The sequence below is a fragment of the Marmota monax genome, unplaced genomic scaffold, assembly GCF_021218885.2.
Source record: "Marmota monax isolate L192 unplaced genomic scaffold, Marmota_monax_Labrador192_F-V1.1 WCK01_AAM20220418_F8-fsc00057, whole genome shotgun sequence".
Classification (NCBI taxonomy): Eukaryota; Metazoa; Chordata; class Mammalia; order Rodentia; family Sciuridae; genus Marmota; species Marmota monax.
In genome coordinates, this window is record NW_026693933.1 from 8545402 (window position 1) to 8667297 (window position 121896).

General features: G+C 40.5%; 2 protein-coding genes, 1 long non-coding RNA gene and 2 other non-coding genes across 7 annotated transcripts; 3 read left to right on the plus strand and 2 right to left on the minus strand.

The window, feature by feature from the left end:
- Positions 1-27407: 27407 nt before the first annotated feature.
- Positions 27408-33425, minus strand: Tomm7 (translocase of outer mitochondrial membrane 7). Its single transcript, XM_046463652.2, has 3 exons — positions 33249-33425; positions 31407-31455; positions 27408-27637 (listed from the first exon to the last, which is right to left on the minus strand). The coding sequence occupies exons 1-3, from the start codon at positions 33349-33351 to the stop codon at positions 27622-27624; spliced, it is 168 nt and encodes a 55-aa protein (XP_046319608.1). The 5' UTR covers positions 33352-33425; the 3' UTR covers positions 27408-27621.
- Positions 33426-59986: 26561 nt separating this feature from the next.
- LOC124106077 (uncharacterized) lies at positions 59987-79470 on the plus strand. 2 transcript variants are annotated; one of them, XR_006855979.2, is made up of 5 exons: positions 59987-60296; positions 62964-62997; positions 63551-63593; positions 76215-76248; positions 76803-79470. It is a non-coding gene; the product is annotated as an uncharacterized LOC124106077 (long non-coding RNA). The 2 variants fall into 2 exon arrangements; XR_006855978.2 differs by lacking the exon at positions 59987-60296 and adding an exon at positions 60550-60632.
- LOC124106107 (small nucleolar RNA SNORD93) lies at positions 63051-63123 on the plus strand. Its single transcript, XR_006855992.1, has one exon. It is a non-coding gene; the product is annotated as a small nucleolar RNA SNORD93 (small nucleolar RNA).
- Positions 76302-76375, plus strand: LOC124106106 (small nucleolar RNA SNORD93). The gene has a single exon (XR_006855991.1). It is a non-coding gene; the product is annotated as a small nucleolar RNA SNORD93 (small nucleolar RNA).
- On the minus strand, positions 79422-108866 carry LOC124106076 (solute carrier family 40 member 1-like). Of its 2 annotated transcripts, XR_009228551.1 has the most exons (10): positions 103669-108866; positions 102960-103071; positions 97934-98001; positions 94115-94274; positions 92758-92873; positions 92220-92346; positions 90295-90549; positions 87665-88375; positions 82579-83705; positions 79422-79976 (listed from the first exon to the last, which is right to left on the minus strand). XR_009228551.1 is itself a non-coding variant. In XM_058585346.1 (9 exons), the coding sequence occupies exons 1-9, from the start codon at positions 103942-103944 to the stop codon at positions 83410-83412; spliced, it is 2121 nt and encodes a 706-aa protein (XP_058441329.1). In that variant the 5' UTR covers positions 103945-108866; the 3' UTR covers positions 79422-83409. The 2 variants fall into 2 exon arrangements, 1 of the variants encoding a protein (XP_058441329.1); XM_058585346.1 differs by having other exon boundaries at positions 79422-83705.
- Positions 108867-121896: the final 13030 nt, after the last annotated feature.

Genomic DNA, 121896 nt, shown 5'->3' on the forward strand with positions numbered 1-121896 from the left:
TCCCAATTTTTCAATACGCAGGCTAGTGGTGCACCTGGCGTATTGGAGAGAGAGAAGCTCCCGTCTGAGTGAGAAGAACAGGACTCAGGCGCCCACGCTGCGCCAGAGAAAACTGTTCTCATTAGGGACGTCTCCCTAAGTTTGAGCTTCCTAAACGGTCCAGAAAACCCGTCTCTCACCTTGCTTTGCCAAGGGGTTTCTGGTCCCCTTTAGCAAAGTGCTAGGGTCTCAGTTTGCCCTGTGCCAGAGACCCTGGGAGGATTCAGACTTAAGGGCATTACTGCTTATCCTCCCGGCCACTAAAAACCCATTGCAAAAGAGAATCGTGTGCTCTTTCATTGCCTTTGCTCTGTAGACTAAAGGAGCCTCCTAAGTGTTAAGGGATATCTACTGGTTGTAAGGTAGCAGATTACCAGAGGAGTTGATTCTAAAAATGCCTCTCTAGCAGCTTAGGGAACACAACGCATTTTAAACATTGGGGCGATAAAACAGACTAGTGAAATTTACCTATGCATCTTAGGGAACCTGGGCAGATTTTGCTAATTATCCCATGCCTTTCTCTCAGTCCTACAACCTGAATTGCTAACATTTCTGACCTGCGAAGGAAGGGGAGCATCCAGGAGGAATGGATGCGGGGTTGGGAGTGTTGCATGGCCCATACGGAGGCAAAAGTGATTGGGGCTTTCCCTCAGTGCCATTCATCTACCGATCACCCTAGATACCCCTGAGGGCTGTCGGGAGGGGGCTCAAGAGAAAGGAACCTTAGGAATCCTCTGAGTGTAGCCCAGACCGGAATTCCGCAGTTGTTCCAAACTCCTTCCTCCACCTCCACGCATCCGAGGCAGATCGGGATTCGGGACACTGTGTACTTACAATTGCTCTCCAGGCCCAGACAGAAAAGTTGGAAGCGGCTTTGGCAGAACCCAACATGCCTGCTCTGTATTGAACAGGTGATTGAGAGCTGCCTAGGCCGGGAAACCTCTCACCCGAGTCTTGAAGAGTGGCGGCTGCACTAATTGCGTTTAAGTAGCCGTCGGGTGCCCACCTTACCCTCCAGAAAGAAATAGAGAGAAAGATGCACCTCAAACAGACATGGGGTGTGTGCACTTACCTCGGTGTAGAATCTCGGTCTGGGACCTCCAATATGTTACCGCTGTTGACCGGTGACGAGTTCTTGCTTCCCCAATGTTGAAGAATAACACCAAAGAAGCACGCCGAGGCAAGGTCAGAGTAGAAATTAGAAGTTTATTAAAGGACAGCAGAAAAGACTTCTCCCGGAGGAAGAAGGGGACCCAAGAGGTGGAATCCCTATGAATGTTCTTTACTGTATAAAGGTGCAATGCCAAGCGGGTAAGTAGGGTTAAACCCCATGTCATGTTTGCTTACCAAGCCATACTTCCTGATGCAAGGTTGCATCTTTCTGAGAAAGAGGAACCTTTTTCTAACTCACAAGAAGACATGCATGGCTAAGGCTGGCCTTTGGAGAAAGCAGATCAAAGAACATGACAATTTTTAAATAAAAGAAAGACCTCTGACATGTTTTAAGAGGATTATTTTAGCTTCTATGGTAAGAATAAATTGTCAGGGTATATAAGGGTGGCAAGAGTAGAAGCAGAGAGACCAGGGTGGAGGTTATTTGAATAAACTTAGAGTGAAAGATCATGATGATTTAGATCACAGTTGTAGCAGTGGAGAAGGTGAGAAGTGGCTGGATACTTGATACATTTTTAAAGGACAGCCATCAGTATTTGTTGCCAAACTGGTATAGGATAAACAGAGAAGTCAAGGATGACACCACAGTTTTGGGCATGAGTAACTGGAAGAATGAGTTGCCATTGAATGAAGGATGAAGAGATGCTTCGGAAAAACAACTTTCAAAGAAATATCAAAGAGTCAATTTTGAACTGGACAAATTTGAAATGCCCAATAGATAGCTATGTGATAACACTGAAGAGATAACTTATATGTAAGATTATAATTCAGTGTAAAAGAGCAGATTGCAGAAATAAATGTGAGAGCATGGTAAGGCTCATAAATGAGACTGGGAGAGGTCACCAACAGAGACAGAAAGGCAAAAGGGACCAAACATGGTTCTGGGACTTTCCAACACTAAGAGATAGAGGAGAAAAGAAGAAATCATCAAGAAAACTGAGATAGAGCAGTCAGTATGACAGGCTGAAAACAGTGTTGCATGGAAACCAAGAGAAGAAAACATTTTCAGAAGGAACGTGATCAACTCCTTCAAGTGCTGCAGGAAATGGTCTCAAAAATGACCACTGCATTTAGGAATGAGGATGTTTGGGTGCATTCTCAGACAAATATTCATGACCTTAAAGCCTTTATTTTAAAGAAAGATTGAAATCAAACATCCAACTAGAGAAGTTAAAAAATAAGGATTTTTCCCAAAACCATAAATTAACAAATCAGAAAGAAAAGGACCCTTCAATCCAAGAATTGATAATTGCAAGAGTGGGTAATATAATAGTACTGACAAACTAGTAAATGAACCCTTGGTAAGAATGAACAAGAATGAGAAAACATACAATTAGTATTAAGAAAGTGGATGTCACAAGTTTCAAAAACTGGAAAAAAATCACTTACAACTTTAGGCTAATAAAATTTTTATTGATAAAATAGATTCTTTTTCATGGAATTACACATTACCAAAATTAACACATGAAAAAGGAGAAAAAGAATAACTCAACACACATTAAATAATTTTAAAAGACAAATAAAGAAATATCTGTAAAAATGCTAAGCCTAAAATGGTCTTAAAACAAATTTTTTAAAATTAAAACTGAAAGAATGAATAGTTCCTAAGTTACTTGTTACCAAAAAAAGGGGCGGGGGAATGGAAGCTAGAATAATCTTGATAACAAAGCTTGACAAAAATAGTATAAAAGAAACTGTCAGACACTTCTCAGAAGATGATATACAATCAACTAACAAATATATAGAAAAAATGTTCAACATCTCTAGCAATTAGAGAAATGCAAATCAAAATTACTCTTAAGACTTCATCTGACTCCAATCAGAATGGCAGCTATTATGAATACAAACAACAATAAGTGTTGGTGAGGATGTGGGGGAAAAGGCACTCATACATTGCTGGTGGGACTGCAAATTGGTGCAACCAATCTGGAAAGCAGTATGGATATTCCTTGGAAAACTTGAAATGGAATCACCATTTGACCCAGCTATCCCACTACTTGGTTTATACCCAAAGGACTTAAAAACAGCATACTACAGGGACACAACCATATCAGTGTTTATAGCAGCACAATTCACAATAGCTAAACTGTGGAACCAACCCTACCTAGATGCCCTTCAGTTGATGAATGAATAAAGAAAACATGGTATGTATATATATGATTCTATTGAGCATTAAAAGAGAATAAAATCATGGCATTTGCAGGTAAATGGATGGAGTTAGAGAAGATAATGCTAAGTGAAGTTAGCCAATCCCAAAAAACCAAATGCCAAATGTTTTCTCTGATATAAGGATGCTCATTCATAATGGGGTTGGGTGGGGAGCGTGGGAGGATTAGATGAACTCTAGATAGAGCAAAGGGGAGGGAGAGGAAGAGATGGGGTATGGGGATAGGAAAGATGGTGGAATGAGATGGACATCATTACCCTAGGTACATGTATAAAGACATGAATGGTGTGACTCTACTTTGTGTACAACCAGAGATATTAAAAATTGTGCTCTATATGTGTAATATGAATTATAATGCATTCTGCTGTCATATATAACAAATTACAATAAAAAACTGTGTTATTACTTAAGAATAAAGATTAAATCTTAGCAAAATTAATTTAACAGATTATAAAAATAATAATACATTATATATAAGTAGGACTTATGCCAAAACTGTAAGGGGAATAAAATATTAAGAAATCTATTAATAAAATTAAAGAAATATCATATAATTATTTTAGTGGATTGTAAAAAAATGTTTTTGAGAAAGTTCAACATTTATTCCTAGAAAAGAGAAACTATTAAGAAATTATAAATAGAAAAAAATTAATAATATTTATCAGCAATGACAAAAATGATATAACTATTTATAATTTTTTTCATACTGCAGATGGAACCCAGGGGTGCTTTAACACTGAGCTACATCTCCAACCTTTTAAAACATTTTTTGAATTTTGAGATCTTACCAAGTTGCCCAAGCTGGCCACAAACTTGGGATCTCCTTGCCTCAGTCTCACTGGAGTTACAGGCATGCCCCACTGCAACTGACATGACAGAACCTTTTAAAAGAGCAATTTGGTAGCTATCAACCTTTAAAACCAGCATATTGTTTGACTGATGAAAGAATTGTCATGATATTATTCTCCAGTAGTGTTTACATACATTTGGAAAGATACGTATCTTTACAAACATATATACACATGCACACACACACACACACACACACAACTATTCACTGCAACATTCTTTTTTTATGTGCTATTCACATTTAGTAAACGTCACCATTTTATCACACTGGCTTTAGCTCATGTATAAACTATTTAAGGCAAAAGATACGGTGTAAGGAAAATTTAAAGAATACCAGGGCATTCACCACCCAAACATTCTTTACAATAACAAAAAAAAATCTACTAATTAGCAGAATGACGAAATAAATTGCAATACAGATACTCAGTGAAATCCTATGCCTCCATTAAATAATGGATAGCTCTACATAGTTTCTCTCAGTCAGATGTCCAAAACAAAAGCAGAAAAGGCAAATTGCAGAATAGTATACACTGTGTGAGGCTATTTTATTTGAAATGCATGTTTCTCTATGTATAGGAAAAAGAGTGTAAATGGCTATACATCAAGTCATCTCCATGGTTACTTCTGAGGAATGGGGTGGGAGACATATTCTATTTAATAATGAATATTTATTGAAAGATTACCTTGGGCTATGCAATAGTTGATAATTCTAAGTTATCTACAATTTTTAATGTATTACTTTAAGGCTGGAGAAAAGTATTTTATTTTACTTAATTTCTAAAAAGTAATGGACATACATGGTATAAAATTCAAAAGGCCAGACTGTGAAGAGTCTCCCTCACTTCAGTACCCAAGTCAAACATTCATGCTACCCAGATGTATCTATTGTTGCTGGCTTCTTACACAGCCTCCTGGAACCATTTCTCACATTCAGGAGCATGTATGAATAGACAAGAGCAGTCCCCTTGTTTGGAACAGATCTGTTTTCTACATTACAGTCTGTGAGGAATAGAAAGTGCTTGCTAAGGCACTGGAACAAGAAGTACTCTGCTTCAGTAGAATCATTCATAGAACATACCTTTTTATTGGTCATTAATTTGTCTCATGAGGCCACACATCATTATCATTATGAATTCATCCATAAACATGTTCCTTCCGTAGACCTGCCCTTTAACCCCAGAGATACTTTTGTCCAAATTCCTGCTGGAGTGTGGTGGAAAGTTTCCCAGCAGCAAGATAGGGGAGGGAATCCATCTTTTTATGAAGTTCTCACCCATTCCTCCAGTGCCAACTCACACAGAGATCCAGAGACATCTTGGTGCTGCCAGGTACTGCCTACATACCCCAGGGTTCTTATCAACTCTCCCACTCCTAGCTGAGAGTCCCACTCTCTTGAGTCACTCATTAAGTTACCACTCATCTACCTTCCTTCCTGCTTCTAAAATATCCCCGCTCTCCCTACTCTTATGGTCTATGGCTATTTGTAAATCCCTTTATTTTAGATCTGGTGAAGTGCCAGGAAGAAGAAAAATTAGGTGTGTTAAAGCTGCCATCTTAATCCCAAAATTCCCATTTATTTTTTAAAATAAAATAAAGCTATCTTTAAATAGTTCAGTAGGGATGGGGTTTAGCTCAGTGGTGTAGTGCTTGCCTAACATGAGCACCACTGCACCCACAAAAATTAACAAATAAAATAAAACAGTTCAACAGTTTGATATAAAGACTACAACATAAAGGGGGGGGGCGAAACTCTGTTCAAAAATGGGCAAAGAACTAGAATAAACATTTCTCCAAAAAGAAAATACAAATAGCCAATAAGTACAAGAAAATATGCACAATATTACTAGCTGTTTTAGTCAATTTTTTTTTCTGTGATCAAAAGACTTGACAAGAACAATCAGAGGAAGAAAAGTTAATTTGAGGGCTCACGGTTTCAGAGTTCTCAGTCCAAAAACAGCTGGCTCCATTCCTCAGGACTTGAGGCTGAACATCATGGTGGTGGAAGAGTGTGGCAGAGAGAAGTGGTTCAAAAAAATCACACCAGAAAACAGACACTCTACTAGCCAAATGCAAATACATCCCACAAAGGCACACCACCAATGCCCACCTCCTCCACCCATACCCTATCTGCCTTCAGTTCCCACTCAGTTATCCCCCATGAGGGGATTAATTCACTGATTGGGTTAAGTATCTCATAACCCAATCATTTCACTAATAAACCTTCTTTCATTGTCTTATACATGAGTTTTGGGGAGACATCTCACATCCAAACCATAATCAAAACTACAAAAGAGATACTACTTCACACCCAATAGGATGTCAATTAAAGAAAGAGGTGGAAGGAAGGAAGGAAGGAAGGAAGGAAGGAAAGGAAAGGAAAGGAAAGGAAAGGAAAGGAAAGGAAAGGAAAGGAAAGGAAAGGAAAGGAAAGGAAAGGAAGGAGGGAGGGAAAAGGGAAGAAGGGAGGGAATAGCAGGAAGAAACAAAGGAATGAAAAGGAAGCAAATAAACAAGCAAAAAAAGCAAAAGTGTTGGTGAGGATGTGAAGAAATTGAAACCCTTGTGTATTACTAGTGGGGGTGTATAAAGATGTAGCCATCATGGAAAAATCTGCCAGTTCCTCAGAAAGCTAATTATAGAGTTACCATGTGATCCAACAGTTCCACTCTTACGTACATGCCCAAAAGAATTGAAAGCAGAGACTAAAATAGACACTTGTATACCAACTCTCATAGCAGCATTATTCACAAGAGCCAAAATGTGGAAACAATCTAAGTATCCACTAATAGATGAATGGATAAACAATGTGATATATATATATATATATATATATATATATATATATATATCACATTGTTTATATATATATATATTTTTCAATGTAATATTATTCAGCCTTAAAAGTAATAAAGTTCTTTGGTATTTTGTTTTTCTCTGGTGCCAGCGATTGAGCCCAGGGCCTCACATATGCTAGGCATGTGTTCTATCACTGAGCTATATCCCCAGCAATAATGAAGTTCTGATGCATGTTAAACATGAATGAACTTTAAAACATGAATATTGTATGATTTCACTTAAATGAGATACCTAGAATAGGTAAATTCATAAAGAAAGAAAATAGAGTAGAGTTTACCCAAGACTGGGGTGAGAAGAGAATGGAGAACTAGTATTTAATGGGTACAAGTTTTTATTAAGGATGTGGAAAAGTTCTGGAAAATTGATAGTAGTAATGATTGCACAACATTGTAAATGGACTTAAAGATACTGCATTGTGCACTTTATTGAAATGGTTGAAATTGTTAATTCTGTTACATATATTTTATCACAACAAAAAAAAATTTTAATAGGATACATACCTCCAAATACTTAAGAGATTATCATGAGAGTGTACTGTTAGCTAATAAATTTCCTGGTGACATTACGGTTAAGTATAAAACCTTTAATTTTACCCTGTTGAAAAAAACTTTCTCAAATTTATAACCTCACTTTCATGCTAATGACCCTAGATGGCTACACATCAAATATCCCATACAAGCCAACAGAGAAAGACTAGCTAACAGCTCAACCCACCTACAGCTGGGTTCCAGAAATTTAATTTGTTCTCAACTTTTTAAAACCAAAAATTTTAATGAATAACTGTATTTCCAACTTTTCCTAAAAAATCAGAGAATTTATTGGCTCAGTGCTCATAGTCCTGTGTGAATACAGTGAACCGAAGTTCTAAGAACCAGCAGCTGTCCATTATAAACATCATGAATTGGGGCAGTTTACCACAATCTTACCCAATATGTATCCTTGGTACATTACCTGCTTGGTCCTTCTAATTTTCAATGCTTTTATGAAAGGGAGTTAAAATTAAAATTCGGTTAATCTAGAAAGCAATGCTTACATGGAGTGAGCCTAGGATACCTGGGTTTTAATGTTTTGTTGTTGTCGTCATTGTTGTCATTATTGTTGTAGTTGTTATTGTTTGAAGTACTGGGGAACAAACCAGTACTTGCATGTTAGGCAAGCACTTTACCACTGAGCTACATCCTCAACTCTCTCCTCTTTTATTTAATTTTAAGACAAGGTGCCGCAAAGTTGATGAGGCTGGCCTCAAACTTATGATTCTCCTATTTCAACCTCCCAAGTAGCTGGGATTACTAGATTGCACCATTGGACCCAACTGAGATACATATTTTTATCTTCTCATTCTCATTCATACAAATGAAGGAAAGAGAATATATTTAATTTAAGGTACATTGAGAAAGTTTAGTAAGGATTCCATTTTTTATAATGTAATATTTTCTTAAAGTGACAGTGTATATATGTCCCTAATTGTATCCTAGGATAACAATAAATTTAGAGAATAAAATTGACATGAGCACTTTTTATATGATCATGAATAAAATCAACTCAAATCTATTCAGCAAATGAGTTGTCAAAAGAGATTACTCATCCATCCAGAAATGAGTTGTCACAGAAAATAACTTGAAAGAAGTAATAACAAATATATATTATTTAGGTACTTAGGTATTGCTTAGGTATTTAGGATTAGAGATAATACAGCACATTGAACTGGGGATCCAAATATGGGGGGGTTTTAAGTGTAAACTGCTACTTCTTAGCTATGGGAATTTTGACAGTAGAACGAGACAAATATTATCCATCTTGAGTCACACTGATAGGTACTTAATATGTGATAAAGCTCTGTAGGCTGTAATATAATATTCAAATCGTAGATATTACATCTCTCCAGTGTTTTGTGTATTTATAGTTTCCATTGGCTCAATGCTATTCAAACTGTGGTCTGTAAACTGATGATGGTGTATGAATTCTTTACAGGTCCACAATAAGCTAAATACCAAAGCTGATTAAGTAAACCTTTTGAGAGAGGAATTTGATATTGCATGTGATCAATGGCTCCTTTCACTGAGCCAGGTATAGAATAGGTTAGTTTCAGGAACTCATGAGTTATACATAGCATGAGCTACAGACAGCTCATGAATAGTAGAACCATTTATTTTAAGATTAATTTTTCAATTAAAACCCAAAGTATATAAAAGCCTGAAAAATGTGACCATCATTAATAGCTTATTTTTACAAATGATTTAAATGTTAGTCAAGCCTTTTTAAAAAAGCTGAAAGCCAGATTAAGATTCACATTTTTGCCCCAAAAGACACTTTTTTAATATGGAAATGGTGGTTGACCAAATAATGATAATGGAAGTTATTTTAGAAAACAAATATTAAAAGAGTTTGTACCTGCTTTGCTTAGAATATGACCCCTTGTAGATTGGTTTGGTTAAGTTTGGTAGCTAAGTGATGGTCAAGTGCTAAATACCACATTGCGTTACTTGGAGAAACTAAGAAAGCAATAAAGCCATATGAACTCATAACTTAGGCAGTATTTGCATTAAAAAATAAATAAATTCAGCCAAGCACAGTGTTGCATGCCTGTAACCGCAGCAACTCAGGAAGCAGAGGGAGGAGGATTGCAAGTTATAAGCCAGCATCATCAAAATAGCAAGACTCTGTCCCCAAATAAAAAATAAAAAGGGCTGAGGAATGTAGCTCAGTAGTAAAGTGCCCTTAAGTTCAATACCCAGTACCAAAAGTGAATAAATAAATAATATATATATATACACACACACACACACACACACACACACACACCTTTGAAAGGAAAAATAGTGAATGAAAAAGCCAGCACAAAGAAATGTTTCAAATACTTCATACACAAAGAGTGCTTTGCCAGAGTCTTACAGAATAGCATTTCAGGTTGCTGAAACTAAGAAACCATATACAACTGACATTGTTCAAGGATATTAGTGAAGGACTGAATCAAAGATTGAAATTGTTTGATGAACATGCAGGAAAAAAAAAGGTAGCTCAGGCACAACTCCCCAGTGTATTATAGATTGATGTGTTCAGAAATTGGCTAATGAGATAAAAGAAAAAATTATTTATTTCAGTATTGGAAATTGAACCCAGCTGTGCTCTACCAATAAACTGCATCCCAAGCCCTCTGTATTTTATTTCATTTTATTTTGAGACAGAGTCTTGATAAGTTACCTGGTCTGACTTTGAGCTTTGGGTTTCTCCTGCCTCAGCCTCCTGAGTAGCTGGGATTATAAGCATGAGCCTCGTGCTTGGCAAGCAAAAAGATTTTCATTGCAACTTCATGTAGTTAATATGTAAAGTCTTTTAATGTGTACAAATTTTGACCATGATGTGAGGGGAAAATTTTTTTTCCAGTTTCATCACTAGCAAACAATATAAATATCTCTGAACTGAATAAAATAATGAAAGATTACATTGCGCACAAGAGTGATTGCGAGTCTAGTTTCAGGGAGCAGAGTATTCTGATGGCATAGCTGCAATAACAAGAAGGTACTTGGGTGACACCCAGACTAAGGAGCTTGTACAGGACAATGTGCTGTTTCTCCATCAACAAATAATGTCAGCAAAACTATAAAATGTGCTTAATGAACCTGTAAAAGTTTTGAACCATATGAAGCTTAACATTAAATTTGATATTAATATATGATACTATGAAGAGCTGCTACAGGCAAATTCACTAGCAACAGCATGGAATGGCAACTAGAGAAGAAAGGGGAAAACTGCAAAAGGTAGAGAATAGCTATCTGGGGGTGTCTAATGAGGAGGCAAATGGATTAGCTCTCTCAATAGGTTCTAGAAGTCATTGTACTCACATTTAAAATGCTGAGTAATCAAGAAAAACAAATTATACTGATAACATTGATGAGGAACATTATGATTTGGATCTTAATGTCCCCCAAAGTTCATGTATTAAAGGCTTGTTCCCCAGCTGATGGTGCTGCAGGGAAGTGGTGGAAATGTTAGGAGGTAGGGCCTAGTTGGAGGAATCAGGTCACTAGGGACATGCCCTCTAAGGATATGTTGGGACCTTGGCTCCTTTCCCTTTCAACCCTTCCTGGCTGCCATGAAGTAAGAAGCTTTCCTCTGCCATTCACTTAGGCAATGATGGACAACCTCATTGTAGTCCCCAAAATCATGGGACCACCAGCGGGAAGGGGAGAGTGGAGGGAAAGGGAAGGGACTAGGGAACAAAACTGATCAAATTATATTGTTTATTGTGTGCATGTGTAAATATGTAACAATGAACCCCACTATTATGTATAATTATAATGTACAATTAAAACTGAAAAAAAGAGAATACAAGGGCAATCAGAGAATGGAAGAAACATAACTGACAAAAAGATCACATCAAGAATATATACTGTATCAAGAAGAAAAAAACAGACAATCCGTAATTTTTTTTTAAAGTCACCAGGCCAAGTAACGATGGCTTCTGAAACTGTGAATCAAAATAAATCTTTCTTCTTTTATCATTTTTTTGTCACAGCAATAGAAATCTGACTAACACAGGGAAAGTATGTAACACATTGTCTTAATATACAACTTTTTTAGCTTAAAGAAGTAAACCTTAAATTCTCTAAAGAATTCAGCCACTTAACTTTATTCTCAAGTGTATCAAGGAAAGTTTACATAGCAACAGAACACAAATTTGGCAGGATTTAGATATTATTATTAGATAGACAAGCACTAGTTAACATTATATATATATATATATATATATATATATATATATATATATACACACACACACACATACATACATACATACATACATACACACACACACACACACACACACTCACACACAAAATTCTGGGTTTACCATTAATCACAACCAGCAGTTTCCCTTCTATTCAGATTCGGCTCCAAGAAGATCAGAGGTGTTAAACAACAATGCAATTCTGAATAGTTGCGTTGGCATTCATCCATCCATTTGTAACCCCCTTGCGATGTCCTTGATATGAGAGGAAATTATGATGTCATTTGTTTGATTAAAAAAAATATTATTGTAAGCAGGTAAGTACTCAGGTCCCCTATGCCCATCCATACAATATTCCACCTTGGGTGACCAAGTAGGGATTTGGGTAGAGATAGCAAAATAAAGAGACCAAAAGTAGATGAGGCTTTCTACCAGAAAACATGTAGAAATTTGAGAAATGTTCAAAATTTCAGTGTTTCACTGATCACTCCTAAATTATCTAGTATGGCTAGAATATACATATCCTATATTTTAGTATCAAATGTGCTATAAACTAGCTGTATGACTGGAGATGTCACTGAACATATCTCAGCTTCTGTTTTCTTATAGAGATAGAAACACTTGCCCTACTTTATTCATAAGAAGATAATACAACTATGATTTTTTTGAAAATAAAGTGGGAAACCAATGTCTAAAGTTGCTGTTGTGTCTTATGCTTCTAAATTTTAAAAAAAAGTCATTTATTTCATTCATAAAAGGGAAGGAGGCAAGATTAGAAAAGAGTCTCACTAAAAAGGTTTATAATTAAACTGAATGACAGAGAAAAATGCTCATCATAACATTATGGTTAGGAGGGGACAAAAGCCAGATTGTGACATTGATTGTATGATTTGAACTTCTCTCTGTAAAAGTATACAGCACATGCTCTGAAAACGAAAGCCCAGAAAGAATCCACTAAAATGTTAAGCGTGTTCATCTCTAGGAAGAGTACAGGTGACATGTTATTAATTTTTTTGTTTCCCATTTTTTCCTACAATTAAAATCTACAACTTCTAAAAATAAATATGTTATTTTAGAAAGCACCATGAATTTTGTTCATGGCATATCTCTTAAGCTTGGTTTTAATGAAGAAAAAGTTTTTGATACTCTGACTTTTCAAAACTATGGTTTGATAAGCCAATAATGGTAAGTGTTGGCTTATGTGAGTTTCTAAATTTAACATTAGTAACCAAAAGTGCTCAATGTTTTTACTATTTGGAGATGAATTCTTGGCACTATATCCTCCTAAACACTGTAGAACTCATATGTTGAAACAGTTGCTTTATTTCCACTAAATACTTGGACCTACCCACTGGGTCATTAGAGAAGCTCAAGCCTATAGCCACCTGAATCCCAGCTGAGAAGAGAAGGAACAGGGACAAAATTATTTCTCCTTAGCTTACAGTAAATCAAGAGAAGAATGCATTTGTGCTGGACCAAGAAAAGAAAAGAAAGCAGATTTTCATGGAAAATAAGCCCAGGTGGCCACCAACTATCTTGGACTTCTCTGCATCTGATGACCATCTTCTGAGTAATCAGGATATTTAGCAATGCACATTTGAGGGGGTGTAAAGTATGGCCCTTTATCCTCAAATACCTCCTCTGTGAGATAATGTGGCACTGTTATGCACATGTATCTGCTCCCTCTATTAAGGCACTGGCCCAAAAAGCTATATTCCTTTGACAGTGGAAGAACTTTAAATTCCAAAATCCACTGCTTCTGCCCCCATCATCGAAATATATATGTGTCATCTGACCAACGCTTCACTAAACAGTTAATTCTTTAGTGATACTGGCTGAGGGTCACCTAGAGGAAGAACACTTTGGGAAGCTGGATTCAGGAAGCACCATGGAGGGGAATCTTCAAAAGAGAGAAGCAAAACTCCTACACTAAGTTCTGCCAAGCCCTGGTCTCCCTGGAACCCTCCCACCCTCACCTCAGGCACCTACTGCTGCCTACTTGGGCAGCATCAGTCTAACTTCACAAGGACATGACACTTCTCCTCCTCCATTCCTCCTATCTACTTCCCTGCACATTCAATACCAGGCCCAGTTCAAATCTCCAGACTTCCCAATCCCTATCTCAGGGCCCACCTCCAGCCACAGTTTGAGTTTCATCTTTATGCAGTTAGTCTTAGCTTTCAGTACAACTGTATCCCTGCTACTCCTGTCCCAGTGTCATCTCCGCGGGCTAAGCCTCTCTCCCAGCTCCCAAGGCATGCAATGCCAATTCCTTAGTCATCCGGCTCATCACTACCCTCCAAGACCCCCGTAACTTCACCAACCTGCCTCCTGCCTCTTCAGTGCCTCTCCTTTGTTCACCTCCACCTTCTGCTATCCACCCTTTGCCTCCTGGGGACTCAGTTTTACCACATGTACCATGCCAATTTATATTATCTTCCATTTTTTTTATTTTTATTTATTTATGGCTGCCTTTGTTCCAGAAGAGACTGCAGAGTATTGCTCTAATTATGTTTTCTCAGATGGGATTCTTAATCCATGAAACTTCTCTATCTGCCCAATGAAACACAATGTGATTCCAAGATGTTTCTCTGTGATTTCCATTTCCTACCCCATCTAAGACAGGGCAACAGTAGTGACAGATGCCACTCTCTTACCAAAAGGAAAACAAAGGCAACACACAGGTCTTGAACTACAAGTCAGAGGGCAAGTAACATACCAAGACAGCAAAGGTGTCAGGTGTCAGGAACTCAGACCTTCTCACCAGACACATGAAATTCTCCCACTCCCCCTACTGGACACCAAAGTCACATTCAGACTCTTGCAAAGTCCATAGGCCAGGTTGAACTGACCCCAAGTGTGCCTCAAAAGACATAGCCCATACACTGAAGAGAAGCCATACTTGCTAACCAAATTTCAGTATCTTCAATACAGTAATACAGAAAGGGAGAGACCCTAGCAGAAAATTTAATGAGCCATTCATCAGAGAGGTGTCTGAGCCTCTATTCTGTCACTTTCTAGTTACTTAATATTAGGAAAGTTATTCTGAGTGTCACTGGATGTTATGGTTTGGATATTGTTTGTCCCCCAAAGGCTCTGGTGTTGGGAGATTGGTCGCTGGTATGGTGATACGGGAGGTGGTGGGACCTTTAAGAGGTAGGACCTAGTGGGAGGTTCCTTATCATTGGGCCCTCTACCCTTGGAAGGGATTAAGGTATTTCTCATGGGACCCTGTTTAGTTCTTGTAAGATGGTTGTTTTTAAAGCCTGAGCCTGGCCCCACCCAGTCTCTTTGGCTTCCAGTTTTGCCACATGATCTTTCCTCACACATGCACTCACCAAAATGTAAAGCAGCAAAGAGGACTCTCAACAGAACTGAACAGATGCCAGCAGCATGCCCTTAAACCTCCAAAACTGTGAGCTAAATAAACCTCTTTATAAAATTAGCCTGTATCAGGTATTTTGTTATAGTAATACAAAATGGAGTAACGTGCTAGATCTGTTTCCCTAACTATAAAATGCAGATGATAATCCCCACCCCATTTTTTTTTATCTATTCATCCCCTGAAGGACATCTATGTTGGCTCCACAGTTTAGCTATTGTGAATTGTGCTGCTATAAACATTGATGTGGCTGTGTCCCTGTAGCATGCTGTTTTTAGGTCCTTTGGGTATAGTCTGAGAAGAGGAATAGCTGGGTCAAATGGTGGTTCCATTCCCAGCTTTATAAGGAATCTCCATACATGAAGATGTGACTTTGGTGTCAACATACCTTGTATACAAACCGAGATATGATAAATTGTGGTATAAAGGTGTATTAAGGGGCTGGGGATGTGGCTCAAGCGGTAGCGCACTTGCCTGGCATGCGTGCGGCCCGGGTTCGATCCTAGCACCACATACAAACAAAGATGTTGTGTCCACCGAAAACTGAAAAATAAATATTAAAAATATTCTCTCTAAAAAAAAAAATGTTTAAAGGTGTATTAAGAATTGTAATGCAAAAAAAAAAAAAATAAGAGAGCTCATGTATAATGGCATAATTTGGTGTGAACATACTTTATATACAGAGTTATGAAAAATTGTGCTGTGAATGGATAATTATGATTGTAATGCATTCCACTATTGTCATGTATGTAAGAAATTTTAAAAAATTTAAAAAGATAATCCCCACCCCATATAGTTGTTGTGAAGATTGTTCAGAGTACTTGCAGTGGTGCCTGACCAGTGGCAGGAATCCAATTATTATTGTCTCTCCTGTCTCCACCAACTGGCACCTAACCTTTTGGTACTCCAGTGACTTCATCCTACGTGTGAGAATTGGCCAGGTCAAATTAGACAACCAATAAAGCACTTTGTAAGCCATAAGTGCTATGTAATTAAATTCATCAATGACAACATCACCTGCCAGGCACCATGAGATAACACAATGGTAAATTTGATCCCTGTGGAGATTTATAGATTTGCAAATGAATATGCATGCATGAGACTAAGAGATATTGATACCACTGGTTACTGGTGATGAGTTCTGCTTCCTCACATGTTGAAATACAACATTAGTGAAGCACGCCAAGGCAAGCATATAAAGCAAGGTTTATTTTAAAAGGGGTAATGTAGACTTCTCCCAGGAGGGAGAAGGGGGCCATAACTGGTATCCTACTATCCCAAGAAGTAAGCATGTTCTGCCTATTGTATATGTTCTAGGCTTCCTTTATTCTCCTGCTCTCTTCCCCTTATCTCTCTCTTTCCTGCATATGTGACTAGGCCCAGGAGATGCTCAGGTGGGATGGCCAAAAAGTGAAAAGCAGATGGGCTGAAGATGCCAAGGTGAAGTGATCTGGGCAAGAAGGGGGCATAATTAACAACTCCCTGTAGGGAGAGACAATTTGTGGGACAGGTTACCTTAGCAACAGGCTGGAGCAGGGGCAGATTATCTTGATAAAGGTAGAGGAAGGGCTCTGGAGGAATTAACATTTCAATTCCTCCATTCTCTAGATCTGATCCTTGCCTATCTGCCTGTCTAATTCTGGCTTCAATGTTACAGAAAAAGAGCAAGGAACATAGAGAAAAGAGAAAATTGATTTGTCTGAGGCAGTCAGTTGTAAAAGAACCACAGATGGCTTCATGATCAAATCCTAGAGACAAGATTTTAGTCAGTAGAAAGAGGAGAGGGCATTCCAGACCCAGAAGAAAACGAGAGCAAAGATCCTCAGGGGATGATTCTGGGGAAACCAAGAACTCCCCTTTCCTGCATGAATGAGGTGCTAAAGGGGAGAATGGAGTTAGAAAGACAAGCTGGGACACTACAGTGATATGTGAGACTGAACTTTACAGCCAGACAATGGAGAGCATCTAAGGATTGTGAGCAGCATACCAGACAAAATTTATCAGAGACAGTATGAAGGATGGCCTGAGATGGACAATTAGGGCAAATAAATACAGGAAGGAATTGTGATTGCATGAAGTGATTCAGCAGGCACAGGAAGAAAGGAATAAAAGGAAGGAATAAAGATAAACATAAGGTATTATAAACCCAAAAGACAAAGAATAATCACCTATTATCACTCAGTTCTACATGTACCAACGAAAAGCATCAGAAGAATACCATGAGCTCAAATTAATGTAGCTTATTAATAATCCACAAAAAGACAGAAGTTTTGAGATGAAGTTATACAAAGTGCTTCTTCTGGGGACTTATAGAATTAATAGGGCACAAGTAGGAGGTGTGGTAGAATTAATTAGCATCTGAGTAGGTAAGTTTCAAGGAAGAAAAAAAAAACAACTCTCAGCTGTTTGCATTCAGCCAACATATACTTTGATATCTGCTTTTGACTAAAAGTTTAGTATCTTACAAATCATGTTATGTTAAAAACAGGTATACCTGAGAGCAGCAGCATATCAAGTTCTGCTTGTGACTCACAATCATCCTCACATCATTTGCTGGTATTTCCAGGTAGACAGGAAAATAGCCAATGCAAAATAAAACTTCTCAATTTATGTTATTGACTCCACTAACTTGAGAAAACAAAGACACATACAAAATGTGGAATGCTCAATTTATAACAAGGATGAGGCTCTTATTTCTTCACATTACTTAACAAGTTAGCAATAATTAACAGATATTAAATAAGCCATCTCATTTCCTTTCAGTTAAGTTACAGAACATGAGGGTGGTCCTGGGGACCCACAAAGTACTTCCCCATCATATTTCTTTAAACACTTTAAATATTTCACTCCACTCTCTGTGTGTTTATTGAAGTCTACTGTAATTCTTATCCTTCTCTACAGTAAGGTACTTTTGTTTCTGGTTTCTCTTTGATTTTCTATAGTTTGAATATATTATGCCTAGGTATAGTTTTTGTTTGTTTGGGTATTTATCCTATTGGAGTTCTCTGAGTTTTCTGGGTCTAGGGTCTCATGTATTATTAATTTTGAAAAAAAATCTCAGCCTTTTGTAATTCAAATAATTTTATCTTTTGATACAGAGTAGTCCAGGCCCCAAAGTGGAATAAAATATAAAACAGGTGTTCTTTTAGAATCACATTATTAGTATAAACTAACTGGCATGGCCAGATAGTGAGACGAGGACCATCAGTGAGAAGAGGACCTCATAGTAGTTTCAAGCCCAGGTAAAGAGTTAGGCGGAATGTAAGTTTACTGCCCTCAAAAGGAAGTGTGATGTAGAGAAAGAAATTGCCAACTCTGAATAAGGACATCTATTCCTCACTGCCATTTTGTCTAACTAGCTGTAAGGTCCTCATGAAATATTTTCCTGCTTGAAGTTGAGAGGTAATACTACAGGGCAAGTCAGAGTGGCAGGTAGGACAAGCTTGATGCACAAGCAATCAGTGCAGTCACAAAGAGCACTGAACTCAAAAAAACCCCTAACTTTGGCCCAGCACTATCCTGTCACTATCTTGAAACTCTTTTATCTTTTAAATAAAGGGCCCACATTTTTGTTTTTCAAATCCCACAAATTACACAGCCTGTTTTGATGCCAGAGCTAAATAAAGTTGGCCATGGATTCAAAGCCCTGCCACATCACTTTTTAGTTGTATGACTTAGGGCATATTGTCCAACTTCTTTTAAACCTATTTCCTTCTCTATATACTTACAATTTTTAAAAAAAAATGATGAGAATTGAAGGAACTAATATATGAAAAATAGCATTGTACTACACACAAAGTCATAAATGGTAACTATTATTTGTTCTCAACAATGATAAAATGAGGGTGTGTTAGTTATCTAATGCCATGTAACAAATTATCACAAAACTCCATGGCTTAAAACAACATATTTTCTCACAGTTCCTCTGGTTCAGTCTCTTGCCAGACTGCAATCAGGATATCTGCAACCAAAGCTCAAATGAGGAAGAATCTGCTTTCTAGCCCCTTCATGTGACTATTGGCAGAATTCAGTTCTTAGTGGAATGTTAAACTGAGGACCTCAGTTTCATGCTGGCTGTTGGCTGAAGGGCATTCTCTTCTTGCCATGTGGGCCTCTCTCCAGAGCAATTCACAACATTGCAGTCTGCTTGTCTCAGAATGAAAGCGAGCCAGAGAGAAGAATATTGAGCAAAAAAACAGAAGTCACAGTCTTTTGTATGCTGATACCAAAAGAAGCCTATCACAATTTTTACCATATTTGATTTATTATAAGTAATCTATTAGGTCTATCACACATTCAAGAGGACATTACAAAAGGACATTATTATTAGGATGACTAAATTTAGTCACCCTAAAATTCATGTTGAAGTCCTAGTCCCAAAACCTTAGAATGTAATTGTATTTGGAGATAAACTCTTTAAAGAGGTAATAAGGTTAAACAAGGTCATATGGGTAGGTCTTTCTTGAATATGAGTAGTGTCCTCATAAGAAGAGAAAGAAGTGCCAGGGATGCATGTGCACAGAGTAAAAATCGTGAGGACGCAGTGAGAAGACAGTTATCTATAAGCCTAGGAGAGAAGCCTCGGGAGGAATCAAATCTGTCAATTCTTTGATCTTGGACTTCTAGTCACCACAACTATGAGAAAATACAGTGACGTGGTTTAAGACAGCTGCTCTGGTACATTTTGTTATGGTGGCCCTAGCAAACTAATACAGGAACAAATGTCAGAAGACAGAGATCAATGAAAACCGTCTCAGAAGCTGCCACAGAGGATTGGACTAGTTTATTGTCAGGACTACCAATAATCTCCTAAGAGGTTCTTCTGCTTTTGCAAAAAGGGACACATTTGGCACTCTCTAATATGCCATAGTAGCCTGAAGACCATTAAACTATCTTAAATGAACCTATATTGAGGAAATTGGAAGCTCTGTGATTTCACAGTCACCTATAAAGATGTCAGTTGGTGGAACAAATAAACTTAAGATTCTAACTTATATAGTCTTAGAGCAGAGCACTGAAAAGATGTTTGGATTCACCAGCATGTGTCCTACTTTTTTGTATTTCAAAACATTGTATTACTTAAGATTAGATCTATTTTATTTGCCATCATATTTATCTATGCATATCCTAGGCATTCTCTGATCTAATCAGACAACAAAAGCGTAACATACTTTCTTCCCCCTAAACTTTAAAAAAGAAAACTAAAAAAGGATTGACATATGCTGAGTTTCCTACAGCTACAGCATTTCAGAGAGGAGTCCTGCTCTTTAAAAATAAGAAATTAAGCTAATTGTTCTATGGAGATCTTTTCATTGTAAAATAACTTGTGGCAGTTCTCTTTGAAGCATTTGGAAATTTTAATAATCTAGCTACCCACCCATATCAACACTGTTATTAGAGACCCTTTTTACTTAAAAGGAAGTAAAACATGAAAAAAATCTTAAGAAAAATAGGATTAAGCCAAGCATATATGCCAACTCATCTCTTACTGATAACCATGTTAATTTAAAAAATGAAGTTGTCTTGAATTTCCAGTTCCAGCCATGATGACACAGTAGTGGTATTAGACAGCAATCAAAACCAGTTAGGATCATTGAATGGAGTACAGTGACCCACACCTGTAAGCCCAGCAACTCACAAGACTGAGACAGGAGGATTTCAAGTTCAAAGCCAGTCTAAGTAGTTTAGCAAGATCCTGCCTCAAAATAAAACTTCAAAAGGACTAGGGATGTAGCTCATTGGTAAAGTACCGCTGGGGTTAGATTTCCAGTACCACAAAACCAAAAAGCTAGGCTCCTTGAAAGAAAAGAAGCAAATGAAGTGAGCTTCATTTTAACCCAGCTTGAGAAGTTGAATCTGAATAAAAAGTTGCATTCTCATTGGGCAGATGAAATAGGCTGAAACTTGAGACTACCACCATGGCTTTGTCCCTTATGTCTACTGCTGAAAAGGAGTTAAATGCACAAAGAACTCAAGAATGAACACCTGCCATTTTACTTCTCAGGTCCTTAATATTAGGCTTTACAACACTATATAGGATGAGACACCCCACCTCCTCAAAGATCCAGCAGAGAATGGCAGCCCACAGTCTAGAGAGCTGAACAGAAATTTCAGAGACTTCACAGTTTGAGTAAAGGGCTATTAGTAAACTCCCAGACTTTCAGGTAAGTTACTTACACACACACACACACACACACACACACACACGGGGAGGGGGGGAGTATGATGCCCTAGGAACATAAATTTACTCTCGAGGAGAAAGGACTACATCCTAATAGTAAAGTCAAGACTAAACTAAATCCACCATAAAAAAAGCCTAAATCCAATTTTCACCAGAATCATGGTAAGTTGCCAGTAATTTAACTGCTAGTAAATTTAACTATTTGGTGAAAGATAACATAAGCCAGAGTTTCTATGAAGTATTATCCCTAATATCTATGAAAAATTACTATGAGAGAACTTGGTTAATATGACCTATTTCCAGGTGAAAGAAGCAGATAACCCAAATGTTGAAGTGAGCAGAAGACAACAAAATAACCAGAATCAATGTTTAAAAAAAAAAAAAATAGGTAAAAGTTTTAAAAAATAGTAATAATGAGGTTGAGGAAATGAAGTACAACAATAGAGAATTAGAATCTTTCTCTTAAAGAATCAAATAAACATTCAATAATTGTAAAATACATATTAGAAAGTAATAACTTATCAGATGGGCTCATAGTACAAAAGAAAACATAATTAATGGATTTGAAAACAGGTCAATGGAATATAACAAAACTGAAGCACAGAGAGAAAAAAAAAGTCATCTTAAATCCATTATTAGGGAGGTACTCCCTATTTATCTTTTTGCTTTCTTCCAAGCAAATTATTTTTCTAACTAGGAAAAAAAAAAAAAAAAAACAGTGTAGAAGTGGGATTTAAAACATTTACCTGAGTAAATTCTGTACAATATTTAAAGATTAACCTTGGGTACAATTATTAAACAAAAAGAATTTCTAGACAATTCTAACTCACCTTTTCCAAGCCTTCATTCTCTCCTCGTTCAGTCCAGAAGTCAAACCACTGGGGATTCCATCTTAGTTATCTTTGTCTAACTACAGCTTCCCATATGTACTTCTCACCTCTGAGTAGTGCCTGCTTCTTGCATATAACCCTCACTTTTAAAAATGTACCAGCTGGGCATAGTGGCACACACCTGAAATCCCAGCAGCTTTGGAGATCAAGGCAGGAGGATTCCAAGTTCGAGGCCAGCCTCAGTAACTAAGTGAGACCTGTCTCAAAAAAAAAAAAAAAAAGACTGGGGATGTACTTCAGAGGTAAGGTGCCTGTGGAGTTAATCACCAATATAAAAATAAATAAATAAATAAATAAAAATCCAATGATGAATCTTCATAAAAATTCTTCATACAAACAAAGATGTTGTGTCCGCCGAGAACTAAAAAAATAAATATTAAAAAAATTCTCTCTCTCCCACTCTCTCTTTAAAAAAAAAATAAATAAATAAATACACTTAAAAAAAAAAAAAAAAACCCTAGTTCTTAGCTATAGAAGAGTGCAAGATTTTAGGAGGTTAAGAAAACAGTTGCTGAGAAAGTAGGGAGCAGAGTATAAATTTCACAAACCTCACAAAAATGGGGTTTTGATAGAAAATACTCTATGTCATGTCTTTTTGCCCCACCAAATACTGGCCCCAACGTGTCAAGTACTATTTTAGATGTTAGGAATATAGTAATGAACAAAGTAACTAGGTTTTGACCCCTATGGTGAAAAAGATAGGTAAATAGAAGGTTTGGGGGAGGAATAGTTATAGTGAGGAAGAAGGAATGGGTGTATAATAATTCATTCACTCCTTTGCTTCACTTTAAAAATATAGCAGCAAACACAGTACTGAATCTAGAGAGCTCACAAACTAGAAGTACACACACAATCACACAAATATATATACACAAAAATAAGTTATGGTATAAAGTTTCTTATTTCACATAAGGATCAGGGAAGTCCTAACAAGATGACATTTGTACAGATTAGAAAAAGTAAGTCAAGCATATAGGTATTCAGGGGAAAAGAATTCTAGAATAGTACAGACTACAAGGTGAGAACACACCTGGCCACTTTATGGGACAGAAAGAGACAAAAACAGCAAGAGTTGTGGACAACAAAGAGACACAGGCATATAAGGCTTCATAACATAGGGTCACTTAGGTCATGGAAAGTGAGGTTCACATTGGATGTTATGGGGAAGCAAGAGGGTACTGCAAGTTTAGGCAGCAAGAGTTCTATCAGAAACACCTGGATTTGGTTTAAGATATGGATTGATCATACAAAAACCTGTAGTTTTTTAAAAACTAAAAATTGGAAACCTATGCATGTCTACACCATACCCTCATTCATATCTGTACCATGAACTACTACTCAGCAAAAACAAAGGAATTAACTTTTTGAAATTTGTTTTAATTAGTTATACCTGACAATAGAATGCATCCACTTTGATATATCATACATAGATGCGATATAATTTCTCATTTTTCTGAGTGTACATGTTGCAGAATCATATTGGTCATGTAGTCACATATATACATAAAATAATGATGTCTGTTTCATTCTAGTATCTTTCCTATTTCTACATCTCCTCCCTCCCCTCCCATCATTTTGCTCTACCTAATCTAAGGTTACACTATTCTTCCCTAGTGCTCCCCACCTCATTATGAACTAGCATCCGCATATTAGAGAAAACATTTGGCCTTTGGTTGTGTAGAATTGGCTTGATATTCTCCAACTCCAATCATCACTGACAAATGCCATAATTTCACTCTTATTTAAAGCTGAGTAATATTCCATTGAGTATATATACCACATTTTCTTTATCCATTCACATATTGAGGGACACCTAGGCTGGTTCCATAGTCTAGCTAGTGTGATGAATAGGTAGACTTAATAGTCAAAATGGCCATACTACCAAAAGCATTATACAGATTTAATGCAATTCCTATTAAAATCCCAATGACACTCTTAGTAGTAATAGAAAAATCAATTATGAAATTTATTTGGAAAAATAAGAGACCCAGAATAGTTAAAGCAATCCTTTGCAAGAAAAGTGAAGCAGAAGACACCACAATACCAGACCTGAAACTATACTACAGAGCTACAGAAACAAAAATGGCATGGTATTGACACCAAAATAGATTTGTAGACCTATGATACAGAATAGAGGACACAGAGACAAACCCACATAAATATGGTTATCTCATACTAGACAAGGGTGCCAAAAACATTCACTGGAGAAAAGATAGCATATTAACAAACGGTGCTAGCAAAACTGGAAGTCCATATGTAACAAAATGAAATCAAACCTCTATCTCCCACCCTGCACAAAAATCAACTCAAAGTGGATGAAAGACTTAGGCACTAGAACAGATATCCTGCACCTAACAGAAGAAAAACTAGACCCAAATCTGCACCACGTTGGCCTAGGATCTAACTTCCTTAACAAGACTCCTACTAAAGCCAAGAAGTAAAACAAGAATCAATAAATGGGATGGATTCAAACTAAAGAGCTTCTTCTCAGCAAAGGAAACAATAACATGAGAGCCTACAGATTGGGAAAAATCTTTACCACATGCACCTCCGATAAAGCATTAATCTCTAGGATATATAAAGAACTCAAAAAACTTAACACCAAAACAACAAATAACCCAATCAACAAATGGGTTAAGGAACTGAACAGACACTTCACAGAAGAAATACAATTGATCAGCAAATATATAAAAAAGTGATCAACATCTCTAGCAATTATAGAAATTCAAATTAAATCTACTCTTAAGATTTCATCTCACTCATGTCAGAATGGCAATCATCAAGAATACAGGCAACAATAAATGTTGGCGAAAATGTAAGGAAAAAGGTACACTCATACACTGCTGGTGGGACTGCAAATTGGTGCAACCACTATGGAAAGCAATATGGAGATTCCTCAGAAAACTGGGAATGGAAGCACCATTTGACCCAGTTATCCCACTCCTTGGTTTATGCCCAAAGGACTTAAAATCAGCAGACTGTAGTGACACAGCCATATCAATGTTTATGCATTTGATGCATACAACCCAGAGGAATGTAGAGAACTAGGCTAAGTGGAAAAGGCCAATGCCAAAAGGTTACTTAGCAATTCCATTGATATAACTTTTCTCGAAATGACAAAAAGGACAACAAATTACTGGTTGCCTGAGGAGGGAGAGAAGTCAGGTAGACCAGTGGGCTATAAAAGGACACAAAACTCTGAGAGAACATTTTCTGGGTACAGTATTCTGTCTTGACTGTATCAGTGTCAATAACCTGGTATTGTACTATAGTTTTGCAAGACGTAACTATTGTAGCACACTGGGTAGAGGGTACAGAGATCTTTCTGTATCATTTCTTATACTACATATAACATACAATTTTCTCAAAATAAGGTTTAATTTTAAATAATAGCTGAAAAAGTGAAAACATGCTTCACCCAAGGCCCCACCACCTATTTCTGATTCACATCTGGGATGGGACCTGAATATATTCATTTCTTATGTATCTCTGGTTAATACTAGTTTTAGAGCTATAAAAACCACTGGTTTACATAGTAATGCTTTGGGGGCAACAATTACTGCTTTTGTTTTAGTAGAAGCCTAAATATCATGTGACTTCTTCACCAAGGGTTCTATGAACTACATAGCCTTGCCAGGACTCATAATCAAGTCCTATCAGCTTGGTGGTTTTCCCTGAGCAAATCAAGGTTGAGAATAATCTTAAGGACTTTCTAGCTCCTAGCACAAAACACAGACCATAAACATTTGTCATTCTGGATTGCATTGCCCTAAAATCTAAAATACAGGATCTTAGCTTCAAACATTTAACACTTTGATATATGTACACCAATTAGAGTGTGTGCTATCTCAGCTCATATCCTATGCCTTTTGAACAAGGCTTAAACTTTGTTCCTTAGTTTCCTCACCTGGGATATTCAGAATTCCTTACTTAAAAGCAAATATTCTGTAGACAGCTACAAGGTAACTTCCAAAACACTATAAAACCAGTTACATTTTATCCACATTACTGTTTTATCAAAATGGACACTCACCACAGCTTTGCTTTAATTTCTAAAAACCCTGGATGACAAAGAAAAACAAAACACCAAAATACTAAGCAAACAAGAATTCACTTAACATGCTTAACAGAAAGGGAGGGTGGGGACACAAACTTAGGCAATTCTATGGGACTTAACAACTTGTGCTCAGTTTTTAGCAAAACCATACGTGCCTAGATTCATAAAGATGGTGAAGCAATTACATGAAGTGCTTACCATAAATGGTTTCCTGCAGTTCTCAAGAATTCCATTTAAAACAAAACCCCCTTATGCAATAAGCCTGCAGTCTTCTTGGTCTCCATGGCAAAGTAAGAAAACTTGAGGAAATAGGATTAAATAGCAGAGGCATTTACATTAAAATTAAGGGAAAAAAAATTTTTTGATAATGACAGATCCAGACACCTGAAAGAGATTATATTCACAAATGATCATTCTATACTTAAAACACTGGATATTTAAAACATTCCAACACTGGGCCCCTCCCAAACTGTCATATCTTGTTTCAGGTTCTACTTTTCTTAATTCATTCTCTCTCTCAAACTAAGTAAATGGCTATTTTGTTAGAACAGAAAAAACTAAACAATAGTGTTAAAATACAGGCAAGGATCCCAACAAACCAGCATCTAGAACTGAAAACTAGTTCCCATTAACTGCCCTTTCTTCTACCAGAAGAGGAAATGTCACCATCCTGTGTAATCCCCAGGGCCACTTCACTGGATACTCTAGTTTGCTACCACCCCAGAAGAAAATCTTTGACTCACTAAATAAATAACAAGTCCCCAATGCCACTCCTATCCCTAGCAACAGAGATGCCAAAACCCCTATTGCCTGTAGTCAGAACTTCATTTCAATGTAATGGAATAGCCCAGTTTGTCGCAAACTGAAACTTGTCTCCATTCTTCTTATCTGAGAACATCCCTGAGGGACTTTTACTGCAAAGGAAAACCAGAAACCATTTGTTAAGTGGTGGCCCAGGAATTGGGATTTTTGTTTTTTAAGGTGGCATCTCAGCAAATACAAGATTCTGTTTTGAAAAAGTAACAAAAGGCTTAGTTTTTAGCTGATAGTCCCAGTGTGCTCTATTAAAAAAAGACACAATATAGAACATTGTTGAAAATATTTATTTTTATATAGTCCATCATAAATAAGTCAGGAGAGGTTCCACTCTGCCACAGATGCATCTGAGAAGTAAGAATCCTGTGCCATCCAATTGGTGACTGTCTGAATGATGTCCCATTGCTTATCCCAGCCAGAGCATACACCTTCCATGTTGTTCCTGTTGGATGACTGCTTCCAAATCCAGATGACAAAACAGTTCATCCCCAAAGTAGGCTAAAATATTTGTGAAGAGGAGAAATAAATTAAATCCCTAAACAAAAACTTTCTATACACAGCTTAAGAACTAGATTTTGTGAATTTTTATGTTTGATTATCTATCAAATTCAGAGTTAAGAATCAACCTCGTGAAGCAAAATAATAAAAAACTAAACACACAGAACCATAAAAACAATTTGTTACATTTGAGTGTGGTTACTTATTATAAACAAAAAGGATACGTAAGTTAATATGTAAACTCAATCAAAAGATAAATGATTAATGATTTGCATTAACTAGAAAAATTAATGAACCCAAATAATAAAAGTATCATTATTAGATGCAATATCAATGATACTGAAATAACATTTTTACTGAATGCTTTCTGTAAGTCCCATTTACCATCCTTATTTTAAAGATGTGGAAACTGAGGCTTTGAGATGGTTACATATCATAAGTAGAAGAATAAGATGTGACCTAGGTGCTCTTAACCACATCCTTAGGCAATTTGCCTCCATTTCCCCTTCAACTTATTCTGACCCCAAACATTGCAGCCAGTAAGCAGCCCAGACTCCCAATTTGCTAACTTGAAACAACAGAATCAATAAAGGAGAAATGAAGTATTTCAAGTCTAAATCCTACAGTCCTGCTGATTGGAAGTGTGATTTCTGAGGACTACAGATATAGCTCAGTAGGAGAGTGCTTGCCAGTATAAGGGTGTGATCCTGGTATTATAAAAATAGAATGCAGTTTTTATTTTAAAAAAATTTCTCTATGCCTAGAAAACCCCAACATGCATCTATTTTTATTTAACCCCAAGTATTTTTGTTAAGACATGAAAATAAACTCTTCATCTATTTAGGTCTGTTCCTCAATGTAATAAGCATACAAAATAAAAAGAGAGAAAATCTTCCTTGGCCTTACACAGATAATGAAAATAATTATTCTGTTAGTCAATTTATTTGCCTTAGTAATATTTTACTAAGATATTACCCCTTTATTCATTAAAATACTGCATTTTGAATAACTGTTCCTATCAAATAGCAATTGCTGACCACACACAATGTACCAATCTGGGTGAAAAAGGAGGACACTAAGATGAATGTGGTTCTAAATCTCAAAAACCCAACAACTTGGCAAAGGAAAGAAATCAGTAAATCATTAATTATAATATTTACACAAATATTATACAAATAATAAATTTGTGTAAAACAATAGACTTTATATTAATTTTATATTAATAAAACCAAAGCATACACAATTCTGTTCCTTCAGGGTACAAAGTAGGCAACCCAGGAAGAATTCTTTAGTAGTCTCCCCAGAACAGTCAGTACAATATATGAAATTCCATTAACTGGACATCTTTTTGCAGGTAATCAATTTTTTCCTAAAACATAAGTACACCTGGAAAGGAAACCAGAATATATGACAGAAAAGACTGAGAAAGCACAAGAAAGGAAAGGAGCATTAAGAAAACAATAAAGTAAAAAAATGAAAAATTAGGTAGGGGTTGCTTCATCTAGTCTGCAACTTTGAAGATCAAAACTGGCTGGGATAACTGAAGCCAAAATAGTATACATTCCAGCCCCACCTCTGAATCCTATATCACCTAAGGTAGAAGGGTCATTTAATTAATTCAATACTTGTTGAGCAAAACATGTAATGAAAATAAACAACAGACATAATAAAAGGTAGAGAATGCCATTCACCAAAGAATACTCTGGGAACACAGAAATCTGATCAATTTCAGACAGGAGGAAAGTTTGGGCAGAGGCAACATTTGAGATTGGGCTGTTCTAGAAGCAGGTTTCCATCAGGTCGAAACTTAGGGGAAAAAGTATTCCAGACTGAGGGACCACAAGCAAATAGACAATGTCATGAAAATATAATTTATTTATTTATTTATAATTTATTTATTCCAAGATTAGCATGCAATATCATATGACTAGAGCATTGTTATCATAGAAAGAGGGAAGGATAAAGAAAATATCACCAAAAAGATTAAAAAATTACTATTAATAGTTTATTGATCACATTATTTGACAAGTATTGCTAACACAGTTAACACTTTACAGACAGTATTCTTATTCAATCCTCATGGCAACCTTGTGAAATAGGTATTACTATGCCCAACTTAGGAAAGAGGAGCTGAGAAAGGTTAGTGGCCTTGGGGAAAGGTATTTGATAATAATTTCCAGTATTTAGAAAATATTCACATAGTAATTCCATCTATGATCATGTGCCCTAAGGTAGTTTCCCTAGGAAATAATTGGTCTATGGTCACTCAGTTAGTTAAAAGCAGATACATGATCTCAATGGCCTTTTTACAGAAAAGGAAATTAATAGTTCTTTGAACAAGGGCTAAGAAAAAAGGAACTTAGTGGGGCTCTGAAAGCAGTTTTAAGCAGACATGTCACAAAGGGTTAAAGGGAGAAAGGTAGGTGAAGAAAAGAGCAACAAGTGAAGACCATTTGTTGAAGAAGGTTATCAGGGAAAATAGTAACCACAAAAGTGGACAAGTTGAGGAAGACAGCATATAGTGGTACTTTTTTGAAAAGAAAAAGTACCTGTGGGATAGCAGTAAGGCAGAGGAGGTGGACAAAATTCCTATCAGATGACTCTATGCTGAGTACCAGGTAAGATTACCTGTAGGAGTCCAAGTGTCCCAGTGAAAAGCCTTTGGAGATAGATGTTCCACCACCTACTGACTGTGTGACCTGTTCTCTAGGACTATAATGACAACTATAGATAATGTTTTTATAAAGCACCTAAAACAATAGCTGACACAGTGTAGGTGACCATGATTAGTATTAGTATAGAGTAAACATCCCTTATTCAAAAATCTGATCTCCAAAACACTTCTGTTCCCAAATATTTTTTTTAAAATACTCAATTTGTATTATTATTTTCTGTCACTCTGGAAAGTGACTTAGAGGACAATTTGGAACAATCCGAGGATCTCAAATAACCAATGAAGTGTATTTTGGCAAACTATAAGAGATGTCTATGAAACAATCTCAAACTGAAATCCCATAGCACCAGTATGCAGTAGTCTGGTCATCACAGTGCCAGGAATATCAGACTTACCTGTTTGCTACATGTAAAGTAGCTGCAGTTTAAATTTTGAATGCCCTCCAAAAGCCTATGTGTTAAAGGCTTGGATGCATATATATAATATGCATGTGTGTGAGTGTTTCCTCAAGTGTTTATCCAACATTAGCAAGACTGTTTCTGAGAAAGGAATACACAGTGCATTTTTAGCACCACAAATGTTCATATATTGGACTTACTGAACCCATAAGAATGCATCATAAGAAAATAAATCAAAATCTAAGTTATATGCATTAAAAAGGTTAATTATATTGTTATGTATAATACTGAAAAACCTAAGTAATCCTCAAGTGGAAAATACATTGGACATCAATTCTAATTTTAGGTGGAAAAAACCCAGAAGCCTATATACCTTTGCTAAAATGATGTAAAAAGTTGTATTCAGGTGAATACAGATAAGATGGGAATACAGAAAATTAAAAATAGTTTCACGATTTAATGTGGTAGAATAATAAATTAGTTCTTTTCCTTTAAAATGTGTTTCACTATAATTATACCAAAAAAAAATTTGGAAGGGGACAAAGCAGGGGACCAAACAGTTTACAAACTATTGCAGTTTATAATGCCTGGTGAAAGATTCATGTCAACACCTACCACTGTTACTCTTTTGTTTCTCAATGTTTCAATACTAACATATGAGCATTTGCCCTGTAATGTTTATTTGTAAGAACAGTACCTCAAAACTGTTGGTTCAGGCATTCCAGGATCTGCACCCCTTTTAAATCCTGAAAGGAAGAGGAAGGGTGAAGAAAAAAAAAATACTAATTAATACCCCAGCAGACAAAAAAAATCTACCTTCAAGGCTTTTTTTAAAACCCAACCTAGGACAGCTCTCTAGATCTATCAACTCTATCTAGATATACTGGGGCTACAGAATAGTTTCCAATCTTCACTAGAATATGAAATTATGTCCAGGACTAATCAGAAGGAATAACAAACTACTTAATTCTAGCATATACACAATTAGCACAGAAGCTCTTAGCATCCTCTACTTTTCATTATTGGTCATTACCCAGAAATAAGTTACAGCAATTCCCAAATCATACTGGATGACAGACTACAAAGAGCACAAAGACCAAAAAACCAACAACAGCTAATCTTTTTCAAAAACAAAACTGAGGATATCATATTTTATTCCAAACAAACCTCTCTTTTTATAAAGCAAAGTCTAGTGATACAAAAGAAAGGAGGCAGGGTGTAGTGGCACTCCCAATGAAGGATTGTAAATTCAAAGCCAGCCTCAGCAACTTAGCAAGGCCCTGTCTCAAAAACAAAAAAATTTTAAAAAGGTTAAGTGTTCTGGATTCAATCCCTGGTTCCCATTCCCTCACCCAAAATTTTGATTTGATGATATATGCTAATTTGCTTAAATAACTGATTAAAATCAGAATATAAAGAACTGTGAGGGGTCTGAAATTTTACCCTATTTTCAGGACATCAAACTAGCCTTCCAGTTTCACAAGGGTTTAAGACACAAGGTTCTGAGTCAGTCACAGACAAGAGTTTATTATTCCCAGCGATAGCTGTAGTCAGAGTTTCATCATATTATCTTCAATAACCCAAGACCTGATGCAAAGCCCCAGGAAGAAGGCCAGTTGATAACTGCACATATAGTGAAGATAAATCCTACATTTAGGGAACCATAAACTGTTGGGCTAAAAGTATGTCTCCCCTTAGCTCTGGAAGGTTGTTCTATAAACACCTCCAAAAGATAACATGGAACCAAGGGTCATCAGAGTCTCCACACACAAGATTACAGAAAGACAAGAGTCCATGTAGAACTGTCTTTCAACTGGTGGCACATTAAAACCTTTTTGTTGCTTAATGTCACTTTCTGTCACATCTTACAGCACTATATGCAATCAAGCCCTAAAACGTCTTGAATTACATAAGATTAATCTGTGGATGCAGATTTTAGTGTGAATTAAAGAACCTTGGAATTGGTTTAAACAAAGTTAAATTTTATATATAGTGTAAAAGAAACGACACTAATAAACAAGGAATAAGTTCTAGAAAGATAACTTTAACATAAATCTCAAAAAACCTGAGTTAGACCCTAGGATGAAAAAATTAACATGATGGTTGTCTTAGGAAAAGGAATCATTGTGCATAAAGGAAAATAAACTCTAGCATGCTAAAGGAAAACATTATTCATTCTTCTGATGAAAGCCACAGAGACCCACCTGGAGATGAAGAGAAACGCCCTGAAAACCCACTTAGTGCCAAATAGTTATCACTTTCACAGACATCGGGTCATCATCTAACCCCCACGACAATCCTGAAAAGTAAATCTTGCCTCCGTTTTACAGAATGGGAGGAATTACGTCACTTGTTAAACACCACACAACTAGTAAAAGAGGGAATTCGGTTTAAATCGACCCCACTAGACCAGACAGCCTCAGAAGACCTGCACGGCGGGATCACGTTTCCGTCTCCCGCTCACGAAGGCCAAAGATGGAGTCGCAGACGCCATCAACCCCTTCCCTCAAGTCTCCTCCCAGGCTCTTCTCCCACTGACCCAAGTAAATCACGAGAGGAATAAAGCCCCAACGGATGGCAAACTGGCCGCCCTTGAAGAGCTGCTGCAGCCTCTGTTTAGCCTCTTTACTCAGCTTCACCATGGCGACGGCCGGGCAACGCTGTGTGGATCCCCACCGCAGTGACCGGGTCCGTAATCCGAAAGGGAGGAGAGGCGCGCATGCGCTCTACACGGGCTTTACGGCAGGAGTCGTGAGCGTGACCAGCAGAGGTCGTAATTCATTGCTCTTAACCGGCCCAGCTCCTCCGCGGCGCTGCTGGTGGAATAATCTTGCGTAGCTGCCTCCCCTTTCTGCTTGAGATCTCGGCGTTCACGTTACTTATCACAATTTAGTCATCATCTGGGGTTGCGGTCCGCGATGGGATACTGGGAGGCACAGTTCTCCAAGTTCCTTGAACCTGAAACTACCTGTCTTCCCCCAGTCTTAACTATTTTTAAAGCGCATCTCCAAAGTGGTCCTTTCTTCACATAAAAGCAATATAAAATCTGAAAGAACTGGGTTTTAGTCCCAACTCTGTGTGATTTGTTGTATAATCTTGAATAAGTTATCTAACTACTCAGAACACGTTTCTTGAAAGCCGGGAGTTGAACTGGAAGGAAGGGTACTAACTGAGGGACAGTATACATGCTTGCTTTACCGACGGACCCCACTCCCATCCCCAACCTCGGTGTTCTTTGGACGTGTGTGTGTGTGTGTGTGTGTGTGTGTCTGCAGAGGGATTGAAACCAGGGGCACTCTACCACTGAGCTACATCCCCAGTCTTTTTTTTATTTTTTGAGACAGGATCTTGCTGCATTGCTGAGGCTGGGCTCGAACTAGCAATCCTTCAACCTTAGCTTCCCAAATCGCGCCACCATCCTGACTTAAACGTTTTAAAATGCTTGCCAACGTTTTGAAATTTGGAAATTTCACCTGCAATTTTGGACCTTTTCAAAAAAGCTGTCAATAAACATTGAAACAATCGAAGGCAGTTAATAAGAAACTACACTCCTGGGGCTGAGGTTGTGGCTCAGCGGTAGAGCGCTCGCCTAGCATGTGCGAGGCACTGGGTTCGATCCTCAGCATCACATAAAAATACAAACAAATAAAAATAAAGGTATTGTGTCCAACTACAACTAATATATATATATATATATATATATTTATTTATTTATTTATTTATTTATTTAAAAAGAAGAAGAAAGAAAGAAATTACACTCCTGTTCGCCCATCTTGCCCTCAATGATTTAGAATTGCAGTGGTTCTCGACTCTAGCTGCACATTAGAATTACTCAAAGAGATTTAAAGTCATACTCATGTTGCCAGGGATGCAAGCTATTCCTAGAAATTCTGACACCTTTGTGGTCGAGCTTGGCCATTGATTTACCTTTGCAGTTCCCAGGCTGATTCTAATGTGTAGCCAATCTGATCACTGTCATATTTGAGCTTTTGACTCCAGATCTAGGATTTCTTGATTTCTAAGGCTCTAAGAGACAGATATCTAAGGCTTGACCTTGAATATTTTCATGAGTCATTACCAAGCTATATAGTCACATTTTCTGTGAAACTCTTAAATGCTCAATAGCACCTAAAAATTTACCCTTGCATTATAGTTTTGTCTGTGCTTGGCTCATCTTCATAATAACAACCACCTGTGTCTACTACAACTGTCACTACCTTAAGTGCTTTAAATACAATCGTTCATTTTAGTGTGTGGAAGAATTTGCAAATTGCATTGTTTTTATTAAGCTATATATGTTATAGATCTCCTTTTACAAATAAGGAAAATGAGATTCTGATATTAAATAATTGATTCAAGATGATATAGTTGGTTGTGCTCTTAATCATATCACCTCCATGCTGTCATCTGATTTCTTCCAGAAGAAACTATTTCTTTCTAATCTTTTCATGAACTGCCTAATACATAGTAAGAATGCAGTGAATGTGCTATTCTATCAGTTAGGCTAAACAATTTTGAGATCATTTGCCTTCCTGTATGCTAGGCACTAGAGATGTATAATTGTTTTTTTACATGCATGTCTGTATGTGCTGGGAATTGAAAACTGGGGCTTTGCACTAGCTAAGCTTACACTTTACCACTGAGCTATAAACACAGTCTAATATTTTCTTTTTTCTTTTATTTTTTCAGAGACATAGAGGTTTATTTGGGAAAATAGAGGCACATTCAAAGGAGAATGTGGACTATCTCAAGAATGAAAAACTTTGAGGATAAAGCGAGGAATATAAATGTGACCGAGAATGTGGGCATTGCCAGAGGGAGAAACAACAAGCCCATGATGTGTGGTATTAATATTTATAGAGGGACAGTTGCTAGGAGCTGGACTAGAGGTGAAGCCAGGGCAGAGTTACACAATTTCACATATTTTCCTGTGCTCTAGCATTGCCCTCATTGCTTTTTTCAGGCAAGAGCATGGATCAAGAGCATGAGCCAAGGGCTCAAGCCCAAAATTTTCTAAGGAAGCATTACTCTTAAGAATTTCATTGTTGGGCTGGGGTTGTGGCTTAGTGGTAGAGCACTCATCTCATATGAGTGAGGCATTGGGTTCAATCCTTAGCACTACATAAAGATAAATAAAATAAAGGTATTGTATCCATCTACAACTTAATTTTTTAAATTTAATTGTTAAGTGAAAAATAAGTTAACTGAATCCAATGCAATGTGAATATATTCTTGGTCCTACAATAAAATTATTTATCAAATAAATATGATCAGCAAATAAATGTAAGACACCTAACATTGCCTAGGGAAGTCAAGGAACTTTTGAAGAAGTCAAATGATAAATTGGAGAGAGGGAATAAGTTTGAGCATCATTAAGAAGGTAAAATCAGCTGGGCACAGTGGCTTTGGAGGATGGTGAGTTTTCAAACCCAGCGTCAGCAAAAGCAAGGAACAAAGCAACTCAGTGAGACCCTGTCTCTCAATAAAATACAAAATAGGGCTGGGGATGTGGCTCAGTGGTCAAGTGACCCTGAGTTCAATCCCTGGTTCAAAAAAGGAGGAAGGAAGAGGAGGAGGAGGAGGAGGAGGAGGAGAAATCAGCAGGATTTGTGGGTCAAATGAATGTGGAGAGCAAAGCTGAAAGAGATAGTCAAGGATGACTACCTAGTTTTGAGTATGCGCAACTTAACTGATCTAATAGTAGCACTCCTTCATTTCCAAAGTCTAAATTATGTAGCTTCACCTGTACAATGACTCCTACACATAGGTTCTAAGTGGGAGCAACATTATTTTGGCTGGAGGATATTATGCTCCTTGAAAACATTTCTTGTTAAAGGAAAAAAGGTTTCACTCTTGATATGCCCTCCCGGTTCAGGTTCACATTGCCTAGTCAAAGCAATCAAAAGATAAATGGTCTGCCTGCATGTGGTTTCCACCCCGACTGTCTAACCTACACACTGTGGTCCACACTAAGCTCTATCACAATTCTGCTCATGTCACTCCCCTTTCCAAAAACCTCCAATGAGTTGCCAAGGGCTACCACCCTAAATCTCACTTTTCTCTTCTAAAAATAAGTGTAATACCCAAGATATCATTGTAAGAAATAAAAGCAGTTCATATTTATGAAGAGTCATTGCAAACCTTAGAGTGTTAAACAAGTTGTAATATCACAGTCGATGATAAAGGTAGTACTCAGAAAATGCTAAATTACTAGAAACAACAAAGAAAATAAACCAAGTCAGGAAAAGAGCTTGTGAGCTGAATCAGAAAAAGTATCTATGCATTTGTAACCAAGTTTTTATATATTTATTCATTCTGGAAGATTCAGTACTGAGTATGTCATATTTCTGTAATAATCATTTTGGGGCATGATCCCCTCTTAAAGATTTTCCCATCTATTTGGAAACAAAGACAAGTATTATTAACAAGTTACTTGTCCATGTGACTAAACTTTGGGAAAACAATAACATAAACATAAGATTAAACACAGAGACCCAGTAGGGGACAAAAGGTTTTCATTTGAATCCTGGTTCTCTCATTTAGCTGTCAAGTTATTTAACCTCTGAGTCTCATCTGCAAAGGAGGATAACAACAGTACCACTTCCCTCACTTAATGTAAATACAAAATTAATCTACCTCAAATACAGTGCCTATCTAAGTGAAGATTTAATCATAAGTAAGCTGTTAGTATTATTGTTTGTTTGCATAATTTCAGTTTCAAAGATCAAGATTTTTTTTCAGAAGGTTTTTTTCTTTAATTCTAAAACTGTCTATGTCAATTGTCTGCACCTAATAGATACACAGCCCTGAAGTAGGTACAGAAAGGAATATGCAATATAGGATCAGTTGAATATAGTCCTCAAGGACTTAGAAATCATGTGGATCTAAGATCAGATTTGCCAAAATTTAAATCCAATGTTGCCATTCACTCAAAATGAGAACCTTGAGGACTAGTGGATAACACATCAGAAGGGCTAATTAACTCACTATGGTTACCAGGAAAATAGGGACTAGTTTCTAAAAGGCTGCCAACTAAATGAGCCAAATGAAAAAAAGAAATTTTTATTATGTATCTTGTTTCTCAGAAATGTTATAGTTAAAACTACATTAGTTTTCAAACACTATGTTTTATTTCTTGGGTTTTATCTCTTACTTTGTCCTATTTTTTCCTGCTAGGGTATTTTTGAGCTGCTAAACAATTTCTTATTCCCATGATATAACTTGGAAGTATTTCTTTTTTTTTTCTTTTTTAGTTGTAGATGGACACAATACTTTTATTTATTTTCATGTGGTGCTGAGGATTGAACCCAGTACCTCACTAGTGCTAGGCAAGTGCTCTACCACTGAGCTACAACTTCAGCTCCAGAATTCTCAAGCACATCAAGCAAACATATACATGAAATAAAATTTTCACAAAGAAGAGATTAGTTTAAAAAAAAAAAAAGTCACAGAAACATCAACCAAGTGTAAGGTTTGGCCGGGAAAAGGGAGTTTCAGGAAATAGTCATGCTCAGACACCACAAGGATCTAGGTCATCTTATTTGGAGATAGAGTACATAGAACACTGGAGAACCTAGGCTAAGAACCTCAAAATGTAGGGCAGACTCTACATTGTTACAGGAGTTTAGGGGAGAAAGAAATCACAGACGGCTGGAGAGTGCAGGGGAAACTTCACAAAAGTAAGCCCAAGTTGACTTTTTGTTTTTGTTTTTTCTTTAGAACTGGGGATCAAGGCCAGGGCCTCACCCAGCCTAGGTCAGCATTCTATTGCATCCCCTGAGCTGATGCTTAATGGTTGGGGAGCAGAAGAGAAGAAAAAAAATGCCAGATGTGTACCGTTATAAGGAAAGAGAATAAACACTTTAGGTAGAACAGAACGCTCCAGGCAAGAAATAATGAGACCCCGTTACAAAAACCTGAATGTCAAGGAATTTGGGTTTCAGCCAGTGAATAGCTGCAAAGCTGCTGAATATTTTAGAGGGAAAACATGTTACAAAGTAAAATAATTTTTAGGATTTAACTTTTTTCATTTTTTTTTATTTTGTTGAAATTAAAATCATATAGTCTAAATTGAAAAGGATGTATAGTAGAAGTTCTTCCTCCCACTTGTGTCCCCTGCTGCCTAGCTTTCTCCTGAGAGAAACCAATGTCACCAGTTTCTTTCTTATTATATATGCATATGGAAGCACAGACACATATAAATTCCACTCCCTCCCCCCTTTTTTGTAAATGGTGTACATGCACACTTATTTATCTTGCATTTGTCACTCAAAAATATAATTTAGAAATCCTTTGTCTGAATACATACAAAGAGCCCTATTTACTTTTAAAAATAGATTGGAATAAAAAAAAATACATAGTTTAAATTCTCTCTGCCTCTTTTGTATCTTGCTGCCCAGTATTCTCTAGAGGCTACCCAACGTATCTAGTTTCTTATATATACTTCCAAAGATATGCTAGGCATATGGAAATAAACAAACCACAGTCCTTCACTTTAAAATAAAATACGGTGCATAGCATACACTCTCTCACCTTTCTTTTTACTTAAAAATATTTTTAGAAATTCATGCAAAGTCAACTTCTGTTTGCATGAATAATATTGCACAATTAATTGTCCATTAATTGTTTTAACAATGTATTATGGTTACATATAATATTGTAACTAAAGAAAACTGAATGAAAAACACACAGAAACTCTACTATTTTGGAATTTCTTATCAGTCTCGAAGTACATGAAAAATAAAAAGTACTATAAATATTTCTTAGTGATTATTCCATATCAGTATACAGTTTTATTTTTTAAAGATGCAGCAATACATCTGATAATTAATTTAACCCATCCTCTATGAAAGCAAGCTATTTCAGATTTTCTTAGCACTGAAAACTGGAAACAGTGTTCATCAGTATATGTCTAATCTTGACTCCATGGTTGAGAATTAAGAATGGACCCAATTACATAACCATAATAAAGATTCCAAGCCAGGCATGGAGGTACATGCCTGTAATCCCAGTAGCTCAGGAGGCCGAGGCAGGAGGATAACAGGTTCCCAGTCTCTGCAATTTAGCAATGCTGTAAACAAATTAGGGAGACCCTGTCTCAAATTTTTTTTTAAATAAAATAAAGTAAAAAGACTGGGGATGTGGTTCAGTGGTAGAACACCCCTGTGTTCAATCCCTGGTACAAAAAAAAAAAAAAAGATTCCAACAAGAGAGCAGGGGCCAGAGAATTAGGAGCTCCCAGTTCTCATTCTGGTCGGGCTGCTCACTAGCTGCTCCACATTGAACACATCACAGCCCTTTAGTCTTGGTTTCCTCTTCTACAACACTGGACCATCTGCTGTGGTTACTACCCAATTATTTTGAGAGTTCAATAAGATGATAATTCTACAAGTTTTATTCAAGTGGCATCCACTGGGCAAATAAAGAGCTTGGCAGGTATGAGTTTCACGTACAGCCTGTCTCATAGCCCTCTGTCTAATCAGAAGCAGTAGAATTTATCTTGTGGCAGCTTCAGTCTCAGGTTTAGGAGTGTCAAAGGGGGCTGCACCCTGTTTCATATTGTTTTTCATTTCAAATAAATGAAATTTATTTGGGCCCTTCTGCTTTTCTTATTTTTAAATTGTCAGTTACTGCCAGATGGTGTGTAACATAGTAATAAAGCTAAATAAATATTTGCATTTGATAACCATTCTGCACCACTAAACTGGACAGTTTAATAACCCCATCCAACAAAGTGACTCCCTTGTACTAATACAAAGGCAAATCATCCTATTGGACATATTAAAAAGCAATATTAATTAAAAACCAAACATTCCAAAAGGGCCTTATTCAAACCAATAAAAATATTGGTTTCCCCTAGTCTGAATGGCCCCACTGCTTAACAAATGGCAAACCCACACAGGTTCATGTAGACTGTAAAGTGGAAGGCAGGTTTTATTTACTTTTTTCTCCCAAAGAAAATTTCATATTGACCTTCTCTAAGAGCAAGATAACTATGTTACCAACAATTCTCTTTAATTTTTTTCAAGTTAAACATTTTCTCTTTAATATTCTATGGCACAGAACTTGGAAAGACCCAAAGACTTTTTTCTAAAGAACAATGGATCTCTCCTGCAGAGTTATTTGTTACACATAGCTTGTCCAGATTTGACACCCACTCTCCCAGTGATTACACCAACTTGTTATTTCAAATCCTTGTGGTGTGCCACTCCCCGGGGGCCACCATTGTTGACATAGATAGGGTTCTCACAATTTACCTTAAGGAAAGTACAGACATCTTGAGCAGGCTGTCAGCTCACCATGATCATCTTCACTGACCTCCTCACCCACAGAGATGAGCCCCAGGACCTTTGTCCAGTGTGTCCCAAGGTGATTGACAAAACATAGATTGCCAGTTCAAACAAAGCCAACCTGAGCTTTTCTTCCAGAATGTGGAATTGGGACAAAGAGACTATACTTGTCAAAAATGGGCTCTTGAAAGAAAGAGATATAATGTATAGAAATGAAAGGGAGGGAGCCATCCATCTTCTTCCACCAGGGGGCCCAAGCAACAGAAAGCAGATTGGCTGAAAAATGAAGCATACCCCCACCCTCTGCCCAGAAACACCCAAAAGAAGCCCATCTGTGATGAGGTTACCAAGGTCCAGACCTTACCAAGATCCATTGCCTCCCCTCCTTTTCTGTAATACCACATCATCACTGAAAATTCCAGTTGGCTGAAGGTAATTTGAGTTTGACTTCTTATATCTAATGATTATAGCTAGAGAACAGCCTAACAAGATACTCATTTGCTTCAAAGCAATGTTAATGTTCCTCAGTGGAATCATTATCAGTGCTGGCATACACAGGTGCGCACACACACTCTTAAAACACGTATTCCACAGGCCATGTAAATACAGAGTTAAAGGCTTGTTAACTGATAACAAGGCACAATACTAAATTTCATGAGCACCAGGATTACTACTTTTATAAAAATATGTTAAAAGCTTGAAGAGAAAACACAGGAAGAGATGGAAGTGGAAACGTGAGGTGGTAAATACCTGAACTTGAACATGGCAATGGGAGTGGAAGTAAAAGTGAGGATATGGGTAATGAATTGAACAGAGCATTGATAGGGAAGCAGAAAGTCAAATATGACTGAGATTTTATGTTTGGGTGATTGTAAGTGTTTTAATGCTGTTAACACAAAAAAGGAAAGGAAGGAAGGGGAAAAATGAGAAAGCAAAAGGATAAAAATGGAAAGTACTATTCTTGGAGCAAGTGTTCTGCTATTATGGGAGAATTAACACTGTTTTGTTAGACACGGAGTCACCTCCGAAAACAAACCTAGAGATCTTCTGGTTTTCACTCTACAAATGGGAAACATGAAGTTCCCAGAAGTGAAATGGGCCCCCACCAAGTCACATAGCTAAGACCTGGTAGATCCAGAACCTTAAAATCAAGTTCAGAGTACTTTATATACATTATATTGGTGTGGAATATAGTACAACTATTCATTTTTCCATAAAAAAAACCCAAAAAATATTAAGGTGAAGATATGATTTGAAAAACTTTTCCTATTGACATATTGATAAATTGAGCTCTCATTTCATGGCCAAATTCTTCCCTGAAAACCATTATTATTAAAGGATATTAATAATGATTATTAATATTATACTAATAAAAATAATTAAAATGATTTGATTAGGGAGGTTTACAAGTTGTTCAAGTAAGTGACCAAATGGCATTTTGAAATGGTTTCCTTTCTAAGAAAGACAGATCAGGAGCTGGAAATGAGGGCAAGACATATACATGAAAGTTCCTTTCAGCAAGAGACATCAGAGGGTCTTGGAGATAGACCATCCAAGAGCAAACTTTGCCTTTAGAGCTCACCAACTGTGTAGTCTTGGATGACATATACTTAGGTGATCGATAAATGTAAGCCTTTATTATTGGCCAACCAAAGTGCGAGACTGCTGGTTTCAGGACAAGGCTTTAGGGGTGGCTTAGGAACATTTGGGACAAGCATAAAGGAGTCTACTTAGATACACTAAACTGTAACAGGCCCTAGAGTGTTGGGTGAGTGAGTAGGCAGATCAGCTGAAATCTGAGCAACAGCTCACACTGGTTTCCAATAGAGTTTCAGGTTTCCATTTAGGGAGCAGGACTCTAGCCCAGGAAGTAATTGGAAAATACTCAGCTTGAACCTAGAGAAGGACTGACACAGGCCAAAGGTGGTGATCAGTGGGGAGAGGAAGAAATGGGGTTGCCATGGGAAAAGTAATGCTCAGATGCCACTTAGGACAAAAAGAGCAACCTGGTTGCCTAGCAATAATAAATAGGCTATTTAACTTAGCACCTTAGAGGTGACACTTGTTAAGAATGATGCAAGGTCTCAAATTTTACACGTCTTATAAGTTTATAACTGTTAAAGTAAACTAAAATGGAAATTGACCTGAAGAATCCCTAAGCAGGAAAAAAACAAAACAAAACAGGCCTCATAAATAACTTAACCTTGTGTGATTTGTAAATGTAAGTCAAAACTTAATTTGAGCTTATTTCTTATAAATACCAATATTAAAGAAAAACAGAATTTAAATTCAATTATTCAGAAGCGGCCATCAACTTATAATCCTATAACTAGACACTCTGCCGTGAGATAGACCAAATAAGGCAACTGTATGACTTCAACCCATCAAGGGTTTTCCTTGGCTTTTCTTCTCTGTTCCTCCTATAAAAGTTTCCCCCTTGCATTCCCCTGGTGGAGCTTCCAAACCACTTTCAGTTGGGGTGCTACTCAATACATGAATTCCTGTTTGCTCCACCAACTCTTTAAATTTTTTAAAATAGTGGAACACTTGCTCCAAGAATATAATTTCCATTTTTATCCTTTTGCCTTCTGATCTTTCCTCTCCTTCCTTCCTTACCCAGGGCCTTGCACATGTTAGGCAAGCTACATCGCCAGTCGTTTTAGTTCACCTTTTTTTAAAACACAAGTTATTCTTTCAAAAGATAAGAGACTCATGGGCCAGAGGCCAAGAGCTTTCTTATATCTGGTGAAATAACCAGAACTTTGTGTCGATTTGCTTGGCTCCCCATGCTCACCCAATTTCATGATGGTGAATCAAGGATGACGGTACATGCAGGGCACGGTGCTAAGAGAGAGGAACCCTGAGATGGGGAAGCCACGGCGGTTACAGTGAGCAGAAGCAAACCTGCTCTTTGGCTCGGAGGAGATATCACCTCCCCTGGTTGTTAGCTAGAAACATAATCCCAAATAATGACCTGGCAAAGAACAATCGGGGACTCCCATTCCTGGAATGCTTGGGAAGAACATGTGGGGATACTCAGTGCCCAGGGCAAATTGTTTCTCTTAAATCAGGACAGAAAATTTAATCAGAGTTGATTTTTATAAAGGCTGGAAAGGAAGGAGACTCCGGAAACCCTACCATGAGGAGCTGAAAGGGCAGATAAGTTAGGGTCTGACTCCGGAGGCAAGAACAGACTGAAGACAAGGATGGAGGGCATGTGCAAGGCAGAAGCCATAAGAAAGGTGGGGATGGATCTCATGAAAATCAAAGGGAGATCAGTAGAGGAAAGGCCACCAAGAGATGGGAGGCGGGGAGGGAGATTTGAGGAAGTGATTTATATATGGAACTGCATTTTATTGCTATATTGTGTGAAGGTACAAATATGTAACAACAAATCCCATTGTCATGTACAACTCCAAGGCACCAATAAAAAAGTGGGAGAAAAGAAAAGGACAAGACCTTCAAGGGAGAAAATGCAGAAGAGAAACATGCCAGAGGAAACATGAAATGTCCAGTCAAGAGGCAGGACAAGAAGACTGAGCCATCAAAGCGAGCAGAAAGCACAGGCAGGGAAGAACCAGGCTATGCAAAATTAGTCACAGCATGCTAAAGCCTCCCTGACCCATCACCAGCCAGGTTAGGTGCCCTCCTCAGCACCCCTGCCTGCTCAGCTCCTATTGGATTATGGTTCCCTCCAGAAAAAAGTGTGGTGTGTGTGTGTGTGTGTTTAATCTCAACACCCAGAATTTGCATCAGTGCCTCATGGTGGGCCATCATTATATGCACATTGAGTTAGCAAGTAGTTAGTGGAGTAAGGTAGGTAGTTTCTGGAAGCATTATGTGGTCCGTGGTACCTGATTCTGCAGGTAAGTCCTTTAAGATGAGGACTTGGAAACAGTCATTGCTTTTGGAAATTGAAAAGTCACAGGTGGTTATAATTCCAGAAGACAATTTTGTGGAACTGAAGGTATACAAACCAGAGCTCCAGGGACTGGGGAAGGAGTGGTGGTAAATAGCCAAAGTAGTAAGCTATGCTTCTTTCTGTCCCCACCTTGCCTTGTATGGGACTGCAGCAAGGCATCTGCTTTGCCTCAAAGAAAAGCAAAATTGCTATAACTGAAATGGAAAAAGTCAATTTCAGCTATTTAAAAAAAAATTACAGGTGGTTTTGTGAATTAAAATATCAGACCTGGGAAGGGGGAGGAGAACAGGGTCCTGAGCTAACACCAAAGCAATTGAGTCTTGGAGAGAAAAGCAGAGGAACAGGTTTGCTAGGCCCCTGACCCCAGGATCGTTGCCATTGGGGAGGGTTAGGGGTGGGGGAAAGGTCAGAGATGGAGGCCAGGAACCCTGATCTGGACATAACAGGGCCTGTTCAGGGGCATTCAACCTAGGGGGGATTGTATCAAGAGATCACCACATTGGTACCTCCCTGGTGACCCCCAATGTGTCACTCACCTTCCTCCTCAGAGTTTGCATTTATGTTCCCTCTGACTGGAATGTTCTTCCCATGGCTCATTCCCTCATTTCCTTCAGGTCTCTTCATAAATATCAGAGAGGCATCCCCTGACCATCCTGTCTAAACTAAGAGCTCCTTCCCCCATCACTACCGCATTTCCCTGATTCTACTCACCTTCCTACACATACAACAAGGGTCAAGGGACACACTGCCACCAGAGTTCCTGTCTGATTTCCTCTCTCTAACAAAAAATCAAAAGAGTAAGGAACAAACATACCACGGCTGCAATACTACTTATGCATCGCTCTCTATTCTAAAAAGTGCCACATACGCACTACAGGGAAACATTTCTATGGAAGGTAGAAATTCCCTTTTCAGGACCTCTAAAGGATGAAAGAAAACTTGAACTTGGAAATATTATTGCAGGTGGTAATTTTGGTTTTAAAAGAGCAGGTTGGGTCCTTTCGTCCCTTGGGAAGCAGTGGCCAGGTTTCACTCTGAGGGGTGCTAAGTCCACCCCCACTGAGACTGGGGCACATTGACAGCAGAGGTTCCCCCATTCAGATTTCGGAAACAAAAATCACCTCTCTAGCAGAGGGCTGAGAAGCCATGGTAGTCAATATTTTATTAAGTAGTCAACACTCTGTCTTCTTCTAATAGGAATATTATGTCGTAGTAAGCATGCATTCTTCCTCAGAAGAGAAAAACGTTTTTCAAATTTGAGACATTTTTATATACCTTTCTCCTAGAGAGAATCCCTCTCTTACTGTCTTATAAAAAAACAAATTAATTAATAATGTAAAGGTCCATCAGGGGAAGAGGGACTCTCCCCATCTCTGGCCAAAGCCAGCATCGACAGGGCAGCCTGACTATTGGGAACATGAGGGTGAAAGAGATGCTTTAGTTGCTCCTTTGCTGGGGGTTGGGGGGGGGGGACTTTCATGATGCTTCTGGCTTTTCTAGCAGAAGGAAACTCACCTGTGCTCCAAGACTTTGAGTCCTTCTAAACTGTTATATGTGAACCCATCTTAGGTTACCTGGCCACTCACTGACCAGACTCAGGACCTTAACACCCCCAAGGGATGGAGCCCTAATTCCTTACTTGGGTGGGACCAGACAGTACTCATATGCTCTGCTGCTACCTGTGGGGCTCACCTCTTTGTCCCAGGGGCTTATTACAACCCTCTAGATTAAAATTAAATAAACAAGCCATCTGGAGTCCAACCCTGTGTTGAGGCAGAGAGAGAAAAGTCAGGAAGAGAAAGACTGAAAGGTGCTGGGGTGATCTTGCATGCCTGTTATCCCAGCCACTCACCACACTGAAGCAGGAGAAGAACAAATTCAAGGTTAGTCTCAGCAACTTGATGAGACTCTCATTTCAAAATTAAATAAATGAATACAAAGTAAATAAAATGGGGCTGGGAACATAGTTCAGTAGTAGAGGGCTCCTGGGTTCAATCCCCAGTACTGAAAAACAAAAACAAAAAATCAGGCTGAAAGGTGAGAGGGGGAGGGAAATAAATCAAAGCTTCTTATCAAAGAGGGAGGCTCATTTCCATGAGTCTAGTAGGGTCACCCAGGATGTATTGGGGGAGATGACTTAGAATGAAAGCCTCCAGGTAGAAGGACAGCAGCTAGGGTGACAGGGGAGGAGAGCAGTGAGTGTCACAACAGTAGGGAGAGTGGGGAGAGCTAGTTCCATCAGGACAGGTCACCCTTGACTGCACAGGTAAGGCCAGCAACGAGAAGAAGACCATGGCAGTAAGTGGGAGGAAGTCAGGTGGGAAAAATGGCTGCCTCCAGGTAGGGAGAGCCACTCAGAGTCACACACCCACACGAGCTGAACTTGACTGCTCCCTCCCTCCCCACTGGAGATGTCCCCACTGTTTTAGTCAGCTTTTTCACTGCTGTGACTAAAAGGACCCAACCAGAACAACTGTAGGGGAGGAAAAGTTTATTTGAGGGCTCACAGTTTCAGAGGTCTTAGTCCATAGAAGGCTGGCTCCATTTCTCCGGGCTGGAGGTGAGGCTGAACATCATGGCAGAATAGTATGGTGGAGGGAAGCAGCTCACATCAAGGTGATCAGAAAGCAGAGAGAGACTCCACACTCCAGTTACGGATATATACCCCAAAGCCAAGCCCCAATTCCCACCTCCTTCGGCCACACCCACCACTTCAGTTATCACTCAGTTGATCCCTCAGGGGATTAAATCACTGATTGTATTAAGACTCTCACAACCCAATCATTTCTCCTCGGAACCTTCTTGTGTTGTCTCACATGTGAGCTTTTGGGGGACACCTTACAACCAAACAATAACACTCATCTACTGCCCACATACTAGGTTCTCAGAGTTGGGAACTTTAGTGTTCTCCTCAATGTTGGGAAGTATCCAAGATTCTGTGAGGAAAGAGCAGGAATTCCTTAGAGGTAAAAGCTGAGACTTTCCCAGTACCAGGTCACCCAACAGGCTTGGGGACCTGGAGGTAGGGTAAATTGGGTTAGAAGAACCCACTGAAGTAAGACCTGGTTCTCACCTCCCTAGATGATAGGAAAGCCCCAAACAGGTGTAAGTTACCTTGAGAAGGACCTAGATCTTTACCAGAGGCAGTGTGAAAGGTGAGAATCTTTTTTAAAATAGATCAAATTCTTCCCTCTTTTTTATTCCTCAATACATTCATTTATTCATTCATACAACAGCCATTTAAGGCCAGCTATGTGTCAGGCATTGTTTAAGCACCAGGAGATGCAGCATAATGTGGATTTTATCTTCCAGTAGGGAAAACAGCCAATAATAATAATAGCAGCAAATATTTACATGGTGTTTTCCATGTGCCAGTTCCTCTTCTCAATGCTTTCTGTGTATGACTTCACTTTATCCTAATTTATCCAGTAGGTACTATTATTATCCCAATTTTACAAACAAGGAAACAGAGGCACAGGCGGGCTAATTAACTTGCTCAAGTATGCACAGCTAATAGAGCAGAGCAGAGTTTTGAAGGAAGGAAATTGAATTTTGGAATATGTGCATTTAAATAATGTAGGTGAGTGTAGGTGCAAGTATGGTCATGGTTATGGGGATGGGTGTGGTTGTGGGTGCTGAGATGAAGATGGAAATTAGAGAGAGAGAGACAAGAGACATTTAAGTATATAATGATGTACCTCCTTAAAGGATAGAGACTGAAATGGATAATGGCACAAGGGAATTGAAGTTCTTTTTTTATTTGTTCTAATTAGTTATACATGACAATAGAATGCATTTTGACACATTGTACTCATATGGAGCATAACTTCTCATTCCTCTAGTTGTACATGATGCTGAGTCACACGAATAGTTTAATCATGAGTGTACATAGGGTAATAATGTCTGTCTCATCCCTCATCCTTCCCATCCCCATCCCCATCACCCCACCCCTCCCCTTACTTCCCTCTGCACAATCCAAAGTTCCTTTATCCTTCCCCCCAAACTATGGATCAGCATCCACTTATAAGAGAAAACATTCAGTCTTTGATTTGGGGGGATTGGCATATTTCGCTTTGTGTGATATTCTCTAGTTCCATCCATTTACCTACAAATGCTATAATTTCATTCTTCTTAAGGCTGAGTAATATTCCATTGTGTATATGTACCACATTCTCTTTATCCATTCATCCATCTGTTTAGGTTTTTTGGAGGAAGCCATTTGAGGGGGGAGATGGATAGATAGTTGTCCAATAAAGAAATGGGATAATAAATAGAAAGCAGTAGAGGAAAGGAGATTTAAAGATAGGGTAGCCACTGTAGGTGACCCTGGAGTCATCCAGGGCAGTTATGCAAAATCTGCTCAAACCAAGAGCACGTGTGACCATGTGTGAGCAGGCCCCAGGACTCATCAGCCAACTCCAGAAAAGACCTAGGGCTGGGAACAGTGGCTTCTCAGCGGTCCTTGTCCTAAGGGCAGCTCATACCACAGCAGAGGCTACTGTGCATGCAGAGAATGTATCGACCACTGCCCCTCCTCAGCTGTGGGTCCCTTCCTCCCACACACGCAGCCAATGCCTCTGGAGAGGACAAGAGAAGGACAAGCAGAAACCCAAAGTACTGAGCCTTTGACAAAAAGGACTGAGCCTTTGACAAAAATAGACTCCACATTTACCTCAAAATCCCGTTTAAAACATTGAGTCTGAAGAAATTTACTCAATTGGACTAAAATACAAGGCCTCCCAGGCATCCAGTGACCTTCTCTGACAGCATGCTGCCCCATAAAGGGGGACAAGTGGACACCAGGAAAATGCAGAGTGACTGTGTTCTCCACACCTACGTTCATGATCTGCTGCCCCAACTTTCAAACTCCATGTGGCCAGGAAAGGACACAGCATGTAGCAAACGGGAGCCAGGTAGGCCTTGTGCCTTTCTCTAAGACAGAGAGTCACGCTGGCCCAGGGGCTTAAGCACGGCAGGGGTAGAAACTAAATATACTTTATGTGCTTCTCAGGGAGGAACAAAAGCATTATTCATTTTTTTCATTATAATTTTTTAAAGCTAAAAGCATGATTTAGGAGAAGCCATTTGTGACATTGCTGCATTCAATTACCCAGCACAAATTTGGATAGGCCTGGCAGCTATTTCCAGGCTTCCAAATGTGGGTCATAAATATGCATTAATCAGAAAGGACAATGCAATCAAGTGGTTTCACATCATCTGTCATTTCTGTGAAGGGCACTTATTAGCAACTGCCTGTTCTGGCAGATTGGGTTTTTATATACGGAAATTAAGCAGCCACAATCCCTACCCTCTTGAAATGTAAACCTGACAATGTTGAGTTGAACAATCACACGCTGATATGACAATTAGTCTCCATCCACCCCCCCCCCACCACCCCCCACCCCCGGATCCAGCCCTAGGAAGCTCTTTCTCACGGGCACCGAACATGGAATTCTGTACGTGCTATGCTCCCTACCTGGACCTTTTTCTAGATTAAAGTACAAACATGGAACATGGTGTTGGGTTACCTTCTTTCAGGAACTGAAAAGTGGGAAGTTGCTTTTCTTGTACATCAGGGAGGGGGGCCACACGGTTGGACACTTGGCCAATTCCCATTATTCCATCACTTCTTTTCTACCAAACACCTCTGTATTCATCAGGGGCTTTCACTGCTGTGACCCAAATACTTAACACAAACAATTTGGAAGAGCCGGGTGCAGTAGTGCACGCCTGTAATCCCAGTGGGCTGAAGCAGGAGGATCACAAGTTCAAAGCCAGCCTCAGCAACTTAGCTAGACCCTGTCTCTAAAATATAAAAAGGGCTGGGGATGTGGTTCAGTCGTTAAGCACCCCTGTATTCAATTCCTGAAAGAGGAAATGTTTATTTTGATTTTAGAGGTTTCAGTCCATGGTCAGCTGGCTTAGTTGCTTTGGGTCTGAGGTGAGGCAAAAAATCACAGAAGGACATAATGCAGGGAGCTGCTCAGTTCACAGCAATCAGAAAGCAGAGGGAGACAGACAGCAAGGAAGGAGCCAGGGACAAGATATAGCCCCCTGGGGCACACCCCCAGTAACCTACTTCCTAGAATCATGTCCCACTACCTATCATTTCTACCACCTCCCAGTAGTCCATTGAGATAATTAATACATTAAGTGGATTAATCCACTGGTGAAGTTAGTTCTTGTAATTCAATCATTACTAAAAGCCTCACTTCTGAATATTGCTGTGCTGGGGACCTAGCCTTCAATGCACGAGACTTTGGAGGACTTTCCAGATTCAAAACATAAATAAAAATCCCCATTTTAATTTAGCATAGTAGTGTACCCAGCATTTTTTAAATTTACATAATATAGAGGAATGCATTACAATTCTTCATACACATATAGAGCACAATTGTCCATATCTCTGGTTGTATACAAAGTATGTTGACACCAATTCATGTCTTCATACATGTACTTTGGATAATGATGTCCATCACATTCCACCATCCCTGCTAACCCCCTGCCCCCTTTCTTCCCCTCCTACCCCTCTGGCCTATCTAGAGTCTATTCCTCCCATGCTCCCCCTCCCTACCCCACTATGAATTAGTCTCTTTATATCAGAGAAAACATTCAGCATTTGTTTTTGGAGGATTGGCTAACTTCACTTAGCATTATATTTTCCAACTCCATCCATTTACCTGCAAATGCCATGATTTTATTCTCTCTCTCTCTCTTTTTTTTTTTTGCTGAGTAATATTCCATTGTGTATATATACCACTTTTTTTAATCCATTCATCTACTGAAGAGCATCTAGGTTGGTTCCACAGTTTAGCTATTGTGAATTGTGCTGCTATAAACATTGATGTGGTTGTGTCTCTTGTAGTATGCTGTTTTTAAGTCCTTTGGGTTTAGCCTGAGGAGAGGGATAGCTGTATACCTAGCATTTATAAAAAGGCATTTCTCAGTATTACCTGCAGGTAGAGGTGGAATATGACATAGTTCTGACCAATGAAATGTAAGTGAAATCACCAGACAAGGCTTCTGAGAAAGCAATTTTTAAAAGGGCTAACTCGGTTGTCATTTAATTTTGCCATTTCAATCTACTGGCTTGGAACGCAGATGAGCTGCTGGGTGTACAGCAGCCATGAGCTGCTGGATGTGCAGCAGCCATCTTGTGACTATGAGGAGTCAATTAGAAAAAACAGAAGCTGTATTTTAGGGGTGGCTAATCAGAATGATAGAAAGACACTAGGTTCCTTTGAAATGTTAAGAGAGGAAAATAAAATTGCTATTTGGTTAAGCCCCTGTCATCAGATTTCTATTACCTAATTCTTTTTTTTTTTTTTAAGAGAGAGTGAGAGAGACGGAGAGAGAGAATTTTTTTTTTTTAATATTTATTTTTTAGTTTTCGGCGGACACAACATCTTTGTTTGTATGTGGTGCTGAGGATCGAACCCGGGCCGCACGCATGCCAGGCGAGTGCGCTACCGCTTGAGCCACATCCCCAGCCCTCTATTACCTAATTCTATTTCAAATGAAATCCCTAATTGATTCTAAGAATAATATAGATGAGACTACATAAATTAGGGGACCACTGTGATTAGAGCTCAATTTTTGACAGTGTTTTCTTCCTTTTGAGCACCAGTAGTTTGCAGAGTTTGCAGCAATGTTAGCACAGTGGAGTTTTTGCCCTAATTCAGTCATAAGCACTTAACAATCATGAAATGAGGGCCTAAGCCACGTCAAATACAGTCTGGTTGCTGTGGGTTCAAGTTTCTGCCTCGTGGTGCTGATGTTCTTCAGGTTAGAGGAAGAAAAGGTGGATAAAGTGATGATGCAAAGGAAAAAAAAAACAGATTAAGGGGGTTAGACATGCAGGAGAGATGAGAGACGCTGGCAGATGACACTAAGCCTTCACCTAAGACCTCCCTTCTGCTATGCATCAGTCTGCTGGGCTACTACAACACAACGCCACAGATTAGGTGTCTTAAAAAAAAGAAATTTATTTTCCATGGTTCTGGAGGCTCAAAGTCCAAGATCAAGGCACCAGTTAGTTTCTGCTGACCTTGAGCTCTCTCCAGGAGGACAACCGGGTGCACTGTTATCTATTGCTACATGACAAATTACCCCATATTTAGCAGCTTAAAGCAATGAACACTTATTATCTTACAGCTATTGTGGGTCTGGAATCTGGCTGCAGCTCAGCTCAGTGTCACTGGCTCAGGGTGTCACTGGTAGCCCCAGTCAAGGTGCCCTCGAGGGCTGGAGTCACCTCAGGGCTTGATGGAGGAGGATCCCCTTCCAAGTCTGCTCACATGGCTCCCGGTGGGGGCTCAGATGGCTGTTGGCTGCTGGCCTGAGACTTCTATTTCTTACCAAGTGGGCCTGTCCCAGGGCAGCTCACAGCACAGCTGCTTGCTTCCTACAGAACATGGAACGGGACAGAATGCGCGCAGGATGGAAGGTGGCTGAAATGGAAGCTGTGTTCTCTAACCTATTCCAGGGAGTGACATTACATCACTCTTTCTTAAGACTTTTTTTTTTTAAGAGCCTTTTTAGATCCACAGCAAAATTGAGCAGAAAATAGGGGAGTTCTCACCACCCCCTCTCCCTCCACACACCAGCAATATCCCGCACTAGAGCGGTGCATTCGTTATAGTTGGTGAGAAACAGAAACTTCAGTGGTCTATTTTCAGAATATAGTATTTAGCCTTAAATGTGAAATTGGGATGTAAAATACAATCGTAGCCATTTTAACTATAGCTCTTTCTTTTGTCTGCCTCAGTTTTTGTTTGTTTGTTTTTGGTACCGGGAATTGAACCCAGAGACACTTAACAGTTGAGTCACACCTCCAGCCCTGTATTTTATTTAGAGACAGGGTCTTGCTGAGTTGCTTAGGGCCTTTGCTGAGGCTGGTTTTGAACACGTGATCCTCCTGCCTCAGCCTCCTAAGCCACTAGGATTACAGGCCTGAGCCACCATGCCCAGCTGCCGGCCCTAATTTTAAAATTAGCCCATCATGTAAATTGTAATCCCAAACTACTCCTATCAGAGCAAGGGGCAGCACTGCATTAGGGGTAAGAATAGGCATACTGCTCGCCCAAGAGTGCTTGCTTGCAGACTTTGTTCAGTAGCATTCCCTTCTGCAGAAGTACAGTTTGCCTTAAGGAGTAACTTTAGATCACGTGCCTGATTTCTTGTGGTACCTATTTCTAACACAACACTGACACATCATTACAAACCAGAGCCACAGCTTATATTAGGGTTCACTCTGTGTTCTATGTTCTATGGGTTTTGACATGTATAATGATATGTATCCACGTTTACAATGCAAAATTTGTTTTTGTTTTTGGGAGAAAATCACTTTATTCTAATTAACTCACAAAGAATAACATCAAAACTGATAGTTTAAGGAAACTGCACAAACATTGGTCCAGCCCCAGATCCTGCATCTACTTGGTGAACTTCAATACAGTTAGAGAACTCTTGCATTGCCATTCAGAAACAATGAAGCTATTAAAAGAGGTCTAACTTATGGTTTTACATTTCCTACTTTCACTACCAATTACATTTTTATGCTGACGGAACTTGGTCATCAGAGCTGATTTTCTACTTCTTCAATTTGAACTTCTAGATTAGACTAATCCATTTGCATTTCTGCACTGTGCCGGCTCCTCATTGAAACCCTCACAGAGCTTAACCTCACCCTGGTTCTGGGTACACTCCAAAAATTGTTTTCTGTCCTAAAAGCGAGGCCCACCAGGTTGCTGCTGCTGTTCTGGCTGGGTTCCCTGAGGCTCCCGGTAAGTGATGTCAGCATTATTTCCTCCGCTGAAGCCCTAGTGATGTAATGGCCCAGTGTGTGCCACACCACAGAGCCCACAGCCGAACCAGCTGCAGGGGTTGCCATCTGAGCTATCAGACCCAGCTGCCAGGGTGCAGCAGCAGGTGAACCAACTGCAGGTGGTGGGGATGAGCCACTAGTGCTGGCTTGGGTATAGCTGTCATCTGAGGGACCTACTAGCCAGGGGACCATGTGGGAAGTGTGGCTCTGGATTCCATATGGCATTCTAAGTATGTGGTGGCTCAGCATCTAGAAATGCCTATCATGCATTATTTCTAGTCTCACTATTCTAAAAAGTCCCCTGTCCCATCTATTCATTCCTCTCCTCTATCCCCAACCCCTGGCAACCACCGATCTTCTCACTGTCTCCAGTGTTACCTTTTCTAAATGTCATATAGTTGGAATCATACAGTATATAACCTTTTTATATTGAGTTCCTCCACTTAGTAATATGCCTTTAAGGTTCCTGCATGTCCTTGTGTGACCTGATAGCTCATTTCTATTTGGTTCTGAATAACATTCCATGGTCTAAATGTGCCATAGTTTATCCATTTACCTACTAAAGAAAAACTTAGTTGTTCCTCAGTTTGGCAATTATGAATTAAGGTTTTCATGTGAATATAAGTTTTCAACTCCCTTGGGTAAATACCAAGGAGAATTACTGCTAGATTTTATGGTAAAATAAATTAGTTTTGTAAAAAACTACCAAACTGTCTTCCAAATATTCCAAATTGCTTTCCCACCAGCCATGAACAAGAGTCCCATGTTACTCCATACCCTCACCAACATTTGGAGTTGTCAGTGGTTGGTAGTTGAGCCATTCCAATTAGTGCACGGTGGTATGTTATTTTAATTTGCATTTCTCTAATGATATATGATACTTAGCTTCTTTTCATCTCAACCCTTCTGCTGCCCAGCCCACATTTTCAAGGGTTATAGTTTGGATATAAGATGTTCACCAAAAATCTCATGTTAAATAATGCAGGAATGTTAGAGGTGAAATGATCATGAGAACTATGACTTCATTAGTGGAGTGACCCATTTGATGGATTGATAATCCGATGGATTATTTCCTCCAGGTGAAGCATGGCTGGAGAAAGCAGTCACAGGGGGTGTGCCCTTGGGGAATATATATCTTGCCCCTGGCTGCTCATGCTCTCTCTGTTTCCTGGTAACATGAGCTAATTGCTTTCCTCCCCATGTCCTTCCACCTTATCTCAGGCCCAGAGCTATGGAGTCAACTGACCAGGGACTAAACCTCTGGAACCAGGAGTCAAAACAAACTTTTCCTTCTCTAAGGCTCTCATCGATTATTTTGGTCACAGAGACAAAAAGTTGACTAACACTCCAGGGGAGGAAAAGAGGGATTAGTTGCTGAAGGATATAGAGTTAAATTTCTTTAAAATTTGTTTTACAAAAATGTTATGGTTTAGATGTGGTATCCCCCAAAAACTCATCTGTGAGACAATGCAAGGTTTGGAGAAGAAATTATTGGGTTATAGCCTTAACCTAATTAGTGAATTAATCCCTGATGGGATTAACTGAGTAGTAACTGGAGGCAGAGGAGGTATGTGGTTGGAGGAAGTGGTTTATGGGGGGCACAGCTTGGGTTATATATTTGTATCTGGCAAGTGGAATCTCTCTCATATCACCTTGTGAGCTGCTTCCTTCCCTCTGCCACGCTCTTTCACCAAAATGTTCAGCTGCACCTTGAGCCCCAAAGAATCGAGTCTGCTGTCTATGATTGAGACCTCTGAAACTATGTGCCCTCAAATAACTTTTCTCTTTTACAATTGTTCTGGTTGGATATTTTAGTCACAGAAGTGAAAAATCTGACTAAAACAACAAACCAGATCATCTTCATCAATAAAGGTCATATATTTGATATATTAAATACATAACTTCGTTCTTTTTTATACTTTATTCATGCATTTCCTAGGAGTATTGCGAAAATAAGTTTGTAAATAATAAACTTGAGGGGATTTAAAAAACAAAACACTATTTGGTACCCATGTGGGGATCAGAAACAAGAGTATTCATCTTCCAGGGCTTCCAGGGTACTCACCTGTATATCCTCTAACTGCTGAGATGAGCCACACGGGCTTACTTAGGCAGATGAAGCAATATGCTTCAGTGAGGGCAGACATTCTTTCTTGTCTTGAAAACAAGCCTACAGCTGCTTGGAACATGCAAACTTTTGGGCAGAGAGACCTGCACATGGCAACTAGCCCAGTGATTCCAATTAAAATGCTAACCTCCAACTGGAGGGACCCCTTACACCATAAATGATGTCTCCAGTTGCTTTATATTCTGACCCTACACTGCAACTACATACTAAAATATGCACTAAACATAGACACAAGAAGAGATGGCTGAGCTCACTAATTCATGAAAGCAAATTCCCTAATCTATGTTAGTCCATTGAGAATATGTAAGTCTCAGATCCTCATGGAGATAAGGATCAAGTGACTGTAGGATTTGAGGAGAATGAAGAATAATATTTTCCTCTCCTCCAACATTCAGTACCAACTCAGACATAAAACAGAACGGAAACTGAAGTGTCACCTTTATTGCTGTTCAGATTGTGTCTTCAGAACTGAGCTAGTCCCATTTCCCATCCCAGTGTGGACCTGGGATATCCCCTGCCTCACACTGGCCCTGAGAAGTGAGGGAAAAGTGGGGGGAATCCTCACAGCTTTTGGATAGATTTGCTCTTCTTTGAGAAAGATGAGCCAGTTTAGGTCACCTGCCATAAGATGAGCAAGGGCCAAAATTTTAAATTGACTAAAAATGCAAGATTATGTTATTGCAAAGTTAACAAGAAAACTAATTTTCATTCAGTTTGGACTATCTAAAAAGCACAAAAGTTTAAGGTGATGACATTTATTAATGTGCCCAGTTGGCTGCACACTGAAACAGGTAGCTCCTAATGGCTTCTGTTTCTCTCTAATACCTCCTGTTTCTCCCCCCCACCCCCCATCAGAGTGGAATCTTAGCAGTTTCCATTAAGAACAGGGTGGGCAGGGGATAGAGGCCAACAGGAGTGCCTCAGTTTGCATGTTGTTGACATTCATATTAACACAGAATTTTATTGAAATTCTTTCCTCCTCTGGAAAAGGAGGAAAGGATGTGCAAGAGGCCAGGACATTATCTGGCAGAAGTTCCTCCATAGACAAATCTAGGCTGGAGGAAAAGAGCTTCCCCTGCACTAGCAGCAAAGCTAGCCAGAGAAGTGCCAAACCCCACCCAACAGCCTGGAATGCCTACCCTCAGTAGATCATCCCATGTGTGAAAGGCAGGCCAAACCTGCACCAAGTAAAGAAATTCAAAAGTTGGAGGTAGGATGCAGTGGTATAGCACTTGCCTGACATGCACAAAACCCTAGGTTTGGTCCCCAAAATGAGAAAAAAAAAAAAAGTAAAATAAAACTTTTACTGACCCTTTACCATGCACCAAGATCCAGGCCAAGTTCTGGGAATATGGAGATAAATTCATACTCTAGGTGACCCCAGGAAGCTACAGCTGGGGTAAGTCTCATTTTGAACACTAAAGAATCTTAGGTATGAATATTTAACTAATTTGGGGAATAAATGCAATTTTTCCCCTGGAGTTATCTCCTTTATTCAAATATATTCTAGACACTACTCTATCTTCTTGGGATTCAGTAGAGAAGGAAATAGAGTTCTCATGGAGCTCACTTTATACATACACTCATGATAACTCTGCTTTTGGAGAACACCCTAAGGTTAAGTCTACTTCATCAGAGAAAATCCTGGATAATTAAAGTCCTTTCTATTCTACTATTCTAAATTTTTCTTTAACTTTTGGCTGCTTTGATTCTTTGTTCTCCTAAGTGTGATATACTCCTAGCTTTCTGCATGAAATGCTAGACTCAGCTTAGGAACCCTCTCTTTCAGGAAGCCTCCTCCCATCCTTTGCAGGCTGGGCTCAGTGGCTGATCCTGTTCCCTCAGGACAGTGCTCAAGCTTCTACTAACATGTAAATCCTCACTTCAGGGCAGGGGCAGTTTCTCACCAAACTTTACAGTACCAACACCAATCACAGTACCTGGCACACAAAAGGCATTCAAATATTCATTGCCCTGGGCAATCCTTCTGCCCAAAATGATCTCAAGTGCTGCAGTCCTTAGAAAACCTCAAATCTCAAAATTCCAGGGACAGAGTAAGGGTAAAAGAACATGTAAGAGTAGTTGGTGCTAGGGATGCTGTCCAGTGGTGCCTTGGTGGCTTGCAGACCACCCTGAAGAAGGAGATGGACACTTGGTTTCTAGGACTGCTATCATAGACCTCCTGCCTCCCACTCCTAACCTCTCCACTTGGCTTTCCTTCCAGTGAATTTCTACTTTGGCATAAAAGGTAAGCCCTTTGGGTGACATGGGCATGAAGCTTTGATTGTGCAGATTCATCTCTCTCAGGTTTACAAATGTCCAGAGAAAGAGTCCCTACATACAGGGAAAGCATGAGTAAGTGTTCACCTTTATATTCCCACTGCCTGCTGCACTGCAAGGCATGAAGACAATCACTAATTTAGCAGTTATCTATGGAGAGCTTATTAAGTGCCAGCAAGTGCCTTCCATGGTAAACATGGGAAACAAGCTCCTCTGAACAGGGCTTATAGGAGATGTCAATCTTAACTCCTGGAAGACACAGCTGGCTCCTTTCTTACTACCCCACACCTCCCACTCCCAGTCATTGTGTTATTTTCCTAGGCTGTCTTAAAAAAGTACCTGGTGACTTGGAAGCACAGAAATATGTTACCTTCATTTGGGTGGCTCTAAGTCCAAAATCAAGGTGTCAGCCCAGACCAGGCTCCCTCTGAAATCTGTTGGGGAGAATCCTTCCTTGTCTCTTCCCAGTTTCCAGTGGTGGCTGACAATACTGAGGCATTCCTTGGTCTGCTGCAGCATCACTCAGATCTTTGCCTCTGTCCTCACATATTCCCCTGTATGTTTGTCTTCACGTGCATTTTTCTCTTGTTATAAGGACCCAGCCCTGTTGCATTAGAAGAGTCCACCCCAATGACCTCATCTTGACTTGATTGCATCTGCAAAGACATTTCCAAATAAGATCACATTCACATTTCCAAACTCACGGGTGCTGGAGGTTAGGACTCCAACATATTTTTTGGAGAGGAGGCACAAAATTCAGTCCACGACGCTCATATTCTGTTACCTAGGCAGCCAGACAATGGAACTGTTTAATTTTCTGCATTCAAAACACACCGCTGCTCCTCCAATCCGGACAGCCAGAGGTGCTGTGGGGGCAAGATAGTTAGACCTTGGTCATCATTATAAGCCGTTTGTGAGTTTTCTAGGCACTTGGAGTCTTCAACTGCCCCACTCCTCGCCTAGAGAGACCCCACCCCCACCTGATTTCATAGTTCCTCTAACGGAAGCCAAACTTCTGTTACAGGATTAGGCAAGAGTCTTAAGCCCAAATGGGTGTGGCTGAAGACTTTAAGAAGAACGAGGGGAGGAGCAGGCAGAGATACCAACATTGAGTGCCAGAGCTTCCTCTAACTTTCAACCAGGTAAGGGGACGTCCCAGCCAGTGAAGTGTCTGGGGCAAATGTCCCCGAACTCGCAGACTCTGCAGACTCAGGGGTCCGTGGCGGAGAGACCAGGAGACCGGACCCGGGAGACCTGGACAGGGCCGGGCGGCTTCCCGGCCACTTGGGTTTCCGCTCCCCGCAGGCCGGCAGGGGGCGCGCGAGGGCCTAGGGCCCCGCTGGCCAGGCGGGGTCCCGGGGCGGGAGGGGCGCTTTGGCAACTTTTTGGTTGGCTGCTGCGCGGATGCGATCGGCCCAGGGCCCTTTTAAAATTGATCTCCCAGGCGCCCTCTCTTTTCGGTCGCAGCACGCTGCTCGGTAAGTGCGTACCGACCCGCCAAGCGTGGGAGCCCGCCACGTGGCTGAGGGTCTCGCCGGCGGGTGGCCCTTTCCCGAGCCCGGGACAGGGGTTCGGCCTCAGCTCGGCGCCAAGGGCGGGGCCCCTGTAGGTGCAGAAGTCCAACAATTGGACTTAACCAAGACCGAGGCGCAGATCCAGGGACCCCCTCCGGGTTTTAAGCGCCCCTGGGGCTCCCGCCTGCCCGGTTGTTGGGGACCGCGACATAGCCTACTTAGGAAATCGATGAGATCTGAGGTCTGAAGCGCTTTAAGTTTCCGAGCAGAACAGTATAATTCCAGTGCTAGCAACAAGCGGAGGTAATTTCGCCCACATTGCCACTTTCCCGCCACAAATGCTTTCCAGTTGCCACTTTGCGGAGTTGTTTGTATTTTTAAAAAGGTTTGAGTGAATCTTCCGGTAGCCGATGACTGCAGTGAGTCAAGCAGAGAGCTGGGAGGTTTCCTGAGGGATCCCACAATTTTCTCCCCCAGATCCACCTGGAGAGGCTGGTGTGCTGCACAGGGTCCCTTGCAAAATGTGCTGGGGGCCAGGCCTGTCTTGCTTGGTCCTATGCAGGGTGGAGGGTGGAGAGGGGATGTGCTTGGACAAGGGGTTAGACACCTAACTTCTGTCCCCAAGATGTAAGAAGCATACAAAGCTGCCCTTGAGAAAGTTTGTCTGAAGGAAGAATTTCCAAGCCTTGGGGCTTGTGTGTTTGGTTTTTTTTTTTTTAAGCATCCTGACAATTCTAAATGTAATGCACTCTAGGGCGCTAAACTGCTGTACAAAAGGATATTTTCTGAATTTGTCAAAAACTATAAAGATCTAAATTTAGACAAGTGAATGAAAGACTCATTGTGTCTGTAATAGGAACCACTTAGTAGTCTTTTGTTTTTGTTTTTCAATGCATATGACATCTTTATTGAGGTATTAATATTCAATTAATTGTGTTTATTTAATGAGTGCAATTCAAGGAATATCAACAGCATTTTGTAAACTTTTCCAGAGAATATTTTGAATAATGAGAAACTACTTGTGTATACTGCTAAAAATAATCTACTGACAACACTAAGTAATGAAAATATATATATATAGGGTAACTGACACTCTCATGTATGCCTGGTGCAAAATTAGAATAATCGCTTTTTATTTTAGTCAGCTTTTCATTAGTATTACACACACACCAACTAATTTATAAAGAGAGTGGAATTATTTTGGCTCAGTTATGTAGGTTCTAGTTCTTGATAGACTGGCTCTGTTTGTTTGGGGTATGTGGCAAGATAGCACATTATGGCAGTAGTCTTATAAGACTTTTTTTTTAGTCTTATAAGTCTTGTGTTTGACATGTGTTCCTCAGCTCTGATAGACTCTTACTACCCTTTCAATACGAGGAAGCTGAATGGGACATCAATTTTACTGGTTTGAAAGAGGAAAGAAGGGCAGTGATGTAACCTGTGTTCTAGGCACCTTTTGTTCAGCCACAAATCTAGACCCAAGCAACGAACAGATTGTCAAATAGCCCAGTGACACAAGAACCTCCAATGGGTATTTTTTGTTTTACCATTGATTTAGGTGTTGAGGATTCCTGTTGAACCAAACTAGGTTAACATTCAGTTTGATGCAGGCTGAGAGCCTGGCATGTCAAGGAAGCAGCCCTGAGCCAGTGTCTATTTAAGGATTTGGAAACTGAGCAAGTGCCCAGGACTAGAAACTTCTCAACCCTAGGCTCTCAGCCTCAGGGTAAAAAAGTTTCATGCTTCTTTTAATTTTAAATCTGTGAAAAGTTTATTTCAGTTTTTTAGGAGAATACTGTATCCAAGTAATGTTTCTTTTCCAAACTTGATACTATTGCATGCTAATGTAACAAAGAGATAAAGTTGGAAAGATGGCAACTGCTAAAGTAAAATTGATTCCCAGAGTATAAGGAACTTAAAATCTTTGGAATTGTCAGGAATTTGGAGACCATAGCTTTGTATTTTATCTATTCATCAAAGACAGCTAGTAGATAGCCACAATACAGGCCACTCTTTAAACAACAAAGCTGGATTATCATTATTATTATTATTATTATTTCTCCGGGGATTGAACTCAGTGGCATTGACCACTGAGCCACCTCCCCAGCCCTATTTTGTATTTTATTTAGAGACAGGATCTCACTGACTTGCTTAGTGTTTCTCACTTTTGCTGAGGCTGGCTTTGAACTCGTGAACCTCCTGCCTCAGCCGCCCAAACCACTGGGATTACAGGTATGTGCCATCATACTCAGTCGGATATTCTTAACATTAACCTTGTTGTTACTTTTTTGCCAGGCTCAGTGGTGATCAAGATCCTGAAGAACAAAAGGTATGGACCAAATGGAAACAATTTGGCTTGAGTTCATAGTGGAATAGAATTCTTGGCCAAGGATGAGAACTCTAACCTGATTGGATATGTTCTGCTCTGATGGGTTAAAGGATTTACCTGAGGCCAACTTGGTATACAGGAATTTAGTAAATGCAGTCACACCATTCCTTTTAAAATTCTGCTTTACACAGAAGAGGGCGAAAGCCTCTAGTAAATGGATTAATGCTTCATCAAGCCAAGAGAGTTAAAATTTTTTGAGTTAAAAATTTTGTGGGTTTTTTGTTTTGTTTTGTTTTGTTTTTGCATGTGTGTACACTAAAATGTTTGTGTCAACAATGGGTACATTGGGGATTCTGTTTCTTATTTCTGCAGTTTTTGTAAACATAGTCTGAGGGCTCTGGGGATTTAGCTCAGATGGTAGAGTGCTTGCTTTGCAAGGCCATGGGTTCGATCCCAAGCACCACACACACAAAAGAACATAGTTTAGATACTACTATATTATTTTATTGATTAGTAATTGCTGACCTAATAATCTACTGTATTTCTTTTACAGGTCTGATGCATGAAAGAATCAGTAAAGCTGTTCAAGTAATAAGGTATATGGCTGTATGGAATAGAGGTTTTGATGTCTTTGTCCCTTTCTTGGTGGTCACAGAGGTGAATTTTGAGACAGTCCTAATTACATATATGAGCATATCTGGGAATTGTACCTCTGCCCTGTAGCTGAATTGGACTCTTAGAGTCATTTCTGTAGAATTTAGTTCCACATTTAGATTTTCTGTTAGCAAGGCTAGTTTGAAACTTGACACAGAATTAACATTAAAGATTGTCTTTATTGTTGGTTCATAGACTCTACAAAGATGACCAAGGCTGGTTCATTAAGATCAGAGCCAGGAGGGGTGGTACACACCTGTAATGCCAGTAGCTCAGGAAGCTGAGGCAGGAGAATCACAAGTTCAAAGCCAGCCTCAGCAACTTAGTGAAGCCCTGTCTCTAAATAAATATTTAAAAAGGGCTGGGGTTGTGGCTCAGTGGTTAAGTACCCCTGGATTCAACTCATGGTACCAAAAAGAAAAAAAGATCAGTTAGAATAATTCTAAATTAAATAACTATTTTTAAAAGTATCTTAAGAAATTGTTGACTGCTTTAATTTACAAAAGTCATTATAAAATTATTCTTACTATTCCAGACAATCATGTGCTTTTATGGTATACTCAATTAGTAGAGGCGTAAATATGGTAGGACTAGAATTAAATTCTAAGATTTACCTCTTACCTGAGCAAAATATCTGTACATCATAGCAAAATTTGAAACTGTCCTCATTGTTGGTTGACTAAAGAAAAGTTTAAAATACTTTCAAAAACTTGGCTTTGTGTGTTTTGTATGCTTCCATCTTTTTTCACAGCCGATCATTTTGGTGATTAGATCTGACCCTCTTGACAGAAAATGGATCAATTGATTCCAAGAACAGGAAGGGGTTGATTGCAAAGGGCTAGGAGGGGATTTTCGAAGTGATTTTTACATCTTGTTCTACATCTTGATCATCTTGGTGATTGCATGATTATGTGTTTGTCAAATATCACACTTAACAGGATGAATTTTACAGAATATAAATTCGTACTAAAATAAGCATGACTTTAAAAACATCCTTTCTGGTATCTTAATAACGTTTCCAAAGCGATCTATGGGAGAGTGGTTTGGGATCACCATTTAACATGATTTTATTGAGACATTAAGAGCAACAGAAATGCATGAAGATCATTTTTAGGGTATAAGTGACTCATGCACATGATAAATATCAGAGAAAAGTAAGATACTGACACACCCATCCAAGATATGAACTTTACTTTTATGGATGATTGAGGTAGCAGCATATACTACTCTACCTGCTCAACAGCTGCACTTTGAATCTCAACTATGCCATGGTACTTTCACCAATTTGAAAATCCATATAGTCACAACAAGGTAGCAGAAAATGGGGTGTGAAGATTCTTACCATGTGCCCCAGTGCTGTTAATTCTACTTTGGGTTCCTTGAATCCTGATTCCTATATTGACCGGGTTTTCACTCCAAGGAAGTTTTCTGGAATGTGAAGGTATGTGAACTGCTTGGTGTGCTCCTCTGAAAGGCTGGCTGAAGTCAGGTGTAGCATATACCTGTAATCCCAGCAACCTGTGGGGTGGGGGGTTGGGGAGTTGGGGTTGAAGTAGGAGGATCACAGGTTCAAAGCTAGCCTGGGTAATTTAGTGAGACTGTTTCAAAACATAAAGGGCTGGGGAGTGTAACTCAGGGGTAGAATGCCCCAGGGTTCATTCCCAGTACTACCAAAAAGAAAAAGAAAAAATGCAGTATGGAAAAAAACAAAATCAGTCTTCTTTTCCCCTAAAGAGAAAAATGGGTTCTAGAAAGAAAGATGGGTTCAAACATTAGTTGAGTCATTGTTCTTCATTATAGGTAAAACTTCTACCCCCTGAGCCTGTTGAGCCCTTCCCTGGTGACTAAGGGTATGGAGCTCAGTTGTGTCATCTTATGTCTTCCAGAACCCATTGGGGTTCCAGGTTTCATGTACCCCCCACCTCCACCACACCCATGTCCCTATACCTAAAAGAGTTAGAATTGAAACCAGTCTTGAATATTAGAGTGGGGCTCGTTCCCCCAGTGTTATAGATTGAACACTTGAGAAATGCCAAGGCAATAGGTTTTATTTAAAGGATAGAACAGAGATTCCTGAGGGAGTGGGGTGTGTTGGCCTTTTTATAGATTTTAGATTTCCTTTCTTGAGTCCCTTCTTCTTCTTATCTTGCCTATTTGACCAAAAGGGCAGGAAGAGAGCCATCTAGGGGTTGACTTCATGGGTTGGAAAATGTGATCTTTCCCCTCCCCTGGAGGTTGTTAGCAACCAGGTGATGGGGAGTGCTACCTACCCATTTCCTTCTCTTTGATAATCAGCTACCTGTCCTTTGCCCTGGTCTTGGCATCAGCAATGAGGAGCTGCTGTCATGTTCTGTAGGATCAACTTTCCCTTCTTGGCACAGCGTGCGCCCTGTGTGTTTAAACAGCTAAAGCAGCAATATACAAATGCCAACATAACTATTAAACCACCAGACTGTCCTTTGTGCCCCCTTGCGTCACCCTCACGGTTTAAACCAATCATTTTTAAGTGCGTCAACCCCTTGAACTAACAATCCTTTCCAGATTCTTTCCCGCCACTTGATAAGCTAATCATGTTTTAGAGGAGTTGTTTGATTTTTCCCGTGGTGTGTGATGATTTGCTAAGAGATGCTATGATGTATGTAAAGTCCCTGCCTTCCCCAAGAGTGTATAAAAACTGTTGCAAACTCCGGGCTGAGGGCTCTCAGTGTCACCAGTTGCTGTGTGTGGAGAGGACTGAGCTCGCTCGCAATAAACGCCTCTTTGCTGCTTACATCGATCTTGGTCTCTGGTGGTCTTTTGGGGGTCCCGAACTCGAGCATATCATTGGGGGCTCCCTTATAAGCCTACCCAGACACCTCGATCAAGAGGTGATGAAAACCCAGTTGGTAAGTTAAGGCATTGCCGATCTGTAATTTTCTGTACTTTGGTTGCCAGCAAGTTCTGGTTCTGTATTTTCTGGTTGGCAAAAGGTCCTGGTGGACACACTATAGGGCCACCGAGGGGAGTTTGTGGGAGACATCCCCAGCCCCTTCTGGGCTCTGAGTGGATTGCCCTTTACTAAAGGCATCTGTATTTTGTAGTGGAGGGATCCTCCGTCCATCTCCGCATTTAGTTTCAGTTTAGCCATCCAGGCTGCACTGCATATTCTGTGCTATCTGTGTTTGTTTTTATAGTCCTGTCTGCCTCCACCCCCACACCCTGGCAAGGGAACTAATCCCCCTCAGAATTCTTACAGGTCATAAGCCACCAGGGAGTCCTGTGGCGGAAGACCTACTCTGCCTTCTGAAATCCTCTTTGAAATGGCCTCAGGGTGCTCATGGTTTACGCAAGGCATTTGCTGTCTCTTTATGTTACAACCTTGATTTGTGGAATAGTTGTGGCTGTTTTCTCTTTTCACCGAGACATGGGACAAACTCAGACTACTCCTTTGACTGTACTGACTGACCATTTTACAGACATTAGGGAAAGAGGACATAATTTGGGAGTAGAGATAAAGAAAAGAAAACTAGTTACTTTCTGTTCCGCTGAGTAGCCCACCTTTGGTGTAGGGTAGCCATGGGAGAGGGGACCTTTGACAAAAGTCCTCCGAGTAAAGAATGTGATTTTTTGCCTGAGAAGAGAGGGACATCCAGATCAGATCCCTTATATCTTAGTGTGGCTGGACTTACTCAAGGACCCCCACCCCCCTAATTGGCTAACTCCTTTTTTACATGTAGCACATGAGGCCGACATTTTTCTGGCAAAAGAGGTCGATTCTGGGCCACGAACCCTGGAACCTACCCGACTGTCACACCCCCACCCCCTCCCCCCCATCCAGTCCTCCAAGGGGGCGATCACCTGCCCCTCAGAATCCGTGCCCCCTCCCTGTGTGCCCCCCACCAACCAGCCGGATGAGGAGGGGTGCAGGGGGAGGAGCAGGAAGAGCAGAAGGAGCACTGGAAGGACCAGCAGGGGAAAACCGAGGGTGAGCCCAACTCACCCTGTCCCCTGCCCAGTCTCCTCACACCACCCTGGTCTTACCCCTCAGGGAGACAGGGACCCCTGACGAGACAGGGAACCCTAGACTTCAGTATTGGCCCTTCTCCACTAGTGATTTACACAATTGGAAGAATCAAAACCCCTCTTACTCTGACAACCCAAAGAGTTTAGTTTCTCTCCTGGATAGTGTTCTGTTTACTCACCAGCCTACCTGGGATGATTGCCAACAACTGCTCGGCATCCTCTTCACCACGGAAGAAAGGGAAAGAATCCAGACTTCAGACAGAGGCCAGGAAACTGGTCCCTGGAGATGACGCCAACCCTGACTTGATTAATGCTGCTTTTCCCTTGAGTAGGCCGCCCGCAGCCAAGTGGGACCACAACAAGGCAAAAGGTAGGGGGAGGCTCCGGGTCTATCGCCAGACTCTAATGGCGGGTCTCCAGGCTGCGGCCTGAAAACCAACTAATTTGGCTAAAGTTTAGACAGTAATACAAAGGAAACAGGAGTCGCCTGCTAGCTACCTAGAAAGGTTAATGGAAGCCTTTAGACAATTTACCCCAATGGATCCAGAGGCTCCGGAGAATCAGGCAGCAGTAGTAATGGCTTTTGTTAATTAGGCAGCTCCAGATATTAAAAGGAAACTACAAAAGCTAGAGAATTTAGAGGGTAAGATGTTCAGGATCTCTTAGCAACAGCACAGAGAGTCCATAATAATAGGGATGCTCCTGAGGACAGGCAAGTAAAGGCCACCAGAGAAATGACAAGGGTGTTGGTAGCAGCAGTGCAAGGAAGGAAAGGAGGCAAAGTTCAGGGAACTGGAGCAGAGACCAAGAGCAAGAGCAGTGCTGACCTATCGGCCCGCGACCAACCGTGTAAAGACCAATGTGCTTACTGCAAGGAGACAGGTCACTGGACAAGAGAGTGCCCTAAGAAAAAGGAAACGGGGCTGGGGCCCCATCCCCCTAGATGCACCCCAGTATTGGTGACTAACACAGAGGAAGATTAGGGGCGTCGGGGTTCGGCTCCCCTCCCCAAATCTAGGGTGACTCTTAAGGTGGAGGGGACTCCAATTGAGTTCCTAGTGGACACTGGAGTTCAACACTCCATATTGACAGAGCTGCAAGGAAAATTATCTAAAAGGACTTCTTGGATACAGGGGGCTACAGGGATTAACAAATGTTCATGGACTACCCAAAAAACAGTGGACCTAGGCGTGGGCCGGGTATCCCACTTGTTCTTAGTTTTCCCTGACTGCCCCTACCCCCTGTTGGGAAGAGACTTACTCACCAAAATTGGAGCTCAAGTTCACTTTCAACCTGGAGGCACTACAATCTCTGATGGTCAGGGACAGCCTATTCAGGTACTGACTGTGACCTTAGAGGATGGATACAGACTGTATTAACAACCCATCCCCGGCAATCAGGATATAGACTGTTGGCTAAAGGAGTACCTGGAAGCATGGTCCGAGACAGGAGGTATGGGTCTGGCCAAACACCGGCCAGCAGTGTTTGTGGAACTAAAACCTGGAGCGGACCTGGCTAGGGTTCGTCAATACCCAATGTCGGTGGAAGCTCGAGCAGGAATAACCCCCCATATTCAACAACTGTTAGACTTGGGGGTCCTACAGTCTTGCCAGTCGGCCTGGAACACCCCGCTTCTGCCTGTTTGAAAGCCTCAGTCCAATGACTACCGGCAGGTCCAAGACCCGAGGGAGGTGAACAAAAGGGTGATGGACATTCACCCCACTGTCCCTAACCTGTATACCCTCCTAAGCTCCCTGCCACCTGAAAGGCAGTGGTATACAGTACTAGATCTAAAAGATGCCTTCTTTAGTCTGCTCCTGGCCCCCAGGAGTCAACAACTAATCGCCTTCGAGTGGTTGGACAAGGAAAATGGACAATGGACAGCTAACATGGACCAGACTCCCACAAGGCTTCAAGAATTCTCCTACTATCCTCAATAAAGCACTCCATGAGGACCTAGGTGAGTTCCGGGAGAAGCACCCTGAGCTAACTCTCTTACAGTATGTAGATGATTTGTTGATTGCAGCCCAGACCAGAGAAGGGTGCCTAAAAGGGACCGGATACCTGTTGCAGCTCTGGGGGACCTAGGTTACTGAGCCTCAGCCAACCAAGAAAGCTCAAAAATCTGCAAGCCTGAAGTGACATACCTAGGGTATCTGTTAAAAGACAGGCAATGCTGACTAACACAGGCCAAGAAAGAGATAGTACCCCAGACCCCAAGGCAAATGAGGGAGTTTCTGGGATCTGCTGGCTTTTGCAGGCTGTGGATACTTGGGTTTGCTGAATTAGCCAGGCCTTTGTGCGAAGGCACGAATGCAACTCAGCTCTTCCAGTGGACTGAGGAAATGGGCAGAGCCTTCAATCAAATTAAGACTGCATTGCTGTCCGCACCAGCTCTAGGGCTATCCGATGTCACGAAACCATTCTGTACATTGATGAGCGCAAGGGGGTTGCTAAAGGGGTCTTGACCCAGTATTTGGGTCCCTGGAAGAGGCCAGTGGCCTACTTGTCAAAAAAGCTGGGCCCTGTGGCGGCCAGCTGGCCACCTTACTTGAGGATGATAGCTGCCACTGCCCTATAATGATAAAGGAAGCCAACAAACTAACCTTAGGACAAGAGATATATATCACCCCCCCCCCCCCAAATGCCATCGAAGGAATCCTGAAGCAACCCCCAGAACGGTGGCTAAGCAACACCTGGCTCACCCATTATCAAGGGCTGTTACTTAACCCTCTCAGAATAACCTTTTAGGCATCCTCAGCTCTCAACCCCACAACCCTGCTACCCAACCCCAACTTGGAGGCTCCCTTGCATGACTGTGCACAGATCCTAGCACAGGTCCGCAGCATCAGAGAAGACCTCCAGGACCAGCCATTGCCGGATGCAGAGCTTGGTTGCATGCAGAGCTTGGATGCGCAGAGCTTGGATGCGGAGCTCCTCTGGTTCACGGATGGGAGCAGCTTCATTCCACAAGGTCAGAGATATGCAGGCGCAAGGTGGTAACAGAGACTGAAGTAGTATGGGCTGAGCCCCTCCCGACAGGAACATCAGCCCAGAGAGCTGAACTGATAGCCTTGACCCAAGCACTAATGCTAGGAAAAGACATAAAGCTGACTGTGTACACCGATAGCCGGTATGCTTTTGCCACGGTCCACATACATGGCGCCATCTATAAGAAAAGAGGGCTACTGACAGCTGAGGGAAAGACTATAAAAAAAGAAGAGATATTGGCCCTTATTACAACCCTATGGTTGCCTAAGAAATTGGCCATTGTCCACCGTCCAGGACATCAGAAACCTAAGGGCATGGTATCCAGAGGGAACAATCTGGCAGATAAAACCGCTTGGGAAATAGCCATGCAAAGAGAGATTGTGATGATAGCCAACCTGCCTGATCCAGACCGAAGCCTACCAGAAATGCCACAATATTTCAAAGAGGACTTAGAGTGGATTAAAGGCCTGCCTATGACTCAGTGCCTTAATGGATGGTGGTGAGACTCCCAATGTCATGTGATAGTATCTGAAAAGTTAGGCAACAGAATTTTGCAAAAAATGCATCGCTCCACCCACATGGGTGAGAGAAAAATGCAGGACCTACTAAGCCATGCTAAGATAAAGATTTAAAATGCAAATTCCAAGATCCAGCAGATTGTTGCTACCTGTAAGGCCTGCCAGCTGACGAATGCGGGCCACAGCACAATCAACCCTGGGAATCCGGTAAGAGGAGACGAGACAGAACAGGAGCCTATTGGGAAGTAGACTTCACTGCGGTAAAACGTGGCAAATATGGATATAAGTACCTTTTAGTTTTTATAGATACTTTTTCAGGATGGGTAGAAGGATTTCCAACTAAGCGTGAGACAGCTCAAGTAGTAGTTAAAAAGTTGCTGGAAGACATCTTACCCAAGTACGGCTTCCCAGTCTTGGTAGGGTCGGATAATGGACCGGCCTTTGTGTCTAAGGTAAGTCAGGGACTCGTGTCTATTCTTGGGGCAGATTGGAAATTGCTTTGTGCTTACAGACCCCAAAGTTCAGGACAAGTAGAGAGAATGAATAGAACCCTAAAAGAGACCCTAACCAAATTGACCATGGAGACTGGCGGAGACTGGGTAGCCCTCCTTCCCTATGCCCTGTATAGGGTACAGAATTCCCCTTATAAGTTAGAAGCCACTCCCTTTGAAATTATGTTTGGCATACCCCCTCCCATAATCCCCTGCTTGTCTGAGCACCTGCTTGTAGAATTTGATGACTCTGACCTCTTACATTCCCTAAAAGCCCTGCAACAAGCCCACCAGGACGAGTGGTCCCACCTCAAAGCTCTGTATGAAACAGGACCCCCTCCTCAGCCACACAGCTTCTGTTCCGGAGACTAGGTCTACATAAAGAGACATCAACAGGAATCACTGCAACCTTGCTGGAAGGGACCATACGTGGTGATTCTCATGATGCCCACTGCTCTCAAGGTCAATGGGATCGCCACCTGGATCCACTACTCTCATGCAAAGCCAACGGACTTGTTCCCCATGAGGAGTGACTTCATTCCGGATTCGAATTCCAAGTGGCAAGTTACTCGTCATAAGGACAATTTTCTTAATTGTTTAAACCCTAGTTAGGATGCTATTATTAGTCTGGCTGCTTATTCTTGCTTGCATTAGTACCATTCTTTGTAATAACCCCCATTTTCCATATAAGTGGACCTGGGTAATCCAGAATCCAGCAATTGGACATAATGTAGTCTTGGCAACTCAGGAAGGACCCCAGATATGGTTCCCGGACTTAGAGTTTGATCTTTGCCAGTTGGCTGAGGGGTCGTGGAAACAAACAAAACAAAAAGGCTCTGACACACCCATCCATTATATGAGAAAGAGGTACCTGAGCTCTGATGGCTTAAATGGTCCTCCCTATAAAATGGATACCTGGTACATATGCCCCAGAGAGTCCCGACCCCCGCAATGCGGGAGTTCTACAGAATATTATTGCAAGCAATGGGGATGTGAGACTAGTGTGGGAGGGTCTAGAGCCTGGAAGGTCGCCAAAGATGACTTAGTAAAATACTCCAGACCACATAGTCAGAACTCCTGGATACAAGCCAGATTCACCCCAAAGGGAAAAGAGGCACAAGGATGGGAACAAGGAAAATCTTGGGGAATAAGACTTTACCAGATAGGAAGCAGTGATGAAGGACTCATTTTTATTCTCAAGGTTTTAAAGACCCAAATTGTACCCGCTGTGGTGGGACCTAAGAAAGCCCTGGCCCCACCACCATCAGCTAACACCCCCATTATGCCCGAAAGTACCCAAGTACCTAAGACTATCCAGAGGATCCCTGAGGACAGGGACCTAAACTCTCCACCTGAACTGCCCAACCTACTTGTGCCTGGCATTTCAGAGGAGAACACCTTGAGAGCTCCCTTGTGGAAACTACTGCTAAAAACTTATGATGTTGTAAACAAAACCCAACCCCAGGTGACAGATATGTTGGATATGTTATGATATGCAACTCCCCTTTTATGAGGGGATAGCTCTCCCAGGAAGTTGTACACTGACTAGCAAAGTACAGGACTGCCGATGGGAACCAGTGGAATCTGGACTTACCTTGGAGAAGGTTATTGGGAAAGGCAGCTGTGTGGGAAACCCACCACCCTCTCTGCAGCATTTATGCAATCAGACTTCCCCTATACCCACCCAAATGACTTATCTATTACCATCAGAAAACAGTTGGTGGGCATGTGACACAGGCCTTACCCCCTGTGCTCACATAGCCATGCTCAACCGTACCCACGGATTTTGTGTTATGGTTCAACTTGTACCCAGATTAATTTACCACTCTGAAGAAGAAGTGATACTCAGGTTAGAAAATAAGGAATTACAAAGGAAGGTAAAGGGAGAAGTAGCTGTAGCCTATTAACCATAGGAGCCTGCTGGTAGCAGGCCCGCCCTGGCCCCTGGGGACTCAACCCCCAGTTCTTTGTTCTGCATGTCAATGTGGCCAGCTCACAAGGCCGTGACACGGGCTTGCGGTCTCCTGTTTATCTGCCTCGAGCATATGTGTCTCTCGGGAACATCTTGTCCTGTTCGAGCCTCCTGATAGGGGACGGTGACGCGATGGTAACCCAAGGACGCAGTTATTACTCTTCCCTCCTCACTTTTGAGTGATTTCCCGCAGCTGTTAAAAGATATATAAGGGGAACAAATTTGGCAATAAAGCGCGCACGCTCCCTCCTGGATGAAGAACCTTGGTGTCCTGTGTATTTTTAACCCCGCCGTCCCTCGCCGGACTTGGCTCCATTAGCCGGACACGGCAGGAGCCCTGTTAGAAGCAGTAGGAGTGGGGACTGGAACAACGGCCCTGATTGAACGGCGCTCCTATTTTTCCAGTCTGAGGGAAGCTATAGATGAGGACATCCAAGAACTACAGAGACAGGTAAAACATTTGGAGGAATTACATGCATCCCTTGCAGAAGTCGTGCTTCAAAATCGAAGGGGCTTAGATTTAGTGTTTTTACAACAAGGAGGACTTTGTGCAGCACTAGGAGAAGAATGTTGTTTTTACGTTAACCACTCCGGGGTAATCAGACAATAATAGCCAAAGTACAGGAAGGATTGGAGAAGCGGAGGAAAGACAGAGAGCGTCAGAAAGGATGGCTTGAATCATGGTTTGATTATTCCCCCTGGCTCACAACTTTACTTTCAGCTTTGGTTGGACCCTTACTTGTAATTATGCTTGCCTTAATAGTAGGACCCTGTATTATAAATACGTTTGCAGCCTTTGTAAAGGAACGAATCAATACAGTCCAGTTAATAGTGTTACGAGCCCAGTACCAGTCCCTGGACAAAAGTAGTAGGGTCGAACCCTATGAGCTTACTCAGAGGAATCCATGATTGGCTTCCAAGGTACCCAAAAAGAAATGGGGGAATAAAAGACCTAAGCAACCTCATTTTACTTGGGACCTCATTTTGCTCTGAGACTTAACCCCTGACCTACTGCAGTCCTAAAGTCAGGAAATACCACAGAAAGCTCTGCACAAACAGTTCTCAGAAAAGCCACAGATGGTGATTGCCTAAGATAGGCCAGATGTCAAAATATCTGAAATTCCAGACGGCCCCCACCTAGGTGCAGTGACCAATATCTAAACCAGAAGCCCTGCAGCTTGGCACGTACCCCCCCCTTGCTACACGTACCCCCCTTGCAACACCGTCATGGTTTAAAACAATCATTTTTAAGTGTGTCAACCCCTTAAACTAACCAATAATCCTTTCCAGATTCTTTCCCGCCACGTGGTATGCTAATCATGTTTTAGAGTTGTTGTTTGATTTTCCCGTGGTGTGTGATGATTTGCTAAGAGATGCTATGATGTATGTGAAGTCCCTGCCTTCCCAAAGAGTGTATAAAACTGCTGCAAACCCTGGGCTTGGGGCCTTTCAGCCTCACCAGTTGCTGTGTGCGCAGAGGACTGAAGTAGCTCACAACAAATGCCTCTTTGCTGCGTACATTGATCTTGGTCTCTGGTGGTCTTTTGGAGGTCCCGAATTTGAGCATATCACTAGTTCATGATAGACTGGCTCTGTTGTTTGGGGTATGTGTCAAGATAGCACATTATGGCAGTAGTCTTATAAGACTAATAAGTCTTATAAGATAAGTCTTATGTTTGACGTGTTCCTCAGGTCTGAGAGATTCGTACTACCCTTTTTGAAAGAGGAAAGAAGTGCAGTGATGTAACCTGTGTTCTAGGTACCTTTTGTTCCTCCACAAATCTTGACCCAAAGCACACGAAAGGATTGAATCCCCTATCTGTCAAATAACCCAGTGACACAGGAACCTCCAATGGGTATTCTTTGTTTTACCATTGATTTAGGTGTTGGGATTCCTGTAGAACCAAACTGGGTTAACTGTTCAGTTTGATGCAGGCTGAGACCTGGCATGTCAAGGAAGCAGCCCTGAGCCAGTGTCTATTTAAGGATTTGGAAACTGAGCAAGTGCCCAGGACTAGAAACTTCTCAACCCTAGGCTCTCAGCCTCAGGGTAAAAAAGTTTCATGCTTCTTTTAATTTTAAATCTGTGAAAAGTTTATTTCAGTTTTTTAGGAGAATACTGTATCCAAGTAATGTTTCTTTTCCAAACTTGATACTATTGCATGCTAATGTAACAAAGAGATAAAGTTGGAAAGATGGCAACTGCTAAAGTAAAATTGATTCCCAGAGTATAAGGAACTTAAAATCTTTGGAATTGTCAGGAATTTGGAGACCATAGCTTTGTATTTTATCTATTTATCAAAGGCAGCTAGTAGATAGCCATAATACAGGACACTCTTTAAACAACAAAGCTGTATCTGGATTATTATTATTATTGCACCTGGGATTGAACTCAGGGGCACATCCCCAACCCTATTTTGTATTTAGAGACAGGGTCTCACTGACTTGCTTAGTGATTCTCACTTTTGCTGAGGCTGGCTTTGAACTCTCATCCTCCTGCCTCAGCCTCCCAAATCACTGGGATTACAGGTATGCGCCATTGCACCCAGTTGATATTAACATTAACCTTGTTGTCACTTTTTTTGCCAGGCTCAGTGGTGCTCAAGATCCTGAGGAACATAAGGTATGGACCAAATGGAAATAATTTGGCTTGAGTTCATAGTGGGATAGAATTCTTGGCCAAGGATGAGAACTCTAACCTGATTGGATATGCTTCTGCTCTGATGGGTTAAAGGATTTACCTGAGGCCAACTTGGTATACAGGAATTCAGTAAATGCAGTCACACCATTCCTTTTAAAATTCTGCTTTACACAGAAGAGGGCGAAAGCCTCTAGTAAATGGATTAATGCTTCATCAAGCCAAGAGAGTTAAAATTTTTTGAGTTAAAAATTTTGTGGGTTTTTTGTTTTGTTTTGTTTTGTTTTTGCATGTGTGTACACTAAAATGTTTGTGTCAACAATGGGTACATTGGGGATTCTGTTTCTTATTTCTGCAGTTTTTGTAAACATAGTCTAAGGGCTCTGGGGATTTAGCTCAGTTGGTAGAGTGCTTGCTTTGCAAGGCCATGGGTTCGATCCCAAACACCACACATACAAAAGAACATAGTTTAGATACTACTATATTATTTTATTGATTAGTAATTGCTGACCTAATAATCTACTGTATTTCTTTTACAGGTCTGATGCATGAAAGAATCAGTAAAGCTGTTCAAGTAATAAGGTATATGGCTGTATGGAATAGAGGTTTTGATGTCTTTGTCCCTTTCTTGGTGGTCACAGAGGTGAATTTTGAGACAGTCCTAATTACATATATGAGCATATCTGGGAATTGTACCTCTGCCCTGTAGCTGAATTGGACTCTTAGAGTCATTTCTGTAGAATTTAGTTCCACATTTATATTTTCTGTTAGCAAGGCTAGTTTGAAACTTGACACAGAATTAACATTAAAGATTGTCTTTATTGTTGGTTCATAGACTCTACAAAGATGACCAAGGCTGGTTCATTAAGATCAGAGCCAGGAGGGGTGGTACACACCTGTAATCCCAGTAGCTCAGGAAGCTGAGGCAGGAGAATCACAAGTTCAAAGCCAGCCTCAGCAACTTAGTGAAGCCCTGTCTCTAAATAAATATTTTAAAAGGGCTGGGGTTGTGGCTCAGTGGTTAAGTACCCCTGGATTCAACTCATGGTACCAAAAAGAAAAAAAGATCAGTTAGAATAATTCTAAATTAAATAGCTATTTTAAAAAGTATCTTAAGAAATTGTTGACTGCTTTAATTTACAAAAGTCATTATAAAATTATTCTTACTATTCCAGACAATCATGTGCTTTTATGGTATACTCAATTAGTAGAGGCGTAAATATGGTAGGACTAGAATTAAATTCTAAGATTTACCTCTTACCTGAGCAAAATATCTGTACATCATAGCAAAATTTGAAACTGTCCTCATTGTTGGTTGACTAAAGAAAAGTTTAAAATACTTTCAAAAACTTGGCTTTGTGTGTTTTGTATGCTTCCATCTTTTTTCATAGTCGATCATTTTGGTGATCAGATCTGACCCTCTTGACAGAAAACGGATCAATTGATTCCAAGAACAGGAAGGGGTTGATTGCAAAGGGCTAGGAGGGGATTTTCGAAGTGATTTTTACATCTTGTTCTACATCTTGATCATCTTGGTGATTGCATGATTATGTGTTTGTCAAATATCACACTTAACAGGATGAATTTTACAGAATATAAATTCGTACTAAAATAAGCATGACTTTAAAAACATCCTTTCCGGTATCTTAATAACATTTCCAAAGCAATCTATGGGAGAGTGGTTTGGGATCACCATTTAACATGATTTTATTGAGACATTAAGAGCAACAGAAATGCATGAAGATCATTTTTAGGGTATAAGTGACTCATGCACATGATAAATATCAGAGAAAAGTAGGATATTGACACACCCATCCAAGATATGAACTTTACATTTATGGATGATTGAGGTAGCAGCATATACTACTCTACCTGCTCAACAGCTGCACTTTGAATCTCAGCTATGCCATGGCACTTTCACCAATTTGAAAATCCATATAGTCACAATAAGGTAGCGGAAAATGGGGTAAAGATTCTTACTATGTGCCCCAATGCTGTTAATTCTACTTTGGGTTCCTTGAATCCTGATTCCTATATTGACCGGGTTTTCACTCCAAGGAAATTTTTTGTAATGTGAAGGTATGTGAACTGCTTGGTGTGCTCCTCTGAAAGGCTGGTTGAAGCCAGGTGTAGCACATACCTGTAATCCCAGCAACCCATGGGGTGGGGGGAGGGTCTGAAGCAGGAGGATCACAAGTTCAAAGCTAGCCTGGGCAATTTATTGAGACTCTGTTTCAAAACATAAAGGGCTGGGGAGTGTAACTCAGGGGTGGAGTGCCCCAGGGTTCATTTCCAGTACTACCAAAAAGAAAAAAAATGCAGTTTGGAAAAAAGTCAATCTTCTTTTCCCCTAAAAAGAAAAATGGGTTCTAAAAAGAAAGATGAGTTCAAACATTAGTTGAGTCATTGTTCTTCCCTATAGGTCAAACTTCTACCCCTGAGCCTGTTGAGCCCTTCCCTGGTGACCAAGGGTATAGAGCTTAGTTTTGTCATCTTGTATGTCTTCCAGAACCCATTGGGGTTCCAGGTTTGATGCATTCTTGCTGTATCCCCACCTCCACCAAATCCATGTCCCTATACCTGGACATGGTTAAAGAGTTAGAATTGAAACCAGTCTTAAAAAGTAGAATGGGGCTCGTTTCCCCAGTGTTATAGATTGAACACTTGAGAAATGCCAAGGCAATAGGTTTTATTTAAAGGACAGAACAGAGACTCCTGAGGGAGTGGGGTGTGTTGGCCTTTTTATAGATTTTAGATTTCCTTTCTTGTGTCCCCTCCTCCTCTTATCTTGCCTATTTGACCAAAAGGGCAGGAAGAGAGCCATCTAGGGGGTGACTTCTTGGGTTGGAAAATGTGATCTTTCCCCTCCCCTGGAGGTTGTTAGCAACCAGGTGATGGGGAGTGCTACCTACCCATTTCCTTCTCTTTGATTATCAGCTGCCTGTCCTTTGCCCTCCTCTCACCATCAGTGAGATGGGCTAAGGAGCTGCAGTCATGCATCAGTTCTGTAGGATCAACTTTCCCTCCTTGGCACAGCGTGTGCCCTGTATGTTAAAACAGCTAAGGCAGCAATATACAAATGCCAACATGACTACTAAACCACCAGACTGTCCTTCGAGCTCCAGGGCCCTAACAGAAGAAGCAAGTCTGAAGTTGAATGAAATGTTTTCACAAGATTTATTCATTTCAAATGAGAGACTTGGGCTTGATGATTATCTTTAATTATGATAAAACTGGAATTGGAATACAATTTTTATGCTAAAGGTTATGATTTCACTGAAAATATAAAATCTTTCAGAACTCCAGTCACTAACTTTTCCAGATAGTGACACAACTCACCCAGTATGCCAGTTAACACCATTGATGTGTCATTCAGGTAGGTTGAGATGCATTACTTTGATTTCAAGAAAAGACATACCCCATGTTCCTAAGCACTTGAGTCCAAGTAGATTCTGTTTCTTAAAGGTAAGCAAGTCTTGTAGTTCAAGTGAATATTCCAGACTAAAATACGTGTATTTTTGAGGGTCTTCAGGCCTTAAATAATTATATTCTTGGCAAATATATTAAGTCCTGTGGTAGTAATGACTCCCTCCTTTATGGAGTTTGCGCAGTGATATCCATTGCACAATGTGACATGGAGCTGGTTGGCATGTGCTTCCATTGACTTCTGTTAAAAGAGGTAATTTCACCTTGTAGCTGGGTCAATACAATATCTGAAAGAGTCAATTGTTAGTACAAATAGTGAAGAAACTATTATATCTTATTATACCCCCCAATACCACATTTCCCAAAATGATTCAGGGTCATTTAAAAGCATCTTAAATAATACAGTAATCCATAAGAGAGAATAAAAGCCCAGTAAGAAGAGAGCAGGAGTACAAAAGTAAGCCATTGGCCTTTATGTTTTCTGCTCCAGCCAGTTTGGCTCTTGAGCTTCCTAAGGGCAGAGAAAAGAGACAACTGACAAATTAGCCATTGAATATCACTTCAAAATGGAGGAGGGGAGCAGTCCTTCACATTTGAGGAATCCTGAACCCAAATGAGAACAGGCTCTTTTTCCCTCCTGATCTCAAGTACTTTGAAGAAAGTAGAACAGAAAGGCATCTGGATAAAAGGAGGATCTAGAAAAAGTGGAGACTGATGCATTTGGCTCTAGAGCAGGAAGGTGAGTTGTTAGCTGCCCACTCCGAAGTCTGGGCCTGCTCAGCTGATTGGCCAGCCAAAATCAGAGGTAAAATGAGAAGCTACTTCCAGGTTGTATGCATGGATAAATAGCCAGACGTGTGTTCGAAAGTCTTATATTTATTTTGTACTCATAATAAAGATTGCCTTTCCAAAATTTACTTTGTATTTATAAACTTAAAATTTCTACTTCCAATATTTTATTATAAAATTGTAGTTTATCACAATATGGAATTAGGCAACTGTGACTAGAAGGCCCTCTAGTGGAGTTTATCTATACTACAAGGGGCCAATTATCTTGAACCCTCCACTATTGCCACATGAACCTCCATACCAGTCAGTTTCAGAGATAAGAGGTAAACTGTCAAATTAGTTTGATGCATGTCACCTTGATTTGTTTTGGGGAGTAGCAGGATATTATAGCTGATGAATGAAACCTAATACCATTAACATTGGACAAGTTTCCTGACTTGTTACCATACTCTCAGGTAGGTATAACCTATGTGTCACAGGCCTCTCCTAGTGAAGAAATATGTGGGACTTAGGGAATAATTGTCTACAACTGCTCTCCAATACAGCAGCCACCAGTCACATGTGACTAGTCCAAACTGATGTGCTGTAGGTGTGAAAAGTTCAGATGTAAAGAATATATAAAAATTTGGGCTGGGGTTGTGGCTCAGTGGTAGAGCACTTGCCTAGCAGTTGTGAGGCACTGGGTTTGATTCTCAGCACCACATCTAAATAAAATAAAGGTCCATCCATGACTCAAAAAAAAAAAAAACTTTTAAAAAAGAATATATAAAATTTTCAATTTTATAATGATTTTAAGTTCCACAATAATTGACTGGGTTGAATTAAATACACTTCAAGTGATATTAATATGATTTGCATTATATTTCTATTGGACAGGATGGGTGTAAAACATGAATCAAAATCATCATGGAAACATGCAAATAGCAACCTACAATGTAATAGGAAGATGTTGCTATACTATACAGAACCTTGAGGAAAAGGAAGAGTAAAATTAGCACTCACAGTGAAGAATTTACCAGGAAGCAGCTATTTTCCCTCCTAAGGACAGAAGTTGCAGAGGTAGGGAGCTCATGCTACTCAGAAGACTCCACATAGAGTCTAGTCTCGCGCTAGAGATTTTAAAGGAAAAAGACTTCAGAATGTATTTATTAAATGCTCCTTCTGTTCTCCACCTGCCCTGCACAAATATTTGTGTGTTCATTGGAGTAATCAAGGGCTGGAGGGTTTGGTAGGCTACATCTAGTCAAATATGACTTCCTAGTAAAGAATCCAGATGAAGAAAGGTTTGGTCTCCTGACCAATTCTTCTGGTGTGTGTGTGTGTGTGTGTGTGTGTAGTAGAGTAGTAGTAGTAATGTAGTAATGGAAGGGGAGAGATTGGAGGAGGTGGCATCACAAATATCACTAGAACTTGTATAAAGTACTCTTTTTTGAAACTACCTTATGTTAGGCAAAATGTTCCACAGAATTCTCTCCTTCCCTTGTTTTCACTTAACTGTTTGCTCTAAAAAAGCAGATCCATGTAAAATCCCAGTGTGTCATTTTCTTGCTACTAATAATGACTTTTTGTCATTTTGTTTCTTTCTGTGAAGTGCTGAGGATCAAACCCAGGCCCTCACGCATGCTAGGCGAGTGCTCTACCACTGCTCTCCCAGCCTCTGTCATTTTATTTTTAATAATAAGTGAATTCCTCCTGTAGTTTTCACATTTCTCTTAAATAATGGTTCTTAATTAGGGGACATTTGTTAGTGTCTGGAGACTCTTGATTGTCACAACTAGGTTGATGGGGCTATGCCGCCAGCTTCTAGTAGGTAGAGACCAGAGATGCTACAAAATATACTACAATGCAAAGGACTGCCCCTGCAACAAAGAATGTTGACCCAGAGTGTCCGTAGTACAAAATTGGGAATCACTGTCTTAGAAAATGTCATTTCTGGGGCTGGGGTTGAAGCTCAGTGGTAGAGAACTTGCCTATCATAAGTGAGGCACTGAGTCCCATCCTCAGCACCACATAAAAATAAATAAATAAAACAAAGGTATTATGTCCATCTATACCTAAGAAAGAAAGAAAAGAAAAGAATGTCATTTCTTCAAGACCTACCTGTTAAGGTGTTCCTGAGTATGCTATTGGCTGTTTCCCAAATGTGACATAGAAAGCTTCTCTAGACCATGGGTCTTAAGGGGATTTTATTGCTAGTACCATTGTTTTTCATTTCCAGGTGAAACTTACACATCACAGCACTTATAAAATAATAATTGATTATTAGTCTTAAGTCAACATATAAAACTAGTTTTAGTGTTAATTGTTCATAAGTGACCAGCAACTCCCCATTTGCTCATCACAAACAAGTATGTTCTTAGAGTGTTCATGAGGCGAAGCTTGTCCACACTCGCCAAAGGACCACCGTATCTGTGGTTTGGCTGCAGAGTCCATAAGCCACACCCAGGTTATTCTCATGATCTGTTTCTCCAATCAATAGCTTCAGTCCTCACTAGGAGTATTCAGCTCAACCAAAGAACAGTCACCAACTAGCAGAAGAACAAAAAATGTAAACTCACACTGAAGAATTGAACCAGACATTACTGACCACTCTCCACCTCTCTAATTTTAACACTAACCAGAAGATTCTGACTCATTTTAAATCCCGAAGAACAATAAAACACTGAGTTACTATACTGGCAAAATTAAAACAAGCCTCTTCAAGTTGTCTGGGGGGGGCACTCTGACTTGGAGTCATCCCCCTTTCCTGCGCTGATGGTACCACTAGGGCCAAGACACACGTAAGCAGATGGTGCTGTTGGCAAGAGGTGATGTCACTGTTGCTCTGGAGTGTAGCATTGGCACTGGCAGATACGGTAGCCATGAGGGAAGTCAGTGGACACACTCAGTGGAGATGGGGCCAGAGTTGCTCTGGGAAGTACTGCCTACCTCTCAGCTTAAAGGTGTCCAAGTGCCCTTCTTTATTGTCTCATTCACCTGGGAATTTTCAATCTTACACTTTCTTGCATAAAAAAAATACAGCACATGGCCTGTGGTTACAAACAGCATGGAAATGAAGACTAGCATGCCAAACTGCTGTGGCTGCGGGGCCAGCATGACGAGGATGAAGTGGATGAGGTCCATAAGATAGTTCAGGGAGCACTGCACACCGTTGACGGCCCCTCGCTCTGCTTCCGGAATGTTCTCCTGGAGAAGCTGGGTCACAGTGAGGTCAAAGGACCAGAGCCCTGCAGGACAGCAATGTAGGGAGAGAATAAACATGAACAGATGTCAGAGGACCTCTGTGAGATTCTGGTTCTGGAATTGATGAGTACTGTTGCCTTGGATAAATGCAACTTCCTGCTGCTCAGTTTCCTTATCTGTGAAATGGGAATATTAAAGGCACTAATGGCTCATTGGAGAATTCCATGAACTTGTACAATAAAATGTAGTGCTGTGCCTGACCACCTGTGCATGGCAGTTACTGTCATAAGTTATGGTGTTATAATTATCTTTTTGAATCACCATCACTACCATTGTCATCAGATGCACAATAACTTCATTTTGGATGTATTTATTTGTGTCCCCTCCTCATTGCAAAAACATGTTTAAGGCAGAGAGCAAAATCTTGAGCTTCAAATCTACTTCCAATTCCAGATTTTCCCTCTTCACACCTGGCTTAGCTGAGAAAGAATTGGGCTCCACTCTTCACCCTGCCCACCACTCTCAAACACCTAAAGAGGACACATTTGAATTTGTTTCAGAAGCAGCTCCAGGATCTGCTGTGTAACCATCAGCAAGGGCAGAAGCCAGCAGTGCTGAGGACAGTGCTGTCCTTCAGTGGCAATATCTCCCCTAGGGGTTCTAGTGCCTGTCCCAGTGGGCCCTGAACCCAACTTCTTCCTGTTCAGTTGGTTTTCCAGCCAACTAGCCTTCTGGGTTCTCAGCATTGGCTCTGCAGAGGCCTCCTGGTGCCACTGTCCCAATCCATGGACTTAGCTCTGAACTCAATAATTATTTGGAGGTAATGTACTATGTCCTCCGGTGCCTGCCTTTGCAGAGCACTGTCTGGACCTCTGTCTTCCTGGGCTGCCCTAGCCACCCTGCTGTGGCCACCACCCACAGGCCCTGACCAGTCCCCCATCCTCTTGGGGTGTTCTTACCACCCCAAATGCCTCAGTTTCTCTTCAGGCTTTCCTGCCAAGAACCCCATCCTGCAGGGGACTCTGACCCAGAGCTTACCTGTAATATCTCCACACCTGCTGGTCCTTTGCCAGCAGCACTTACAAAGTTAGAAAGTATCTGTAAAATGCTGCAGTGGTACTATGAGAAGTGCTCAAGGAAGCGAGGGCTAATTATGCACTGAGAATTATTTCTAAATTGAGGGCATAAAGAGTTACAGTTCTTAGATTTTAAAAAGCAAAGTGACTTTTAAGCAATGTGCCAAATCTTATTGTAGGCATAGTTCTGCAAGTTAGTTTCCATCAGAGTAGAAACAAGTATCTACTGAACACACACCTAAGATGAGCCCTAAGCTTGGTGATACATGTTGGATACTTATTGTGTCAGGCCACAGGCCACTGCTCCCAGTGAGAGGACCAGTCATCATAGCCCCAGGCCCAACTGCATTAACAAAGGCACAATATATCCTTTGGGGCACTGGTGCTCTTAATGTCTGAAGTTTTGATACCACACCATCAACCCCAAGGTTAAGTGTGACCCCAATAGGAATGAATGTAAAGGGTCCTTGCTGACATTGCATGTGCAGGAGTTGAGAAGCATCCACATCACCTAGCACTGCAATTGCCTGTGTCTCGCTGCCCACCCACACCTCAGCCTCACACAGCAACATTCAGAAAGGCACCAAAATTATAGCTAAAATACGATGATGATGACGATCCAAGATGACAATTAATGTTCATTTCCAGCAGGTAGCTCCCACAGTTGTGAAAACTTTGTGCTAACCACATTGCCTACAGGGATTCTTCAGCACTTGCTCAGAACCTTTCTCATGGGGAAATATTATTATTATCATCCCATCTTGAGATCAGGAAACAGTGACATTGGGAACTTAGGTGTCTTGCCAACATCATCAGGCAGCCTGGCTCCAGGTCCTGAGCTGTATTGCTCATGAGTGCCAAGAGGGTTCTGTGTCTCTGCAATCCTCATCTGGGGTACAACAAATAGACTTGCTATTGGCATAGGAAAAAGGCCAAGGTTCTCTCACACAGGACGTGTGTCCAGATGGCAGGCTCCTCTGAAGCAGTTTCATGTTTTCCAAATGTGATCATTTCCTTTGTATCAGGAAAGCCCAGTGATCCTGGTAGACAGGATCCTTTTGAAGTAAACAATCATAATATAATATGAATGACACAAAGCTTAAGGGGCCAATCTACTCTCAGTTATTTGTGCAATGAAAGGGTAGATGTGCAAATCAAACACACTAATGAAAGACAATCCACTCATCAGGTACTTCGTTTAAATATTTTAGAGCTCAGGCAATCTCTACATGAAAGAATGGGCTTCTAAATCAGTTATTTGGAACTAGGAATATGTCTTTCTCCTGTAAATACATTACATCAGAAATGAGATTCCGAGACTAGCCTATGATCTTATAGCCTCTTGAATTGGGCCTTCGGAATCCTCATTTCCTCTCGTCCACACTTTTATAAAGCAACAAGTGCTGAATATGATAGTACACGCAAGTATCCCAGAAATTCGGGGGGCTGAGGCAGGAGGATTGCCAAGTTCAAGGTCAGCTTCAACAATTTAGTAAGGCCCTAAACAACTTAGTGAGATCCTGTCTCAAAAGAAAAAATAAAAAGGACTGGGTATGTTGCTCAGTGGTCAGCCACCCCTGGGTTCAATTCCCAGTACAAAACAAAAACTCAAGAGATTCTAGGTATCCATGGTACATCCTCTCAATTACATGTTCCTACCCCTCAGAGGTGAGCAGATGATGCTCTGAGGCCCAAGAGGGCAAAGACCTTGCTTTGGCACAGTGGCTGCAGTGGTGAATGTAGTGTGGGAAGGGTGGTTGGATGAATGGGGAAGACATGCTTGGTTTTTGATCCATACCATCCATCACTTGCCATCACACTTTCCCCTGGCTCTGAGCTGTGCAGCCAGGGTGGGGCCTCAAAGGCATACATTTGAATTTGGAGCAAATTGGGCTTGAGCAAGAAGTGGTGCTTTCCAGGTAGAAAACCAATCATGGGAATTTTGAGATGAAGAACAAGTTCCCAGATTCTTCCCAGATGAGAATCTGCAGGTCTGACTGATCACAAGAGCCAGTGTGCTGTTAAGAAGTTTCTGCTGCCATCACAACTGATCCCCAGCAGGTCATTTTTGGGGTTGTCAGGCATCAAATGACAATTTTTTTAAAAATGTTTTAATAAACACTCTAGCCATGTTTTCACTACTAGATAAGAATGGCATATGGTAGAAATCACATATGGTAGAGATATGGTAGTGACAGAGCTCAGAGATGAAGTACTTGTGGCAGACAAACCTGTAGGCACTCAAACTCAGACACCCCATCTTTGGGAAAGGATTATACTGCCCTCCCCAGACAGCTAAGGAATGCCTTTGTCCCAAGAAATTGCCATCTTTCCTCTTTCCTCATCCCCTCCGCAAAGAAAGGATCCAGGTCCAAACACTACAATCATGCGGACACTATCTATGGCATTTACATGTTTGACACCCAGGAAATAATTATAATATTTTCGCTTCTCCAAATCTCTATCTCCAAGTTTTCAACTTTCAGCCTTGTCTCAGCACCACCATGCCCCAACCTGGAGCAGGCATCCCTCTCTGGACATGTCTTGCTTGCTCATCTGAGATCTTCAGTTGTGCCTCCCTGTAGGATGGCTTCCCCAGCTCTCAAGACCAGTTTTGGTGTTCCTCCTATTGCTCTCAATCTGTCTGTCCTTCCCTACCTCTATCTCATTGCCTATCCTTGGCTGCTTACTGTTCCCTCACCCAGGCTGTAAGCACCATGACTAAAGCACTGTCTGATTAAATCATTCTTGGTTTCCCCCCCTCCGCCTCCGCATTCTGGTCCAGTTCTTATCACTAGAACTCATTCTTAATGAATGGATGATGAAGACTTACAGAAGCATAGAGATGGGACAATCGCACACTTCTAAGATTATCTGGCAACATCCCAGCCTGCAGAAACCCACACCATGCATGACCCACTACTCACCAATTCTGGCCAGGATCACACCAGAGAAGAGCAAGATAATGGAGACGTAAGACTCTGGCTGCTCAAGGTCCTGCTGCCCGTCGAACAGAACAGTGCTGTTGGTCCAATGAATGGAAGAACGGTCCGGGAGGATGGGTTGGTTCAGGTTTCTTTCAAAAGGGTAAATGTGCACTTGGTCATCTTTTAGTAACTTGGGACTTGAAGAAGAGTTCTTGCTCAATGGAAGTGAGGAAACAGCCGTATCAAAGGGACTTCCAGGAGCGAAGACAGAAAACACGCAGAGCGTTAGACAACCTACGTGGAGCCAGCTGGATATGACTCCTGTGGTGACCAAGCCATAATGCCCCCGGAGCCAGGTGAAGAGAATTGTGCCCATCAGGCCAGATAAAGCCGAAAGGGCCGTGAGGATGCTGAGCAGGAACCCTCCGATGCCTTGGGTGTAGGCATAGCCTGTGGTGATGCAGTCAAACCCCAGCACGGTCATGTAGAGGAAGGCCAGGCCCAGGCCAGGCAGGAAGATGGTCTGCCGGCAGTAGGTTTCCCAGCCCTCCCTGCACGTGTGCAGCAGCCTCTGAGTGTTTCGAAGGCAAAGAAGAAATCTTTTAGTTGTGACCCATTGTCCTTCAAGGTGAGACCTGCAGTCTTTTGGTTCTTTTGAAGTTCCAGGCTTGTTGATAAATCCATCAGTGGTTTCCCAAGAGTCTATTTCACCTAAAATAAAATCCATATAACTTAAAGTCAGTACCTGTGTCCCCTCAGCCCATCCCAACCTCTGCTTTTTATTGGATACTTCCTGTGCACACTGGTGGCTTCCTGTCCCCAACCACCTGTGTCTCTGCCTGAAGACCTCTCTCCAGCCACTGGAACAGGAGGGATAGGCTGTAAGTGCTCTGGGGACAGCTCTCAGCCAGTGAGGGATACCCCAGCTTCCTTGCCTTTGCTGGGACAATTTGAAGGAACATTCCTTGTTCCCCAGTTGGACTGAGCCCAAATCTCTCAGTAGTAATCTCTGGGAGCCTCCTTTCCCCTTCCTGTCTTACTTCCCACCCCTCAGCATCCTTCCGGAGGTCACATTCCAAAGAGATGACTCTCTACTCCAAATCTGTCTCAAGAGGCACTTGAAAGAAACCCACAAGACACACTATCCCATTAGGAAGGCAGGCATTGATGGGGACAGTGGGTATAGGGGAGGGTGGGAGAGCAAATTTCACTTGCTTGAAACTTGGTAATGAGCTCCAGAAAAAGTGATAGGTACCTCCTTTGATTACTTTTCTGAAGAAACAGGTACTTATGATGGGAAAAAAAAAAAAAAAAAAAAAAAAAAAATATATATATATATATATATATATATATATAATACCTTTTGGTCTTCCAGGATATATCAGACAATGATATAAGCAGATTAAACTATTGGTGAGAGACTGACCAGTCCTGCATAGGGCTGGAGGGGCCCAGTAGGGCTCTGAGGGGAGAAGGGGCAGGTGAGCCAAGTCTATTCCAGATCAAGACTCAAGGGAAAGTGAGTCTTTTCCTCACAGAATGGAATTTTTTGCCAAGGCAGTTTTATTTTTAAAGATGACAAAATAACAAGAACAATGAAAACATAGCTAAATTGACTGAAGTTCTCCTATATGCCAGTGAGTTTAATGATGCTTTGCATCTATTTAATTGTACAACATCCTATCAAATAAGTTTTATTATTGTCCTTGCTTTATAGATAACAAGACAAAGAATATGAATAAATTAAACTTGCAAAGTCACACAGGTAATACACGGGAGATGAAAAGGATGTAGTTCTATCGATTTGTATCTACCTGTCTAGCTACTCACATACCCATCCATTCATCATTTAAGTATGTACATCCATCTATCTCTTCAAATATATACATTTTACTCATGTAATGGGATTGGTGAGATTTAGGTACAAAACAACTTGAGAGAAAAGAGAATTAACGATAATTAATTAATGATAATTAAGAAAGAAGAACTGCGGTCAGAAGCCATTACTAAACTGCCTTGTACCAGGCAGATGGACAACCTTGTCAACAGGCAGGGATGGCTCTCACTTTGGGAGAATGAGGTCATATCTACTGGTAGGTTTTCCTTCCTTTCATTCTCATCATACTGTTGGGGAATTTCTAATTAAAAAAAAAAAAAAAAAACTATGGGAGCAGGATTGACAGTTTATCATATTATCCTTACCAAAGATTAACCCATAGCTTTTGACACATTTGCCTTTTTCAATTTAACATCCCTGGGGAAGATGTGCATGAGTGAGATGAGAAGGAGTAATTTGCCCTCTGGGACCTTGGGATAGGCTGTACAGTTTTTACACTGTACAGTCCCATGGGGGTGCTACTTACAATGGAGTCTCTCTGAATGGAACCCTGGTGTTATGCAGTACACAACTTGTATAACTGTATAAAGCAGCCCTGCCTGTCCCAACCAATAAGATCAGCCAAGTGAACTATACAACCAATGGCACAGCTGGAGACTGCTCATTTGTCACTGTTTGGCACATTTGCCAAGAAAATGTCAAGATTAGGATCAGACATTAAGTTCTGAAAAGAAGAAGTGAAACACCAAGAGAGGGGAAAAAAGAACAAGAGCTCTCTCTGAGTTTGCATTACCTTGAACATTCACAGCCTCCTGTTGCTTTTCTAGGAAGGGCTTCCCTGGTTGTTGCTGGGGTTTTACAGCCAATTGGGGAACTAGTTGATAAACCCTAGACAGAAATAGAAACTCTACAAGAAGTGAAACCAAGTTCCATCCAAGAATGAAACCACAACCGATCACATGAGATGCCCATGTCATCACCTGGCCCACAGACAGGGGAGCAAATATATTGATGATCTGGTCCAGCCGCCGGACTGCTGCATTCATCCCTGTGAGAGGAAGGAAATATGGCAGGTCAGTGGATGACTCCTTCTTTCCAGTCAATTGACCACACGCACTTGCTGGAGTTGCCAGCCACACCCTGGGTGGATGATATTAACAGCAGGAAAAGATCCCTTTGGCTGAACTATAGCAATACGATTATCAACCTGAAAAAAAAAATGTTAAGATCAGTTCTATTGGAACTTGAGCAGTTAACAATTAATAAAATCAGGACTAGAGAGACTAGGTTACTTGGAGCTAGTTATTCTACCCCCCATCTCAGCACACTTTCCCATCATACCCCACTATCTTAACAACAATAATATTAATAGCCACTGTCACAGCTAACGTGGTAACAGGGAAGAGTGGTAATCGAAGGAGGACAGAAGGAGGAATGAGTTGAATATTTACTCTGTGCCACAAAAATAGTTCCACACCTTCTACCTGTATTCATCTCATTCCACCCTCATCACAACTCTAGGAGGTAACAGTATTTCTCTTTTGCAAATTAGGAAACTGAGACACACAGAGGTGAATATATTTGCTCAAGGACACAGGAGGAAAATGATGGAGCTGAGACTCAAACCCAGGCAGTCCGACTGCAAAGCTTATTCTCTTCCCTCTTCTGCTATCACTGAAGAGTTCATTTTAATAATTGTAATGAACTTGAACCAGAATCCATGCTTTTCTTAGATTTCCTTAAAATTAATTAACAGAGAACATGGAGATTTTCTTTACCCAGAGATGGAGGACACCTCAACACGATGTCACCCAGTTCCACTTGCCTGGCTGTTTTATTTTGGGTATTGTTATTTAAGCCACAGTACATCCAAAGAAGTGCAGTTTAAAGGAAAACATGATTATAAGGGGCTTCTACTCTGCATGAGGCATACATTTGAATCGACTCCTCCTTAATAGCTTTCTTTATCTTGGCCATCAGCACTCGTACACATTTCCTAGCAGGGAGTTTCAACTGCACAAATACAGGGTAGACTGAGGTCTTTAGCTTGAAGTCGGCAATTAGAATATATCACAATGTGAGGGACCCAATTTTTGTAAATGGGGAAAAAACAAAGAAGGCATCCAATTATCCTTTTGAATTCCTTCACTGGAATATCAATGCTGACCAACAATCACACTGGCAGATACTGTTTGTCTTGTTGTCCGCTTATCACTACATGGAATTAAGAAATCTTTTCATTCATTTATTTTCCAGGTCTAAAATTGTCAAGGAACTTGGTGATGAACTTGCAAATGGAAGACTTCTTTCCTGAAGGCACAGTCTGTTTCTTTCAACAATAACGATATCAACCATTTCTTAGGGGCTTCCTACATGCAGATACAGGGTTAAGTGCTTTTCAAACCCTGTGTCCTCCAGAATGCTCCGTGTATGTGTGTGTGTGTGTGTGTGTGTGCGTGTGTGTGTGTGTGTGTGTGTCCCACATCCTACAGATGAGGAAAGTCAAGACTAGAGAAGTACAGAAACTTGCTCCAGGGGAGGCAGCTAGCTGGGAAGAGGCATACCTGGTTTTAGCTGAATTTGAACCCACCTCTGTGGGCTCCAAATACCATTCTCTTACAGGCTATCATTCTGCCTCTCTCAGAACCCCAAATAGCTCTCCAATTCCATTTTTCAGAAAATCGGAAGACTGGTAAGACGTAGGATGGGATTGCTCACCAGCCAGCTGGCTTCCGTTGCCACCTGTGAGGCTCACAATCCAGTCCCTCTGAATGGTGATGGTCAGTGCTGTGCCAGCCAGGTTCGCCACAGCTGCCAGGGTGATCAGCACTGTGTAGCAGGCCACCTGTGGGAGGAAGGGGACTTCAGAGCTCAAGAATACTTTTCCAACCCACAGCCATACACAGAAGTTATTTATCTGGCAGCTTGAGGATCATCTAAACGAGCAAAGAGACCTGTGGGAGAAAGAGGCTCAATGCAAGTTGGAAGCCAAATGTGTGCTAACGCTAAGCATTTTCTCAGCCCATTACAGATCAGATGCTAATTTGTACCTTGCAGACAGACTCTGCTGTTATATTGCTTCCTGTCTGTGAGATTTGGGCTTGATTCACAAATTAGGGGCAAGGAGAGCACTGATGGAAAGATGGTCTAGATCTCAAACCAGTAAGCAGGGATGTGCAGAGACGACTCCCTAATGGACATCCTTGTCTATGACTATGACATTCGCTCTTATGGCTTAGGAGGGAGAGACACTCACAGTGAACCAGCCGTGCCAGATTTGTTCCATCTCCCTTCGGTAGGAGAACAGGAGCATGAGGAGCACACAGCAGGCGGTGACAGAGGCATTCTGAATGAAGAGTGAGGCATGAGCAACTGTGAAGGGAAATGCCCGGGGGCCCAAGGTTTACTTTTGGCATTAGGACGCAAGTCACAGCTATGTCACCATGTAATGCAGAGCAATTACATCTGACCAAATCCCTGGGCCAACCAGGCTTGTAATTTCCATCAGCAATTGCAGGCTTGGGTAGGAAGCAAAGAGCAGGCTCAGTGCTCAGGACAATCAAAGCCTTTGTGACCAAAAGACAAAAAGCCGGGCTTTGCAAGTGAATGAAACATACTTTGAGAGAAAGGTGATATGAAAAGCCAGATTCCAGATAAATTAAGAAGCTTGATTTTTTCTATTGCTTCATTTGACTCTCTTGGATTTCACTTATGGTTGAAGCTATCCAATGGGTCTAAGGAGCAACACTACAGATTTTAAGTAAATCAGGCTTAAACACATTAGTGTAGTTTTTGCAAACTCATTTCCAGTTCTCCAAGAGATAATGAAAATAATCATGTTGACTAGTCATCAAAAGAACAGGACAACTTGGGAGACCCAACATTTTTATTGGGCAAAGAGGCCTAAGAAGGTATTATAGGCAAAAGTTTAAAGTTAAAAAGAACATCTATGTTTGAAGAAATAAGTATCCACGTTGATTCCTCGCTTAGATGGATTACCTCATATAAAAGATATTTTTCACACATAGAAATTGCTTTTACCAAAAATAGCACAAGTTTTATTATGCATAGGTAATACCAGAATATTAAAAAGCTATATCTGGGGATATAGCTCAGTTGGTAGAGTCCTTGCCTTGTATGAACAAGGCCCTGGGTTCAATCCCCAACACCACAAGAAAAAAGAAAGAAAGAGTCATTGTAATGTTTTGAGCAACTAATAAAAAAATTAAAAATTAAAAAGAAAGAAAGAAAGAAAACAAGCATGTTTTTCAATAATTTAATATTAAAAAGGTGTAATTACTAAGATTCTAAAAACCATTAAAAGGCTGGGAATATGGCTTAATGGGAGAGGATTTGCTGAGTGGGCATAGGCTCTGGGTTTAATCGCCAGCCCCACAAAAAAGTAAATAAATAAAAACCACATTAAAGTATTTTAAATGTAGCACCAAAGAATATGACACAAAGTTACATAAGGCTTTCTTTTAGAGTTTTCAAGTTATGTTCCACTCTTAGTCAGCTCAGATCTATAATTTTGTTTCACTAAATAAACCAAAAAAATCTAGTAAATCCATGATGAACAATATAATCATATGTGAAATAAATAAAAGCATTACCTTTATTTCTTGGCTTCCTGTCAATCCAGTCACCAATTAAGACCCCAAATATTAGTACAGATCCAGCCACCACTAAGCCAAACACTGCTGTTAGAAGAAGATTATGTCCATATAATTCTATCAGGAACACAGACATGGCAAAGTGCCACATTCGATCTCCCTGCAAGGCAGTAGGGCAAAGCATATTGTAGTCATTGACTGAAAGACAGAATAGTTAAAATCCAGAAAGGCACATTTCTCCCAAAGGATATGCTATGTGCAAACTTTGAAAACAGAATAATCAAATTACACTTTTGTGAAGAACTATAACTTTATTCTATATACTTACAACTTTAAAAAGCCAGACAGAATATTTTCACAAATTTCTAAAGCATTAAAGAACCAATAATCTAGGACTGGGGTTGTGGCTCAGTGGTAGAGCGCTTGCCTGGCATGTGTAGGACCCTGGGTTCGATCCTCAGTACCACAATAAATAAACAAATAAAGTTAAAAAAAAATCCATTGACAACTAAAAACAATTTAAAAAAAAAAGAGCCAATAATCTACAGAAAAATCAAGCATACACTTGGGAGAAGATGAGAACTCTAAGAGCACATCGCTGATCAGAAGCAACAACTGTGACATAGAACTGTAGCTCTGCTGGACTCAGAAAGCTAGGTGACAGAAGTCTACCAAAGATGGGTACCACTTTAAGCCAAGAGCCCACATAGTCAGTTATACCCTTAGGGTAAGGAAGGCAAACTGGAAGTAAATCCCACTTGCCTGGGCTCGTTGTTCAGCTGTACCTCATCTGCATATTCCAGAAAATCTCAAACCTTGAACTTGGGTTAAATCCCTATGCTAACCAGCACTATCATTTCCATCACCAATTGCTGGCTTAAGTCAGAGACAAATGGCCAATGCCCACAAGGTACCCTAGGGAAGGCAGTTAAACCCTCCCTAAAGTCAGATGCCATCATCTTAGTAGTAAATCTTCAAGTATAATGCCCAGCCCATGTCAAGGGCAACCAGCATATGGCAATAGAGCAAAATCTACAATAAAGAGCAGTCAGCACAACAGACCTACTAAGAGTTCGTGTATTTAGATTATTAGACATAGGCTATAAAACAATTATGCTTACTAAATCTAAAAAAATTCAAGTTTGGGCTGGGGTTGTAGTTCAGTGGCATGTGTGAGGCATGGGGTTTGTTGGGTGCAGAGCAGGCTGAACTGTGTTGTCTGCAAGGCAGGCTGAACAGATGTTGGCTGCAAGATAGCCCACGCACTCAAACCCCCCTCTATCTGGTCCTTTATCACCTGTTTGCCTCAAGTCTGAACATTCAACCCTGCTTAAGGCTGAACACTTAACCCCCCCTTGGGCCAACAAGGCAGCTTGCAGACCCAGAGGCCCCATTAGATTTGGGCTATAAAAACTCCCTCCTGCCAGGCCCCCCCCCTCTCTTGCTCTTTCTCTCTTGCTCTCTCTCTCTTGCTCTTTATCTTTCTTACGCGCGCTCTCTGTCTCTCTCTTGCTCTTGCTCTCTCCCTGTTCATCTCTTCTCTTTTCTCTCTCTCTCTCTTTCCTTCTTTCCTTTCTCTTTGTTGTACTGCTGCAATAAAGATCTTTTGGTTGCTCCGAGTGTTGTGGTCACTTTCCTTTCAGGGTTCTATTCTCAGCACTGCATATAAATAAATAAATACTAAAGGTTCATTGACAACTTAAAAAAAAAGAGTGACATGGCAAGTTTGGAAAAAGGCTAAATAAAAATTCTAGGACTGCAAAATACAACAATAGAAACTAAAATTAAAAATTCAATTGCTTGGTTCCATAGTAGATTAAACATAAAAAATTCAGTTAATTTTAGATATGTCTGAAGAAACAACTAACGATAAAACAGAGAAAGACAAAATAAGGGGAAGGATGACAAGAAGATGAAAGAGGAGAAAAAGAAATACAATAGGCCAAACCAATAGAAAACACAAAGTAACATGGTAGACTTAGCTTAAACATATCATTAATTACAAATGAACTATTTTAGTTAAAGCATAAAGATTGACAAATTGGATTTTAAAATATAATTATATACTGTTTAAACAAAAATATTAAAGCAAAAGAATAAAAAAGAGCAGACATAAGAAGATGGATAATGATATCGTGTAAATTTCAATCAAAATGAATGCACATCACTAAGTTAATATCAAGGAAAATACTCTAAAGCAAAAAGCCTTACTCGAAATAAAGAGGGTCACTTTATAATGATAAAAGTTCAATTTTCCAGAAAGATATAAAAATTCTGATTTAAATGCACTTAATAATAAGGGCTCAAATATATGACACAAAAAAGTATAGAATTAAAATGAGAAGTAGATAATCCCTGTGGGAGATTTTTAAGTCACCACCTTTTTCTCCATAATTGATGAAAAAGCTAAAATATACGTATATAAATATGTTAAATGCATGTGTGTTTGTGTGTGTTCATTCAACCTAAAGGTCACAGCAAAACACTGTACCCATCAAACTTCAGAAAGCGTATTGTTTTAAGCACATGAAATATTTGTAGAAATGAGCCATATAATGGATTATAGAGAAAAATCATAATTTCAGTATATTGAGAGAGGATGTTCTCTGAACTCAAGACAGTTAAGCCCCCAAATAAACAAAAACAAAAATCAAAAACCCCTTATTTATTTGTAAGTTAAGGAATAAATTTTTAAATAATCCATAGGTCATAAGCCAGCAATCACAAAGGACATTATAAAATATATTTAACTAAGTATATCAAAACTTGCCACATGCAGCTTATGCACTACTAGAAAAATTTTTAATCTTAAATTAATATATTAGAAATGAAAGGGTAAATTTAATGAGCTAAGTATCTTTATTATGAAGTTAAAAAAGGGCTGGGTGCTGTAGCGCACACCTGTAATTCCTGCGTCTCAGAAGGCTGAGGCAGGAAGACTGTAGTTACAAAGCCAGCCTCAGCAAAAGCAAGGTACTAAACAACTCAATGAGAACTTGTCTCTAAATAAAATACTAAATAAGGCTGGTGATGTGGTTCAGTGGTTTAATGCCCCTGAGTTCAATCTGGAGGAGGAGGAGGAGGAGGAGGAGGGGGAGGGGGAGGAGGAGGAGGAGCTTAAAAAGGAACAGCAAATGAAACCCAAAGAAAGTAGGAAAAAGGCAATAATAAAAGTTAAGATCATAAATTAATCAACTGGAAAAATGAAGACACACAAAAAAGGCTTGTAAAGCCCAAAGCTGAGTCTTTGGAAGGACTAATAATGTAAGTTGTGGTATATTGTGTAATGAATACAATACAGCAATGGAAAGTACCAAGCCAGGACTTTTACAAAAACAGGGATATTAAAAAACATAATCTTGAGCAAAAAAGTAAGGCAGGATAGAATATATATGGTAGGATTTATTTTATGTAAAGTTCAAAGAGTAAGCTAAATATCATTTAGGGATGACTACACTAGTGGTAAAACTAAAGAAAAACAAGGAAATAAATGCCCTAATGTTAGGCTCATAGCCACTTCCCATTGGTAAGGAAGTGGATGTGACTGGGAAAGACCCATGAGGGACGTCCTAGGTGCTGGCGACATCATAGGTCTCCATTGAGATGGCTTAAATGATATTCATTTTGTAATTATTCATTATCATCTTTTATAAACATTATGCCTTTTCCTCTATTTGTCCTATATTTGGTAATTCAAAACATCTTTAAACAAAAATATGCACATGCTTTGCATTCAATATTTTGAGACATTCTAATGTCCTTAACATTTCAGTTCTCTTAACCATTCAAAAATATTAACTTCATTTTGATTCATCTTACCCATATTGATAAGGCACAGCTTACATAAATCAAAAATCTTGGGCCCATGAGGTAGATCAAAATTGCTCCTAAAACACACATACACAAATCATAGATGTTAGTAAATAGTAAAATACATCTAAAGATTTATTTAAAGCAAATTTTGCCACTAATGCAGAGAAAGTAAAATGCTGTTTAGCATGAATATGCTTCAGAAAGTAGTTAAATGCTAAGTAGAAATGCCAGAAACAGAAAAGCATATGGTTTGCCCAACAAGCTAGGGAATTCTCAGTTTTCAGTTTGTTTTTCTTTGACTTGAAGCCCTCGTCACTCATTGTCACCAAGTGACCACTGGGGAAATATTCAGCTAGGTCCCTTTTCTCAAGTCTAGAGATAGAGAAGCAAGCAAGCCATTACTAAAGGCTTAAAAGAAGCATTAAAGGAAGAAGCCCAGAGTGTGATGGAAAAAACACACAAGTGTCAGCTGTCCCAAACTGAAAATGCAGGATGAAGGCTTTCAGTAGAAGTGACCCCTCGGCAAAGTCAGAGGGTCTCAAGGGAGATAAGCTACTGATGAGAATTGAGATGGACATTGCTCTCTAGGTCAGGAGACCTATGATATGAAGATTGAATAAAAGAAAAAGTAAAACATCTAACAATAAAACTGGAGGTTGGGTAAAAAGGGTAAAAAAGGTGGAGAACCATAAGAAGAAATAAAGGGCAGGAAGCAAGTCCACAGGGAAACGCCTCCTTACCTAGAAGAAACAGGAAAGAGGGAGATCCTCAAAGCCACTGTCTCCCCCATGGATTTCCAGCTACAGGGTGCCTCCTCCTCATCCTTCCTGCTGCTCAGACCAGAAAACTTTGTATTCTCTCTTTTACACTCATCATGTTGCCTGAATCTTAAAATATATACACAATTCCTGAATCCAATTACTTTCCCCACCTCCATTTCACCATCTTACACCTGGATTATTTCAATAGTCCCATAACTAATCTCCAACTTCTACCGTGCCTCACTTTCAGTCTATTTTGATCATAGCAGCAAGAGTGGTCCTATAGAAAACCTCAATCAGATTATTAACTCCTCTGCTTAAAACCTCAAACAGTGGCCACATCTACTCAACAAAATCCAAAGTCCTTACAGTGGCTCCTACAGGATCCTTTCCCCTCCATTTATTTCTCTTACCTCATCTTTTACTACTCTATTCCCATGAATTATGTTCCAGCCTCATGAGCCTAATTCTCATCTCTGAATCTTTGCACTGGCTGTTCCCTCTGTCTGGAATACTCCTCCTCCAGGCATGCACGTGGACTTACCCCATCAACCATCAAAAGTTCTCTCTTCATTGGCACCTTCTCTTTCTATTCAATGTAAAAATAGCATACTGGAGCTGGGCACAGTGGTGCATGCCTGTAGTCCCAGCTATTTGGAGGCTGAAACAGGAGGATGGCTGGAGTCCAGGAGTTTGAGACCAGCCTGGGAAATGTAGTAAGACCACATCTCAACATTTAAAAAGTAAACATATAGAAATAAAATTTGTGTATTGTCTAGACCAACTAGTGCTAACCAATAGAACTTTCTTCAATAATGGGAACATAACCTCACTGTCAACAGGATACCCACTATCTACCTAGGACAGGAAATGTGAGACTTAGGAAGTGAATTTTGAATTTTAACTAATTTAATAGCCACACCAGGCTCATGGCTATGATTTATAAGTGCAGCAACTATGTACTTGTATTTCTCAGTTCTTTTGCTGATTTTCCCCTTATTCTTTGTCCCTGACATACTATATAATTTAGTTATAATTTATTTTTTTCCTGTTTATAATTTGCTCTTCCTGCTCAAAGTTAAGCTCCATTGAGGGAGAAAATTTTTTTCTTATTCACTACCATCTTCCTAGCACTGAGGACAGTTCCCAGCTCATGGTAGACACTTGAAAAATATTTGTTAAGTGAACAAATAGAGGTGCAATAAAAGAACCTAAAGTTCTCCTCTGGCCATGGTCTGGATCTGCTCTCTGCTATTTTGCTGACTTACTCCAAATCTCATTTCCTTGCCTGATGTACCTGCCCTTTTCACTGACCTGTCCATCCATTCGTACACTTTGTTCTAGTTCCCCAATGGCATACTCACCACCTTCACCTTGACCTCTAACTTCTAGTCTCTTCATATTGGCTCATCTCAACCACCCTTGGCTCTGCTGAGTTTCTTTTCAATTAGATTTTCCTGAGACAATAAATGGCCTAGAAGAATGTCACAGCCCTAGAGTGCTGTCAGCTTATGCTTCTCTGTACTAAGCCTCCAGAGAAAAGCACAGCACCTCACAGCTGCTCTCAGCTGTCAATCATAGTATAATAAGTTAGACCTCAACCATCAACCCCGTATGCCAAATCATCAGACAAGTGCACTAACAGGGATGAAGGACTTATGCACCAAGACCTCTGAGTGTAGTCCATCTCCTGCTGTGTCTTCCCAGGATACACAACTATGACCCCCAGTGATGTTTAGGTGGCTATTACTAGTCGGAGGATTTATTCCAATCCACGTACCTTGAGGGTATCTCACCTTTTGTAAAAGAAAGCCTATTTTGTAACCAATGGACAGTGAAAGGAACAGGAAGACTCTAGAAAAGTTTCATTGTACCTATTATTCATTATGATCAATAGATGGGTTTCCACTTTAAAAACCTGGATGTCAAGAGTATTCTATTGTAGTGGTCTCACACAGGCTGCAAAGGAAGTAGAAACTAAAATGTTGTTGAAGACTTCCAGTTTTCTCTTTCTTTATTAAGTCTGATGACTCAGGTTTAATTTAAGTCTTTTTGTAACAGCTAAGCATTTCCTTCTTGCATAAATGAGGGGACACGAAACCCACATATTAGAACTTGCATTTAGAGGACACTCAACACACCATGGCTAATAATATGACAGGCAGGAGCATCTATTCCATTCTGCTGTACAGAACAATCTTTGCAAGTAAACTGTATATTGAAATGTGTTACTAAAATTGAGAGTGAAGCAAAAAGATAGTTTTCATGAATGGTACAAAGTTCACCTTTCCTTAAGCAAAAGAGATTGTGTGTACACAAAAAGAGAAACCTAAAGTGTCCTTTTGGACACCATTTATCTTCAGTTAAACTTCAACATGATACAGAGCAGAATGGGTTTGAGTTTTAAGTTTCGTTTAACATCACCTCTGTACCTAATGAAACAGAACAATTTCCTTTCTAGAGGAAAGAGCATCTGTTTGGCAAATGACCAGTCACTGATATTTCTCCCTTTTCCCCCTTGACAGCATAATGATTTTGTGCAGGGTAACAATGCACCCATATCCCAGGGGATGAATCACAGTGGATGTCAATCTTTGAAGGTGGTTCTATTTTCAGCCTCCCCCGTAGCTAGGATTGGCCACAGGACTGTTCTTCTACTCATGAGGTTCCATGGAATTCTTTCGGGGGCTTCTGGGAAAGATGTGCTTTCTGATAAGAAGACAGCCTGCCTTGCTCTTCCCACCTACAGCCTGCCTTTGAACATGGCTATGATACCTAGAGCACAGCAGTTACCTTGCAATCATGAACAGACAGTGTCTACAACCAGCCACCAAGGATGCCAAGGCAGATGGGCAGAACAAGCTGGGTTCTGAAGGCATCTCTGAATGGCTCTAAACTGGATAGCTACTGAAATTCTTGTTTACTAAAGAGTGAATGTTCTTGGGCTGGGGTTGTGGCTCAGCAGTAGAGCACTCGCCTGGCACATGCAAGGCCCTGGGTTTGATCCTCAGCACCACATATAAATAAAATAAAGGTATTATGTCAACTACAACTAAAAAATATTTTTAAAAAAGAGTGAATGTTTTCAAAGTTGAAGCCCTTGACAGCTGAGTTTTATTAGTATCCAGGAATATTTCTTTAATTATTAGTTCAGTGACTGCCTATACACCCAGTATCTAAATTTAATATTTTTAATATTTACCATATTTACTTTATCTCTGTATTTATAATTTCAGCGTACTTGGAAAATAAATTGTAGACATCATGAAACGTCACTCTTGTCAGCACACAACTCCTAAAAATAAGGAGATTTTCTTTCATAACTACAGTGTCATTATCTTTCCCTCCAATACTACTAATTCTAAGAGCATCTAAGAGCTGCTCCATATTTATCTTCTCTATTATTCTCCAAATATGTTTTTGTGGTTAGAGAAATTTGCCATTTAAACAGGACAAGTGGGAGTTTGGGGTATTTTCACTTATTATTCTTCTTTTACTCAAAAAGGAAGATTGACCTGTGACAACCAAGCTTCATTTTCCAGCTCATGATGGCTTCTGAGCACTGTTGAAATGCCGGGAAAGACTGGAATAAAGCTTTAGTGTTACAACTGCAACAAATAACCTGTGAGCCTCATGCACATATCTTTCAAGAATGTTGCAAAAATTCCCATTTGGAAACTTATTTGGGATGGAGCTTCTGCTATACTAATGCTCTTCTCAATTAGACAGCGAGGCAAAGGACCCTGAACATCTAATGTGGAGTCAGGGGCCCACTCAGTGAGGCAGGACTCTTGACTTATGGTTCTAGCTTGATCCCTCCTCCCACAAATAGCCCCATGCATCCCACTCCATGATTTATAAGAAACAGCGTGAGAAAATGAACACAGGAGATGATAGTCGTGATAATTATAATATTAACTGTGTATATATAATAGTCAACATTTTTTGTGAGTATAATCAAGAAAAATTAGGATGCACCCAAACTCTGGAAAAGAGAGATGAGAAAACAAAGATAATTGCCTTGTGCCATTTAAATTGGTAAAATCAGTTGAGATTTTTTTCTAGAACATTGCTACATAAAAAAGACAAGTGTTGTTTGATTATCTTTGCTTATTTTTTCTTAACCTCCCATTTTACTTAATTAAAGCCACTGTGCTCAGAGGAATTGTGCAACTCCAGAGCACTGTGAATGCAGCAGTATTGCCCCTCCAAAGGTAATGTGCTCCCTTTTCTCAAGGAGAGCCTACAATGATGCCTAACCAGAGACTTACCTAAAGAACTCGTCTCTCCCTTCATGTGCTTGGTGCTTGCTGTTTTAGTTTGCTTCTCCTCATTTCCAGGATTTTCAATGTCATTCAATTCTCCCACCATAATAACTACATGCTGGGAAAGAAAGGTTTCAAATAATGAAAAATACATTCAAACAACTCCCATACTTATGGTCAAAAACAGGAATAAGTCAATGTGCTTAATTGACTTACTTCCAATTGGATTCTTCTGAGCCCACTTATATTGTACTTATTTCAACTACATAAAATGAATTGTGTAATCCACTTGAAGGGCTTTATTGCACATGAATAAGTCATAGCAAGTGCTATAGACAAATAGAGGCCTATTATCAATTCTCAAAACCAATTATTTTGGGGGAAACATCAGCTCACTATAATCAGAGATTCAGCAGATTAATCAGACACACAAAAAGGGTAAAGATATGTTTTGACTAAATTGTCTATTGCCATTCAACCTGGGAACACTGGTGTAAGTAATTTGTCCTCCATTAATATGTTATTTTTCCAACTTTAATTTTTCAACAGGGTAAATTTATTATGCTTATAACTAATTCAAGTGATAACTAAAATCTTCCTTGGATTTTCACTAACATATATCCTGGTGAAGCCAAGGTTTATTTCTGTTAATGACTATTTTACTTCTAAAAAGAGTGAAAATGAAGAATTCCCAAAACTGTAATAGTTTGCTCACCGAACAGACAGCAGGAGGGTCTGGATCTCTCACTGGACTCTCCAGAAGCCGAAGAGAAAGATGAATTATAAAGCAGCATAGCCAACGGCTTCTGAACCACACATGGGGGTTGCTACACGCACCGCTTTGTGCGGAAAGTGCTGGAGGTGCAAATGTGTCCTGTGGGTTATCGAAAGAGAGGCCAGCAGTTTCTGCCACCCGTGACCGCCCAGCACAATATGCTCTGGCAGGGGCCCTTCTGGGATGGTAGGTCAGTGCACTGGGAGAAGGGGACATGAAGTGCAGCCAGTCCTGAAGGCCCCAGTAAGGATGAGACACCTTCAAAATATCCTTGCCACATTAAACCCTGGTCACATGCAGAAACATTCATCAAGACTCTTGAAGGGAAAAGTTCTATTTGTACTTTGAAATGTGTCATAAGTTGCTTAGAGGCAAACAGGAGCTGACCCTCTGCAGGGTAAGGTAGATAACATGTCCCCTCCATGTTTAGAGAGAGTTCCCTTAGGCCTTGACTTTCCAGAACTTTCCAGGGGAAGTCTGCCCAGCACTTCTCCCTTTCCTTCCTTTCCCCTCTGAAGTTCTGACTATCAAGGGCAGTGTCTCATCCCTAGGTCACCTGTGCTGGCCAGTCCCCAAACAGAGGAATCCTACTAAAAGTCAATGCAAGCACAAGTTTGGGGCTGGTCCTCCTGGGTCGATTGGCCTTCCTTCCAAGAGGATTCCATTTTTTTATTGGGATTTTCAGGAACACGTATTTTCATGAAATACAGTATTTTGGAGAAGAATGGGTTTGGGGATGTCTCCTGGTCTTTGGCTCATAACCATTTAGCAGTGGTTGTGGCTCAAAAAAAAAAAAAATCTCTTATTTGTCCCAAGCATTCAGTATTGAGTGGGGCCCTTACTCACTTCAGTGATGACCTAAGACATTTCTCTCAGGCTCAGAATGTTTAGTCCGAACATCCTGTTTGCAGTCAAAGGCAGAGAGTAAGTTGAGAAACTTAAGATAACAAGGCTTTTAGTTTATAAATGTTCCAAAGAAGAAATCCAAGAAGATTTAATGAAAGCATTCAATTTGACACATTCTAGATAAATTATTTAAATTTTCCTGCAAATGCTTCAGCCTAAAATAAATGGCTTTGTTTGCAGGAATGGGTACCACACATTTGTCAAAACTCCTCATCCATGTGGAAGTGCTGTAGTCCTGGTAACCAGGGAGCTCAGCAGAGCCGAGAGTTCTGCAGGCTGGCAGGGTGTGCCAGAAACTCCATGATGGTGGGGCTCACAGCCGCTAAATCACCCTCCTATCTTGGGGCCCAGGCACAGAGTGAGCACCGAGCAGGCACTCAGGGAAAGAGACCCACTTACTATATTTACAAGTGTAGAAATAGAGGAGCTAAGAAAAAAAAGAGAGAGACACGTTTCAGCTTCATCTTTGATGCACACATGTGCCACACCACATGGTAGAAAAAAGGAGAAAGCAGAGTTGTTCTCTCAAAAAGGAAAATATTAACAAGATATTTGGAAAAATTAGTGCAATTTTGAAACTACTGGTGGTTTCTCTAGGCAGGAGTCAGCAGGAGTGAAAAAAAATCAGTTCAGCACACTAGGCAAAAATGTGATTGTCTGGGGGGGCAGGAGAAGCATTGTAGAACAGCTCATCAAATAGTTCCCAAGTTAAAGCAAAAAAAATTTTTCCAATTAGAGCAAAATGCAAACACACATATATGTGTGTGCACATCAAATACACGTTTACTGAACATTTCAGTCAACCATGGACCATGTGTACAATGGCAGCTCCATAAGATTTTACTGCAGCTGAAAAACTCTTATTGCCTAGTAATGTCATAGCAACCTTAGTTGTATAAGGATACTGTATACTGTTTCCACAATGACAGACAAGTTACCTAACCAGGCATATCTTAGAACATGTCCCCCTCATAAGCAATGCATGACTGTGTGTGTCTACATACACATACACATGTATATATATTATATATATGTATGTATATATACACATATATAGATAGATATAGATATAGATATAGATATACTTTATCAAATGGCTCCCAAATTATGCAAAATTTCCCAATTAAAGATATATATATGTGTGTATATATGTATAGATAGATAGATAGATAGATAATTTAACTAAACTCTTAAGATGGAGGGGTCTCTGAAACAAAAGGATTTATTGAGCTGTTTACAGATGCTAGCAAGAAAAGGACTTGATTCTGGAACAAGTGCCGCAGCAATCAGCAGCAGGGCTGGACAGTGGTTAGGAATATGTCTGCATGACCTAAGAACCAGCAATGTTTCCATAATGAATATGTGGAGGAGGAAAGTATAAATTGTCTATATTGAGACTACTTTGGCTATAGATAAGAGGGTTGGGATAATGAGAAGAAAGGGACAGTTCTTAAGGAGATGTGTTTCTTTCTTAAAGACTGTTTGGGGTTAAGAGATCAGAAGGTCCATTGATAAGCCTGACCAGGGGAGCCTGGTGGTTGATGCCTGGAGATATAAGTCAAGGGTGCAAACTACATTTGGGAATATGAAACTATACTTTGGTGGTTTGCCCCATAGCTGTTAACTGATTAACTTCCCTTATGTCTTCTCTCTTCCCTTCTCCAGCCCTTGTGATTAAATTTAGGATATCTCAGAATTTTTCTTTTATCAACAGATAAACTTACAGAAATGAATATATAAATAAATATACATGTATAATATACATAAATACCTAAGCATACATTTATATACTTAACAGTTTCTGTGTTCTTACTCAAACTTTCAGTGATGAATCAGAGATGCTTTGGTCATGAATAGAGGAATAGTAAAATAAATTCCTGAAATTTGGACAGAGGTGGGAATCAGGGAGAAAGGTGTTATTTAGCATAAGATGATCAGTTTCTTGAAAAGTACCTGCCTATATAAGCTATAAAAATAATTTCAAAATTTGTCACTTTATTCTTTCCATACCTTTAAGGAATAACACAGACATCCAAATCAAATATTAGAAAAGGAATTATTCACTGGCTCCAGGAACAAGACCAACCCTTATCCCATTTAAAAGACATTTGCTGTTTTGATTTACTGTTCTTGTTTTAAATAAAATAAACTGGTGACTGAGAAATTGTTGCTAGGCTTGTCATGACAGTAGATGGGGTTTCACTCTCCAGAGGAGAATATTTTCCCCTTCGCTACACATTGCCTGATAGAATTATGTGCTTGACTTAGTAACCCAGGGCAATTGAAATCTTAAGTGAAAAGGCTCAGAGGAGTCCAGGGAAGAAGCAAGGGGGAAGGTGCTCAGACAGAAGGATTCTCAGAAGTCCTGAGATTTCTGGTTTGGACCAAATCCTGTTTTCCAATCTGTACTTTCCTCCAACAGACACTGCTGGTCAGTGTTTCAATAAGAATTACCCACCCCCAAGCCCAGGCACAGACTCTGCAGTCAACTGACTCGGTTCAAATCCAGGGTCCTCCACCTGCCAGTCACAACAAGGCCACAAGGTTTCTTGGTTTCATGATGACTCTCAGTTTTTCATCTCTTCAATGGGGATAATAACAGTACTCACCTCACTGTGTGCTCATGAGATTAGATGAGAAGGATATGCATGAAGGCACTTAGGAGCCCCTCTGGGTAGAAGTGCTCAGAAGAGCTTATCTATTGACACTTTTAGTAATAATATTTACACATTCAGGTATTATCATTTTCATTACTATTATGTTAGATGTATAAAATGGCAATCAAGGCGAAGGAGAGGGCAATGGATATTTTTTTGAAAAAATAAGCTCCAAACACTCTCTCCCTCTCCTTTCCATTTCTGTCTGACCATGACCCCTAGAGCCATGAGATGAATTCTACTACATTCTACTAAATGAAGACAAAAGGCTACAAATACAAAAATTAAAATTAAAAAAAATACAAAAGGCTAAGTATGATCCACAGAGGTAAGAACAAAGCCATTGATTAGAGTGACATGGAGCAAAATAAAATATATAATATTTTGCTCTTTGAAATTAATTCTTAAGCAATTAATACATGGATTCTCCTTGCAAAAATTCAAACAATGCAGATGAGGGCAAACTTTCCTTAGGTCTCTGCACTCTTTTCTGGGAGGAATCCATCCTTCCATACCTTGTCTGGAGAAAATCTGCTCTCCCCATTTTTATTCACATAAATGGATTCCTACCCTGTGCACTGTTTTGCAGCTACTTTCTTCATTCAATAGTCTCTGGAGGTGTTTCCAAGTTATTATATATAAATGGTTCTATTTCATTCATTCTTTTCCATTTGTGCCTACTCCTAATAACCATAATAGGTTGCTTCCATAGATCTGGTGAATATTCATCCCTGATCTCCTACAAAAAAATTCAGTACTCTGTGGGAGAAGTATCACCAGTCTGAGATACTGGTCATTGTCCTTTGGCTCTAGTAATTCTAACTAGAAGTGAGATCTTGAGCTAATTATTAAGCTACTCCAATCTTTATATCCTCATTTATTAAATGAGAGAATTGGATTATATGGTTTCTAAATTCCCACACAACTATGATAATCAGTGTTTTGAGTTCAAAGACAGAGAAAGTTATTTTTTCCAAATGTCAGAAGGAGGGAAGTTGTGTGAGTGGGCAAAAGCTGGTGGTTTCCGAGAAGTTCCTTTTTAATAATCAGAATATTGCTACCCACAAAGTTAGGTCCTTTAGACAGTCATTACCTCATTCTTTTAATGTATGCATCATATTCAATAATACGTGGGCTTTATTTGACAGCATGAGTCAAGATATTTTTAAGTAGTCCCACATACTCAAATTCTTCTGATAGAACGTGGTTGAAAGTAATTGCAGCTGGATTATTTATTAGGGACAGTGTTTGGGGGATGGCAAATTTGGGGAAGAAAGTAAGTGCTAACAGGGAGGGAATGGAATGCATAGTCATTTGTTCAACATTTCTTGAGCACCTACTTCATCCAGAGATTGGAATATTAAAATTAAAAAAAAAAAAAGATCATTATTGGCTTCCCAAATGCTACCCATCGCTTGTCTTCCACCCACAGGGTGTCTGCATTATGGAGTGGTTCTCCTGCTTCTCAACCTATCACCAAGGTATTTATTTGCTGTTGGAACATTCTGATGAGGCCTTGGAAAGATGCTTGTTGGTGTGTCTTATTAATGAGTTTCCTCACTGAAGTCACTTTTTTTTTTTTTTTTTTTTTTTTTTTTTTTTAATTTTTTATTGTGGGTTGTTCAAAACATTACAAATTTCTTGACATATCATATTCCACACTTTGATTCTAGTGGGTTATGAACTCCCACCTTCACCCCATACACAGATTGCAGATTCACATCAGTTACACATCCATTGATTTACAAATTGCCATACTAGTGTCTGTTGTGCTCCGCTGCCTTTCCCATCATCCACCCTCCCCCCTCCCCACCTCTCCCCTCCCCTCCCCTCCTCTCTCTCTACCCCCTCCACTGTATAACCCTGAGGGTCTCCTTCCATTACCGTGCAATTTACCTTCTCTCTCCCTTTCCCTCCCACCTCTCATCCCTGTTAAATGTTAATCTTCTTCTCCTGTTCTTCGTCCCTACTCTGTTCTTAGTTACTTTCCTTATATCAAAGAAGACATTTGGCATTTGTTTTTTAGGGATTGGCTAGCTTCACTTAGCATAATCTGCTCTAATGCCATCCATTTCCCTGTAAATTCTATGATTTTGTCATTTTTTAATGCAGAGTAATACTCCATTGTGTATAAATGCCACATTTTTTTTATCCATTCGTCTATTGAAGGGCATCTAGGTTGGTTCCACAGTCTTGCTATTGTGAACTGTGCTGCTATGAACATCGATGTAGCAGTGTCCCTGTAGCATGCTCTTTTTAGGTCTTTAGGGAATAGACCAAGAAGGGGAATAGCTGGGTCAAATGGTGGCTCCATTCCCAGCTTTCCAAGAAATCTCCATACTGCTTTCCAAATTGGCTGCACCAATCTGCAGTCCCACCAGCAATGTACAAGTGTACCCTTTTCCCCACATCCTCGCCAGCACTTGTTGTTGTTTGACTTCCTAATGGCTGCCAATCTTACTGGAGTGAGATGGTATCTTAGGGTGGTTTTGATTTGCATTTCTCTGACAGCTAGAGATGTTGAGCATTTTTTCATGTACTTGTTGATTGACTGTATGTCCTCCTCTGTGAAGTGTCTGTTCAGGTCCTTGGCCCATTTGTTGATTGGGTTGTTTGTTCTCTTATTGTCTAATTTTTTGAGTTCTTTGTATACTCTGGATATTAGGGCTCTATCTGAAGTGTGAGGAGTAAAGATTTGTTCCCAGGATGTAGGCTCCCTATTTACCTCTCTTATTGTTTCTTTTGCTGAGAAAAAACTTCTTAGTTTGAGTAAGTCCCATTTGTTGATTCTAGTTATTAACTTTTGTGCTATGGGTGTCCTATTGAGGAATTTGGAGCCCGACCCCACCGACTGTAGATCGTAGCCAACTTTTTCTTCTATCAGACGGCGCGTCTCTGATTTGATATCAAGTTCCTTGATCCATTTTGAATTCACTTTTGTGCATGGCGAGAGAAAGGGATTCAGTTTCATTTTGTTGCATATGGATTTCCAGTTTTCCCAGCACCATTTGTTGAAGATGCTATCCTTCCTCCATTGCATGCTTTTAGCCCCTTTATCAAATATAAGATAGTTGTAGTTTTGTGGATTGGTTTCTGTGTCCTCTATTCTGTACCATTGGTCCACACGCCTGTTTTGGTACCAGTACCATGCTGTTTTTGTTACTATTGCTCTGTAGTATAGTTTGAAGTCTGGTATCGCTATACCGCCTGATTCACACTTCTTGCTTAGCATTGTTTTTGCTATTCTGGGTCTTTTATTTTTCCATATGAATTTCATGATTGCTTTCTCTATTTCTACAAGAAATGCCATTGGGATTTTGATTGGCATTGCATTAAACCTATAGAGAACTTTTGGTAATATCGCCATTTTGATGATGTTAGTTCTGCCTATCCATGAACAGGGTATATTTTTCCATCTTCTAAGATCTTCTTCTATTTCTCTCTTTAGGGTTCTGTAGTTTTCATTGTATAAGTCTTTCACCTCTTTTGTTAGGTTGATTCCCAAGTATTTTATTTTTTTTGAAGATATTTTGAATGGAGTGGTTGTCCTCATTTCCATTTCAGAGGATTTGTCGCTGATATACAGGAATGCCTTTGATTTATGCGTGTTGATTTTAAATCCTGCCACTTTGCTGAATTCATTTATTAGCTCTAATAGTTTCTTTGTAGAGCCTTTTGGGTCTGCTAGATATAGAATCATATCATCTGCAAATAGTGATAATTTAATTTCTTCTTTTCCTATTTTTATGCCTTTAATTTCTTTCGTCTGTCTAATTGCTCTGGACAGTGCTTCGAGAACTATGTTGAAGAGAAGTGGAGAGAGAGGGCATCCCTGTCTTGTTCCAGATTTTAGAGGGAATGCCTTCAGTTTTTCTCCATTCAGAATAATGCTAGCCTGAGGCTTAGCATAGATTGCTTTTACAATATTGAGGTATGTTCCTGTTATCCCTAGTTTTTCTAGAGTTTTGAACATAAAGGGATGCTGTACTTTGTCAAATGCTTTTTCCGCATCTATCGAGATGATCATATGGTTCTTATTTTTAAGTCTATTGATGTGGTGAATAACATTTATTGATTTCCGTATATTGAACCAGCCTTGCATCCCAGGGATGAATCCTACTTGATCATGGTGTACAATTTTTTTTATATGTTTTTGTATCCGATTCGCCAGAATTTTATTGAGGATTTTTGCATCTAGGTTCATTAGAGATATTGGTCTGTAGTTTTCTTTCTTTGAAGTGTCTTTGTCTGGTTTAGGTATCAGGGTGATGTTGGCCTCATAGAATGAATTTGGAAGTTCTCCCTCCTTTTCTATTTCCTGAAGTAGCTTGAAAAGTATTGGTATTAGTTCTTCTTTAAAGGTTTTGTAAAATTCTGCTGTATACCCATCGGGACCTGGGCTTTTCTTAGTTGGTAGTCTTTTGATGGTTTCTTCTATCTCCTCAATTGATATTGGTCTGTTTAGGTTTTCTATATCCTCCTGACTCAATCTGGGCAGATCATATGACTTAAGAAATTTATCTATGCCTTCACTATCTTCTAATTTATTGGAGTATAAGGATTCAAAATAGTTTTTGATTATCTTCTGTATTTCTGAAGTGTCTGTTGTGATATTGCCTTTTTCATCCCGTATGCTAGTAATTTGAGTTCTCTCTCTTCTTCTCTTCACTAGCATCGCTAAGGGTCTGTCGATTTTGTTTATTTTTTCAAAGAACCAACTTTTAGTTTTGTCAATTTTTTCAATTGTTTCTTTTGTTTCGATTTCATTAATTTCAGCTCTGATTTTAATTATTTCTTGCCTTCTACTTCTTTTGCTGTTGTTTTGCTCTTCTTTTTCAAGGATTTTGAGATGAAGTATGAGATCATTTATTTGTTGGTTTTTTCTTTTTTTAAGGAATGAACTCCAAGCAATGAATTTTCCTCTTAGAACTGCTTTCAATGTGTCCCATAGATTCCGATATGTTGTGTCTGTGTTTTCATTTATCTCTAAGAATTTTTTAATTTCCTCCTTGATGTCTTCTATAACCCATTGATCATTCAGTAACCTATTGTTCATTCTCCAATTGATGTATGCTTTTTCCTTCCTTCTTTTATCGTTGATTTTCAGTTTCATTCCATTATGATCAGATAAGATGCATGGTAATATCTCTACTCCTTTATATTGTCTAAGAGTTGCCCTGTGACATAATATATGATCTATTTTTGAGAAGGATCCATGTGCTGCTGAGAAAAAAGTGTAACTGCTTGATGTTGGGTGGTATACTCTATATATGTCAATTAGGTCTAGGTTATTAATAGTGTTATTGAGTTCTATAGTTTCCTTATTCAACTTTTGTTTGGAAGATCTGTCCAGTGGCGAGAGAGGTGTGTTGAAGTCTCCCATGATTATGGTGTGGTGGTCTATTAGACTCTTGAACTTGAGAAGAGTTTGTTTGACGAACATAGCTGCACCATTGTTTGGGGCATAAATATTTATGATTGTTATGTCTTGTTGGTGTATGGTTCCCTTAAGCAGTATGTAGTGTCCCTCTTTATCTCTTTTGATTAACTTTGGCTTGAAATCTATTTTATTTGATATGAGTATGGACACGCCTGCTTGTTTCCGAAGTCCATATGAGTGATATGATTTTTCCCAACCTTTCACCTTCAGCCTATGTATGTCTTTTCCTATCAAATGCGTCTCCTGTAGGCAGCATATTGTTGGGTCTTGTTTTGTGATCCATTCTACTAGCCTGTGTCTCTTAATTGGTGAGTTTAAGCCATTAACATTTAGGGTTATTATTGAGATATGGGTTGTTCTTCCAGCCATATTTGTTTATTTCTGTTACTAAACATTGTTTGTTTTCCTCTTTGATTGTTTCCCCCCCCCCTTTACTGTCCTACCTCCCACTGTTGGTTTTCATTGTTATTTTCCATTTCCTCTTCCTGTAATACTTTGGCTAGGATGTTTTGAAGAGATGGTTTTCTAGCTGCGAATTCTTTAAACTTTTGTTTATCGTGGAAGGTTTTAATTTCATTCTCCATCCTGAAGCTTAATTTCGCTGGATACACAATTCTTGGTTGGAACCCATTATCTTTCAGTGTTTGAAATATGTTATTCCAGGATCTTCTAGCTTTCAGAGTCTGTGTTGAAAGATCAGCTGTTATCCTGATTGGCTTGCCCCTAAATGTAATCTGCTTCCTTTCTCTTGTAGCTTTTAAAATTCTCTCCTTATTCTGTATGTTGGGCATCTTCATTATAATGTGTCTAGGTGTGGATCTCTTATGATTTTGCACATTCGGCGTCCTGTAGGCTTCTAGGATTTGGGATTCTGTCTCATTCTTCAAGTCTGGGAAGTTTTCTTGTATTATTTCATTGAATAGACTTCTCATTCCTTTGGTTTGGAGTTCTGTACCTTCCTGTATCCCAATGACTCTTAAGTTTGGTCTCTTAATGTTATCCCATATTTCTTGGATGTTCTGCTCATGGTTTCTTAACAGTCTTGCTGAGCTGTCTATGTTCTTTTCCAGTTGAAATACTTTGTCTTCATTGTCTGATGTTCTATCTTCTAAGTGTTCTACTCTGTTGGTAGTATTCTCCATTGAGTTTTTAAGTTGGTTTATTGCTTCCTGCATTTCTAGGATTTCTGATTGCTTGTTTTTTATAACCTCTATCTCCCTGTATAGTTGATCCTTTGCTTCCTGGATTTGTTTGCATAATTCGTTGTCGAAGTGATCTTTCATTGTCTGATTTTGCTGTTTAATGTCTTCCTTGATACTCCAGATCATCTGAAGCATGTATATCCTGAATTCTTTATCTGACATTCCATCTGCTGCAGCTGTTACCTCTTCTAAAGTTGCGTTGACCTGCATTGCTTGTGGTCCTTTCTTTCCTTGTCTTTTCATACTGCTTGCGTATCTTTCCTGCAGGTGCGGGCGGCGGCTCTGCTCTCTCCTTATTCCAATTGGGGTGTCGTGGCTACCCCGCCGGCAGGTCACTGGGCCTGTTCTGGGAGCTGGTGGCGGCTCTGTTCTGCCCCTACTCCAATTGGGGTGACGTGTCTGTCGTACCAGCAGGCCACTGGGCCTGTCCTGCTGGTCGGTCGCAGATCTGCCCACCTTTCGGGCACGAGTGGAGGCTCTGCTTTGCCCCTACTCCAATTGGGGTGTCGTGACTACCCCGCCTGCAGGATGCTGGGTCTGTTCCTGGCAAGGGAGGCGACTCTGCTCTGTCACTACTCCAATTAGGGTGGTGTTTGTACCCCGCCGGCAGGCTCCTGGGCCTGATCCGCCGGTCTGTTGTAGGTCTGCCTACCTTGAAGGCGCGGGCAGCGGATCTGCCCTGCCCCTCCTACCACGCCTGCGGACCCCTGGGCCTGATCTGCAGGTTGATCACTGGTCTGCTCACCCTGCGGGCACGGGTGGCGGTTCCGCTCCACCCCCACTCCAATTGGGGTCACGTGACCACCACACCGGCAGGGCCTGATCCGGGCGTGGGATAAGGATCTGCTCTGCCCCTACTCGAGTTGGGGTGACGTGTGTACCACACTGGCAGGCCACTGGGCCTGACCCGCCAGGCTGTCACAGGTCTGTTTACCTTGCAAGCGCGAAGGGCGGCTCTGCCCTGCCCCTCCTACCACGCCCATGTACTACTGGGTCGTGGGTCTGCCCACCTGGCGGGTGTGGGTGGCGGCTCCGCTCCGCCCCCTCTCCAATTGGGGTCACGCGGTCACCACGCTGGCGAGCCGCTGGGCCTGCTCCGGGGGCTGGCGGCGGCCCGGCTCCTTCCCTCTGGCTCGAGGACAAATTGAGGAGACTCGGGTGACTGAGCCTCACCCCCCTTACCAGGAGACCAACTGCTTATGTCACCGCTGGTATTGATGAAGATCTCTCCTCCACCGCTTTCTGCTGACATCAGATCTCTGCCATGTTGGTATCCTATGCGAATGGCAGCATTTCGTTCCCCTTGCCAGGCAACCCAAGCAATGGGTGAGTCCTGACCTGCCCTCAGCAGGACCCGGACCGAGACACAGTTTCCGCGGGCTCCTAGCCCCGGTCCAGGGAAGTTCCGGGAGCCGGAACTCGGCCGCTCCGTGCTCGGTGTAAGCTCCTATAAGTGTAGGCTCCAAGAAGCAGCCCCCGCGGGCTCAGTTCCGGGAGCCGGAATTCGGCCTCTTAGTGTTTGGTGTATGCTCTGGTAGTAGCAGGGTCCAAGAAGCAGCCTCCGCGGGCTCCGCAGCCCTGAGCCAGGGCGGTTCCGGGACGGTTCCGGAAGCCGGAACTCGGCCGCTCCGTGCTCGGTGTAAGCTCCTATAAGTGTAAGCTCCAAGAAGCAGTCCCCGCGGGCTCAGTTCCGGGAGCTGGAATTCGGCTTCTTGGTGTTTCGTGTTTGCTCTGATATTAGCAGGGTCCAAGAAGCAGCCTCCGCAGGCTCCGCAGCCCGGAGCCAGGGCGGTTCCGGGACGGTTCCGGGAGCCGGGACTCGGCCGCTCCGTGCTCGGTGTAAGCTCCTATAAGTGTAAGCTCCAAGAAGCAGTCCCCGCGGGCTCAGTTCCGGGAGCTGGAATTCGGCTTCTTGGTGTTTCGTGTTTGCTCTGATATTAGCAGGGTCCAAGAAGCAGCCTCCGCAGGCTCCGCAGCCCGGAGCCAGGGCGGTTCCGGGACGGTTCCGGGAGCCGGGACTCGGCCGCCCCGCGCTCCGTGTTCACTCCGATAAGATCAGATTTTCTGAAGTCACTATTAATGTTTAATCAGTAAGGGAGGAAAGGGATTAACAATAATCACTGTATTACTTTTATCATCATTTTTGGAATATAAAAATATTATCATTAGTGATACCAAAGGAGAAAAGTCCTATTACCAACAAACAGGAAACTAGGGAGCATTAGGCAGGGTGATCAGTGATATGATTGAATGGGGGAGGGGGACAGCAGAAGGGGTTGAATGTGAGCATTTCAGTGCCACATGAGGTGGAAAGGGGACCCAGCAACCTCCTCCCTCCTTCCTCCCTTCACCCTCTGAACTGCAGTCCCTTGTAAAGACTTGGGGAGTTTACAGCATGGTTTGCCTTCACCCACACCTTGGTGCCCAGTCCTCAGGGAAGCTACATCCTATGCCTCCACCCCACACCTCACATTTATGAGATTTGTTCACAACCTTAACCCCAGGCCTACCCTCCTAGATGTGTTCCCAGAGGTCCAAGATGGAGAGGCTTTGAAACTTACTTCCTAATTCACTCTCAGGATCAGCCTGGTCTGCAGAGTGAAGGACAGAGTACAGACACTACCAGCCAGAAAGTCAATCCTTAGCCACCTTAGGCTCCCCACCTGCCTGCATCTGATTTAGAGTAAAGACAGCACTGAAAAAGCCCTACTCCTTTTTAAATAAATGCCAGAGGTAAATCCATGGGGGGGGGCATGCTACGTGATTCTTCCCTTCCCTCACCTCCCACCACCATCTCCCACCTCCCTAATCACACAGGTTAAAGCTTGCAGAAATCAAGGTCAGTGGTCTTCAGCAAAATGTAACCTTTCCCACGGATCAGGCTCTGTTCAGGTTTAGTTCTGTTTTAGGTACTTACATGTATTGCTGTCCTACAGAAAACTCTCCAGAGATTTTGCAAAAATTACAGAAATCTGAAAGCTACACACAATGTCATGGGAAAAGGACCACGTGCTGAAACTGCTGGGTCATCCCTATGGGAGCCTCAGACCCCTGAATTCCACCGGCCTGCAGGTTACCTCATGTCAAAAGTCATCCTAACACCCTTTTCCCGCCTGTGAGATGCTTTGAATTTTTGTGTCAATCACTATGTGACTTTCAGGTATTCTAAATTTTTTTTTTTGGTCATATAAACCTTATTTTGCCCCCAACAGTGAGACAAAGAACCTTGAAAATTTTTGGAAGCATCATTTTCATACTGTAAATCATCACACTTCACTTTCAGCAAAAATTTCAATGTGACATTCATTGCTTCTTAGCTAGTTGTCATAATTGAATTTTCTACCCTTCAGATCTCTTATATACCCTGCTATTTTTATAACCAATAACATGCAAAAACTGATATAGAGCAAAGACAGCACCAAACACCAGCAAGGTGGGGAAGCTGTTTTTATTATGATGATCTCCTTGTGTTGTTCACACTGAGATCCAGCTAGATGATCTCTGTGGTTAATGTATTTGAATGAAAAGATTCCAAGTTCTTCAAAATTTGCATTCCCAAAGGCTGTCTTCTTGAATTTCTATATTTTAAAAACAATCTTCTGAAAACTAAGATCGGATTTAAATCGACTTTGCAAATTCCAGCAAGAAACTGTGTCCATATCACTTGAGGATCTATTCTGTCGATTTCCCTTGCTTCCGCCTAGCCAAAAAGATAAGCCATTTTTTAAAATTGCAAAATTACTTTAAAAAATAATGTTTAAGTATTCAACACACAGCTAGCTAGGCTCCTTAGGAGTTATGGTACAGAAGGAGAAAGAGATAAAAAATACAAAGCCAAAAACTAGAAAAGGAAAAATGAAACATCGAATCAGACTCTAAAACAAAAGAACAAAGCAAATTTTATTGGACAGACTGCAATTCTGGCTTAACCTTGAGTTAGTCCACTACAGAGCTGTTCTGAGAGAACAGGGCACACCAAGTTCATGAAGTGCTTTCATATGACAACTAGCAACTGTAAACCCTGGAAACACAAGTGGATTTTGGATCCAAATTACCTACAGATTCCCATCTTGCTGAAGTGTCTGCTAGTTTCACCTTTTATACAATTCTCTTCGGTTACTGCATGGATTGAAAAAAAAACAAACAATACAAAATAGAAGTTCCACTGAGCATCTTTCTAGCAGAGAAAAGGCTTTCCCATCATTCCCTTCTCCAATCGTATGTCTTTCTGTCATCTGTTTTGTTTGTTTGTTTGTCTATTTCTCTTCCTAAGGGAGCCAGGGGCGGGCTGGGAGTTCAGAGTATAAATCCACCCCTTATTAGCTTTGAATAGAGGGCAAATGACTTCACTTCTCTAAGTCACACATCTTCAATGAATGTTCATTGAACTACTATGTGCCAAGCAGTTTTCTAAGGCATGGGGGGGGGGGGGTGTCAAGATGCCATTGAAAACACGTTCTTTTGGAAGGAGAAACCATGAATGTAGGGAAAAGAAGCATTCACCGTAGTGTCAGGTGCCCCCCCCCCCCCGAAAAAAAAAGTAGGGCAAAGGGCAGGGGGTATAGAAGGAAGGTGTTTGGGGCAAGAAAAACTCTCCAGGCGATCAGGTTGGATGAAAGAATAAAGGAGGTAAAGGAGTGAGTCATATCTGGGGGAGGGACAGCGATCGCAGACGTCAGGGTGGGAACAAGCTTGGCTTGTGCTGAGAATGGTCAATGAACTGCCGTGGTCGGTGTGAAGTGGGTGTGAGGCAGGGTGGAAGAAGGCCAGGTAAGGGAGGCTCATGGAGCCAGGGCACATGTGCCTTATGGGCCACTGTGGGACTTGGAAATTTACTCAGCGACAGGAAGCAATTGAAGAATTTTAGCAGAGGCATGATGTGATCTGATTTCATTTTATAAAAACAGGTCCGGTTGATTTTGTGGAGAGTGGATGTGAGAGTATAAATGCATGGAAGCAGAGGGACCAGCGCTCCTTTCTGTTTCCATGTTATGGTAAGGGCCAGCGCAAGGCATGATGGTAGTTTACTCATCTGTGAGGGTCGTGAGAGCAACAACTGCAAAGTGCTGCCCTGAGAATTAAATGCTATGTTATGTGTCAGTGGCTTAATACAGTGCCTGGTACAGAATAAGGGCTCCATGTGAGCACTGTTACTGCTCATGGTTTTGAGGGGATTCTTCTACCCAACTGTAGCTGCTTTTCTAAGCTTTTGGCACTTCTACTGCTTGGGGGAATTCCAATACTCTTTCCTCCCCGCTATAGGTTTCCTCAAGAGTCCCAGAGCAGCCTTGCATGCAGGAAGGTTGTGTTTTGTTAAAAATGTTCAAAATGCTGTTTTAGTCATTGTGGTTGTAAATCAGCCATTTATGACCCAGAGGCATCATGGTGGGGAATACTGATAGCAGCACTGCCTCCAGGGGGCATCTGACCATGGGGGCCATTTCTGGATGTCACATAATAGGGGTACTTCTGGTACTTAGTGGGTGAGATCTGGGGATGCTGAATGAGACAGTCCTGCACTACAAATAATTTTGACACCCAAACTTCCCATGCTGCCCCTTAGGGAAACTTGTGGCAGGAAAGTCTCCATGCAGGTTGTACCTGGCCCAATCTAGGGGGTTGTGCAGCCTGGGGGAACCGGACGGAAGAGCATTGAGTTGAGGATTAGGTCCCAGCCTCAAACCTAACAAGCACAAATCTTGAGAACTGAGATAATTTTGTTTATTGTAGCCAAATCTTAGCTTCCTCATGCATAAAATGTGGCCATTTTCCCTTACTATCTTCCCGGAAGGTTAAAGAAATTCAATAAGATGTGCACATACACTTACTCAAGTATAAATCATCATAATAATTAACATACAAGTCTGCACATATAAGCTGCTAATGAGACAGAAAATACAGTATCTTCCCTAGAGAATTTATAATTCAATCATCAGTAATAAAGAGCTATAAGTCCTTGTTAGAGAAGAAAGTAGGAAATTTACTTTCAAGATGATAGGCCTGGTTTTCACAAACCAAACATCTTATATTTAATTAAACTTTGCAAATACCAAATCTTTTTCTGCTCAAGAAGGATATTTTCCCAAGCATATTCATATTCTACTGAAATATATTAAGTCAAAATTACTCAAAATATCATTTAGACTTTCAAAAACAAAATTACAAATGACATTGTTTATAACATTTACCTTCTTTTAAAAATGATAAAGGAAACAGCCCAATGGCACAAATTAAGGCTTTTTCTTTTGTTGTTGTTTTAATTATGGTTGTCTCCTTTATGGCAAAATAATCTCATTAACAGAAATCTGATCTAGGATAAGCTTGAGCTGATTCTTTACAAAATTTCATTTTTGTAGTCCCAAAATGGCTATTTTATATATTCATTTATTATTTACTCACTAATAGCTATTAAGTATTACTACCATGTGCCAGTTTTGCACCAACTCACAGTTATTCTAAAGGACACCCCTAGCCTAAATAAGTAACAAAATGGAAATAAGAAGCATAGGAGCAACACACAGTAAAGGACTTTGTGTAATTCTTTGAAGGGGAGAAATGTTCCTTAGTTAATGAAATAAATTATTAAAATGAATTAACAAAAATAAAGAATGATGCTAAAATGTGCTGAGGTTAAAAATGTGGCTGGCTAAATACATTCAATAAGATTAATTACTATGGGCTGGGAGTGGTGGCATACACCTGTAATCCTAGCAATTTGGGAGGCTTAGGCAGAGGATCCAAGGCCAGGCTCAGCAATTTAGTGAGGTCCTATCCCAAAACAAAAAAACAAAAAAAGCTGGGTATGTTGCTCAGTGGTAGAGCACCACGGGCTTCAATCCCCAGTACCAAAGGGAAGGGGAGATGACTTAACTTCCGTAGACAATGATTGTTATTTATCCAGTTTCAGTCTCCTTTTTTGCGTGCAAATACCAATTAGTTCAATAACAGAAAGAGATCCTTCTATTTCAATGCAGTTGGATTCCTCCTCCAATTCCAGTATAGGGTAGTGAAGAGATACAGTGTAGCCAATGATATGTAAATAGACAGGCCTCTAAGACAGCTTTTGATGCATTGTACTAAAAAGGCAGCTCTGCTTAGGGGTATATATTGTAATTTCTAGAATAACCACTAAAATATAAGAAAAAGAGGTATAACTAAAAGTTCAGCAGATACATTAAAATGAAATATTAAGAAAATTGTTTAAAAAGCAGTAAGGTGCAGGCCTGGTGCAGTGCCACACACCTGTAATCCCAGCAACTTGGGAGGTAGAGGAAGAAGGATCTCAATTTTGAGGTTAGCCCCAGCAACTCAGTGAAGCCCCTTCTCAAAATAAAAATTTGATTTAAAAGATAACTGGGATGTAGTTCAGTGGTAAAGTGTCCTTGGCTTCAATCCCCAATACCCCCCCCACACACACCAAAAAAAAGCGCAATAAGGTCAAAAAAAGGAAACAGAAGAACAAAAACCTGGAGAGTACAGATGATAAAATGATGAAATGATAGTTCTAAACCCAAGTATATCAATAATTACATTCAATGTTAGTGATCAAAATATATCATTAAAAAGGTAAAGACTATCAGAGTGGATGAAAAGCAAGACCCAACTATATATTCTCTATAAAAGATGTACTTTAAATAGGAAGACCCAAATAGGTTTGAAAGTGTGTGGAATAAAAAAGATATACAGTGAATTTTTAAAAATGAGTAAGTAACCCTGAAGAAGACAGAAAAATAAAATAAATGAAACAGGGCACTAGAAGAAAACAAAAATACAATAAAAGACTTAAGTCCCAATTTTTCCATAATTGCATTAAATGTAAATGTTGCAAACCCACTAATTAGAAGACAAATTCTAAAAACATGACCTAACTATATGTTGTCTACAGAAACTCATTTCAAATATGAATCACAGGGGCATTGCTATAGACTGAATGTTTGTGTTACCAAAACTCATGTTGAATACC

What these genes read in the sequence shown, in the direction of transcription:
- Tomm7 (XM_046463652.2), bottom strand. Translation starts at nt 33,351, where the DNA reads ATGGTGAAGCTGAGTAAAGAGGCTAAACAGAGGCTGCAGCAGCTCTTC. An exon ending in TCCTCTCGTGATTTACTTGG is followed by an intron (nt 31,456 to 33,248) that starts GTCAGTGGGAGA and finishes TCTTCCTTTCAG; the next exon opens with GATTTAAAAGGGGTGCAGAT.
- LOC124106076 (XM_058585346.1), bottom strand. Translation starts at nt 103,944, where the DNA reads ATGTCCCCTTCTCCCAGTGCACTGACCTACCATCCCAGAAGGGCCCCT. An exon ending in CAACGGAAGCCAGCTGGCTG is followed by an intron (nt 90,550 to 92,219) that starts GTGAGCAATCCC and finishes TTCCTCTCACAG; the next exon opens with GGATGAATGCAGCAGTCCGG. An exon ending in GGAGGCTGTGAATGTTCAAG is followed by an intron (nt 88,376 to 90,294) that starts GTAATGCAAACT and finishes ATTTTATTTTAG; the next exon opens with GTGAAATAGACTCTTGGGAA.